Genomic DNA, 144,179 nt, shown 5'->3' with positions numbered 1-144,179 from the left:
GGGCGCCGAACTTGCCTCCTGGCCAATTAGGGCATTTACATTTCAAAATAGCATCGCATGAGCAACGGAGTTCATGGTATCTGGAAATTATCCAGATGTCAGGTCCTGGATCCCGCTTTGAAAACTCAGCCCAAGACTTCCCAGCTCACATGGGGATCTGACTGATGGTTGAAGGTTCTCTCTGTCTGCTGGCTGCAAGGGTCCTTTAATGGACAATTTTAATTCCGTTCCTAATGGACAAAAACTGTCCACAATTTATTGCTGATTGGCCCTCTCACTCAGTGAAACTATAGGGTGGCTGGTGAGAGAAAAGGAAACAGTGTCACACCGGTGCAGTGGCAGGAGGTGGGGGAGTGGGGGGCAGTCTGTTGAGCTTGGGCCTGAGCCACATTTTTGGGGCAGGACAGATGCAACTTTAGTCTGTGTCTACGTGAGCTGTTCTTGACCTGCAGAGTGCTGGATGACTGAACAGGACTGGAAAAATGTCTCACCCTTTACCTTGATAACCTCAAAATATACAGAAAAGTAGTTATTCGTTAATCCACAATCATTTGAGAACCAGTTACATTTCTGTGTGGAAAATTAATGTTCCTGTTCTTTCATCCAAATAATTCTGTGAATCAACATTGATATTGTGTGATGTGTATCATGTTCCTAATCCAATGATAAATGTAATGTTAGATGTGAGATTATAGGCAGCTTCAAAGGATATTTGCTCTTCTAAGAAAGAAAGAACTTGTATTTATATGGCACATGATCCTTATGAAGTTCCAAAACACCATCCATGGCCTGAATTTTACCAGCTAGCCATGAGGCGTAGAGGCTGGTAAAGTAACAGAGAGCCACATCAGGATGGGAGCACTCTTGCCTTCTAGTCAAAAAGTTGTAGGTTTAAGCCCCACTCCAGAGACTTTAGCACGAGATCTAGGCTGACACTCCAGTAGTATTGAGGGACTGCTGCATTGTCTTTCAGGTGAGACGTTAAACCGAGACCCTGTCTGCCCTCTCAGATGAATGGAAAATGGTTCCATGGCCACTATTCTGAAGAAGAATGAGGAGTTCTCCCTGGTTTCTTGGCGAACATTAATCCTTCAACCAATATCACTGACAACAAATGATCCTATCGTTTATCTAATGGCTGCTTGTGGGAGAATGCTGTTTGGCGTTTCCTACTTTACAACAGTGACAATACTTCAAAATGACTTAATTGGTTGTAAGGAGCTTTGGGACGTCCTGAGGTTTTGAAAGATGCTGTATAAATGCAAGTTCATTCTTGTTAAAGTTGACTCCAGCTGCAGCCTGTTAAAGCAGTTTGTCCTTCAGTTCAACAGGCTGCATCTGACTCGCTGTTGCCACCATGTGGTCTGTGTGAAAATAGCAACATTTTATTTTAAGCATCTGAAATAATTCCTTGAAATAATTCATATTGATATGGTACCTTCTCACATCACATTGTGCCTTGCAGTCAATGGATTTCCCGTATCGCTCCATAAACTCCATATCAGCCCTGACTACTCTGACCTGCCGCCTCTTGTCCGACTGTATCCTCCTCTCTCCTGCTCCACTACCAGTTCCAGAAGCACTAGTCATCATTCTGCTACACCCTGGAATTCCCTTCCCAAATCCCTCTGCCTCTTCATGTCACTTCTGCCCGGTTCCTGAATCATCACCCCTGTGGCCATCTCCCCTAACACTTACTTGTTAGCCCCTTTCCCTCGGTCATGCCTCTTTAACTTATGAAGCACCATGGGACGTTCTGAGGGTGAAATCGGGCTAAGTAGTTTATTTTACTGGAGGTCTTCAAGTTTTCTTTCCCCAGTCCCAATAGAGGGGCTCACTCAGCTTCCGTCCTAGTTCTGTTTATTTATTTAATGGAATGTGGGCGTCGCTGCCCATCCCTAATTGCCCTTGAACTGAGTGCCTTGCTAGGCCATTTCAGAGGGCAGTTAGGAGTCAACCAAGTTATTGTGGTTCTGGAGTCACATGGAGGCCAGACCGGGTAAGAACGGCAGATTTCCTTCCTCAAAGGGCATTAGTGAACCAGGTAGGTTTTTACAACAATATTAATTGAATTAAAATTCCACCAGCAGCCATGGTAGAATTTGAACCCCTACCCCCAGAGCATTAGCCTGGGCCTCTGGATTGCCTGTCCAGTGACATCGCCACTACGCCATCATTTCCTCTAACGCAGCACCTTTCCCCAGCTCAGGAACACTGATTAATAATAACACTGACCAGACAGGCTGTGCATTTCCAGCACCTTCAGATTTCAGGTTATAGGAACAGGAGTAGGCCATTCAGCCCATCGAGCCTGTTCCACCAACCAATTAGACCGAGTTTAATCTGTATCTTAACTCCACTTGCAAGCCTTGGTTCCAAATCCCTTGATTTGCCTAACAAAAATCTACCAATCTCATTTTTGAAATTTTGGGTTGACACCTCCCCCATCCACCGCCTCAACAGTTCTTTTGGGAGCGAGGGTTCCAAATTTCCACCACCGTTTGTGTCAAGAAGTGTTTCCTGACCTCACGGCTGAACAGCCTCGCTCGAATTTGAGGGTTCTGTCCTGTTCTTTTCCTGTCCTCACCCACCAGAGGAAACAGTTCCTCCCTACCCACCCTATCCTTTAATCATCATAAACACTTCAATTGGACCATTCCTTAATCTTCTAAACTCAAGGGAATTCAAACTGAGTCTATACAACATGTTTTTGATCTCTCAAAGTAAGCCTGTGCCTTTTTAAAAGGAGAAACAGTTGCAAACCAGTCCAGGCAAGTGACAAGTCGGAGTCGCATTGAGGTAACACAGTGGGAAAAAAGGACCATTTATTTGTGGATAAAACTCCACAAGTGCTCAGTACTGAAACCCCCGACAGGTTATGCAGCTGAACATTTAGATATTAAGATAAAAATAAAACAAGACAAGTTAGCGTCAGGCTTGCTCTGAAGCCTCACAATGCGTTACTGAAAACAGGAATGAGCATAAATATCAACAGTGTCAGGGCCTTTGAGGGACAGCAGGACAGACCTGGTCAAGGAAGTATTTACATGTTTGCTGTATTCACCCAGGACAGAGTAGAGTGTGAAAGATAAAAACAAAAAACTACTGCGGATGCTGGAAACCCAAAACAAAAACAGAATTACCTGGAAAAACTCAGCAGGTCTGGCAGCACGATGCTGCCAGACCTGCTGAGTTTTTCCAGGTAATTCTGTTTTTGTGTAGAGTACGAAAGATCTTTTTATTTACTGGGAGACATCAGGCTGTTGAATCTCTAAGCCTGACTTTTGCACCGAGGGAAATTGCTGCTGGATTCATATCTTGTTTCAGAGCTACGCAGGTTAAGTTCACAACAGATAATACCTTTGTAAAAATTTGATGTTTCGTTATTTCCAATTTTCTCCCCGTGTTCCCTGAAGCCCTTGGCTCTTTCACCATCAGGAGCATCACAATGAAGCCCTGGTCAATGGGCAGCAATCGGGAGCAGTCACTATGGTTGGTTTTCTTTATCCTGCCCTTGCGCCTTGGCCCACAAGGAGTTCAAATCCTTTAGGAGCTGCTGCTGGTTTCAAAGCTCTCCTGCCACACAGAGCAGAGACATTCAGAAGCACTGAGATCAAGTGTACCACCTAAACAACTGCCCAGGTGAGGGGGAGTAACTCAGCACAGACAAGGAATCAAAGCAGGGAGCTTGCTGGTGGACATGGATTTGTACCACTCAGGGCAGAGCACTGACTGCCTCAGAGCAACACACAAACAAGACATATTGTGGGTCACAATCAGATGTGGGTGTGGACATGGGCTATCAGTAACACCAAACACTAAGCAAACACATAATGCGTCTCAGAACAAAGCGATATGTTTTGTTCAGTTATCTGAGTGTAAGACATGCTGGTTGTACGATATCCTAGCTGTTGAGATTTGATACAACATTGACAATGGCCACAGCCAGCTCCTGCTATTGAATGCATTAGTAAATGCACATCCTGCTGTAGCCCTGGGCCCAACCAATCTACCCTTTGGAAACCTCACTCATATCTCCACTTGGAACTCTTATCCACTGGTTGTCCCTGTTTGTCTGTTCTGGGGCTGCAGTTTTGGAAAGGACTGTCTTCACTTCAGTTGCCTCATTGGGTGGGCAAATCCTACAGAGCACCAAGGCCTCTTAGCACTAGCAACTTCAAACTTTGTACAAATTAATGGGAGTGAGGATTTAAATTTTATCTGTGGCCCTTGAGCCACCATGGAAATTAGTGGCCCATGAAGATAAAGAGCTTGGACAGTCTTGGTGAATAATGTTCTCCTATCTATCTGTCCCGAGCTAATTTAGGTGTAATATATAAGCAGTTTGATGCAGTGGGCCCAGGCTCACACCATTGAATCTTTCCAAGTTTTCCCCAGAGCCTCACAGTCAGAGGAGATCTCAGTTTTGGCTGGATCTGAATTCAGGTCAGGAAAGGTCAAGGCTTCACCCTATTCCTCAGTGGTGAAGAGGCTGATCTCCAAGGCACATTAAGCACAGATATCTCATGATCAACCCCTGGCTTGTACTGAGTTGTCTGATCTCTACAAGAAAGGTTCTCTGAGGGGTAAAATTGACTTCCTGGAGAAGAAAGTCATCCAATGTTCTGTCTCCTATCGGCTGTTGAGCAATCCCAGCTGGAATAGCGTGTGGGTGTGAGTGAGTGAGTTTATTGTGTGTGTGTGTCTATGTCTCTATATGTGTTTGCATGTTGCGTGTGCAAGAGCAAAAGAAAGAATTGTATTTGTATCAGGCGTTCACAATCTCAGCACATTCTTTAGTGTTTTACAATTAAATAGTGGATTCATTGTTGTAGTGTAGGAATATGAGTGAGCATGACTGTGACTGAGATTGAGTGTGTGATTGTGACTGAGTATATAAGAGTGAGTGTGGGGCTGAGTGTGTGTGTATGTGTGCATATGTGTAAGTGTATAACTGAGTTTGTGTGTGTGAGTATGCCTGTATGTATGTGTATAACTGAGTGTGTGTGTGTTTATATTTGTGTGTGTTTGTGTTTATGTTTGTGTGTGGGACTGAGTGTGTGTTTGTGTTTGTGGGACTGAATGTGCATGTGTGTGTTTGTGTGTGTGTGTTTGTGTTTGTGTGTGTGAGAGTGTGGGACTGAATGTGTGTGTGTGTGTGTGTGTGAGTATTCCTGTGAGTGTGTAAGTGTTTGGGTGTGTATGGACAGGATTTTCTGTTTGTCAGGTGGGTGCGGTGGATGAGCCTGAGAGCGGCTGGAAAAGGTCCACCGCCCGCTATCGGCCCCCGACCGCGAATTCATCCTGGCCAATTACAGGCAGGCAGTGTGAAAGACGCGCTGAAACACTCAGCGCTGCCAGGGTGGGAGCGGGAGGAGGGCGAGCGCGGAAGTCCGCGCATTCACAGGGGAACACGCGCTGACAGCTTCCTGAGGGCACGAACTGCCTCAGGGAGCTGAAGAGCTGTACGAAGGAAAATAAAGATTTTAGAAATGATATAAACATGTTCCCACACGTGACTAAGTCACATGAAGGGGGACATGTTTAAAATGAAGTTGAAAATTTTTTTGTTTTTTTATTTACCGTTGGAAACCTCATCCCGCCCGTGGATGAAGTTGCTTAAAAAATGTAAAGGCTGCCCGGCCTATTTGCTCTTCTGCCACCCAAACGGTTGAATGGACAGTGAAAAACACAAATTAATTACTTGCTTAAGGTCCTTAATAGGCCTCTTAATTGTCGGCAGGCGCATTGCTGACTCTCGCGCACCCCTGCTGACTGAAACGTCGCGAGAGTGCACGATGGTGTTGGGGTGCTCGCCTGATGTCACCGCATGATTCTACACCCGACCGGGTCAGGCACACACCCGGCCCTGGGACATGAAATCCTGCCCTTTGTGTGTGAATGTGCCTGTGTGTGTAAGTATATGACCGAGTGTGTCTGTTTAAATGTGTGTTTGTGTGCATGTGTGTGTTTACGTATGTGTGTTTGTACGTGCGTGTGTGTGTGGGACTATTGAGCGTATGTTTATATTTGTGTGTGAGTGTGGGACTGAGTGTGTGAGTGTATTTGTGTGTGTGTGGGACTGAATACACAAGTGTGTGTTTGTGTGTGTATTTATGTGTGTGTTTGCGTTCGTGTGTGTGTTTGTGCATGCGTGTGTATGTTTGTGCGTGTTTGCATTCGTGTGTGTTTGTGTGTGTGCGTGTTTGTGTGTGCTTGCATTCGTGTGTATGTGTGTTTGTGCATGTGTGTGTGTGTGCGTGTGTATGGGACTGAGTGTATGAGTGGTTGCATCTGACAGTCTATATATGCAATGAGGTTGGGATTGGGTTAAACTAGGGAGGTTGGTAGTAACCAGTGGCTCTGCCTGGGAGTACATCAATGTGGTGCCAGGTAAGGACAGAACCAAGTTCAACCTGAGCCCATTGCCCAGGCCACATGAGCAGAATGGCTCAACACCCAGGGGTTGGAACACCACTACAGTTCATTGGGAAGATTACAGGAAGTTTCAAAGAATGCAAACAAGCACAGGGTGGCATGAGTAAGGATTACTGGCATATTAGAGCACAGAGAGTGTGAGATAAGCAGTCTGTGGCTCCTAACTGCACACATACCAACATAAAAAGTCATCTAAGGGTTAAAAGTTGTTTCAGCTGTTCCCTGAGGCCCGGCTGTGACTGTGCTCTACGGTGTGCCATAGGGACCAGGAAAGTCCGTAAATCACTACATAGTTTGTGCTACAATTGCGTCATTTGGCACAAGGCAAGCTAGGGGGATGTTGGGGCTCCCCCCTCACTGCCATCAGCACAGGGACAAAGGTCAGGCCACAGCAGGATCAGGGTGAGCTCTGATGCCCCCACCAGTAGAATAGCTTGCCCAAACTTATTGCTGAAGAAAGAATTCTAAGAGAATGCACTGGAGGGTGGAGACCAGACCCTTTTAAAGAGGGAGGGTGAACACTGGGATGAGGAATTAGAAATAATGGAACAGGGTGACTGAGAAACACGATTCAGTGAGCACACAGGTCCCTGTTGGGAACATGTACAAATACAGATGAATCCAGTAGAAATCTTCCCCCTTTAAAGCAAACACTGTTTACAAATGCTTTGAGTGCTAACTGATAGTAACTGTGCAACAATGAATCCATTTTCCATTCGCAACACCCCCACTGTCTTACTAAATATGTGAACACTGCAAAACCTGGAGTGAATCCCACGCGTGACATTGGGTGTCAGTGGCCCAGACTGTTCCAACGATTGTTGAGGTTGGACGGACAACATTTATTCTTTAGTTGCTCGGCGGGGCTGCGTATTAACAGCCGGAAGCTTCGACCAATTACACGTGACATGTGCATGCTGAGGCCGGGCGGGGGGATCTTGCTGCGTAGTGGGCAAGGCTGCCAACCTGGGTAGAGGGGCAAGGCCTAGAGAAAGGGCAACACCAAGGGTGAAAGAGTAGGGGAGGAGACAAGTCAGGAAGTCAGATGGTAGATGTAGTCAAGCTTTGGGCTTCAAAGCCTGTGGACTGCAGGAGGGAAAAAGGACTGAGTGAGGTAATGGGTTCCACAGTTTGCAGGTCCAGAATTGGAAGACTGTTACCGTGAGCAACTGAAAGAGCAAAACAAGGGGCTTTAAATCAGACTGAACTGAAAGGTGCAGCCCCGTTATATGCATTTATAAATAGTATTACAGTTCCTGCTTTTCAGGGGGCACGTTCTGAGCTGCTGAGCCCTTTTGATCGAAAACAGGAGGTGCGTCCTGGGAGGAGTCTGATGTGTTTATCATGGAGGAGTCAGACACGGGGATTCCATCACTTCCTGCCTTTTGACCCTCCGCCTCGGCCTGTTCCGGTGGGACTCCTGCGTCAGGTCCGGCCGCCTCCTGGTTGTGTGGCCTGCTGGTGGGCTCGGTGGCCAAGGCCTCTGTCGGCTTGTGATCGTCAGGGCCTGGTCTGCTGATAACCTCTTCGTCGTGCAGCAGCTCCTCCTCTGCCCCGAACAGCATCTTCACCAAATCATCAGCTGCAATCCTCTCCTGTGGGACACAGAGTGAGCGATAGGGCTGTCAGCACAAAAGTACACTAACCAAAACCAAGACTAGGCCCCAGCTTCACTCTGATATATCGCAAAGTCACGCTTCCTTTCCGTATCCCCCTCTTACCTCTCTCAAAACTAGTGATTTAAACGGAGCCAGTTCCCCAGATCCTGGTTACTCTCCCGGCTGCTGCAGCCCATTTGGCTGTTAGCTCGGGCTGCTCTGCAATCAACCCCCTGGGCCCACACTGAAATTTGTCTCAGTGCTTTGGGACGGACACAGGAACTAATTGATTGGCTGGAGAGAGAGAAGGGAACTCAAAAATAGAAAGAAGGGAAGCTTCAGAAGGCCATCAAATTAATGCCATTTTCCATTCGGCAGCTGTGAGGAAAGTACTTAGAACAGAAAACAGCCCAGATCTCACCCCGCCAATACTCTGTTCCCTCTTCCCAAGAGCATACCCCCCCACCACTGACACTGTGTCCCCCTCCCCCTGACACTGTGCCCCCGACACTGTGTCCCCCTCCCCGACACTGTGTCCCCTGACACTGTGTCCCCCTACCCCGACACTGTGCCCCCGACACTGTGTCCCCCTCCCCCCAACACCGTGCCCCCGACACTGTGTCCCCCTCCCCCCAACACCGTGCCCCCGACACTGTGTCCCCCTCCCCCCAACACTGTGCCCCCGACACTGTGTCCCCCTCCCCCCAACATTGTGCTCCCTGACACTGTGACCCCCTCCCCGACACTGTGCTCCCTGACACTGTGTCCCCCTCCCCCGACACTGTGCTCCCTGACACTGTGTCCCCCTCCTGCCAACACTGTGCTCCCTGACACTGTGTCCCCCTCCCCCAACACTGTACTCCCTGACACTGTGTCCCCCTCCCCCGACACTGTGCTTCCTGACACTGTGTCCCCCTCCCCCGACACTGTGCTCCCTGACACTGTGTCCACCTTCCACGGTACTGTCCCCCTCCCCCCGACACTGTGCCACCGACACTGTGTCCCCCTCCCCCGACACTGTGCTCCTTGACACTGTGTCCCCCGCCCCCGACACTGTGCTCCCTGACACTGTGTCCCCCTCCCCCGACACTGTGCTCCCTGACACTGTGTTCCCCTCCCCCGACACTGTGCTCCCTGACACTGTGTCCCCCTCCCCCGACACTGTACCCCCAACACTGTGTCCCCTCGCCCGACACTGTTCCCCTCGCTGACACTGCTCCCCCTCCCCCAACACTGTACCCTACTCCCCTGACATTGTTTCCCCTCCCCCGACGCCGTTTCCCCTCCACCCAAAACCGTTCCTCCTATTCCCTCACACTCTGCCCCTCTCAACCGACGTGGCTTCCCCTCCCCCCGCCCAACACTGTGCCCCCTCCCCCAACACCGTGTTCCCCTCGTGTCACTGTGCCCCACACGACGCTAGCCGCCCGCCCGGCGCCACCCCCCCCAAAGATTAGATCATTGTTTTTTTTTTCTACCCATGTTCCGCAGTGAAATGCTGCAAAGAGCCATACCCGTTCCTTGTGCCGCGGGTCCAGAGTGAACCAGAGTGCCACGGCACAACGCTGCCCTTTAGTCACAGCCTGCACTCCGTGCGGATTCTCAGCCCCCGAGGAGAAGCCCACCACCCGGCCACAGCTCGGTTTCACTGTCGCCTGAAGAGAAAAAGAGACCCTGAGAAATCATTTCTTAACATAGTTTAGCTGAGAAGGCAGGAATCCACCTCAAAGCTTAAAAGTGGAAAGTGGAGGATGTGATAAATCAAGAAGAGGTGGGCAGGTGAAGGCAATTTTGGGGTTTTCCAATTGTGCGGGCTGGGGGGTGAAGGGAAGACGTGGCAGGGGGCTGGCGAAGGAAACTGTTTCCGAGGTCCTCAGAGAGGCACAGTTAAAATGGAAGACGGTGCCAATGAATCACAGTTCAGGCTGAACAAAGGGTTTGTAGGAACAAGCATCGACTTCAGCAATGGCCGTACTAACATTGACAAATTTGAAATCAGGATGTAATGCAGAGAAGCAGATCAGATGATAAAGGTGAGAAAGACATTGCCTGTCACCTCTGATGGTCTCCTGTCCGGAGTGGGGAGGGAGGCGGTGTCCCTGCCCCTGAGCGAGAAGCCCTGGGTTCAAGTCCCGGTCTAGGACCTGATGGCCAAGGAAGGTGCGTTCATAATGTAGCCACGCAAGTTGATTATCAACTTGTAAATCCTTCCAAATTGCCTATGGCAGGCAGCAAGAGTGGGAGCGACCCCTGGTCAGCCATCCTTGAAGTGGAGTGGTGCCCCTGAGCTATAGCCTCTGGCTTCAGGCTAGTGACCTATTCCAGGGAAAAACAAGCTATGGGAAACAGGCGAAAGCATGTGCTTTGTCTCCTCGTGTTCTCGAGATGTGGGAAGTCCTCTAAGCCTATTAGGAGTGAAATAGAGGTATTGGAAGAATCTCAGTAGATAAGAGAGAAGGAATCTTCAAATATTTTAAACCGTAAATCATCAAAAATGAACGACGAATAAAAACTCACTGTAATAGCTTTTGCATCAATTTCCGTGAATATGAAGTCTCCACCTTCAAAATCGTGGTTTAAGTAAAGAATGGCGCTGGAAAAAATAACAATCTTTGATCATTAACAAAAGCTTGGCAGCATTCACAGGCAACACCGCGTACACGGGTGAGACATGGGCCGGGATTTTCTGATCCTGTCCGCGGCGGAAAATTCAGAGAGGCAGCCAAACGTCCACTGACTTTGGACAGCGGGACCAGAAAAACCCGGCCATAGAGTCATTACAGCATAGAAGCAGGCCATTCGGTCCATCGAGGATTTACTGTCATTCCCTGTGCCAGCAGTGGAGGTGCCAGCCCAAAGGAGCTGTGGTTAAATATAGAACCATGGCCGAAACCAGCTGATTAGGACAGAGCAGGGAATGGTTTTTTTTCATTTCTCACATCTCAAATACTCTCAGCTGTGACACACTGGGTCACTGGGCAGCTGGCTCATGGCAATGCCTCTTTCATAGGATGCGGGTGTCGCTGGCATGGCCAGCATTTATTGCCCATCCCTAATTGCCCTTGAGAAGATGGCGGTGAGCTGCCTTCTTGAACCACTGCAGTCCATGCGGTGTAGGTACACCCACAGTGCTGTTAGGGAGGGAGTTCCAGGATTTTGACCCAGCGACAGTGAAGGAACGGCGATATAGTTCCAAGTTAGGATGATGAGTGGCTTGGAGGGGAACTTCCAGATGGTGATGTTCCCATGTATCTGCTGCCATTGTCCTTCTAGATGGCAGCAGTCGTGGGTTTGAAAGGTGCTGCCTAAGGAGCCTTGGTGAGTTGCTACAGTGCATCTTGTAAATGGTACACACTGCTGCTACTGTGCGTCGGTAGTGGAGTAAATGTTTATTTACCACTGAGTCATTAGGGAGCTGGCACATGGTTATGCCAGATGTTGTATTTATTGCTGATCCATCAGAGACCTGGCATAAATATTGTTTTGTGGAAATAATATAATTGTGTAGGTTCATCAACAATGATGAAAGAGCAGCAGTTACAATCTAGGAAAAGTGGGATCTTATTTGAAAATAAGTTCAGCATACAATACGAGGGTTTCATCCACAACAATTTACATTTATGTGGGGTATTTAAGGTAACAAAATGGCCTAAGATGCTTCTTAATTTGGGGTCCAACCTAGCAGGAGTAGGAGGGGGATGGGGAATGGAATAAGGGCATATGGCCAAAGGTAGAATCCACAACCTTGTGCAGCTCATTAGGAGGTGGGCTGTTTTTCCTGGAACAGAACTCTAACATGGAAAGAATTAGCCAGGAGATTGTTAATCGATCATAACACACTGCTTGCATACAAAATGGCATCTTGCAGTTCAAGGCTCCAATAGTTTTCTTATCTCACTGCGCTCTGGTGAGTAGTTTCTGCTCAAGACATTGGATCAGGCAGCCCACTCACCAACTCAGTACTGGTGAAGGTGAGACCAGTGCCCCCCTCCCCCCCAACCACCACCACCATCGTTCCCCTCCACATCCCCTTCCCAACCCCAGCTCATCTGTGGCTCTCAGGAGAACTGTTGCTCCGCTAAATTCCACTAATGGCCTCTCAGAGTGAGAAATGTGGACCAAGTTGGAATGTGGGCTGGAATCTTGTTGAGGCATCAAGGGTCTTGCCTGTTGGCTGGAGTGCCGGTGAGAGACCCGCACTGCCTCTTTTCTGGAAGGCCCCCTGAACAACAAGCCAATCAGGCAGTGGCGAGACCAGCAGCGGGCCTACCCCTGGAATCAAGACCCCGGGGGGCGGAAGTCTCGCGGAAGGAAGCCTCTTGTGCTCAGCAGTGCCACTGGGGAGGCCCTGGCTGCTGCTGGAAGTCCGAGGATCAGGGAGTGACACAGACCACAGGTAAGTAATGTGGCCGGTAGGGGAGGAGGTGGTTTCACAGGGTGGCAGTTGCGGTTAGAGGGGTCGGTAGCAAGAGCAGGTGGGTGTCTCTCAGCGGGCACCCCACTTCCAGATGTTCAGAGCCTTAATCAGACACAAAGTGCCTTTGATCAAGGGACCCTAACCCCCTTTAAGGTGACAAGCAGCCCACACAGTTTTACCTGTTGCGCACACCGCATTGCGATAATACCAGCGGTGGCAGGATGAGGCCCTTAAGTGGTCACTAATTGGCCACTTAAGGTTCTCAATTGGCAGTGGGGCAGGGCAGGAAGATCGACCATGGGCCTTCGCGCCCAGAACGTAATACGGGCAGAGGCAGGAAGGTGACGGGGTTCCGGTATGGCACCATCCCACCTAAGTACAAAGTCTTTCTGACTCCAAGCTCACCCCCAGTAACACAAGATTCTTTCTCTTTTTCTCGTACTTCCCAGAGGAAAAGTGAAATTCAGAGGCAGAACAATCCTAGCTTTCATGCAGCGAGTGAAAGGGTTGACTTATAGACTGCGATGTACAGTAAATTAGAAACCATTTAATAAAATTATGATCCTATTTTTTATTCTCTCCCTTTCCAAAAGTGGCCACACTCACTGGGAAACAGTAAGGCAATGCTGGAATCAGGTACTCATTGTGTGAGGTACTATCTTGTACCCTCCATTAACTTCAGTTCATCCAAATCTCTGCTACCCACATCATAACTCACACCAAGACCAGTTCACACATCACCTCCTGTGCTCACTGAGCTGCACTGAGCTCCTGGTTGACCAATGCCCCAAATTTAAAATTCTCCTACCTGTGTTCAAATCCCTCCATCTCCTCATCCCTCCTGTCTCTGTAACTCCTTCAGCCCTACAGCTTTATAAAAATTATATGTTCCTCTAATTTTAGCCTTTATTTTATCCCCAATTCTCACCGCTCCATCATTGGTGGCTGTGCCTTCAACCTCCAAGGCCCCAAAGTCTGCAATAATAAATGGGTCATAAGCCAGATGGTGAAGTATGAAACTAAAAACAAGTCCTTCCCTGACAGTAGGTTTATTTACAGAATGCGGCATTACACATCTCTGCCTCCCACCTACCAACACTGCAGTGTCTCAGCAGTCCCTTTTTATATGTGCTCATGATACTTAATCAATTAATACCTGCTCATCAATGATGATGAAAGCGCAGCAGTTACACTAACCTGTTTATCCTTAACCTTAGCAATACAATTAACATAACATTAAAAAATAATTCCGGTCCCAAACCTCTCAGTCTCTCTCTTCCTCCTTTAAGACCACTTTATCTCTTTGACCAAGTGTTTGGTCACCTGTCCAAATACCTCCTTATCTGGCTCAGTGTGAAATTTTGTTTGATAATACTCTTGTGAAACACCTTGGGGTGCTTTACTCTGGTAAAGGTGCTATATAAATGCACATCACTGTTGTTTAAACCAGGGCTCAGTGTCCTTGAACGTGGTCCTTGAGGGAGACTTTCGGTGGGATTTTCCGCACCCGCCCGCTGCCGCGATCTTCCGGTCTCGCTGCAAGTCAATGAACTTCTGGCTGGGACATCGCCTCGCCCGCGGCGGGTCCCGCCCGGGATGGGGCCGGAAAATCCCGGCCATTGTTTGGGATTGTGACTCTTGACAATGCGCTAATGAGTAAGTGCCCTTGCAGGGCAGACACTGACTTGCTTCAGTTTTACCTGTAATCCCGCTCAGTGTAAGCCGGATGCTCTTTCCGACATTCCAATGCCTCTGAGTTTAATATGCAGTTGTCAACATGGATTGAGTGGCTCAGATCATCTCGGTTGTCCTGGGTTCCTGACAGAGGGAATGAGAAACCAAGGAAACCAAAGTTAATATCCCACAGAAACCTGGACCCGTGAACAATTTATTGGCAAAACTGAAAAAAGGAAAAACATAATGGGTTCTGAAAATCTGAAACGAAAGTTGGAAATACAATACAAATCCATCAGCATCTGAAAAGAGAACTTCAGGCGTTCGGCTATATAAAACAGCAAGTGGTAGAAAAACATAAATTCATGGCGTTAGTTCAAATTAAACTCTGACCATAGATCGAGGGGTCACAGATTCAATTTGAAGAAGAGTCACACGGACTGGAAATGTTAATTCCACAGACGTTGCCAGAACTGCGGAGCTTTTCCAGCATTTCCTGCTTTCATTTCAATTGGGTGAGGGCTAAATTAAGGGCCTCATGTCACAGATGGAATTCTGGGAAAAGTAATGGAAAACCTTCGGAATCATTTACGAAGCTGTTGGATGCTGTGATGGTGAATGTTATATTCTTCTGGATGGAGGAGATATAAGGGACCAAAAGCCTTCCCTCATTTTTAACCATTTTACTTCCTCTTTCAGATGCTAACAGGATAGCTGCGTATTTCCAGAATTTTCCATTTTTATAACAACTTACGAATGTCCATCTGGTTGCTTCATATAGAATGTGAGAATAGTCATTCATGTCAACTCAATGGCTTAGTTTGTAAATGTATTACCCAGAGAGGTAGATAGGAACGTTAGGAACAAGGGGAGGCCATTCAACCCCTCAGTCCTGTTCCGTTATTCAATTAGATCATGGCTGATCTGTACCTTAACTTCATTTACTGCATTAGCTCCTTGATACACTTACAAAAATCTATTCATCTCAGTCTTGAAAGCTTCAATTGCCCCAGCATCCGTAGACTTTTTGGGTCTGAGAGTTCCAGATTGCTGTTATCCTTTGTGTGAAGATGAGCTTCCTGATTTCCCTTTGAATTTAAATATTATGGCGCCTCATTCTTGATTCCCCCACCAGAGGAAATAGCTTCGGCATATCTAATCTATTGAATCCTTTGAACATTTTAAACGCCTCAGTCAGATCACCCCTATACAGAGGGGAGGCAAGCCAAGATCATGCAACCTGCCCATTATTCAGACGAAAGGGTCCCAGGTTTTATTCTTGGCTGGCCTCCTGTAGCCCACAATAGGGATTTTACAATTGTCTTGGAATTAGGGAGTGGCAAAGGAACAAAATCAGTCAGGATTTCTGCTGCATGTGTGTCCTTGGTGAGGTCAGGGTCTGAATTGCATGTGATGCCCCTCCCCTGCCCCTTGAATAGTGACCCACTGACTTGCTTCACACATTAAGAATTAGCTAGCTGGGTGCTCTACTGGAAGGTGGTTGGTGCCCGTGTAGATATCCTGAGAACTAAAGCAACACCCAGAGAGAAGGGCAATGAGTTAAGAAGTGCAAAGTAGTCACGACACACAGAGACCAAGAAACAAGTCTGTGATAGACAAAGGTTCCAAAGAAAAGTTATATTTGACGTGCAATGTTAACTCTGTTTCTCTCTCTACAGATGGTGCCAGGCCTGCTGAGTTTTTCCAGCACTTTCTGTTTTTATTTCAGATCGCCAGATTCTGCAATGTTTGGCTTTTATTTTTATGGACAAGATCCCAACTGGGTATATCCAGGGAGATATGCGGGGGAGGTAGGACTGCAGAGCAATATCATTCTCTGGTGGTTCTCACCACTGTACAGCATCCAGAAAATGAAAACTGAAGGTAACCAGATGCCCTCACCTCCAAGGAAGTTGCTTTGACCATACATACCCCTCCGACCTGCACCCAGCTTTATGTATTGCTCACTGTTTTTTCAGTGCACTTGCCTGCTACTGTGTGGCAGTCTCCTTATAAACCCCGTCCAGATAAAGTATAAACAATGACAAACCTCGCCTGTATATCGTCACATGGTAGAAACCCCATTTTACAGCAAGCAGACAGACATGTTACCACGGCAAAGCTGACACAAAGGCCATCACCTTCCACTGCAGTCCGACAGACAAGGTGTGTGTAGGAGAAATGGAGCGGATTTTCCAATCGGAAGTAAGACTCAAGGATCCGGCGGGTTTTCTCACTGACGTCGTAAAACAACTTTGATGTTTTAAGTGGGATCCTGCCTTGCTGACTGAGCTGTCAGAAAACACATGGTTGTAAATGAAAGAAAAAAGAAACAGGAAAGGCAAATGGTGTCCCAGCAGTTAATTCAAAACAGGGGAATGTGTCCTCAATAAGCGTCATTCATAACAGAAAAATCAATAAGGAAATGGCTTAGCACATCTGAACAGGCAAGTATAACATGTTGGGAATGGCTGAAATGACAATCAATAAATTGATAAAAGACTAAAATTCATTAATTGAAGTCTATTCCCCTTGTTATTCAACATTTTTCATAAATCCTGCTGTATTTCCCTATGCTTTAAGTTCACTGTTTGGAATGCCTGTTTCCAAACTGTGGCAGTAAGAGAGACTTGTGGCTCACATTATGCTTGTCAGACAATAAGTTAAAACTAAAGCGAACTGTTGCAATTTTGGATTTTTTATTAAAAATATATGCCAAACAATCAGCACCCTTTTCTCATGCACTATAAATTGTTGCTCCTTTTGAAATTTGGCATTCTTGTGTCAGACCTGATGAGTGCAAGACAAAAGTTTCAACAGCATGTCTCTTTTTTCAGCAATACCCAAGCTTTGTATTACCAAGCTACAAATTTTTATTAGTTGTTTTGAAGCAGTTTAAATATTGGGGTGAATGAAATATTTGTTACTTATTGTACTAGTTTACTTCTGTATAATTATATAACATGTAAATAAATTTGACTGTTAGCTTTAACCTGAATGACACAGTCCAATAGTATGATGTTTATTTTTGCTTTTTCATCAACAGGTTTGTGACCACAAGTTTTCAGTGCTTAAATCCATGGTAAAAATATAATTGCTAGTTCAGTAACAGACTTTTCCATTTACAGTCTTGAGATCATTGGGGTCATGGGGTCTGCTTACAGAAAGTGCGATTTGTTGTAAACACGAATAAGAAATGCTGGGAGAGAGCCTGAATTGTAACAATTGGTGGCAACCAAAGTTGGATAACCATCACTTATAAATGAACTAGGCCACTCAGTGCTTAAAATGAAATGGTGGAAGTGAACAACAATAGTACAATACAAAAGTAAACTAGACAGAATATTAAACAGTGGAGCAAAAAGAAGAGGGCCATGGTAACAGAAATGCTTAAAGCTAGAGGCTGAAACAGTGGCACAGGGTGGAGATTGAAGGAAAGGAATGGGTGCTCCCAACACAAGGAGGAAGGAAAGGAGAAGTAGACAGGGTACTAGGTGGAATTGAAGGAAGCAAACACAAGGCAGAGGGGAAAGATAAGACTGCACCGATGTACACTTGTCGGGACCTGTGAGAGAGGTCACGCTAATTCATTCCATAAACTTGTTCAATCACTCACCTTTAATGCTTTGAGGACTGTCACTCCCTGGAATTGCTCATTTGGAGTATGAGGAGAGGGTTTCCCTTGGTAACCATCACCTGTTGAAGCAGCTGCCTGGAAATCCAGGATTGGAGAGATAAGGATATAAAAATAATCTGGGGTAGATAGCCCCTGCAAGAACCTTCCTGTTTGGTAGACTGTTATCCCTACAGCAAGATAAACTACCATTTGAACCTATTGTGCTGCCTCCTTCACTTTAAATATTATTATTTATTATTTGGATGAAAAATTCCATGCTTGTAACCCCCCTCCAGTCTGATAAAGAGTTCCTGGGCCTGCTGAGTATTATGATCATATGGGCAATGATGAACAGGAAAGGATCATCTGGTTCAACTAGCCTGTCCCTCACAATTGTCATACCTCATACTTCACAATATTTACATTCAGCACACCATCTGAAACTATGTGATCTCCTGGGAGAGGTGAGAAAAAAACAGACAAAAACCCTGACGAATTTGGGGGTTGGGGAGATCTGGGAAATTTCTCTCTGACCCTCTCAACCCCACCCAGAGATGATCAAAATTAGTCCGGAGAATGACCTCTGCAGAAATGGTGGTCTCGGTGTGGTTAGCCAGCTGGGTCTTTGGGAGGTAGCACAGCAGAGCTGAGGTCAGACATTGCCAGGCCTGTGAGATGCCCCAAGTGGCTGGATTTTACGACCCCCCACCACCAACTGTGTGTTTTTTTGGCAGGCGGGCATGTAAAATATGTCAGGTGCCCAGCCCACCTCCTTCCCACTCACCCTGACCTGTTCCCCATAATATGGAGGTGGAGGGGAAGGTAGGTAAGATGCCCACTAGTCATCCCACCCTTTGACCCTTTGGCCTATTGAGGTCCTTAACTGTCCAAATAAGGGCCTCAATCCACCTCCACCGCCATAAAATGCTGGGCAGTGGCAGGCGGGCGAGAGTGGGAAGGCTGTTATTGAAATGGCTCCTTCGAAAAGACGGGAGGAAAGCGAGGGCTCATCAATCAGTGGGTGCTCTGTGAGCATCGGGAGTACCACCCACGCATCCTCCCCCCACACAAGATGTCATCTCCCCTTTGTTCCTCCCTGTCTGGCCTACAAAACCCAGCACCTCCATCACCCTCTCCACGCTCCCTAGGCTCTCCAATCCCTCCCCACCCATGGAATTGCCATAGGTTAGCATAGAGGGTGTGAGGCGCCTTGGAGATGGGTGGGGATGCATGAGTTGGCATGGATGGTATTAGGGCTGGGTAGAGGGGCATAGGTTGGCAAGGGGGCATGGGTAAGACCTTTTCAACTTAACTTTCGAAAGGTTCTTTCGTCCAGACAATTGTTCACCACACCTTTGAGGGACTGTGAACTATGAGTTCTTGAAAAACTGGTCCAACTCCACGAAAATTGCAGAGGGCTGGGAGATGCCTATCCCTGCAATGGAGCCAACCAGGCTGGGAGTGCAGGGTGTGGGCCTCAGCCCGCACCCTTATCCAGCGCTGGTGAAAATTCGGGGCACTGGGAATCCTGGAATCGGGTCCAGGCCACCATTGTTAAAGGTTCACGGAGTTTCCCTGACTCTGCGGAAATCCAGCCCGACATGTTTAAACTCCATCTAGCTCTGCGCTTGGGCAGGGGGGGCGAATGGTCAAACTGGTTGGACTCACAAGTAGGGCTAAGGCAGATGGGGAACTGGCTTTTTTCAGTGACTTCTCTGACCTTCCTCCTGCCATCTTTCCTCCTGGCCACGGGACATAAACCAAGACATATTTCAACTGCCTCTGGAGGACCCTCGACTCAGTGAAAGATGCTCTTTGGTCTGCCCAAAACTTGCTGGTCTTCCAGTGCAAAGAGCTGTCAATGACTGAGTGTTGCAGACTGGCACATTCCAAGGTCCAGGTCTGAGTCCTGAGGGATGCTAAAGTTGGGGCAGCTGCCACAACGGCTCAATGGGGACAAGCCATAGTCTAAGGCCCTCCTGCTATGGTACATCAAGGGGCTGGAAACCATGCAAAACCCTTCAGGCTGAATGGTTGACACGAAATGAAGATTGCTAATATAACCTGTAATTGTAAGTGGTGAGGCACCTCAGAGTGCCACATTGGGTATTGAAAGAAACTGGTCTTTATGTAATGTTAAATTTGAATTATGTAATGTATCTTCACAAATGTTATGCATAAAATATATCTTGGGGGGCAAAACAAAATTCGTCCATGATCCCCATCCTCCATAATAGAGTTGCCAATTCTGGTTGGATGCATTCCTGGAGTTTTCATTACATGGCCCTCTGCCTCCAAACATCCTCCCTGGGTCAAACAGTCCTATATTTTTCCCATCTACCACATTTTTTAGAACTAATACCTGTAAGAACATAAGAAATAGGAGCAGGGGTAGGCTATTCAGCCCCTCAAGCCTGCCCCGCCATGCAATGAGATCATGGCCGATCTGCCCCAGGCCTCAACTCCTCTTTCATGCCAGCTCCTCATAGCCCTCAACTGCCCTAAATTTCAAAAATCTATCTACCTCCTTTTTAAATACTTTCAGTGATCTAGCATCCACAACTCTCTGGGGTAGAGAATTCCAGACATTCACTACCCCCTGAGAGAAGAAATTCCTTCACCTCTCAGTTTTAAATGAGAGTCCCCTTATTCTGTAGCTATGTCCCCCAGTTCGAGATTGCCCCACTAGTGGAAACATCTTCTCAACATCGACTCTGTCAAGCCCCCTCAGAATCTTGTACGTTTCAATACGATCACCCCTCATTCTTCTAAACTTTTAGAAATGCTGAAAGAAAATGGGAGAAAAACAATTCCTTTTTCACCTCCATAACATTTTTCTCCTGGGTTTTCGTCCCAGAAGCGTTCAGGAGATCAGTCATTAACTCCTGGAAACTCCAGGATAATCTAGGAGGGTTGGCAACCCTGATCCATAAAGGTTTCATTGACTGGATCTCACCCAAAAATTGCTTCCTTGTTTGAAATTTTTATCTTACTGTCTCCCCAATCCCTAAATCGGACGATTCTCCTTTTATAACTTGTCTCCTCTGCTGTCTTTTGGTAACCTCTGACCCAACTTACCCTGTGGAGTCTCCGTAGCAATTGAAGGATAGTATTCCATGACAACCAATATCTTCCTGCCACTAGGATCAGCATTGATCTTATTATTCTTAATATGGAGCTGATTACTTCGCTTGAGCTAGGTGGTCAGATAGGGAGCTGTCAAAACTAGGCCAGATCAGGTGGCGGGCTGCCAATCCTGGGCTGGATCAGGTAGGGAGCTGTCACTCCTGGGCTGGGTCAGGTAGGGAGCTGTCACTCCTGGGCTGGATCAGGTAGGGAGCTGTCACTCCTGGGCTGGATCAGGTAGGGAGCTGTCACTCCTGGGCTGGATCAGGTAGGGAGCTGTCACTCCTGGGCTGGGTCAGGTAGGGAGCTGTCGCTCCTGGGCTGGGTCAGGTAGGAAGCTGTCACTCCTGGGCTGGATCAGGTAGGGAGCTGTCACTCCTGGGCTGGATCAGGTAGGGAGCTGCCTCTCCTGGGCTGGATCAGGTAGGAAGCTGTCACTCCTGGGCTGGGTCAGGTAGGGAGCTGTCACTCCTGGGCTGGGTCAGGTAGGGAGCTGTCACTCCTGGGCTGGGTCAGGTAGGAAGCTGTCACTCCTGGGCTGGGTCAGGTAGGGAGCTGTCACTCCTGGGCTGGGTCAGGTAGGGAGCTGTCACTCCTGGGCTGGGTCAGGTAGGAAGCTGTCACTCCTGGGCTGGGTCAGGTAGGGAGCTGTCACTCCTGGGCTGGATTAGGTAGGGAGCTGTCACTCCTGGGCTGGATCAGGTAGGGAGCTGTCACTCCTGGGCTGGGTCAGGTAGGGAGCTGCTACTTCTAAGCTGGATCAGGTAAGGAGCTGTCACCCCTGGGCTGGGTCAGGTAGGGAGCTGCTACTTCTGAGCTGGATCAGGTAGGGAGCTGTCACTCCTGGGCTTGATCTGGTAGGGAAATGCCATTCCTGGGCTGGGTCAGGTAGGAAGCTGTCATTCCTGGGCAGGTCAGGTAGGGAGTTGCCACTCCTGAGCTGGATCAGGTAGGGAAATGCCATTCCTGGGTTGGGTCAGGTAGGAAAATGCCATTCCTGGGCTGGGTCAGGAAGGGAAATGCCATTCCTGGGTTGGGTCAGGTAGGGAAATGCCATTCCTGGGCTGGGTCAGGAAGGGAAATGCCATTCCTGGGTTGGGTCAGGAAGGGAGCTGTCACTTCTGGGCTGGATCAGGTAGGGAGCTGTCACTCCTGGGCCAGGACAGATAGGGAGATTCCCACATGAGTTCCTAGCTGAGCAGAAGCCAGGCCAGTCCTGGGCCTGGATAGGAAGAAGCTGATATTTTGGAAACATGCTCCTGTGCAGAATGAGACTGGCTGATAAGTAAAAAACCTCGAGTATCTGGACAGGTCAATCTCCGTTTTCTATCAGACAGGCAGCCCAATCTGACTGCCTCCTGATCCACCAGCCGCTCGCATCCTGCCCTTTGCATTGGTTCACATACACCCCCGGGGTTAAAACGGAATCCCCTCCGCCTTCACGAACGTCAAATATTCTATAATAATTCAGTGTCATTCACACAGACATCAAGGCGGACAGGATGGTGACTGGGGGGTTACTCACATTGGAGAGATAGCGCAGCTCCTCACATTCCTTGTCTGTGATCACACCATCGAGCGCCACCCTCTGGGTTCCATTCAAGTGCTTCGCATTCATGAAAACCTTGACTTCATTATATAGCAAGGGGCCCCCTGGAGCAGGACAAAGGAGTTGAAGAATATTTAGATAGTACATTACTGGGAAGAGCGGTCGAGTTGGGGGGGTCACATCATAGGAGAAAGGCTGCAGGAGCTGCTATTGATGGTAAAATAGTGATTTAGCTCCCCGCAGCACTCACTCACACACACACAGTGTGCATAGAGCAGTTAGACATTAGTCCAATCCATAATTCCCTACAGGATGAGCTCCTGATCATATATTCCCAGACCTGCACTAGGAAAAGAGTAAAAACCCTTTAATCAATCCCAGTTTCTGCTGATCCCTTATGTTTAAAACAGCAGCAGCCACCCTAAGGCTCCCTTCACCAAGTCTGCATTGAGTCCTCACAAGGTTTTTCACATTAGGACTGATTTCCTGGTCCCACGGCCCCCACAACTGCACGGCCGGAATTTCCTAGCCCCCCCCTCCCCCGGGCCGGTCTCCCCCAAGGCGGGACCGGAAAATCCCGCCGGCTTGAGGAACTGGAAAATTCCCGCGTATGAGTCTGAGATAAAAGAGAGAAAGAAAGAAAAATAAATCATTAAGAAACTTTAAACATTAGGAATCCACAGAAAACAGGATTGGTAAAGGGCTCTTTGTACTGTTTTCCTGATGTGGGTCTGGGAATATAGGGTCAGGAATTCATCCTGCGGAGAATTGTGGATTGAGCTAATGCCTGCTTCATACACACAGCCTACGAGAAGGACTTAAATTTGTTTAGTGCCTTTCATGAGCTCAGGGTGCCCAACGGCACTTCACACGCAATGAATTTCTCTTGCAGTGTGGTCAGGGTTGTAATGTCGAGGAACAGGGGAGCAAATTTACACACAACCAGCTCCCACAAACAGCAATCAGATAAGTTACCAATTAGACTGTATAGCAATACTGGTTGAGGAATAATCATTGGTCAGGAATCCAGGGGGATCTTCCGTCTTCAAAATAGTGCCTTGGAATCTTTTGCAATCATTTTAGGGAGCAGATGGGATCTTTGTTTCACATCTCATTTGGGGACAGTGGAGCACTCCCTCAATGCTGCACATACCGTCAGATTAGGATACACCTCTGGAGAGGGGATTGAACTCATGAGGCTTTCGGACCCATAGGTAAGAACACTGCTAACCTAAATACCCAGTGAGGGGTGTAACATTGTAGCACCAATTCTCAGATCCACACACCTTGGCAGTATAGCTCCCTGCTGGAAGCATGGGACTGCAAAACCACCCATACTCTGGGCTACGGTCACATCCCTATGGACAGAAGACAACAGCGGGGTCAGGCTTCGATGTGGTGCCCTCCATCGTCCCACAGTGCTGCCATTCATTCAGTGTCACACAGGTAGAAGGGGATGCCTGAGGACTGTTTTAATCCATGGACCTGTACGTCAACCAGAATGAGCACCCTCAGAGAGGAAATGGGGAAAATTATATGGGGTGGTGGTGGCAGAGAAGGAGAACAAAGGTAGAGGAGGTGACAGGGAAGGGAGAATGGAAGTGGGGATGGGGGCAAGGAAAGGAGAATGGAGGTGGGGGTGGGGGCAGGGAAGGGAGAATGGAAGTGGGGATGGGGTCAGGGAAGGGAGAATGGAGGTGGGGGTGGGGGCAGGGAAGGGAGAATGGAGGTGGGGATGGGGTCAGGGAAGGGAGAATGGAGGTAGGGATGGGGGCAGGGAAGGGAGAATGGAGGTGGGGGCAGGTAAGGGAGAATGGAGGTAGGGATGGGGGCAGGGAAGGGAGAATGGAGGTGGGGGCAGGGAAGGGAGAATGGAGGTGGGGGCAGGGAAGGGAGAATGGAGGTGGGGATGGGGGCAGGGAAGGGAGAATGGAGGTGGGGATGGGGGCAGGGAAGGGAGAATGGAGGTGGGGATGGGGGCAGGGAAGGGAGAATGGAGGTGGGGATGGGGCAGGGAAGGGAGAATGGAGGTGGGGTCGGGGGTGGGGGCAGGGAAGGGGGAATGGAGGTGGGGATGGGGGCAGGGAAGGGAGAATGTAGGTAGGGGCAGGTAAGGGAGAATGGAGGTGGGGGTGGGGGCAGGGAAGGGGGAATGGAGGTGGGGATGGGAGTGGGGGTAGGGAAGGGGGAATGGAGTTGGGGGTGGGGGCAGGGAAGGGAGAATGGAGGTGGGGTTGGGTTGGGGATGGGGGCAGGGAAGGGGGAATGGAGGTGGGGTTGGGGGTGGAGGCAGGGAAGGGAGAATGGAGGTGGGGTTGGGGTTGGGGGTGGGGGCAGGGAAAGGGGAATGGAGGTGGGGTTGGGGGTGGGGGCAGGGAAGGGGGAATGGAGGTGGGGTTGGGGGTGGGGGCAGGGAAGGGGGAATGGAGGTGGGGTTGGGGGTGGGGGCAGGGAAGGGAGAATGGAGGCGGGGGTGGGGGCAGGGAAGGGGGGATGGAGGTGGGGTTGGGGGTGGGGGCAGGGAAGGGAGAATGGAGGTAGGGGCGGGGGTAGGGAAGGGAGAATGGAGGTGGGGTTGGGGGTGGGGGCAGGGAAGGGAGAATGGAGGCGGGGGTAGGGGCAGGGAAGGGGGAATGGAGTTGGGGGTGGGGGCAGGGAAGGGAGAATGGGGGCGGGGGTGAGGACAGGGAAGGGAGAACAGAGGAGGAAGTGGGGACAGGGGAGGGAGAACAGAGGTGGGAATGGAAGCAGGGAAGGGAGAACAGGGGTGGGGGCAGGGAGGGGAAACATTCTCATATAAGTTTCTTAAAATGGTTTTGATGTGGGAGAAATATTAATTTGCAAAGTCCCACAATAAATCTTCATTAGAAGAAATGGGCACCCTGGCATGTGGCAATGCCCTCACGTCCACATCCCTGCTCCATAAAGAGGAATCTCCTCTCCCCACAGTCTCTAGGATGGGTGAGGTGAGGTGCATGTATTAGTGGCCACTGACCATTCTAACACCCTTATTTAGAATCCCACTCTCCGCCACCCCAACCCCCACCCCCCAACCACCTTCACAGGTCTGTCAATATGGATCAGTTGGTTAATGGTGAACAACAGATTTACACCTAAAGACAAAAGCCACTGAATTCCACCAACATTGGTTGCTTACCCTCTCTCACCATCTTCACAATCTCAGAGGATTCCTTGGTCTTCTCATCGACCAGATGCTCAATCTCTTTCATCAGGTTTCCAATTTCTACGCTGATCCGAGCCGCAGTCTCTCGCTCCGCCCTGTTTCAAAAGTTGGGGTTTTTTTTAAAAAAAAAGGACTTGGGAGAGGACTAATTTTTAAAAGATTCCAGGTTTCTCCGTTCCTCTCCTGGAGGCAGTGACTCACGTTGCAGTGACTTCAACTTTCACATTTGAGTCTTCACAGTGAGTGTGCCCTTTCGAGATTCAGGCTTGGACACTGTAGTTGGGCCTATTCCTTTTCTAGCCTGACATCCATACATTAGCACTTTCCAGAAGCGACAGGAGACCAGGCTGAGTTTTAACCCACTTTCTAGCCCAGGAACTGTAAAATCTTACTTAAGAAGAATGTTATAATGGAAGATCACATGATCTTAGTATCTAATATCAGAGGCTACCTTAGAGTCTGTAATATAGAGTCATGGTTTGAGTTGTAAGCACACAAGTGTAACTGCTGAGTTCCTTTGCAAAACAAATAGAATGTGTTCTACATAAGAACTGTCTGTTGACCTACTCTGTCTATGGTACCAACTTGGTCATCCTGAAACAAGTGTGCAACCTGGATCCATTAGTCTAACTAAACTAGTGACCAGGATCCAACACTTACCATCAACCTGGCTGAAATCGGCAAACTCAGCCTAGACTGGGGCCTGAAAGTAGGGCCTTCCTACCTGTGTAGCTGTAAGCCAACACTGGCGTTTGAAAACAATTTGAACAAAACACAAGGCCAGTGTCACCAGTTGAGTAACACCTGCCTCCGAACCAGATCCCAGTAGATTCCGGAACCAAGTCCCTCTCCAAATCAAACCCAGACAATGAATTCCCCGCAATTACAGTGCACAGGAGAAGAGGAATCCTTTTGTCACTTCACCCCATTCAGGAGCCAGAAGTTGCTGCCAGACAAATAAACCTTAAGCATCTAAAACTTCTCTAGCCACATTTTTCCATTTTATTTTTAAAATAAATTTATAAAGAGTTTCTCCTCCAAGATTTTTTTATTTTGCTATCTCACCCACTTTTCTTCTTCTCTGAGGCTGGATCCTAAGGCTGGATGTCAGATAAAGGACAATCTCATCAAAATGTCTTCTTTACCAGAGAAAACAAACCACAGCCAGCCCCCTCTGCCAAAAGTAGCATTGCCCTGAGCTCTCTTTCACCCAGTGCTAGCGTCAGTTACCAGAGATGGTCACTGAAGCTGACGACAAGACGGCGAGGAGATAATCACATATGGTTGTGGACAGAGGGATACGGGCAAGATGACAGATTGATGAGGGTCATCTGGGAGAACAGGACCAAATGCAAGCTGCAACGGTCATTTCAATTAAACAAACTCAGGTTTCTGGCCTCGTCTTAATCACCAAATTCAACTGGTCCCATGGCGAAACTTTGAATCTTACTTTTGCTTCTCTTTGAGTTTAACAGGCATCACATCCTCTGGGGTCCACTTGTCCTGAAAAAGCAGGAGAAAGTTCATCAGTCACCTATTATTGGAAACACTGGGGTCATTGTGACTGTGGGCATTAGTTTAAAATGGCCGGTATTGGATCAGCTCACTGGTGTACATCTCTCCATTCTTTTATTATTTCATGGAACATGAGCATCGCTGGCTAGGCCAACATTTATTGCCCATCACTAATAGCCCTCGAGAAGGTGCTGGTGAGCTGCCTCCTTAAACCGCTGCAGTCCATGTGGTGTAGGTACACCCACACTGCTGTTAGGAAGAGAGTTCCAGAGTTTTGATCTAGTGTCAGGTAAGAAACAATGACATAGTTGCATGTCAAAATAGTGTGCAGTCTGGAGGGGATATTGCAGATGGTGATGTGCCCATGCATCTGGTGCCCTTATCCTTGTAAATGGTAGAAATCGTGGATTCGGAAGATGCTGTCAAAGGAGTCATCGCAGATTGCTGCAGTACTTTCATCACTATTGACTTCAACTAGCAACTGAACTGATATCACCAGTTTACATTATCGGTCAAACTTATAATTACCCCCCACATTAAGGTACTCTTCCATTATCTGTATGTCTCCCTATCTTTCACTCATAGAAACATAGGAACAGGAGGAGGCCATATAGCCTCTCGAGCCTGTTCTGCTATTCAATGAGATCATGGCTAATCTGCAACCTAATCCATAGACCCATCTTTGCTTCAAATCCTCTCTTATTTTTAGTTAATAAAAATCTCAATTTTGAGATTAATAATGGACCTAGCATCATGATCACCCCATGGTCAACGTTCCTAACTCCTTGGCCTATCCTAGTGGCTGGTTACAGAGAGACCTACAGAGAAGAATGGTCTGGATAACAGCGTAATGATTGCACTCTCACTCAAAAGGCCCATTCACATTTTCAAAAAGGATGCCAGGTGAGCAAGGTCCAAATAGGATGGATGCAATGTTCTCCCCTCTTTATCTTACTGGCTGTCTTTGTTTCAGACAAAGCCTGTTAGGGGTACAGACAGCTGCTAAAAATTGGCTTTGTGCATTTAGTTTTAAACATCGACTCAACAACAGCTGGTGAGTTCTGTTCTGTGGGCTTACAGAGTTTCAGGGCCTTTAAAAGAAAGAGCAGAGTCAATTGCAGAACCTATAAAGATGTTAGAGGTGCCACAGAGTATGACCCTGGTGATATGGGTGCTTTTCTGAGGTTGGGGCTAAGCAGAATTTTACACTGTACCTAACTGCAGTGCACCAGACCTGTATTGCTTGACGCTGACACTGGGTGTGAAAGGCTGTCTCCCAGTTCTAACATCACACCACTTGACAAACACAGAATTGACCAACAGAAAACCACCCTTGGTGTCTAAACATAGACCCCGTGTAGCAGAGTGTTTTCAGAGGCAGCCCACTGCTGACATTCAAAGCAGAACGGGAACCATTTGCAAGTGCTCTGCGAATCAAACTGAATGTTCTGATTGTTTACTCCCAGGTAATGCTCAACCTGCAGACTCGACACTCACCGGGTCTATAAAGGTGACTCCAAAGATTTCGTTGGCAAAGTATAGCAGCTCCTTCTCCAGCAGCGAGTTGTTGATATATCTCTGGATATACTGTGGGGAAAGATCAGAAATCGTCGCAGTCAAATAAACCACAGCTATTTCTCGTAGCAGCCCTCACAAAGCATACAAAGATCCCAAAGCTGCATCAGGATTGTGCATACCTCTGATCCCTCGGCAGAGGTGGGCAATGGCACTGGGCTATCAGGTGGAAGTGCCACTCTGTGGGGCTCTTTGACCTGTATGCCTGCCCCATGAGCCAGGGGTAGCCGCCTGCCTGTACTGAGGCCCCATCAGCAGCACACCCACAAACTCTCCAAATTCAGCTACAACTTGGGGGCTGATCTAGAAATTTTATTTTTAGATGTTGCCCTTTTCAGGGGGTCCAGATGCTACTAGGCTGCATCGCACCAGGGTGGGAGGGGATGCATTGTGCCTCCATGGTCTTCTTTGTCTCATCTTACTCAGGATACCAGCTGCCATTGGGCACCTGTAGTTGTCTTGTGGAAACTGCCAGAAGTGGCAGGGGGAGCATCTCCCCCATTTCCACAGGGGTTCTGCCAACCAGTGTCCCACCTAAATTACAACAAAAGGTAAGGGGATGAAGGGATGCGGAACAGGGTGGACACATGGAATTAGGATTAATGCTTGCATGCCAGCTAACACTGGCATTGACCAGTGTGCTGAATGGCCTGGCCAAGCTGTTTCGATTTCTATATAATGCTACGAAAAGACCCCAGTCTATTCCGGGAACTCAAAGTTACCTATGCACTTCCAACTCCATATGTCGCAGGCATATCTCCTCACCCTCAATTGTACAGTTCTGTTGCCCTGTGTGGAGGGATGCAGTCAGAATATGATCTGGTCCCTGCCAGATGAATTGAGAGCAATGCTGTGGAGACCAGTAAGGGAAAGAATCGCATAAGCTCCTACTATAGTCCCCTCTATTAATTTAATCACTCAAAGCTCCTGGTCTGAATACATTCTGAATGAATCTAATTGTTTGTTGGATCTGCCGCAAAATGGCTACAATATAGAAACGCAAGTAATGGAGGGATCTTTCCAGAGAGTGGGTTCATCTCTTCAACTGTTAGCAATTGGAATTAGAAAGGTGATTTGGGGATCAGAAGGGGGCAGGCATCAACTGAAATTAGAGGCTGAGATTGTGTTTAGCATCACCATGTCAAAGTTGCCAGTTGTTAACCCACTAGAGAGAAAGAGAAATTAAAAGACTTGCATTTCTACTGAACCTTATCATATCTTTTAGAAACATCTGTTAGCATCTTATGTAGAATGCTGATAAAATACGGTGATTCTCTGCAGCCAAGAGAAACCTACAATTGGTGATGACTCATTAACCTATTTTTTGGGTGGTGCTGGTTGAGGGAGGAATGTTGTCCAGGAGATTGGGAGAAATTCTTGCTCTTGGGCAGAGTCTCTTTTTGAGATACTTTATCCCCCTTGCGTCCCTGACTTGAGTTTCCCGTGTCATACGACATCACAGGAGTGTGTGGACAAGAAACCATATCTCAGGCCCCTGCAGCTGACACTCCTGGTGGTACGGGCAGGACTTCCTCTGGAGATTCCCCCTATTGTGGCTTTGATCAATGTTGCCATGCACTGATGCAATAGATCAAGAAAGGGCCTGGAGGACTGGAGGCCCAAGGCCCTATAATTGCTATAACTTGATCAAGTAATCTGTGGCTCAGTTGGTAGCGCTCTTGTTCCTGAGCCAGGAGGTTGTGAGTTCAAGTCCCTTTTCAGGACTTGAGCACAAAATTCTAGGCTGATGCTTTGTTCTCCCTGGTGTCCCGGTCAATATTTATCCCTCAATCAACATTTAAAAAAACAGATTATCTGGGCATTATTATGATTGGAAGGGTGTTGCTTTGCACAAATTGGCTGCTGTTTCTTACATTATAACAGTGACTACATTTCAAAATTACCTAATTGGCTGTAATTTGGGCATCCTGCAATTGTGAAAGGTGCCATATAAATGCTGGCCTTTGTTTGTTATTATTTGAAAAGAATTGAATTGATTTCATCGAGGAAAGATATTGAAGCCTCCATATGTGGAGTAGATCTACCTCTCTGTGACTGATAGGTTTGGCCTGTTCTTCTCCCAATACTGCCTGGTAATACTGTAAGTTCTGGATCATTACTTCATCATTCGGATGGAAAAGCAAATAGGTTTTGGCACATTCGATGGCCTTGGAATAGTTTTGAGCTGAAATCAGGACAAAGACAAAGTTGTTAAGGGCTGAACCTCCAGAATGAGAACGTGTATTTTAATGGAACAGGAAAAGACAATTAAACTCAACAAACCCTTTTTTTGACCTCAGTAGTCCAACTGCTAACAGGGAAGGTAAACTTTTGTCACCTTCCGATTATGCTCCCCAAACATGGTTATGGCAACTTTTACTCGATACAAGTTGGCGAATGTTAAGCTGGACAACTCAAACATTTTCTAAACCTGTACCAATTACATCACAGGAAGAGGTCCATCGTGCCAATACTAGTTCTTTGAAAGAGTCATCCAATTATTCCCTCTCTCCTGTTCTTTTGCCAAAGATCTGTAAATTTCTCCTTTTAAAACATATCTCATTATCCACAAAACACATTCAGTAAAATCCACATGTACCTTTTTACAGGGGCGTATGGGTATGTGGCCTCTTTGTTAATCACAGATGTGTTTAATTCAACCACCGAGGCAGATATTTGAAGTTGAGAGGGTAAGAGCACCATGCTGCTCCCTGCTTTGTGCACATGGTGATGTTGGATTGGACAAGGTTTGGACATGATGACCCAGAAGGGCTAAATATGTGGCAAAACTCATTGCCCAGGTACACATGTGAAGTACTACCACTTGGGCAAGGTGCTGGACGATAACTGGTACCCACCGAACTCTACCTCAGAGTGACTTAATGTCTTTAGGGAAGGGGAGGAAATAAACTATAATTAAAAATCCTTACACACAGAAACCTGCCCCTGTGATCCAACTCGCAGTGGGGAACGGAACCATTTTCGCAGGTTCTGGAACCCAACTTGCCTAAAAATGTAACTCCCTCCCCCTCCCCTGGCCCTAGCGAGGTGACACCGCCCCTTTAAGAACATGAGACACTCACAGTTGTAATAAGCGAATTGAAGGTAATCAAAATGGGTGGGGAGGAAGTCATCAATGGGCGTTTCTCTGTCAGGCCGACTTGCCAGCTCTATCACACAATTCTGTTTGCAGTTCAGCACCTGAATATAATGATCTGAAAGCAGATGACGAGTAAGATGGAGAGGTCACACTATAATGTACCAGTCTATGTACATACAAACCTGAAACAGCAGTTTGCTCCGGCCATATTCACATGCATTCTGTCATAATGGCCAGATAATTTTTTTAAGTGATGTTGGTTAAGTTAACTAGGACACCCAGGAGCAAAAAACAAAAAGCTAAAAGCTACTGCGGATGCTGGAAATCCAAAACAAAAACAGAATTACCTGGAAAAACTCAGCAGGTCTGGCAGCATCGGTGGAGAAGAAATCAGTTAACGTTTCGAGCCTTCATGGCCCTTCGGCAGAACTGAAGCATAGTTAGGAGAAAGGAGAAATATATAAGCTGGTTTAAGGTGGGGGGGGCGGGGGCGGGGTGGGGGGAAGAGAGAAGTTGAGGGTGTGGTGATTGTGGAGATAAGCAAGCCGTGATAGGAGCAGATAATCAAAAGATGTCACAGACAAAAGGATCAAAGAGTTGTTGAAGGTGGTGATATTTGTCTAAGAAAAGTGCTAATTAAGAATGGAAGACAGGACATTCAAAGTACAGCTCTAATGGGGGTGGGGTAGAAAAGATTAACAAGGTTTTAGTTTTAGATTTAAAAATAATGGAAATAGGTGGGGAAAGAAGAATCTATATAAATTATTGAAAAAAAAAAGGGGGGGGGGAAAGAAACGGGGTGGGGATAGGGGGAGGGGGAGTTTAAGATCTAAAGTTGTTGAATTCAATATTCAGCCCGGAAGGCTGTAAAGTGCCTAGTCGGAAGATGAGGTGCTGTTCCTCCAGCTTGCGTTGGGCTTCACTGGAACAATGCAGCAAGCCAAGGACAGACATGTGGGCAAGAGAACAGGGTGGAGTGTTAAAATGGCAAGCGACAGGGAGGTTTGGGCCTTTCTTGCGGACAGACCGCAGGTGTTCCGCAAAACGGTCGCCCAGTTTGCGTTTGGTCTCTCCAATGTAGAGGAGACCGCATTGGGAGCAACGAATGCAGTAGACTAAGTTAGGGGAAATGCAAGTGAAATGCTGCTTCACTTGAAAGGAGTGTTTGGGCCCTTGGACGGTGAGGAGAGAGGAAGTGAAGGGGCAGGTGTTGCATCTTCTGCGTGGGCATGGGGAGGTGCCATAAGTGGGGGTTGAGGAGTAGTGGGTGATGGAGGAGTGGACCAGGGTGTCCCAGAGGGAACGATCCCTACGGAATGCCGTCAGGGGTGGTGAAGGGAAGATGTGTTTGGTGGTGGCATCATGCTGGAGTTGGCGGAAATGGCGGAGGATGATCCTTTGAATGCGGAGGCTGGTGGGGTGATAAGTGAGGACAAGGGGGACCCTATCATGTTTCTGGGAAGGAGGAGAAGGCGTGAGGGAGGATGCGCGGGATATGGGCCGGACACGGTTGAGGGCCCTGTCAACGACCCTGGATGGAAAACCTCGGTTAAGGAAGAAGGAGGACATGTCAGAGGAGCTGTTTTTGAAGGTAGCGTCATCAGAACAGATGCGACGGAGGCGAAGGAACTGAGAGAATGGGATGGAGTCTTTACAGGAAGCGGGGTGTGAGGAGCTGTAGTCGAGGTAGCTGTGGGAGTCGGTAGGCTTGTAATGGATATTGGTGGACAGTCTATCATCAGAAATTGAGACAGAGAGGTCAAGGAAGGGAAGAGAAGTGTCAGAGATGGACCATGTGAAAATGATGGAGGGGTGGAGATTGGAAGCAAAATTAATAAATTTTTCCAGGTCCCAACGAGAGCATGAAGCAGCACCGAAGTAATCATCGATGTACCGGAGAAAGAGTTGTGGGAGGGGGCCGGAGTAGGACTGGAACAAGGAATGTTCCACATACCCCATAAAGAGACAGGCATAGCTGGGGCCCATGCGGGTACCCATAGCCACACCTTTTATTTGGAGGAAGTGAGAGGAGTTAAAGGAGAAATTGTTCAGTGTGAGAACAAGTTCAGCCAGACGGAGGAGAGTAGTGGTGGATGGGGATTGTTGGGGCCTCTGTTCAAGGAAGAAGCTAAGGGTCCTCAGACCATCCTGGTGGGGGATGGAGGTGTAGAGGGATTGGACATCCATGATGAAGAGGAAGCGGTTGGGGCCAGGGAACTGGAAATTGTTGATGTGACGTAAGGTGTCAGAGGAATCACGGATGTAGGTGGGAAGGGACTGGACAAGGGGAGAGAGAAGGGAGTTAAGATAACGAGAAATGAGTTCCATGGGGCAGGAACAGGCTGACACGATCGGTCTGCCAGGACAGTTCTGTTTGTGGATTTTGGGTAGGAGGTAGAAGCGGGCCGTCCGAGGTTGGGCGACTATCAAGTTGGAAGCTGTGGGAGGAAGATCTCCAGAGGAGATGAGGTCAGTGACAGTCCTGGAAACAATGGCTTGATGTTCTGTGGTGGGGTCATGGTCCAGGGAGAGGTAGGAGGAAGTGTCTGCGAGTTGACGCTCAGCCTCCGCGAGGTAGAGGTCAATGCGCCAGACAACAACAGTACCACCCTTGTCAGCGGGTTTGATGACAATGTTGGGGTTGGACCTGAGAGAACGGAGTGCAGTGAGTTCAGAGAGAGACAGATTAGAATGGGTGAGAGGAGCAGAGAAATTGAGACGGCTAATGTCGCGCCGACAGTTCTCAATGAAAAGATCAAGAGAAGGTAAGAATCCAGAGGGAGGGGTCCAAGTGGAGGGAGAATATTGGAGGTGGGTAAAAGGATCCGTTGAACGGGGAGAGGACTCCTGCACAAAGAAGTGAGCACCCAGGAGAACACCACTGTTTCTCTTTGAAATAATGCCATGGGATCATTTATACTCTCCTGAGTAAGAAAACAATGATCTCAGTTTAGCATTTCAGCTGAAAGGTGGTGCCTGCAACAGTGCAACACTCCCTCAGTACTGCATTGGAGCATTAACCTAGATTTAGGCACCCAGAACTCTGGAGAGGGACTCAGCAAATACATGAGAACACCACCACCACCAGCAAGTTCCCCTCCAAGCCACTCACTATCCTGACTTGGAAATGTATCGTCGTTCCTTCGCTGTCACTAGGTCAAAATCCTGGAACTCCCTCCCTAACAGCACTGTGGGTGTACCTACACTGCATGGACTGCAGCGGTTCAAGAAGGCAGCTCACCACCACCTTCCCAAGGGCAACTAGGGATGGGCAATAAATGCTGGCCCAGACAGTGAAGCACAAATCCCGTGAATGAATTAAAAAAAGAGGCTTGAGCCTACAACCACCTGGCTCAGAGGCACAAGTGCTACCAAATGAGCCACTGTTGAAGCAGCTGATGAAAGGTTCCTGGACCATTTTGGCTTCAGCATATGTGAAAGCGTTACCTGTTATAGCCTGGAACAGGTCTGCATTGTAGTCTATGTAACTGTAGCCATCAAAGTTGTATGGACCCTCGCAGAGAGCACGACACTCCATGTCTGCCTTGAAGTATTCCACCAATGCATTTTCTAAATACTCGATTGCTGGCTCAAACTGCTCATCCGTGTAAAGTCGAACCCCTGTGCGGAAAGCTTCCTGAGAAACAAGGCAACAGAAGGGGTCAAAAGGATACCCATTCAAAGTTAACCACACAGTATCTACCTGCCTAGAGCTGCTGCACACACACCTGGTCTTTGCTTATACTCCTTATTGCGGGGCAGAATTCAGAGCACTGGTTCTGATGCTAAAGTGTCAGCATGTTTGCAACCCCACATGCGTGTTCCCAAGTCACATTTGTTTCTTTGGATGCAGAATATCCATCTCCCCCATCCCATGCCCATCCTGCTGCATCCCACTTTTGTCAGTAAAGGATGTACAGGCCAATAATACATATAAACTAACATGCCTTGCTTATGCTGCAACACTCTACTATAAAGAGTTGTTTAACCCAGGTCATAGCCAACATCAACGCACAGTACAAAGCTATCCATACTTCAGCATTGGTGACTATTAAATCTGCAACTTCAGTCCATAAAGTTATACTGTGGTTGATGTAGGAACTGAAATTATCCTGGGGTTTTACTTTGTTCATTCATTCTTGGAAAGTCGGCGCCACTGGCAAGGCTGGCATTTATTGCCCAACCCTGGTTGCCTTTGGGTGGTGGGCCTTTCCTTGAACTCTGGTAAATAGCAGTTTGATACAACTGAGTGGTTTGCTGGGACACTTCAGAGAACAGTTAACCATATTGGCACTGGTCTGGAATAAAATCTAGGCCAAATGGGGGAAGGAGAACAAATTTCCTTCCCTAAAGGACATCAATGAACCAGTTGGCTTTTTAACAAGAACCCAACAGCTTAATGGTCACATTTACCAGATTTTTAAACTTAATTCAAATTCTCAAACTATTAAAGTGTGATTCTGAACTCACGTTTGCTGGCTTATTAGGCTAGGCCTTTGGATTCCTAGTCCAGTAATAGAACCACTACACTCCCATACCCATCCTGGGATACAGCTTTGCCAGTTAGCAAGTCATTACCATGTGGGGTTTGGATTCCAGATCCTTAAAGTCTGAATCCTTCACGCCGGCCATCATCTTGTAATACTCCAGATTCTGCCTCATTTCCAGGTGTTCTGGGTTCACCACATAAAAGGTGTGAGCGGCGGCCACAGCCTTGTCCAGTTTCTTAATCTGTAACACAAAACACAGAGGGCGTATTTTACACACCATCAAAAGGACATCCTAAGAGGTGTAGAAAATGGAGGAAGGGCACAGCAAATCAAATAGGGTAATGCCCCTGTGAGAGGCATATCAGCAGAAGGTGTTCCAATGAATACATCTCCCCATGTGATACTGAGACAGGAAGCTCCCACTGTCGACCTGTGCTCCAAGTTTAACAAACTCAGAACTCAGGTCCTACAATTGGCCACAGCTCCCCTGGGCTTTTGAGGGGGAAACATCTGTCACAGGTCCCAGTCTTGATTCCTATCTGATGACTCCTGCTCTGCACGAACATTGGGCAAGAACTGTACTGGGTTCGGCTAGGATGCCCTCTACCGTTTAACGATCCACTGATGCTCCCAAGTGAAGAATGGATTCTTGGGCAAGTTGCTGGCAGGATATGGTGCCAAAAAGATTCAGCAATTCAGAAAAATAGGGGAGAAGAGGTGAAGGGAAAGGATCAAACAAAAACTTCAATCAATGTCCCAGATGCTGATGGATCTGAAATATATTTCTAACACTTTTTGTCTTTATTTTAGATTTTCCCTCATTTTCTTTTTTTTTTTGTGTGGGCTGTAAGTTAAAAAGAGGCTGCAATTTTATTCCAGCACTTCAAAAGTGCCTTGTCAACAACTATAGACAACTGTTAGTGGAAAGGGAGAAAGAAAAATGCCTTTTACACAAATGTTATGCTCATTAAAACAAGCGACGCTAGGTGATGGGGAATTAAGAATCCATCCCAATCTTAGTTTGAACAATTTTTAAACTAATTTCTCCAGCTCATGGCTCATTTTAGCCATCGAGTGGATGAGCCTTACAGACCAACAAGGTTACATGTTTAATCCCCAGTCGGTACTGAGAGAGCTGATCTCAGTGGAGGCACTGGAAGGGATGCTCCAACTGGATTCTGCATTCCAGGTTGGGAAAAGGAAAATGGCCCAGGGAAGACTACACGTGAGTATGTGTTGGTAAGTACAGGATTGACCACTGCTCAGATGCTCCCCTGATAACCCTCAGTACTGGGGTGCACAAATGAATAATAGCCAGTTGAGATATGGCCAAAACCATGGAAGGTTATCCAAGCAAGCAGGCAAGGCCATCAGGAGGGGAAAGGAGAAAACTAGGATTACAATATGAAAGTTAGCCTCATGCTTCAGAGGATGTCCATAAGGAGCATTGGATTAATTAAATCCATTGGGACACACAAAAACAACAATATGCTATTCCACGGGACCTTTAATATTGAAAGCTCCAATCTCCCCATTACAAAAGAAAAAAATCAACATGTCAGAGAGTGATTACAGCAGAGAAGGAGGCCATTCAGCCCATCAAGTCCATGCAGACTCTCATTTGGGTGTGTAAAAAGAGATGACTGAAGTCTTGGTTGAAAATGTGGCATTAAAAAAGCCTTTTAAAGGTGGGGAGGATCATAAGGAAAGCAGAAGGGTTTAGGGGTTCAGGACTGAGGTAAGATCAGGCTAATTATATATTCCCAACCAGTGAGAATTTGGTAATCTAAACTTCAAACCAAACACAGTGATCAAAGATTTATGCTAGACAAGTTTATACATGATTCTAATCATTAGCCGAGCCCAAACTGACTACAGTGTAGCATACAGCAGTCTGGAATCTCATCCAGTCAGGACTCCTGCAAAGATTATTATTGGATGTCAGGCCAAAAGACTCCTGTTGATCCATGGCCTGATCCAACCTATGGCAAAGTCTATAACTGGTGGCAAGGGCCCCAGCTCAGGACAGAGAAGGTGAACAGAGAGTTTTGATTTAACTACTTCAGAAAAAGAGTGGGCATTGTGGAATTGATTGCCCAGGATTACAATTCAGGCTTCTTCCCAATGCTTTAAGTTAGCATCTACAGAATATGTGTCTTACAGTTGGAATAGCATTTCTACAAGGTGAGCAGTGAACCCTTCTACCACTGGGCTATGCACCAAATACAGTGCTTCCAACCCACTATATCCCCTTGACCTCTCCAAACTCGAACAAAACGCCACGTTGCCAGCTTTGTCTAAAAACTACAGATCATTATTTTTAAAAAAGATTATATTGGGGCAAATATTTGATCAGCAGATTATGTAGCAATTAGGTATTAATTAGGTAGCAATTCATCACTTAAGTTTCACAGATACTTTAACAATCTAACTCCGTATAATGAGTCCCCATATTTCTGTAACCTCCTCCAGCCCTACAACCCTCCAAGACCTCTGTGTTCCTCCAATACCAGCCTCTTGCACATCTGTGATTTTCTTTGTTTCCTCCTTTAGTGGCTGTGCCTTCAATTGCCTAGGCCCTAAGATCTGGAATTCCCTCCCCAAACCTCTCCACTTCTTTAATCTTCTCTCCTTCTTTAAGACACTATTTAAAACGTACATCCTTGAATGACCAAGATGTTGTTCTCTGTCCTAATGTGTCCTTATGTGACATAGTGTCATATTGTCTCTGATCAATGCTCCAGTGAAGAACCTTGGGCTGTATTAATTGGGCTGATTGACAGAGATGAGCGATCCCACAACCAATGGATCAGATCTAAGCTCTGCAGTCCTGTCACATCCAGTCGTGAATGGTGCTGGACAATTGAACAATTCACTGGAGGAGGAGGCTCCACAAATATCCCTATCCTCAATGATGGGGGAGCCTAGCACATCAGTGAAAAAGATAAGGCTGAAGCATTTGCAACAATCTTCAGCCAGAAGTGCCGACTGGATGATCCATCTCGGCCTCCGCCGGAGGTCCCCAGCATCACAGATACCAGTCTTCACCCAATTCAATTTACTCCATGTGATATCAAGAAATGGCTAAAGGCACTGGATACTGAAAAGGCTATGGGCCTTGACAATATTCTGGCAATAGCACTGAAGACTTATGCTCCGGAACTTGCAGCGCCCCTAGCCAAGCTGTTCCAGTACAGCTACAACACTGGCATCCAGCTGGCTATGTGGAAAATTGCCCAGGTATGTCCTGTACACAAAAAGCAGGGCAAATCCAACACGGCCAATTACCGCCCCATCAGTCTACTCCCCATCATCAGTAAAGTAATGGAAGGGGTCATCAACAGTGCTATCAAGCGGCACTTGCTTAGCAGTAACCTGCCCACTGACGCACAGTTTGGGTTTCGCCAGTGTCACTCAGCTCCTGACCTCATTACAGCCTTGGTTCGAATATAGACAAAAAAGCTGACCTCCAGAGGCGAGGTGAGAGTGATCACCCTTGACATTAAGACCGCATTTGACCAAGTGTGACATCAAGGAGCCCAAGTGAAACTGGAATCAATGGGAATTGGGGGAAAACTCCCACTGGTTGGAGTCATACCCAGCCCAAAGGATGATGGTTGTGGTTGTTCGAGGTCAATCATCTCAGCCCCAGGACATCGCTGTAAGAGTTCCTCAGGGTAGTGTCCTCGGCCCAACCATCTTCAGCTGCTTCATCAATGACCTTCCTTCCATCATAAGGTCAGAAGTGGGGATGTTCGCAGATGATTGCACAATGTTCAGCACCATTTGCGACTCCTCAGATACTGAAGCAGTCCGTGTCCAAATGCAGCAAGACCTGGACAATATCCAGGCTTGGGCTGACAAGTGGCAAAAAACATTTGTGCCACACAAGTGCCAGGCAATGACCATCTCCAACAAGAGAGAATCAAACCATTGCCCCTTGACACTCAATGGCATTACCATCACTGAATTCCCCACTATCAACATCCTGGGGGTTACCATTGACCAGAAACTGAACTGGACTAGCCATATAAATACTGTGGCTACAAGAGCAGGTCAGAGGCTAGGAGTCCTGCGACAAGCAACTCATCTTCTGACTCCCCAAAGCCTGTCCACCATCTACAAGGCACAAGTCAGGAGTGTGATGGAATACTCTCCCCTTGCCTGGATGAGTGCAGCTCCAAAAACACTCGAGAAGCTTGACATCATCCAGGACAAAGCAGGCCTCTTGAGTTGCACCCCGTCCACAAACATTCACTCCCTCCACCACTGACGCACAGTAGCAGCAGTGTGTACCATCTACAAGATGCATTGCAGGAACTCACCAAGCCTCCTTAGACAGCACCTTCCAATCCCACGACCACTACCATCTAGACAAGGGCAGCAGATGTATGGGAACACCACCACCTGTAAGTTCCCCTCCAAGCCACTCACCATCCTGACTTGGAAATATATCATCATTCCTTCACTGTTGCTGGGTCAAAATCCTGGAGCTCCTAACAATCTATGTTAAAAGGCATCATCAGCAATGGAGCCATCAGTGACAAAAAGGTAGTGACAACTCCCTTGGAGGCTTCGAGGGGGCGGTGGGGGGAAGGATACAGGAAGAAGGACAAAATTTTGCACAGATTTTCTCCTCCCAAGGCCCTGTTTATATTTGACAAAAAGAGATAAGGTGAAAACCTGGACATATGAACTATTTTTAGGAAATTGTCAGACATTTAATGAAAAACCAGGACTGTCCTGGCAAAACCAAGACATCTGGTCGCCCTAGTCTCCCTCAGCTTTCTGTTCTCTTGCCCTAATTTCCATTCTTCACCACAAACCTAGACCCAGTCAGCAAGTTATTCGCCCTTAGGGTTAAACTTCATAGTTGAGCCCAATCTTATCCTGATGCCCATGCAGACAAGACTTTCCAGCCAGAAACAGGAGTGGGAATTTTGGTTCCATTTTCCCCTCCCATGTGCAAGGGTACTGAGGCCAACAGAGGAATCATGACAGCTGCCCTCTGTATGAGCCACAGATTGAACCATGGACCTCGGAACCCACCCAAGCACTGCAATCAGTAACAAAGCCATCAAGGGCAACCCAGCTAGTTTTTCTTATTTCATTGGTGTCTAATGTTATAGCATATTTCTATACTAGTTCTCCTTGCATGTACAGCGAGGTTTTTAAAGTTAAGATGCCAAAGTGAAAATCCAAGACGCCTCTATGATTGAAATAGTAAGAGAAGATGAACTATATAAAGTAGATTTGCAGTCTCTAGTACATTGCACCTTCACAATGCCAGCACTAGGAGGGAACTGAACATCACTCTGGATGGCCAAGGACTGAAGCATGATCCTCACCCTGTTTATCCAGGTGTCACTCTTGACAGAACCCTCACGTACAGACAGCACCACATCAAGACTGTGAACAAAATTAAAACCTGCAACAACCTCCTCAGTAAACTGGTCGATGCCTCATGGGGATCACAGGTCAACACCCTAAGCGCGTCTGCTTCTGCCATCATGTACTCAACTGCAGAATGCTGTGCCCCAGTGTGGTACCAATCTGCCCACACCAAACGTATCAATGTGCAACTCAACCCAACAATGCCCGTCATTACAGGTACTCTCTAACCAACTCACCTCCCCTGGCTCCCAGCCCTGAGCAACACTGCCCCCCTTTCCCCACATCAGGAGGGTAATTGCAACAGGCCAGCTACTGCAGAAGGTCTACTCCAACCCAAGCCTGTCCTTATTCAATGACCTTCTCAACCCACCAGCCGTACACCTTCCCTCACACCGCCCCATCCAGTTAAACCCACCTTCCGAGGATAATAACAGCTGAGGGCCTATGGCAGGAGGATTGGCAGGAGAAAACACCCACCAGAAACCACTCTTTCATCATAAGCCCCACTGCCTGGCAACTGGCTTTGATCTCCCATGGCGACACCGGGCTCTTTTAAACTGTTCCCAGCCTGGCCAAGGCCCCTGTGCCACCAAAGCCATCCAGGCTTCAGCTGTGGAGCAGTCCAAACAACAACTCACACTTGTTGAGGAGTGACCGCTGACTAAACCTGCAGGTGGGATTAAAGAACTCCACCTAGCCACTGACAAGCCCATTAAAAGCAAAAAACTGCGGATGCTGGAAATCCAAAACAAAAACAGAAACAGAAATACCTGGAAAAACTCAGCAGGTCTGGCAGCATCGGCGGAGAAGAACACAGTTGACATTTCGAGTCCTCATGACCCTTCAACAGAACTAAGTAAAAATAGGAAAGGGGTGAAATATAAGCTGGTTTAAGGGGTGGGGGGTTTTGTTGGGACAAGCAGCCAGTAATAGGTGGAGATAACCAAAAGCTGTCAGAGACAAAACAACAAAGAGGTGTTGAAGGTGGTGATATTATCTAAAGGAATGTGCTAATTAAGAGTAGAAGACAGGACAGATAAGGTACAGATTGCTCTAGTGGGGGTGGGGGAATACTAAAAGGTAGAAATAAACAATGGGTGGAAATACATTTAAAAATAATGGAAATAGGTGGGAAAAGACAAATCTATATAAATTATTGGAAAAAACAAAAAGGAGGGGGAAGAAACAGGAGGGGGTTGGGATGGAGGAGAGAGTTCAAGATCTAAAATTGTTGAACTCAATATTCAGTCCGGAAGGCTGTAAAGTGCCTAGTCGGAAGATGAGGTGCTGTTCCTCCAGTTTGCGTTGAGCTTCACTGGAACAATGCAGCAAGCCAAGGACAGACATGTGGGCAAGAGAGCAGGGTGGAATGTTGAAATGGCCCCTACTCCGGCCCCCTCCCACAACTCTTTCTCCGGTACATCGATGATTACTTCGGTGCTGCTTCATGCTCTCGTCGGGACCTGGAAAAATTTATTAACTTTGCTTTCAATCTCCACCCCCTCCATCATTTTCACATGGTCCATCTCTGACACTTCCCTTCCCTTCCTTGACCTCTCTGTCTCAATTTCTGGTGATAGACTGTCCGCCAATATCCATTACAAGCCTACCGACTCCCACAGCTACCTCGACTACAGCTCCTCACACCCCACTTCCTGTAAGGACTCCATCCCATTCTCTCAGTTCCTTCGCCTCAGTCGCATCTATTCTGATGATGCCACTTTCAAAAACAGTTCCTCTGACATGTCCTCCTTCTTTCTTAACCGAGGTTTTCCACCAACGGTGGTTGACAGGGCCCTCAATTGTGTCCGGCCCATCTCCCGCGCATCCGCCCTCACGCCTTCTCCTCCTTCCCAGAAACATGATAGGGTCCCCCTTGTCCTCACTTATCACCCCACCAGCCTCCGCATTCAAAGGATCATCCTCCGCCATTTCCGCCAACTGCAGCATGATGCCACCACCAAACACATCTTCCCTTCACCCCCCCCGGCGGCATTCCGTAGGGATCGTTCCCTCCGTGACACCTGGTCCAGTCCTCCATCACCCTCTACACCTCAACCCCTCCCACGACACCTACCCATGCGACCGCAGAAGATGCAACCACCTGCCCCTTCACTTCCTCTCTCCTCACCGTCATAGGGCCCAAACACTCCTTTCAAGTGAAGCAGCTTTTCACTTGCACTTCCCTCAACTTAGTCTACTGCATTCGTTGCTCCCAATGCTGTTTCCTCTACATTGGAGAGACCAAACGCAGACTGGGTGACTGCTTTGCAGAACACCTTCGGTCTGTCCGCAAACATTACCCAGACCTCCCTGTTGCTTGCCATTTCAACATTCCACCCTGCTCTCTTGCCCACATGTCTGTCCTTGGCTTGCTGCATTGTTCCAGTGAAGCTCAACGCAAATTGGAGGAACAGCACCTCATCTTCCGACTAGGCACTTTACAGCCTTCCGGACTGAATATTGAGTTCAATAATTTTAGATCTTGAACTCTCTCCTCCATCCCCACCCCCCTCCCGTTTCTTCCCCCTCCTTTTTGTTTTTTCCAATAATTTATATAGATCTTTCTTTTCCCACCTATTTCCATTATTTTTAAATGTATTTCCACCCATTGTTTATTTCTACCTTTTAGTATTCCCCCACCCCCACTAGAGCAATCTGTACCTTATCTGTCCTGTCTTCTACTCTTAATTAACACATTCTTTTAGATAATATCACCACCTTCAACACCTCTTTGTTGTTTTGTCTCTGACAGCTTTTGGTTATCTCCACCTATTACTGGCTGCTTGTCCCAACAAAACCCCCCACCCCTTAAACCAGCTTATATTTCACCCCTTTCCTATTTTTACTTAGTTCTGTTGAAGGGTCATGAGGACTCGAAATGTCAACTGTGCTCTCCTCCGCCGATGCTGCCAGACCTGCTGAGTTTTTCCAGGTATTTCTGTTTCTGTTTTCGTTACTGACAAGGCCATTGTTTGGCTCTGTCACGACGCACATGCTAAATAAAATAAATAGCTGAAGATGGTGTCAGCTGTGGCTCAGTTCACAGCCTTCTTGCCTCTGAGTCAAAAGGTTGTGAGATCAAGTCTCATTCCCAAGCCTGCCGTGTGTGATGTACTGAGGGAGCACTGCACTGTTGGATATACTAGTTTTTGGATGAGATGTTAAATCGAGGCCCTGTCTGCTCTCTCAGGTGGATGGTAAAGATCCCATGGTACTACTTTGAAGAAGAGCCTGGGAGTTCTCCCCAGTGTCCTGGCCAATGATAATCCCTCAACAAACATCATTTAAAAAAACAGATTATCTGGTCAGTGCCGTATAGGAACAGGGTTAGACCATTTAGCCCAGGGGCGGGGGACCTTTTCCTTATCACACATTGACGTTCACACATGGACAAAATCAGTCTTGGGCCGCACACGCGTAAAAATCAACTTAATTTAGTATTTTTAGAGAGAAAACAGAAATGTTCAACTCGCCTGCTGTTCTAATGCAATGGCCGAATTTGAATATTATATTGTTAAACATTATCATACTAACTTAGCTGATGCTTTTATCCAAAGCACATTCGTGACGATGGTGATAAATGCTATTTTGAAGGCGCTATTGTCATAGGTCTATGTTTTTAGAAGCCTTGATGTGGGCCAGGTGAAATTGAGCAACAGGCTGGATCCGTTCCCATCCCTGATTTAGCCCCTTGAGGCTGTTCCACCATTCAGTGAGACAACCGGGGCTTAACTCCATACCACCTTTGCCCCATATCTCTTAATGCCTTTAGTACAATAAAAATCCATCAATCTCAAATATAAAAGTGACAACTGATATAGCATTAATAGCCATTTGTGGAAGAGAGTTCCAAACTTCTATCACCTTTTTTCCACGTAAAAGTGTTTCTGAATGTCAGCCCAGAATGGTCTGGCTCTAATTGTTAGATAATGCCCTCTAGTCCTGGCTCCCCAAATAGTTTCTATCCACCCTATCCGCCTCCCATAACACCTTAAAAACTTCAATCAAATCACCCCCTATAATTTCTGAATTCCAGAGACTACAACTCCCAGTTTATGGGAGATTGCTATCTTGATGCAAATTTTTCTATTTGCTTTTTTTAAAAAAAAACCAAATAGATGCTACTATTGCAGGTAAAAGAAACGATGAGGCAGGTAAAGAGTATGAGACTGTGTAAAACAATGTGAGGAAAATCATTGTATTAAACAAGATGGGGGGTCGACAGATTCCTACTAATTAAAGAAATTTGCAACAAGTGGCCTGGCAACTAAAAAATGTTATATCAAATCACACAAATCAAGGACTGTTTCCACGGGAGATATAAGCTTATTTCTTATGTAGTTTTCAGACATAGAGCCAGGACTCCTCCAAAGCTCACCGGGGATTTTTATATCCGCTTGCAGACCTGGCTTGGAATGGAAGCTGCAAGCAGCCACAGGGAGCTTCAGCTGACAGCCGACTTCAACGTGGCAGTCAGGCTGGTGGGCTTGGCTGGGGGGAGGGGGAGGCCCAGCTGCAGCTCTCCGCCAAAGACAGGAGTAAAGCAGACTAAACATGTCGCCGGAGGGCAACGGGTCTGGGGCAGGCAACACCTTCTGTGTCCCTTTCAACGCCAAGCCAAGCGAATGTTAAAACGAATGAGCGTTGGTGGCCACAATGTACCCACTTCTCAGCCAAAGCTCAGCGGGAGCTCAAGCATTTGAATCAAACCTGACGCAAATTCTGCAGGTACAACAGGGCTGAAAACAGTTCTCTACAATCTGTCGAGGGTTCACATCAAGAAAGAAGGAGCAAGAGAATCTTCTCAATTTGACACTCAGTGCTGACTGTGTTACAATATTTCTGACCTTTGTTAAACCAGGGTAAAATCGACACCTTTCTTTGGCCCATAAGTTATTTCCTATTTCTGCAGGGCAGAGTAGGCTCATAGGGTGAGGGGATTTCAGTCCTCTGACTACCTCCGTCTCAGACCCATTTTTCAGTGGAATATCTGACCTGGCTAGAAAGAGCTAGGTAGATTTCAAACTGGAGAAGCATTTCATTCCTCATCACTACCACCCCTCACTATAGTGAGCACAGCATTCACCATTTCAAACCTCAAGAGCATGAAGAAGCAAGGGAGAACCCTTTAAGATTCAGCTTCCATGGGGTTTCAAAAATAAAAATGTGAATTATTATTTTAAGCGATGCCAACTGAGGCATCTATTAATCACAGAAAGGCTCTATAAATCAGATGCTGGAGCTTGTCTAGATGAAAATAGATTTGAAGATTGAGAGGAGAGTTTCCATTTAGAGGGAGATGGAGAACGTGTTTGAAGGTATCATGGGCAGTTCCGATTAACATTACCTTGAAATAAGCCATTTGTAGGTAGTTGTAGGGAGTCCTCTTCTGGAACTCAATCAGAAGCTCCTCGGAGATCTGATGCATGGAGTAGGGCCCGAGTTTGTCTTCCTCACACTCCTTCAGGCAATCGGCCTTCCTCAGCACCGTATTGAAGAAGTTTGTGTCGAAGAAGAATTCCTGGCCGCTGCTGGAGATGGCAAACCTCGTCTTGTTGTTGCAGTGGGTCCAGCAATGGATCTTAGCCCGGCGCAGGGCCGCTTGGTTCTTCAGTGCCCGCTCCATGTTGATGATCACCCCTTGCCAGTCGTTGCGGTAATAGGCCTCCACCGCAGTGCTGAACAGGCGATCATACGACTCCAGTGGGGTATGATCTTGCTCCTGCTGTTGGGCACTGTTCCCTCCGGCCAAGATAAGCATGAGGAAGATAGACCAGAGGGCCATGTCGGCGGTGGAAAGAAACGGAGGGAGAGAGAGAGAGAGAAAAAGAAAGAGAGAGACAGAGGCACTGCAGTCTTGTGAGGAACAGGGGTTAGGATGAAATTTGAACTCGAGAGAGTGCTTCCTCTTGGAGGGAGGAGCCTCGGCCCGTCTCCTCCCTGCAGCCAGTCACAAACTGCTCACAAACTCTTAAAGTCTTTAAACATGGAATGTTTATGTGTTACAGTTAGCGTTAAGCTCAAGGCAGGGGAGAGTGGAATTTCTGAAATGTGGGGGAAACAAGGATTCACTTCAGAGAAGCTGAACAAAAAAAAAAATCACAAGGATCCTCGACCTCCAGCTCTGATTTCAGGGACTGGGGGCTGGGTTCAACTTATTCCTTTCCGCTTTCAAAAACCTTGTTAAAATCTTGTCGTCTGCCCGACCCCTCCTCCCGAACTGCTCCTTGCTGTCCGATTCCCTCTTTGGAAAAGGCCTCGGGATGTTTCACGGTCTTCAAGGTGCTTGCAAAGCACAAGTTGTCATTTTAAAGAAGTCAAGGCTGCTTTACCCAAAACATAAGCCCCGCAGCTTTCACCCCTTGTAGAATCTCTTGCCTTCCTCGTATCTACAGGGCAGTCTCCACTTTTCCAGTTAGCTGTTCTGGAAACAATGGGAGTTGCAAGTGTGTGCAAAAATTAATTTGCAAATCCAAAGGCAGGAATTCCTATCCTCTGATCACTTCTTGTTTGTTGCAGCAAGGGTGGAAGGAATTGGGGAATTCCCTGCTCACGTTCACTTTACATAATCTAAGACAATCCTCATGTACCCTGGCGCTAAATAGATAGAGAAGCACTTTTATTTAAACATAGCATTCGATTACTCAACCTCCTCCCACTCCCCTTGCGCCAGGGGGCTCCTGTCTTTGAAAACAGTTGGTTCTAATGTGTATATGTGTGTCTGTGTGTGTGTGTCTATGTGTGTGTGTGTCTGTGTGTGTGGGTGTGTGTGTCTGTGTGTGTGTCTATGTGTGCCTGTGTGTGTGTCTATGTGTGTGTGTGTCTGTGTGTGTGGGTGTGTGTGTCTGTGTGTGTGTCTGTGTGTGTGTCTGTATGTGTGTGTCTGTGTCTGTGTCTATGTGTGTGTGCCTATGTGTGTGTGTGTTTCTGTCTATGTGTGTATGTGTCTATGTGTGTGTGTGTGGGCACGCACTGGTGATGGGAGGAGGGGAAGCTGGAGCTACCCATAGAGACCTGGCAAATGTAACCCTTTCATTACCACACTGAACCACCAAGACTTTGACTTTACCGATAGTTACTGCTGGCAACCCTTCAGGATTGTCCCAGAGCCTCCAGGGATTAAAGACAATTCTCCTGATGCAGCAAAATTCAGGGCAAAAATAATATCACAAAAAATTGGAAGGGATAAAAATGTATATTTTTTGACCTCTATCATTTATTGGTTTTAAAATGTTGAAGGCGGGGAATAAAGGTCGCTTTACTAGGTGAGGCAGTTGGTGAAAGAGGGTCATATGATAAAACCACCAGGAGTGAGCCCAAAGAGAGCTGGCAGCCCCAAGCATCATGTACCCATGTTTCATACTGGGCTTCCCAATGCTCGGGTCTGTGAGGAGATCCCATTGGGTCCACGGCATGATCAGGCGTGAGGTTTGTTTTCTTGTCTTGCCATCGAATAATTACCATTGCAGAATTTTAATTAAAAGCAAAAGTTAATGAGGTGAAATGAGGAGAAAGTTTTTTACGCAGCAAGTTGCTATGATCTGGAATGCACTCCTGAAAGGGCGATGGAAGCAGATTCACCAGTAACATTCAAGGAGGAATTGGATAAATTCTTGAATGGGATAAAATTTATGGGACTATGAAACCGGGGAAGGGAATTGGATAGCTTTTTCAAAGAGATAGCACAGGCACTGGGCCAAATGGCCTCCTTTGGGGCTGAATCATGCTATAAGGCAATAAGAGGAGAAACAAAATTGTTACAGGAACGTGAAAGAATAGTGGGGAGAGAAAGAGGAGTATTCATAGTGAAGGAAGAATAACCAAATGTCAGCTGATATATTTTGGTAGAAGGGATAGAGAGAGAGGAGATATAGACTTTAACGGCATATTTCTAAACTATGTGCAGGGATAGAGGTGCCTGGAGGTTCATGTACACAGATCCTTGTAGGTAGCAGGGCACATTGAGAGCATAGTTTGCAAAGCATCTTTGGCTTCATAAATAGTGGTATTGAGTGCAAAGTAAGGAAGCTGTGCTGAACATTTATAAAGCTCTGATTAGGTTGCAACCAGAGAATTGTGCCCAGTTCTAATCACCATGCATTAGCTAAGATGTGAGAGTACAGAAGCACTGTTCTTGGGATGTTTCCAGGACGAGAGATTTTAGCTATAAGGTTAGGTTGGAGAAGCTGGCGTTGTTCTTAGTTACAACCGGTCCCTGGGCACGGTTCCCCCAAATTGTCATGATCCCGGACAAGATACCCCAAATTGTTACGCTCTTGGGTGAGGAGGGATGAACTGGCTCCCTTCCTTTATTCAACCCTCTCAGTTGGTCACAGCAAGGTTAATTTAAAAAAGGTCTCTTCCTTCATGGATTACTTTATTCAGCCCAAATGTACTTATGTTTTAAAAAGGAGCCAATTTAACCAGGCTTTCTTGAGTTAAAGAAAGAGTGAGTTTATTAGTTACAAAAACACGAGATAAAATAATAAGAACACAACACACAGATTAAAATGAGAAGTGAGTCCAGAAATAAAAGTTAAAAATATATACGAATCAGTCTTTGGCTGGTCCGTGAGGAGTAGATGTTGAAAAGTTGCAGCTGTTAAGTTGGATGATTTTGGTGGTGCTGACTTTGGCAGTTGAGGAGTTGGTTCGGAGATTCTTGGTTCTGCAGGTTGGCTGAAAGGAGTTGTCCTGTTTCCTTTTCAACTGTGGGTTTGCTGACTTGTGACTTGCTTCTAACAATCAGAGAGAGAGGAGAGATTATTTTATCTGCAAGCGCAGAGATGCCCAGTTGATGTTCTTCAGCTGTGACCTTCACAGTGTACGCTAGCGCCAGAACAGAACACCAAAACTAGCACACAGAGGCCAGCATTGAAGTTGGCTTTTAACCCCTTTTCTTGTGTATTCATGGAAGGGAAAAAACAAGGAAGTCTTTCACCCAGATCTGCTTTCTTGTCAACCCGGGACATGTGCCAGACATCCTTTCCCACAATTTTATGTGCGTTCAGATGGAACGCAAAATTCAGGCCCCTGTGTCCATCCCTTGCTGTGATGCTGGGTTAAGTATCATCAATGGGGTTTGGGTGTTTTTCCTGGCTGTTCAGTCCCAAATTGCTAATAATAGCCAAGCTGCTCATACCGTGTTTTTCCCTGGCCCCAGGCTGTCTTCTACACAGGCTGCTGTGCTGAGCTGTTTTTATCAGCCTGCCCCCAGTCCCATGAACTTACTGGCCCAAACCGAGGCACTTTTACTGGTCTAATTGTCAGGAGGTTAGTGGGCTGTGCTGTGACGTCCACCTTGTGTAGGGATTCTGGTTCAGGTACTTCACATTTAGTGAGTTTTTCATCAACACTGTTCTGATTAAGGTCTAAAGCTTGTTTGGTTTTGTCTGGTTTTCCAGGCCTAACCCCTGCATGGGTTTCCCTATTCTTCTTGTGATCTTCACAAGTCTCGCCTACTTTCAGGTAGACTCTCCTCTCTTTCTTTTTTTCTTCAGGAGGGGGTCTTCCCCTAACCTGTCCCACGTGCTCAGGGATACTACTGCCCTCAGGTGGAAGTTCAGCTCTTGCTGCACTGCCCTACAGCTCATCACCTAGGTGAGGCATCCCCCTCACCATCTGCACGTGTACTTGGGACCCTCCCTGTTCTCCCCATAAAGTTGCAAAAATGGTGTGGGCTAGCCAGACCTTGAGCTCATCCCAAAGGGGTACGAGCTTCTTTCTTTTTAAGTTGTCTGGTTGGGTCTGGGGCATTCTGTGCCCCCAACTATCTCCAGCCCCTATCTGTGTGTATGTGAGAGAGAATGTGTGAGTGTGTGTTTGTGTGTGTGCATATGTGAGTGTGTGTGTGTGCATGTGTGAGTGTGTGTGTGTGTGCATGTGTGTGAGAGAGAGTGTGTGTACGAGTGTGTGTGTGTGTGAATCTGTGAGAGTATGAGTGAGTGTGTGTGAGTGCACATGTGAGTATGCGAGTGTGTGTGCTTGCGTGTGTGTGTGAGCGCGTGCATGTGTGTAAGAGAGTGTGTGTGTGTGTGTGTGCGGGTGAGTGCGTGTGTGAGAGTATGAGTGAGTGTGTGTGAGTGCGCATGTGAGTATGTGAGTGTGTGTGTGTGCGTGTGTGTGTGTGTGTGTGTGTGCATGAGTTTGAGTGTGTGTGAGAGTGTGTGTGTGAAAGTGTATGTGAGTGAGAGTGTGTGTGCGTGTGTGAGTGAGTGTGTGTGAAGATTTGTGTGTGAGTGTGAGCATTTGAGTGTGAATGTGTGTGTATGAGTGTGGGTGTGAGAGTGTGTGTGTGAGAGTGTGTGTGTCTGAGTATGAGTATGTGCGTGTGAGAGAGAATGTGTGTGTGTTTGTATGAGTGTGTGTGAATGCATGTGTGTGTGAGAGCGTATGTGTGTGTGTGTGTGTGTGCGTGAGAGAATCTGTGTGTGTGTGTGTGCATTTTGAGTGTGTGTGTATGAGTGTGTGTGTGTGTGTGCATGTATGTATGAGTATGTGCGTGTGAGAGTGAGTGAGTGTGTGTATATGAGTGTATATTTGTACGTATGTGTGAGTGTGTTTGTCTGTGAGTGTGTGTGCGCGTGTATAAAATATATGAAAGACAGTTTAAAAAAAATCAGTGAATCTGAAAGTTGGGCAGAATGTGTTTCAAACTGTTGGCGTTGTCAGCCACTAATGCATCAATAATAATCCAATTACCAACTGAAAGTCCATCCAATCCTGTCTGCTCCACACCCGATGGTGCTGATTTTTACGAGGTACAACTTTGTAAAAGGCCAGCAATGACCACACCACCTTGCCTGAATGGCCACTCTTGTCATATGAATGGCAACTGGCTATTTCTCCACAGTGGGCATCATTGTCGAGTCTGCTCCTGTCGTTACCTGAAGCCCCTACACATGCCCTATCCAGCAGGAATCACAGAGAGATATCTGGAATGGGAACCCTGGACGATTGTCTTTTCTTTCCCTCCTCTCTCTAGCTTAGGAGTGTTGAGACCGGGCGCAATGCAAACAGAGCTCAAACCTGTGACCTTCCCAGCCTGTGAGTCTCAGTATCACACCACACAGTGTTTCTAGAGCTGACCCATGGAGCAGCACATTGACAAACCACCAGTCATCAGTTGCATCAGAATTAAGCACGTCAAAATTATCGCCTGAGGCTTTTTGACTCTCATTTCTGATTCAGTTTGGGGTCAAGTCCCACTCCAGAGACTTGAAACAAAATCTCATCCAGCACCTCAATGAGGTACTGAGAGGACGCTGCACTGTCGGAGTTTCCAGCTTTTGGGCGAGAGGTTAAAGCGAGGCCCTGTCTGCTCTCTCAGGTGGTTGAAGGAGATCCCATGGCACCGCTGTGAAGAAGAGCACGGGTGACATACCGATTGTCCTGGCCAATAATTATCCCACAACCAACTTCCCCAAGACAAATTATCTTGTCATTATCTTAGTGCTGTTTGTGGGATCTTGCTGTGCACAAATTGGTTGCTGCGTTTCCTGCATTATTACAGTGACTACACTTCAGACGTGCTTCACTGATTTGTAAAGCGGTTGATTGGCATATCCTGAGGTTGTGCCGGGTGCTATGTAAATGCAGGTCCTTTTATTCTTTTAGAGTGCAGTTGCTGAGCAACAGAGATTTGTTTGTACACCATTCTCTCTGCTCACGTCTGCGTGCTTTTTGATTTTGCTGTGTTCTGAGAATGGTGTTTCTCCTTTTGTTCCGCTGTGTTCCTGGATCAGCCGGCCTCAGAACTCGTGTGTCTGTGACATAACCACAAAGTTACACAAGCTAGCAATGACAGGTAGCTGCCTGTCACTATCCTGATCACAACCTACTGCATTCTCTGAGGCTTCGCTTCTTCAGTTGGCGCCTACAATTTTTGCGGCTCGGTCTCAGTGACCCGCCCGTTAATTATTGAGTTTTCGTCCACAATGTCACGGTTGAAAGAGAGCGGAGCGATGCTGTTTTGTTTAAGGAGCTGAGAGGACAGCTCTGTTGGAGGAGCAAGGACCCTGGATTTAAGAAGCAGTCACCCCAGCCAGTTTGTATAGTCTGTGTGGAGAAGAGGGCCAAGACAGAGCTAGGGCCAGACCCTGAGCCAGAACCACCCGGAGACAACATGAGCCATGTTAACACTGAGAACAGCACAGCAAACATCTCAACTGGTAAGATGGAGGGCAGATATCTAATTATTATAGATACAAATGCAGTGAGAGTATAACTAAATGTCAGCAGTTATATAAGTTTGAAAACAGTGTGTGTGCCCCAAGGACCATAGTCAATGGGAACAGGTGAATTTTTTAATCAGTCAGAACCAGAGTTTTCAGAGTCTTAGGTAAAATACAGAATCCACCCAGAATCCAGCAAGGAACGTGCACTCTGATCATCTCAGTGCTAGATGATGCCTAACTAATGATTTACTACAGTTGTTTAAAATTCCAAAAGGAGAAAGGGCACAGGGGGATCACTCTCAAGTTCACAGAGTGACAGCATTAAAACTCCCAGGTTCACACAGTGACAGCGCTAACAGTGCCGGGTTCACACAGTGACAGCGCTAACGGTCCTGGGTTCACACAGTGACAGCGCTAACACTCCCGGGTTCACACAGTGACAGCGCTAACAGTGCCGGGTTCACACAGTGACAGCGCTAACACTCCCGGGTTCACACAGTGACAGCGCTAACAGTGCCGGGTTCACACAGTGACAGCGCTAACGGTCCTGGGTTCACACAGTAACAGCGCTAACACTCCCGGGTTCACACACTGACAGCGCTCACACTCCCGGGTTCATACAGTGACAGCGCTCACACTCCCGGGTTCATACAGTGACAGCGCTAACAATCCCGGGTTCACACAGTGACAGCGCTAACCCTCCAGAAGTCACACACTGACAGCGCTAACACTCCCGAATTCAGACAGTGACAGGGCTAACACTCCCGGGTTCACACAATGACAGCATTAACACTCCCGGGTCCACACAGTGACAGCGCTAACACTCCCGGGTACGCACAGTGACAGTGCTAACACTCTCGGGTTCACACAGTGACAGTGTTAACACTCCCGACTTCACACAGTGACAGTGCTAACCCTCTCGGGTTCACACAGTGACAGCGTTAACACTCGCGACTTCACACAGAGACAGTGCTAACACTCCCGGGTTCATACAGTGACAGCGCTAACACTCACGAATTCACACAGCGACAGTGCTAACACTCTCGGGTTCACACAGTGACAGCGTTAACACTCCCGACTTCACACAGAGACAGCGCTAACACTCCCGGGTTCACACAGCGACAGTGCTAACACTCCTGGGATCACACAGTATCAGCGCTAACACTCCCGGGTTCACACAGCGACAGTGCTAACACTCCTGGGATCACACAGTGACAGCGCTAACACTTCCAGGTTCACACAGAGACAGCGCTCACACTCCCGGGTTCACATAGAGACAGCGCTAACCCTCCAGAATACACATGGTGACAGCGCTAACACTACCAAATTCACACAGTGTTAGCGCTAACACTCTCGTGTTCACGCAGTGACAGCGTTAACACACCCGAATTCACACAGTGACAGTACTAACGCTCCCGGGTTCACTCAGTGACAGTGCTAACACTCACGGGTTCACACAGTGACAGCGCAAACACTACCGAATTCACAGACTGACAGAGCTAACGCTACCGAATTCACACAGTGACAGGTCTAACACTTCCGGGTTCACTCAGTGACAGTGCTAACAATCATGGGTTCACACAGTGACAGCACTAACACTCGCGAATTCACACAGTGACAGCACTAACACTCCCGGGTTCACACAGAGACAGCGCTAACACTCCCGGGTTCATACAGTGACAGTGCTGACACACCCTAACTCACACACTTACAGCGCTAACACTCCCAAATTCACACAGTATCGGTGCTAACACTCCTGGGTTCACACAGTGACAGCGCTAAAACTCCTAGGTTCACACAGTATCAGCGTAAACACTCCTGGGTTCACACAGTGACAGCGCTAACACTAACGAATTCACACAGAGATAGCGCTAACGGTCTCGGGTTCACACAGTGACAGCGTTAACACACCCGAAATCACACACTGAGCGCTAACACTACCGAATTCACACAGTGACAGCGCTAACACTCCAGAATTCATATGGTGACAGCGCTAACACTCACGAATTCACACACTGACAGCGCTAACACTACCGAATTCACACAGTGAGAGCGCTAACACTCCTGGGTTCACACACTGACAGCGCTAACACTACCGAATTCCCACAGTGACAGCACTAACACTCCCGGGTTCACTCAGTGACAGCACTAACACTCCCGGGTTCACTCAGTGACAGCACTAATACTCGCGAATTCACACAGTGACAGCACTAACACTCCCAGGTTCACACAGAGACAGCGCTAACACTCCCGGGTTCACACAGTGACAGCGTTAACACACCCGAAATCACACACTGATAGCGTTAACACTACCGAATTCACACAGTGACAGCGCTGACATTCCCGGCTTCACTCAGTGATAGCGCTAACACTCCCGAATTCACACAGTGACAGCGCTAACACTCCAGAATTCACACAGTGATAGCGCTAACACTCCCAGGTTCACACAGTGACAGCACTAACAATCCAGAATTCACACAGTGACAGCGCTACACTCCCAGGTTCACACTGTGACAGCGCTAACACTCCTGAATTCACACAGTGACACCGCTAACAATCCCGGGAGCACTCAGTGACAGTGCTACCACTCACGGGCACACACAGTAACAGCGCTAAAACTGCTGGGTTCACACTGTATCAGCGCCAACACTCCCGGTTTCACACAGAGACTGCGCTCACACTCCCGGGTTCACACGGAGACAGCGCTAACCCTCCAGAATTCACACGGTGACAGCGCTAACCCTCCAGAATTCACACAGTGTCAGCGCTAACACTCCCGGGTTCACACACTGACAGCGCTAACACTCCCGGGTTCACACAGTGACAGTGCTAACACTCTCGGGTTCACACAGAGACAGCGTTAACACACCCGAATTCACAAAGTGACAGCGCTAACAATTCCAAATTCACACAGTGACAGCGCTAACGCTCCCGGGTTCACACAGTGTTAGCGCTAACACTCCCGGGTTCACACACTGACAGCGCTAACACTCCCGGGTTCACACAGTGTCAGCGTTAACACTCCCGAATTCACACACTGACAGCGCTAACACTCCTGGGTTGACACAGAGACAGCGCTAACGGTCCCGGGTTCACACAGAGACAGTGCTAACACTCCCGGGTTCATACAGTGACAGTGCTGACACACCCAAATTCACACACTGCCAGCGCTAACACTCCCAAATTCACATCGTGACAGTGCTAAGACTCCCGGGTTCACACAGAGACAGCGCTAACACTCCTGGGTTCATACAGAGACAGCGCTAACACTCCTGGGTTCACACAGTGACAGCGCTAACACTAACGAATTCACACAGTGATAGCGCTAACAGTCTCGGGTTCACACAGTGACAGTGTTAACACTAACGAATTCACACAGTGATAGCGCTAACAGTCTCGGGTTCACACAGTGACAGCGTTAACAGACCCGAATTCACACAGTGACAGCGCTAACACTACCGAATTCACACAGTGATAGCGCTGACATTCCCGGGTTCACACAGTGACAGCGTTAACAGACCCGAATTCACACAGTGACAGCGCTAACACTACCGAATTCACACAGTGTTAGCGCTAACACTCCCGGGTTCATACAGTGACAGTGCTGACACACCCTAATTCACACAGTGACAGCACTAACACTCCAGAATTCACACAGAGACAGCACTAACACTCCCGGGTTCATACAGTGACAGTGCTGACACACCCTAATTCACACAGTGACAGAACTAACACTCCAGAATTCACACAGAGACCGCACTAACACTCCCGGGTTCATACAGTGACAGTGCTGACACACCCAAATTCAAACACTGACAGCGCTAACGCTCCCAAATTCACATCGTGACGGTGCTAAGGCTCCCGGGTTGAGACAGTGACAGCGCTAAAACCCCTAGGTTCACACAGTATCAGTGATAACGCTCCTGGGTTCACACAGTGACAGCGCTAACACTAACGAATTCACACAGTGATAGCGCTAACAGTCTCGGGTTCACACAGTGACAGCGCTAACACTCTCGGGTTCACACAGTGACAGTGCTAACACTCCCTGGTTCACACAGTGACGGCGCTAACACTCCCTAATTCACACAGTGACAACACTAACACTCCAGAATTCACACAGTGACAGCGCTAACACTCCCAGGTTCACACAGTGACAGCGCTAACACTCCCTGGTTCACACAGTGACAGTGTTAACAGACCCGAATTCGCACAGTGACACCGCTAACAATCCCGGGAGCACTCAGTGACAGTGCTAACACTCACAGGCTCATACAGTGACAGCGCTAACACTCCTGCGTTCACGCAGTATCAGTGCTAACACTCCCGGGTTCACACAGCGACAGCGCTAACACTCCCGGGTTCACACAGTGACAGAGCTAACCCTCCAGAATTCACACAGTGACAGCGCCAACACTCCCGGGTTCACACAGTGACAGCGCCAACACTCCCGGGTTCACACAGAGACAGCACTAACAATCCCGGCTTCACACAGTGACAGTGCTTACGCTCTTGGGTTCACACGGTGACAGCGTTAACACACCCGAATTCACGCAGTGACAGTGCTAACACTTGCGAATTCACACACTGACAGCGCTAACACTACCGAATTCACACAGTGACAGCACTAACACTCACGGGTTCATACAGATACAGTGCTGACACTCCCTAATTCACACACTGACAGCGCTAACAATTCCAAATTCACACAATGACAGCGCTAACACTCGTGGGTTCAAACAGTATCAGCTCCAACACTCCCGGGTTCACACAGAGACTGCGCTATCACTCCCGGGTTCACATAGAGACAGCGCTTACCCTCCAGAACTCACACAGTGACAGCGCTAACACTCCCGGGTTCACATAGTGACAGCGCTAACACACCCAAATTCACACAGTGACAGCACTAACACTCTCGGGTTCACACAGTGAAAGCGCTAACAATTCCAAATTCACACACTGACAGCGCTAACACTCCCGGGTTCACACAGAGACAGCGCTAACACTCCCGGGTTCATACAGTGACAGTGCTGACACACCCTAATTTACACACTGACAGCGCTAACGCTCCCAAATTCACACAGTGACAGTGCTAACTCTCCCGGGTTCACTCAGTGACAGTGCTGACACTCCCTAATTAACACAGTGACAGCGCTAACACTCCCAAATTCACCCAGTGAAAGCGTTAACACACCCGAATTCACACAGTGACAGCGTTAACACTTGCGAATTCACACAGTGATAGCGCTAACACTCTCGGGTTCACACAGTGACAGTGCTTACACTCTTGGGTTCACACAGTGACAGCGTTAACACACCCGAATTCACACAGTGACAGCGTTAACACTTGCGAATTCGCACAGTGATAGCGCTAACACTCTCGGATTCACACAGTATCAGCGCTAACACTCTTGGGTTCACACAGTGACAGCGCTAATACTTGCAAATTCACACAGTGAGAGCACTAACACTCCTGGGTTCACACAGAGACAGCGCTAACACTCCCGGGTTCATACAGAATCAGTGCTGACACTCCCTAATTCACACACTGATAGCGCTAACAATTCCAAATTCACACAGTGACAGCATTAACACTCATGGGTTCAAACAGTATCAGCGCCAACACTCCCGGGTTCACACAATGACAGTGCTAACACTCGTGGGTTCACACAGTATCAGCGCTATCACTCCCGGGTACGCACAGTGACAGCGCTAACACTCACGAATTCACACAGCGACAGAGCTAACAGTTCTGAATTCACACAGTGTTAGCGCTAACACTCTCGGGTTCACACAGTGACAGCGCTGACATTCCCGGGTTCACACAATGACAGCGTTAACACACTCGAATTCACACACTGACAGCGCTAACACGACCGAATTCATACAGTGACAGCACTAACACTCCCGGGTTCACTCAGTGACAGCGCTGACATTCCCGGCTTCACACAATGACAGCGTTAACACACTCGAATTCACACACTGACAGCGTTAACACGACCGAATTCATACAGTGACAGCACTAACACTCCCGGGTTCACACACTGACAGCGCTGACACTCCCTAATTAACACAGTGACAGCACTAACACTCTAGAATTAACACAGTGACAGCACTAACACTCCCGGGATCACACAGTATCAGCGCTATCACTCCTGGGAACGCACAGTGACAGCGCTAACACTCACGAATTCACACAGCGACAGAGCTAACAGTTCTGAATTCACACAGTGTTAGCGCTAACACTCTTGGGTTCACACAGTGACAGCGCTGACATTCCCGGGTTCACACAATGACAGCGTTAACACACTCGAATTCACACACTGACAGCGCTAACACGACCGAATTCATACAGTGACAGCACTAACACTCCCGGGTTCACTCAGTGACAGCGCTGACATTCCCGGGTTCACACAATGACAGCGTTAACACACTCGAATTCACACACTGAAAGAGTTAACACGACCGAATTCATACAGTGACAGCACTAACACTCCCGGGTTCACACACTGACAGCGCTGACACTCCCTAATTAACACAGTGACAGCACTAACACTCCAGAATTAACACAGTGACAGCACTAACACTCCCGGGATCACACAGTGACAGCGCTAACACTCCCGGGTTCACACAGTGACAGCGCTAACACTCCTGAATTCACACAGTGACAGCGTTAACACTCTCGGGTTCACAAAGTGACAGCGCTCACACTCCCGAATTCACACAGTGACAGCGCTAACACTCCCGAATTCACACAGTGACAGCACTAACACTCCCGGGTTCACACAGAGACAGCGCTAACACTCCCGAATTCACACAGTGACAGCACTAACACTCTCGGGTTCACACAGAGACAGCGCTAACACTCCCAGGTTCATACAGTGACAGTGCTGACACTCCCAAATTCACACAGTGACAGTGCTAACTCTCCCGGGTTCAGACAGTGTCACTGCTAACCCTCTTGGGTTCACACAGTGACAGCGCTAACACTTGCAAATTCACACAGTGACAGCGCTAACACTCCCGGGTTCACACAGAAACAGCGCTAACATTCCCGGGTTCATACAGTGACAGTGCTGACACACCCTAATTCACACACTGACAGCGTTAACAATTCCAAATTCGCACAGTGACAGCGCTAACACTCGTGGGTTCACACAGTATCAGTGCCAACACTCCCGGGTTCACACAGTGACAGCGCTATCACTCCCGGGTAAGCACAGTGACAGCACTATCACTCCCGGGTTCACACAGTGACAGCACTAACACTCCCGGGTTCACACAGTGACAGCGCTAACTCTCCCGGGTTCACACAGAGACAGCGCTAACACTGCCGGGTTCACTCAGTGACAGCGTTAACACTCCCGGGTTCACTCAGTGACAATGCTAACACTCGCAAATTCACACAGTGACAGCACTAACACTCCCGGGTTCACACAGAGACAGCGCTAACATTCCCGGGTTCATACAGTGACAGTGCTGACACACCCTAATTCACACACTGACAGCGTTAACACTACCGAATTCACACAGTGACAGCGCTAACTCTCCCGGGTTCAAACAGTATCAGCGCTAACACTCCTGGGTTCACACAGTGACAGCGTTAACACACTCGAATTCACACACTGACAGCGCTAACACTACCGAATTCACACAGTGACAGCGCTAAGACTCCCGGGTTCACGCAGTGACAGTGCTGACACTCCCGGGTTCACACAGTGACAGTGCTGACACTCCCTAATTCACACAGTGACAGCGCTAACACTCCAGAATTCACACAGTGACAGCGCTAACACTCCCGGGTTCACACAGTGACAGCGCTAACACTCCTGAATTCACACAGTGACAGCGCTAACACTCTCGGGTTCACAGAGTGAAAGCGCTAACAATTCCAAATTCACACACTGACAGCGCTAACACTCCCGAATTCACACAGTGACAGCGCTAACACTCCCGGGTTCATACAGTAACAGTGCTGACACACCCTAATTCACACACTGACAGTGCTATCACTCCCAAATTCACACTGTGACAGTGCTAACTCTCCCGGGTTCAGACAGTGTCAGCGCTAACACTTCCGAATACACACAATGACAGCGTTAACACACCCGAATTGACACAGTGACAGCACTAACACTTGCGAATTCACACAGTGACAGCGCTAACACTCCCGGGTTCATACCGAATCAGTGCTGACACTCCCTAATTCACAAGTGATAGCGCTAACAATTCCAAATTCACACAGTGACAGCGCTAACACTCGTGGGTTCACACAGTATCAGCGCCAACACTCCCGGAATCACACAGGGACAGCGCTATCACTCCCGGGTTCAGATAATGACAGCGCTAACACTCCCAAATTCACACAGTATCAGCGCTAACACTCCCGAATTCAGACAGTGACAGGGCTAACACTCCCGGGTTCAGACAATGACGGTGCTAACACTCCCGGGTTGACACAGTGACAGTGCTAACACTCCCGGGTTCACACAGTGACAGCGCTATCACTCCCGGGTTCAGATAATGACAGCGCTAACACTCCCAAATTCACACAGTATCAGCGCTAACACTCCCGAATTCAGACAGTGACAGGGCTAACACTCCCGGGTTCAGACAATGACAGTGCTAACACTCCCGGGTTCAGACAATGACAGTGCTAACACTCCCGGGTTCACACAGTGACAGCGCTATCACTCCCGGGTTCAGATAATGACAGCGCTAACACTCCCAAATTCACACAGTATCAGCGCTAACACTCCCGAATTCAGACAGTGACAGGGCTAACACTCCCGGGTTCAGACAATGACAGTGCTAACACTCCCGGGTTCAGACAATGACAGTGCTAACACTCCCGGGTTCACATCGAGACAGCGCTAACCCTCCAGAATTCACATGGTGACAGCGTTAACACACGGAATCACACAGTGACAGCGCTAACACTCCCGGGTTCACACAGTATCAGCGCTAACACACCCGGGTACACACAGTGGCAGTGCTAACACTCTCGGGTTCACACAGTGACAGCGCTAACACTCCCGGGTTCACACAGTGACAGCACTAACACTCCAGAATTCACACAGTGACAGCGTTAACACACCCAAATTCACACAGAGACAGCGCTAACACTCCCGAATTCACACAGTGACAGCACTAACACTCTCGGGTTCACACAGAGACAGCGCTAACACTCCCAGGTTCATACAGTGACAGTGCTGACACTCCCAAATTCACACAGTGACAGTGCTAACTCTCCCGGGTTCAGACAGTGTCACTGCTAACCCTCTTGGGTTCACACAGTGACAGCGCTAACACTTGCAAATTCACACAGTGACAGCGCTAACACTCCCGGGTTCACACAGAAACAGCGCTAACATTCCCGGGTTCATACAGTGACAGTGCTGACACACCCTAATTCACACACTGACAGCGTTAACAATTCCAAATTCGCACAGTGACAGCGCGAACACTCGTGGGTTCACACAGTATCAGTGCCAACACTCCCGGGTTCACACAGTGACAGCGCTATCACTCCCGGGTACGCACAGTGACAGCGCTATCACTCCCGGGTTCACACAGTGACAGCACTAACACTCCCGGGTTCACACAGTGACAGCGCTAACTCTCCCGGGTTCACACAGAGACAGCGCTAACACTGCCGGGTTCACTCAGTGACAGCGTTAACACTCCCGGGTTCACTCAGTGACAATGCTAACACTCGCAAATTCACACAGTGACAGCACTAACACTCCCGGGTTCACACAGAGACAGCGCTAACATTCCCGGGTTCACACACTGACAGCGCTGACACTCCCTAATTAACACAGTGACAGCACTAACACTCCAGAATTAACACAGTGACAGCACTAACACTCCCGGGATCACACAGTGACAGCGCTAACACTCCCGGGTTCACACAGTGACAGCGCTAACACTCCTGAATTCACACAGTGACAGCGTTAACACTCTCGGGTTCACAAAGTGACAGCGCTCACACTCCCGAATTCACACAGTGACAGCACTAACACTCCCGGGATCACACAGTGTTAGCGCTAACACTCTTGGGTTCACACAGTGACAGCGCTGACATTCCCGGGTTCACACAATGACAGCGTTAACACACTCGAATTCACACACTGACAGCGCTAACACGACCGAATTCATACAGTGACAGCACTAACACTCCCGGGTTCACTCAGTGACAGCGCTGACATTCCCGGGTTCACACAATGACAGCGTTAACACACTCGAATTCACACACTGAAAGAGTTAACACGACCGAATTCATACAGTGACAGCACTAACACTCCCGGGTTCACACACTGACAGCGCTGACACTCCCTAATTAACACAGTGACAGCACTAACACTCCAGAATTAACACAGTGACAGCACTAACACTCCCGGGATCACACAGTGACAGCGCTAACACTCCCGGGTTCATACAGTGACAGCGCTAACACTCCTGAATTCACACAGTGACAGCACTAACACTCCCGGGTTCACACAGAGACAGCGCTAACATTCCCGGGTTCATACAGTGACAGTGCTGACACACCCTAATTCACACACTGACAGCGTTAACACTACCGAATTCACACAGTGACAGCGCTAACTCTCCCGGGTTCAAACAGTATCAGCGCTAACACTCCTGGGTTCACACAGTGACAGCGCTGACATTCCCGGGTTCACACAGTGACAGCGTTAACACACTCGAATTCACACACTGACAGCGCTAACACTACCGAATTCACACAGTGACAGCGCTAAGACTCCCGGGTTCACGCAATGACAGTGCTGACACTCCCGGGTTCACACAGTGACAGTGCTGACACTCCCTAATACACACACTGACAGCGCTAACAATTCCAAATTCACACAATGACAGCGCTAACACTCGTGGGTTCAAACAGTATCAGCTCCAACACTCCCGGGTTCACACAGAGACTGCGCTATCACTCCCGGGTTCACATAGAGACAGCGCTTACCCTCCAGAACTCACACAGTGACAGCGCTAACACTCCCGGGTTCACATAGTGACAGCGCTAACACACCCAAATTCACACAGTGACAGCACTAACACTCTCGGGTTCACACAGTGAAAGCGCTAACAATTCCAAATTCACACACTGACAGCGCTAACACTCCCGGGTTCACACAGAGACAGCGCTAACACTCCCGGGTTCATACAGTGACAGTGCTGACACACCCTAATTTACACACTGACAGCGCTAACGCTCCCAAATTCACACAGTGACAGTGCTAACTCTCCCGGGTTCACTCAGTGACAGTGCTGACACTCCCTAATTAACACAGTGACAGCGCTAACACTCCCAAATTCACCCAGTGAAAGCGTTAACACACCCGAATTCACACAGTGACAGCGTTAACACTTGCGAATTCACACAGTGATAGCGCTAACACTCTCGGGTTCACACAGTGACAGTGCTTACACTCTTGGGTTCACACAGTGACAGCGTTAACACACCCGAATTCACACAGTGACAGCGTTAACACTTGCGAATTCGCACAGTGATAGCGCTAACACTCTCGGATTCACACAGTATCAGCGCTAACACTCTTGGGTTCACACAGTGACAGCGCTAATACTTGCAAATTCACACAGTGAGAGCACTAACACTCCTGGGTTCACACAGAGACAGCGCTAACACTCCCGGGTTCATACAGAATCAGTGCTGACACTCCCTAATTCACACACTGATAGCGCTAACAATTCCAAATTCACACAGTGACAGCATTAACACTCATGGGTTCAAACAGTATCAGCGCCAACACTCCCGGGTTCACACAATGACAGTGCTAACACTCGTGGGTTCACACAGTATCAGCGCTATCACTCCCGGGTACGCACAGTGACAGCGCTAACACTCACGAATTCACACAGCGACAGAGCTAACAGTTCTGAATTCACACAGTGTTAGCGCTAACACTCTCGGGTTCACACAGTGACAGCGCTGACATTCCCGGGTTCACACAATGACAGCGTTAACACACTCGAATTCACACACTGACAGCGCTAACACGACCGAATTCATACAGTGACAGCACTAACACTCCCGGGTTCACTCAGTGACAGCGCTGACATTCCCGGCTTCACACAATGACAGCGTTAACACACTCGAATTCACACACTGACAGCGTTAACACGACCGAATTCATACAGTGACAGCACTAACACTCCCGGGTTCACACACTGACAGCGCTGACACTCCCTAATTAACACAGTGACAGCACTAACACTCCAGAATTAACACAGTGACAGCACTAACACTCCCGGGATCACACAGTATCAGCGCTATCACTCCCGGGAACGCACAGTGACAGCGCTAACACTCACGAATTCACACAGCGACAGAGCTAACAGTTCTGAATTCACACAGTGTTAGCGCTAACACTCTTGGGTTCACACAGTGACAGCGCTGACATTCCCGGGTTCACACAATGACAGCGTTAACACACTCGAATTCACACACTGACAGCGCTAACACGACCGAATTCATACAGTGACAGCACTAACACTCCCGGGTTCACTCAGTGACAGCGCTGACATTCCCGGCTTCACACAATGACAGCGTTAACACACTCGAATTCACACACTGACAGCGTTAACACGACCGAATTCATACAGTGACAGCACTAACACTCCCGGGTTCACACACTGACAGCGCTGACACTCCCTAATTAACACAGTGACAGCACTAACACTCCAGAATTAACACAGTGACAGCACTAACACTCCCGGGATCACACAGTATCAGCGCTATCACTCCCGGGAACGCACAGTGACAGCGCTAACACTCACGAATTCACACAGCGACAGAGCTAACAGTTCTGAATTCACACAGTGTTAGCGCTAACACTCTTGGGTTCACACAGTGACAGCGCTGACATTCCCGGGTTCACACAATGACAGCGTTAACACACTCGAATTCACACACTGACAGCGCTAACACGACCGAATTCATACAGTGACAGCACTAACACTCCCGGGTTCACTCAGTGACAGCGCTGACATTCCCGGGTTCACACAATGACAGCGTTAACACACTCGAATTCACACACTGAAAGAGTTAACACGACCGAATTCATACAGTGACAGCACTAACACTCCCGGGTTCACACACTGACAGCGCTGACACTCCCTAATTAACACAGTGACAGCACTAACACTCCAGAATTAACACAGTGACAGCACTAACACTCCCGGGATCACACAGTGACAGCGCTAACACTCCCGGGTTCACACAGTGACAGCGCTAACACTCCTGAATTCACACAGTGACAGCGTTAACACTCTCGGGTTCACAAAGTGACAGCGCTCACACTCCCGAATTCACACAGTGACAGCGCTAACACTCCCGTATTCACACAGTGACAGCACTAACACTCCCGGGTTCACACAGAGACAGCGCTAACACTGCCGAATTCACACAGTGACAGCACTAACACTCTCGGGTTCACACAGAGACAGCGCTAACACTCCCAGGTTCATACAGTGACAGTGCTGACACTCCCAAATTCACACAGTGACAGTGCTAACTCTCCCGGGTTCAGACAGTGTCACTGCTAACCCTCTTGGGTTCACACAGTGACAGCGCTAACACTTGCAAATTCACACAGTGACAGCGCTAACACTCCCGGGTTCACACAGAAACAGCGCTAACATTCCCGGGTTCATACAGTGACAGTGCTGACACACCCTAATTCACACACTGACAGCGTTAACAATTCCAAATTCGCACAGTGACAGCGCTAACACTCGTGGGTTCACACAGTATCAGTGCCAACACTCCCGGGTTCACACAGTGACAGCGCTATCACTCCCGGGTAAGCACAGTGACAGCACTATCACTCCCGGGTTCACACAGTGACAGCACTAACACTCCCGGGTTCACACAGTGACAGCGCTAACTCTCCCGGGTTCACACAGAGACAGCGCTAACACTGCCGGGTTCACTCAGTGACAGCGTTAACACTCCCGGGTTCACTCAGTGACAATGCTAACACTCGCAAATTCACACAGTGACAGCACTAACACTCCCGGGTTCACACAGAGACAGCGCTAACATTCCCGGGTTCACACAGTGACAGCGTTAACACACTCGAATTCACACACTGACAGCGCTAACACTACCGAATTCACACAGTGACAGCGCTAAGACTCCCGGGTTCACGCAGTGACAGTGCTGACACTCCCGGGTTCACACAGTGACAGTGCTGACACTCCCTAATTCACACAGTGACAGCGCTAACACTCCAGAATTCACACAGTGACAGCGCTAACACTCCCGGGTTCACACAGTGACAGCGCTAACACTCCTGAATTCACACAGTGACAGCGCTAACACTCTCGGGTTCACAGAGTGAAAGCGCTAACAATTCCAAATTCACACACTGACAGCGCTAACACTCCCGAATTCACACAGTGACAGCGCTAACACTCCCGGGTTCATACAGTAACAGTGCTGACACACCCTAATTCACACACTGACAGTGCTATCACTCCTAAATTCACACTGTGACAGTGCTAACTCTCCCGGGTTCAGACAGTGTCAGCGCTAACACTTCCGAATACACACAATGACAGCGTTAACACACCCGAATTGACACAGTGACAGCACTAACACTTGCGAATTCACACAGTGACAGCACTAACACTCCCGGGTTCACACAGAGACAGCGCTAACACTCCCGAATTCACACAGTGACAGCACTAACACTCTCGGGTTCACACAGAGACAGCGCTAACACTCCCAGGTTCATACAGTGACAGTGCTGACACTCCCAAATTCACACAGTGACAGTGCTAACTCTCCCGGGTTCAGACAGTGTCACTGCTAACGCTCTTGGGTTCACACAGTGACAGCGCTAACACTTGCAAATTCACACAGTGACAGCGCTAACACTCCCGGGTTCACACAGAAACAGCGCTAACATTCCCGGGTTCATACAGTGACAGTGCTGACACACCCTAATTCACACACTGACAGCGTTAACAATTCCAAATTCGCACAGTGACAGCGCTAACACTCGTGGGTTCACACAGTATCAGTGCCAACACTCCCGGGTTCACACAGTGACAGCGCTATCACTCCCGGGTAAGCACAGTGACAGCACTATCACTCCCGGGTTCACACAGTGACAGCACTAACACTCCCGGGTTCACACAGTGACAGCGCTAACACTGCCGGGTTCACTCAGTGACAGCGTTAACACTCCCGGGTTCACTCAGTGACAATGCTAACACTCGCAAATTCACACAGTGACAGCACTAACACTCCCGGGTTCACACAGAGACAGCGCTAACATTCCCGGGTTCATACAGTGACAGTGCTGACACACCCTAATTCACACACTGACAGCGTTAACACTACCGAATTCACACAGTGACAGCGCTAACTCTCCCGGGTTCAAACAGTATCAGCGCTAACACTCCTGGGTTCACACAGTGACAGCGCTGACATTCCCGGGTTCACACAGTGACAGCGTTAACACACTCGAATTCACACACTGACAGCGCTAACACTACCGAATTCACACAGTGACAGCGCTAAGACTCCCGGGTTCACGCAGTGACAGTGCTGACACTCCCGGGTTCACACAGTGACAGTGCTGACACTCCCTAATTCACACAGTGACAGCGCTAACACTCCAGAATTCACACAGTGACAGCGCTAACACTCCCGGGTTCACACAGTGACAGCGCTAACACTCCTGAATTCACACAGTGACAGCGCTAACACTCTCGGGTTCACAGAGTGAAAGCGCTAACAATTCCAAATTCACACACTGACAGCGCTAACACTCCCGAATTCACACAGTGACAGCGCTAACACTCCCGGGTTCATACAGTAACAGTGCTGACACACCCTAATTCACACACTGACAGTGCTATCACTCCCAAATTCACACTGTGACAGTGCTAACTCTCCCGGGTTCAGACAGTGTCAGCGCTAACACTTCCGAATACACACAATGACAGCGTTAACACACCCGAATTGACACAGTGACAGCACTAACACTTGCGAATTCACACAGTGACAGCGCTAACACTCCCGGGTTCATACCGAATCAGTGCTGACACTCCCTAATTCACAAGTGATAGCGCTAACAATTCCAAATTCACACAGTGACAGCGCTAACACTCGTGGGTTCACACAGTATCAGCGCCAACACTCCCGGAATCACACAGGGACAGCGCTATCACTCCCGGGTTCAGATAATGACAGCGCTAACACTCCCAAATTCACACAGTATCAGCGCTAACACTCCCGAATTCAGACAGTGACAGGGCTAACACTCCCGGGTTCAGACAATGACAGTGCTAACACTCCCGGGTTGACACAGTGACAGTGCTAACACTCCCGGGTTCAGACAATGACAGTGCTAACACTCCCGGGTTCACATCGAGACAGCGCTAACCCTCCAGAATTCACATGGTGACAGCGTTAACACACGGAATCACACAGTGACAGCGCTAACACTCCCGGGTTCACACAGTATCAGCGCTAACACACCCGGGTACACACAGTGGCAGTGCTAACACTCTCGGGTTCACACAGTGACAGCGCTAACACTCCCGGGTTCACACAGTGACAGCACTAACACTCCAGAATTCACACAGTATCAGCGTTAACACACCCAAATTCACACAGTGACAGCGCTAACACACCCGAATTCACACAGTGACAGCGTTAACACTCCCGGGTTCACACAGTGACAGCGCTAATCCTCCAGAATTCACACAGTGACAGCGTTAACACACCCGAATTCACACAGTGACACCGCTAACAATCCCGGGAGCACTCAGTGACAGTGCTAACACTCACGGGCTCACACAATGACAGCGCTAACACTCCTGGGTTCACACAGTGTCAGCGCTAACACTCCCGGGTTCACACAGAGACAACACTCACACTCCCGGGTTCACACAGAGACAGCGCTAACCCTCCAGAATTCACATGGTGACAGCGCTAACACTCCCAGGTTCACACAGTGACAGTGCTCATAAACCCGAATTCACACACTGACAGCGTGTACACTCCTGAATTCACACGGTGACAGCGCTAACCCTCCAGAATTCACATGGTGACAGCGCTAACACTCCCAGGTTCACACAGTGACAGTGCTCATAAACCCGAATTCACACACTGACAGCGTGTACACTCCTGAATTCACACGGTGACAGCGCTAACACTCACGAATTCACACAGTGACAGTGCTAACTCTCCCAGGTTCACACAGTGACAGTGCTCATAAACCCGAATTCACACAGTGACAGCGCTAACACTCTGGGTTCACACAGTGACCGCGTTAACACACCCGAATTCACACAGTGACAGCGCTAACACTTGCGAATTCACACACTGACAGCACTAACACTCCCAGGTTCATACAGATACAGTGCTGACACTCCCTAATTCACACACTGACAGCGCTAACAATTCCAAATTCACACAGTGACAGCGCTAACACTCGTGGGTTCACACAGTATCAGCGCCAACACTCATGAATTCACACAGTGACAGCGCTAACGCTCCCGGGTTCACACAGTGTCAACCATAACACTCCCGGGTTCACATAGTGACAGCGCTAACACTCCCAAATTCACACAGTTACAGCGCTAACACTCCCGAATTCAGACAGTGACAGGGCTAACCCTCCCGGGTTCACACAGTGACAGCGTTAGCACTCCCGGGTTCACACAGTGACAGCGTTAAACGTCCAGAATTCAAACAGTGACAGCGCTAACACACCCGGGTACACACAGTGACAGCACTAACACTCCCTAATTCACACAGTGACAGCGCTAACACTCCCGGGTTCACACAGTGACAGCGCTAACACTCCCGGGTTCACACAGTGACAGCCCTCACACTCCCGGGTTCACATAGAGACAGCGTTAACCCTCCAGAATTCATACTGTGACAGCGCTAACACTCCCGGGTTCACACAGTGACAGCGTTAACACTTCCGAGTTCACACACTGACAGTGCTAACACTCCCGGCTTCACTCAGTGACAGGGCTAACACTCCTGGGTTCACATAGAGACAGCGCTAACACTTGCGAATTCACACAGTGACAGAGCTAACACTACCGAATTCACACAGAGACAGCGCTTACCCTCCAGAATTCACACAGTGACAGCGCTAACACACCCGGGTACACACAGTGACAGTGCTAACACTCCCGAATTCAGACAGTGACAGGGCTAACACTCCCGGGTTCACACAGTGACAGCGCTAATCCTCCAGAATTCACACAGTGACAGCGTTAACACACCAAATTCACACAGTGACACCGCTAACAATCCTGGGAGCACTCAGTGACAGTGCTAACACTCACGGGCTCACACAATGACAGCGCTAACACTCCTGGATTCACACAGTATCAGCGCTAACACTCCCGGGTTCACACAGTGACAGCGCTAACACTCCCGGGTTCACACAGAGACAGCGCTAACAGTGCCGGGTTCACACAGAGACAGCGCTAACACTCCCGGGTTCACACAGTGACAGCGCTAACACTCCCGGGTTCACACAGTGACAGCGCTAACACTCCCGGGTTCACACAGTGACAGCGCTAACACTCCCGGGTTCACACAGAGACAGCGCTAACCCTCCAGAATTCACACGGTGACAGCGCTAACACTCCCGGGTTCACAGTGACAGCGCTAACACTCCCGGGTTCACACAGTGACAGCGCTAACACTCCTGGGTTCACACAGTATCAGCGCTAACGCTCCCAGGTTCACACAGTGTCAGCGCTAACACTCCTGAATTCACACAGTGACAGTGCTAACACTCCCGGGTTCACACAGTGACAGCGCGAACACTCCTTACTTCACACAGTGACAGCGCTAACACTCTCGGGTTCACAGTGACAGTGCTTACACTCTTGGGTTCACACAGTGACAGCGTTAACACACCCGGGTTCACACAGTGACAGCGCTAACCCTCCAGAATTCACACAGTGACAGCGCTAACACTCTCGGGTACACACAGTGACAGTGCTAATACTCTCGGGTTCACACAGTGGCAGCGTTAACACACCTGAATTCACACAGTGACAGCGCTAACACTCCCGAATTCAGACAGTGACAGGGCTAACACTCCCGAGTTCAGACAATGACAGCGCTAACACTCCCGGGTTCACACAGAGACAAGGCTCACACTCCCGGTTTCACATCGAGACAGAGCTAACCCTCCAGAATTCACATGGTGACAGCGCTAATACTCACGGAATCACACAGTGACAGCGCTAACACTCCCGGGTTCACACAGTATCAGCGCTAACACTCTCGGGTTCACACAGTGACAGCGCTAACACTCTCGGGTTCACACAGTGACAGCGTTGACATACCCAAATTCACACAGTGACAGTGCTAACACTCTCGGGTTCACACAGTGACAGCGTTGACATACCCAAATTCACACAGTGACAGTGCTAACACTCTCGGGTTCACACAGTGACAGCGTTGACATACCCAAATTCACACAGTGACAGTGCTAACACTCCCATGTTCACACAGTGACAGCGCTAACCCTCCAGAATTCACACAGTGACAGCGCTAACACACCCGGGTTCACACAGTGACAGTGCTAACACTCTCGGGTTCACACACTGACAGCGTTAACACACCCGAATTCACACAGTGACAGCGCTAACAATTCCAAATTCATACAGTGACAGCGCTAACACTCAGGGGTTCACACAGTATCAGCGCCAACACTCATGAATTCACACAGTGACAGCGCTAACACACCCGAATTCACACAGTGACAGCGTTAGCACACCCGAATTCACACAGTGACAGCGCTAACACACCCGGGTTCACACAGTGACAGCGCTAACACTCCCGGGTTCACACAGTGACAGCGCTAACACTCCCGGGTTCACACAGTGACAGCCCTAACACTCCTGAATTCACACAGTGACAGTGCTAACACTCCTGAATTCAGACAGTGACAGGGCTAACACTCCCGGGTTCACACAGTGACAGCGTTAACACTCCCGGGTTCACACAATGACAGCGTTAACACTCCCGGGTTCACACAATGACAGCGTTAACACTCCCGGGTTCACACAGTGACAGCGTTAACACTCCTGGGTTCACACAGTGACAGCGCTAATCCTCCAGAATTCACACAGTGACAGCGTTAACACACCCGAATTCACACAGTGACACCGCTAACAATCCCGGGAGCACTCAATGACAGTGCTAACACTCACGGGCTCACACATTGACAGCGCTAACACTCCTGGGTTCACACAGTATCAGCGCTAACACTCCCGGGTTCACACAGTGACAGCGCTAACACTCCGGGGTTCATACAGAGACAGCGCTAACCCTCCAGAATTCACACAGTGACAGCGCTAACACTCTCGGGTTCACACAGTGACAGCGCTAACACTCCCGGGTTCACACAGAGACAGCCCTCACACTCCCGGGTTCACATAGAGACAGCACTAACCCTCCAGAATTCATACGGTGACAGCGCTAACACTCCCGGGTTCACACAGTGACAGCGCTAACTATCCCGGGTTCACACAGAGACAGCCCTCACACTCCCGGGTTCACATAGAGACAGCACTAACCCTCCAGAATTCATACGGTGACAGCGCTAACACTCCCGGGTTCACACAGTGACAGCGTTAACACTTCTGAATTCACACACTGACAGCGCTAACACTCCTTATTTCACACAGTGACAGAGCTAACACTCCCGGGTTCACACAGGGACAGCGCTAACACTCCCGGGTTCAGACAGTGACAGGGCTAACACTCCCGGGTTCAGACAATGACAGTGCTAACACTCCCGGGTTGACACAGTGACAGTGCTAACACTCCCGGGTTCACACAGTGACAGCGCTATCACTCCCGGGTTCAGATAATGACAGCGCTAACACTCCCAAATTCACACAGTATCAGCGCTAACACTCCCGAATTCAGACAGTGACAGGGCTAACACTGCCGGGTTCAGACAATGACAGTGCTAACACTCCCAGGTTCAGACAATGACAGTGCTAACACTCCCGGGTTCACACAGTGACATCGCTCACACTCCCGGTTTCACATCGAGACAGCGCTAACCCTCCAGAATTCACATGGTGACAGCGTTAACACACGGAATCACACAGTGACAGCGCTAACACTCCCGGGTTCACACAGTGACAGCGCTAACACTCCCGGGTTCACACAGAGACAGCGCTAACAGTGCCGGGTTCACACAGAGACAGCGCTAACACTCCCGGGTTCACACAGTGACAGCGCTAACACTCTCGGGTTCACACAGTGACAGCGCTAACACTCCCGGGTTCACACAGAGACAGCCCTCACACTCCCGGGTTCACATAGAGACAGCACTAACCCTCCAGAATTCATACGGTGACAGCGCTAACACTCCCGGGTTCACACAGTGACAGCGCTAACACTCCCGGGTTCACACAGAGACAGCCCTCACACTCCCGGGTTCACATAGAGACAGCACTAACCCTCCAGAATTCATACGGTGACAGCGCTAACACTCCCGGGTTCACACAGTGACAGCGTTAACACTTCTGAATTCACACACTGACAGCGCTAACACTCCTTATTTCACACAGTGACAGAGCTAACACTCCCTGGTTCACACAGGGACAGCGCTAACAGTCCCGGGTTCAGACAGTGACAGGGCTAACACTCCCAAATTCACACAGTATCAGCGCTAACACTCCCGAATTCAGACAGTGACAGGGCTAACACTCCCAGGTTCAGACAATGACAGTGCTAACACTCCCGGGTTGACACAGTGACAGTGCTAACACTCCCGGGTTCAGATAATGACAGCGCTAACACTCCCAAATTCACACAGTATCAGCGCTAACACTCCCGAATTCAGACAGTGACAGGGCTAACACTCCCGGGTTCAGACAATGACAGTGCTAACACTCCCGGGTTCAGACAATGACAGTGCTAACCCTGAATAAACCTGAATTCACACAGCGACAGCGTTAACACTCCCGAATTCACACAGTGATAGCGCTAACCCACCCGGGTACACACAGTGACAGCGTTAACACTTCCGAGTTCACACACTGACAGTGCTAACACTCCCGGCTTCACTCAGTGACAGGGCTAACACTCCTGGGTTCACATAGAGACAGCGCTAACACTCGCAAATTCACACAGAGACAGAGCTAACACTACCGAATTCACACAGAGACAGCGCTTACCCTCCAGAATTCACACAGTGACAGCGCTAACACACCCGGGTACACACAGTGACAGTGCTAACACTCCCGAATTCAGACAGTGACAGGGCTAACACTCCCGGGTTCACACAGTGACAGCGCTAATCCTCCAGAATTCACACAGTGACAGCGTTAACACACCCAAATTCACACAGTGACACCGCTAACAAACCTGGGAGCACTCAGTGACAGTGCTAACACTCACGGGCTCACACAGAGACAAGGCTCACACTCCCGGTTTCACATCGAGACAGAGCTAACCCTCCAGAATTCACATGGTGACAGCGCTAACACTCACGGAATCACACAGTGACAGTGCTAACACTCCCGGGTTCACACAGTATCAGCGCTAACACTCTCGAGTTCAGACAATGATAGCGCTAACACTCCCGGGTTCACACAGAGACAAGGCTCACACTCCCGGTTTCACATCGAGACAGAGCTAACCCTCCAGAATTCACATGGTGACAGCGCTAACACTCACGGAATCACACAGTGACAGCGCTAACACTCCCGGGTTCACACAGTATCAGCGCTAACACTCTCGGGTTCACACAGTGACAGCGCTAACACTCTCGGGTTCACACAGTGACAGCGTTGACATACCCAAATTCACACAGTGACAGTGCTAACACTCCCATGTTCACACAGTGACAGCGCTAACCCTCCAGAATTCACACAGTGACAGCGCTAACACTCCCGGGTTCACACAGTGACAGCGCTAACACTCCCTAATTCACACAGTGACAGCGCTAACACTCCCGGGTTCACACAGTGACAGCGCTAACACTCCCGGGTTCACACAGTGACAGCCCTCACACTCCCGGGTTCACATAGAGACAGCGCTAACCCTCCAGAATTCATACTGTGACAGCGCTAACACACCCGGGTTCACACAGTGACAGTGCTAACACTCTCGGGTTCACACACTGACAGCGTTAACACACCCGAATTCACACAGTGACAGCGCTAACACACCCGGGTTCACACAGTGACAGCGCTAACACTCCCGGGTTCACACAGTGACAGCGTTAACACTCCCGGGTTCACACAATGACAGCGTTAACACTCCCGGGTTCACACAGTGACAGCGTTAACACTCCCGGGTTCACACAGTGACAGCGCTAATCCTCCAGAATTCACACAGTGACAGCGTTAACACACCCGAATTCACACAGTGACACCGCTAACAATCCCGGGAGCACTCAGTGACAGTGCTAACACTCACGGGCTCACACAATGACAGCGCTAACACTCCTGGGTTCACACAGTATCAGCGCTAACACTCCCGGGTTCACACAGTGACAGCGCTAACACTCCGGGGTTCATACAGAGACAGCGCTAACCCTCCAGAATTCACACAGTGACAGCGCTAACACTCCCGGGTTCACATAGTGACAGCGCTAACACTCCCAAATTCAGACAGTGACAGGGCTAACCCTCCTGGGTTCACACAGTGACAGCGCTAGCACTCCCGGGTTCACACAGTGACAGCGCTACCCTCCAGAATTCACACAGTGACAGCGCTAACACACCCGGGTACACACAGTGACAGTGCTAACACTCTCGGGTTCACACAGTGACAGCGCTAACACTCCCGGGTTCACACAGAGACAGCCCTCACACTCCCGGGTTCACATAGAGACAGCACTAACCCTCGAGAATTCATACGGTGACAGCGCTAACACTCCCGGGTTCACACAGTGACAGCGCTAACACTCCCGGGTTCACACAGAGACAGCCCTCACACTCCCGGGTTCACATGGAGACAGCACTAACCCTCCAGAATTCATACGGTGACAGCGCTAACAATCCCGGGTTCACACAGTGACAGCGTTAACACTTCTGAATTCACACACTGACAGCGCTAACACTCCTTATTTCACACAGTGACAGAGCTAACACTCCCGGGTTCACACAGGGACAGCGCTATCACTCCCGGGTTCAGATAATGACAGCGCTAACACTCCCAAATTCACACAGTGACAGCGCTAACACTCCCGAATTCAGACAGTGACAGGGCAAACACTCCCGGGTTCAGACAATGACAGTGCTAACACTCCCGGGTTGACACAGTGACAGTGCTAACACTCCCGGGTTCACACAGTGACAGCGCTATCACTCCCGGGTTCAGATAATGACAGCGCTAACACTCCCAAATTCACACAGTATCAGCGCTAACACTCCCGAATTCAGACAGTGACAGGGCTAACACTGCCGGGTTCAGACAATGACAGTGCTAACACTCCCGGGTTCAGACAATGACAGTGCTAACACTCCCGGGTTCAGACAATGACAGTGCTAACATTCCCAGGTTCACACAGTGACAGCGCTCACACTCCCGGTTTCACATTGAGACAGCGCTAACCCTCCAGAATTCACATGGTGACAGCGTTAACACACGGAATCACACAGTGACAGCGCTAACACTCCCGGGTTCACACAGTATCAGCGCTAACACACCCGGGTACACACAGTGGCAGTGCTAACACTCTCGGGTTCACACAGTGACAGCGCTAACACTCCCGGGTTCACACAGTGACAGCACTAACACTCCAGAATTCACACAGTGACAGCGTTAACACACCCAAATTCACACAGTGACAGCGCTAACACACCCGAATTCACACAGTGACAGGGTTAACACTCCCGGGTTCACACAGTGACAGCGCTAATCCTCCAGAATTCACACAGTGACAGCGTTAACACACCCGAATTCACACAGTGACACCGCTAACAATCCCGGGAGCACTCAGTGACAGTGCTAACACTCACGGGCTCACACAATGACAGCGCTAACACTCCTGGGTTCACACAGTGTCAGCGCTAACACTCCCGGGTTCACACAGAGACAACACTCACACTCCCGGGTTCACACAGAGACAGCGCTAACCCTCCAGAATTCACATGGTGACAGCGCTAACACTCCCAGGTTCACACAGTGACAGTGCTCATAAACCCGAATTCACACACTGACAGCGTGTACACTCCTGAATTCACACGGTGACAGCGCTAACACTCACGAATTCACACAGTGACAGTGCTAACTCTCCCAGGTTCACACAGTGACAGTGCTCATAAACCCGAATTCACACAGTGACAGCGCTAACACTCTGGGTTCACACAGTGACCGCGTTAACACACCCGAATTCACACAGTGACAGCGCTAACACTTGCGAATTCACACACTGACAGCACTAACACTCCCAGGTTCATACAGATACAGTGCTGACACTCCCTAATTCACACACTGACAGCGCTAACAATTCCAAATTCACACAGTGACAGCGCTAACACTCGTGGGTTCACACAGTATCAGCGCCAACACTCATGAATTCACACAGTGACAGCGCTAACGCTCCCGGGTTCACACAGTGTCAACCATAACACTCCCGGGTTCACATAGTGACAGCGCTAACACTCCCAAATTCACACAGTTACAGCGCTAACACTCCCGAATTCAGACAGTGACAGGGCTAACCCTCCCGGGTTCACACAGTGACAGCGTTAGCACTCCCGGGTTCACACAGTGACAGCGCTAAAAGTCCAGAATTCAAACAGTGACAGCGCTAACACACCCGGGTACACACAGTGACAGCACTAACACTCTCGGGTTCACACAGTGACAACGTTAACACACCCGAATTCACACAGTGACAGCGTTAACACTCCCGAATTCACACAGTGATAGCGCTAACCCACCCGGGTACACACAGTGACAGCGCTAACACTCTCGGGTTCACACAGTGACAGCGTTAACACTCCCGAATTCACACAGTGATAGCGCTAACACTCCCGAGTGCACTCAGTGACAGTGCTAACACTCACGGGTTCACACAGAGAGGGTACATACACTCCTGAATTCACACAGCGACAGAGCTAACACTCCCGGGTTCACACAGTGTCAGCGCTAACACTCCCGGGTTCACACAGTGACAGCGCTAACACTCCCTAATTCACACGGTGACAGCGCTAACACTCCCGGGTTCACACAGTGACAGCGCTAACACTCCCGGGTTCACACAGTGACAGCCCTCACACTCCCGGGTTCACATAGAGACAGCGCTAACCCTCCAGAATTCATACTGTGACAGCGCTAACACTCCCGGGTTCACACAGTGACAGCGTTAACACTTCCGAGTTCACACACTGACAGTGCTAACACTCCCGGCTTCACTCAGTGACAGGGCTAACACTCCTGGGTTCACATAGAGACAGCGCTAACACTCGCGAATTCACACAGTGACAGCGCTAACACTACCGAATTCACACAGAGACAGCGCTTACCCTCCAGAATTCACACAGTGACAGCGCTAACACACCCGGGTACACACAGTGACAGTGCTAACACTCCCGAATTCAGACAGTGACAGGGCTAACACTCCCGGGTTCACACAGTGACAGCGCTAATCCTCCAGAATTCACACAGTGACAGCGTTAACACACCCAAATTCACACAGTGACACCGCTAACAATCCTGGGAGCACTCAGTGACAGTGCTAACACTCACGGGCTCACACAATGACAGCGCTAACACTCCTGGATTCACACAGTATCAGCGCTAACACTCCCGGGTTCACACAGTGACAGCGCTGACATTCCCGGGTTCACACAATGACAGCGTTAACACACTCGAATTCACACACTGACAGCGCTAACACGACCGAATTCATACAGTGACAGCACTAACACTCCCGGGTTCACTCAGTGACAGCGCTGACATTCCCGGGTTCACACAATGACAGCGTTAACACACTCGAATTCACACACTGAAAGAGTTAACACGACCGAATTCATACAGTGACAGCACTAACACTCCCGGGTTCACACAATGACAGCGCTAACACTCCTGGATTCACACAGTATCAGCGCTAACACTCCCGGGTTCACACAGAGACAGCGCTAACAGTGCCGGGTTCACACAGAGACAGCGCTAACACTCCCGGGTTCACACAGTGACAGCGCTAACACTCCCGGGTTCACACAGTGACAGCGCTAACACTCCCGGGTTCACACAGTGACAGCGCTAACACTCCCGGGTTCACACAGAGACAGCGCTAACCCTCCAGAATTCACACAGTGACAGCGCTAACACTCCCGGGTTCACATAGTGACAGCGCTAACACTCCCAAATTCAGACAGTGACAGGGCTAACCCTCCTGGGTTCACACAGTGACAGCGCTAGCACTCCCGGGTTCGCACAGTGACAGCGCTACCCTCCAGAATTCACACAGTGACAGCGCTAACACACCCGGGTACACACAGTGACAGTGCTAACACTCTCGGGTTCACACAGTGACAGCGCTAACACTCCCGGGTTCACACAGAGACAGCTCTCACACTCCCGGGTTCACATAGTGACAGCACTAACCCTCAAGAATTCATACGGTGACAGCGCTAACACTCCCGGGTTCACACAGTGACAGCGCTAACACTCCCGGGTTCACACAGAGACAGCCCTCACACTCCCGGGTTCACATAGAGACAGCACTAACCCTCCAGAATTCATACGGTGACAGCGCTAACACTCCCGGGTTCACACAGTGACAGCGTTAACACTTCTGAATTCACACACTGACAGCGCCAACACTCCTTATTTCACACAGTGACAGAGCTAACACTCTCGGTTTCACACAGTGACAGTGCTTACACTCTTGGGTTCACACAGTGACAGCGTTAACACACCCGAATTCACACAGTGACAGCGCTAACACTTGCAAATTCACACACTGACAGGGCTAACCCTCCCGGGTTCACACAGTGATAGCGCTAACAATTTCAAATTCACACACTGACAGCGCTAACACTCCCGAATTCAGACAGTGACAGTGCTAACGCTCCCGGGTTCAGACAGTGACAGGGCTAACCCTCCTGGGTTCACACAGTGACAGCGTTAGCACTCCCGGGTTCACACAGTGACAGCGCTAACCCTCCAGAATTCACACAGTGACAGCACTAACACACCCGGGTACACACAGTGACAGGGCTAACACTCTCGGGTTCACACAGTGACAGCGTTAACACGCCAGCATTCACACAGTGATAGCGCTAACAATTCCAAATTCACACAGTGACAGCGCTAACACTCCCGAATTCACACAGTAATAGCGCTAACACTCCCGGGTGCACTCAGTGACAGTACTAACACTCACAGGTTCACACAGAGAGGGCACATACACTCCTGAACTCACACAGCGACAGCGCTAACACTCCCGGGTTCACATAGAGACAGCGCTAACCCTCCAGAATTCACACAGTGACAGCGTTAACACTTCCGAATTCACACACTGACATCGCTAATACTCACGGGTGCACTCAATGACAGGGCTAACACTCCCGGGTTCACTCAGTGACAGCGCTAACACTCCCAGGTTCACTCAGTGACAGTGCTAACACTCACGGGTTCACACACTAACAGCACTAACACTCCCGAATTCACACAGTGACAGCGCTAACGCTCCCAGGTTCACACACTGACAGCGCTAACAGTCCCAAATTCACACAGTGACAGTGCTAACTCTCCCGGGTTCAGACAGTGTCAGCGCTAACACTTCCGAATTCACATAGTGACCGTGCTAAGACTCCCGGTTTCACACAGTGACAGAGCTAAAACTCCTAGGTTCACACAGTATCAGCGCTAACACTCCTGGGTTCACACAGTGACAGCGCTAACACTAATGAATTGACACAGTGATAGCGCTAACAGTCTCGGGTTCACACAGTGACAGTGCTAACACTCCCAGGTTCACACAGTGACAGCGTTAACATACCCGAATTCACACACTGACAGCGCTAACACTACTGAATTCACACAGTGACAGTGCTAACACTCCCGGGTTCACACAGTGACAGTGCTAACACTCCCGGGTTCGCACAGTGACAGTGCTGACACTCCCTAATTCACACAATGACAGCACTAAGACTCCAGAATTCACCCAGTGACAGCGCTAACACTTCCGGGTTCACACAGTGACAGCGCTAACCCTCCAGAATTCACACAGTGACAGCACTAACACTCCCGGGTGCACTCAGTGACAGTGCTAACACTCACAGGTTCATACAATGACAGTGCTAACACTCCCGGGTTCATACAGTGACAGTGCTGACACGCCCTAATTCACACACTGACAGCGCTAACACTCACGGGTTCACACAGTGACAGCGCTAACACTCCCGGGTTCATACAGTGACAGTGCTGACACACCCTAATTCACACACTGACAGCGCTAACACTCCCAAATTCACACAGTGACAGTGCTAACTCTCCCGGGTTCAGACAGTGTCAGCGCTAACACTCCCGAATTCACATAGTGACAGTGCTAAGACTCCCGGTTTCACACAGTGACAGTGCTAACACTAATGAATTCACACAGTGATAGCGCTAACACTCCTGGGTTCACTCAGTGACGGAGCTAATACTCCCCGGTTCGCACAGTGACAGTCCTGACACTCCCTAATTCACACAATGACAGCACTAACACTCCTGAATTCACACAGTGACAGCGATAACACTACCGAATTGACACAGTGATAGTGCTAACACTCTCGGGTTCACACAGTGACAGTGTTAACACCTCCGAATTCACACAGTGACACTGCTAACAATCCCGGGAGCACTCAGTGACAGTGCTAACACTCATGGGCTCACACAGTGACAGCGCTAACAGTCCTGGGTTCGATCCGACGTGTTTTGTTACTTTCCTCCCCAGCTTTGCAGTTGCCTACTGGTTCTTGCAACCTCTCGAACATCAGCTGCTGTCCCAAAACCATGAATAAATCCTCAACTACTGCGACCTGTCCTTCCTACAGCAAATGCAATAATTTTAGCGGAGCGGATTCATATACATCAGCTGATCATGTGAAATGAGTGTCACATGGTCAAACCTTGAGGAATGTTTCAATGAAATCCCTGCACCCGCTAATTTATTTTTTCAGTTCTCCTTTGACGCCCCGAGCTGTTATGGCCAATGAGTCCTGGGGCTCTGGCCATCATTTTCTCAAATCTCCATTCTTCAAGCGTATTTTGAATGATATCCAGCAGACTTTGCAACCAGAAGTGTTGCTCCTCATGTCCACATGTGTGTTCCAGACAGGGGGAGAAATAAACTGAAACCTTTGTACCCTTTCCCTTACTGCCCATAATCAGTGTGATTTTGGAGAGGAAGATATGTTTGGTTCTTAGCACCCGGAGCATGTGGTCAATTAAGAACCAACAACAGCAAGCTTTTGTGGGTTCAAACAAAGAGGGTTATTTATGTACTCATTCAACCTGAAAGACTAAATGCTACGTCAATCACTCCTGCAAACACAGGAAAGATACAGTTAAAGAAAATATTATTCTTTTACAAGATGTAAACCAGAAGAATAGTTCACATGATGAGTATGTAGTAGCAGAACAGTCACTGCAGGTCCAATAAAGAAAGGAGTCTTTTTCCACTCATGAACTGTGGTTCAGGTGGATTAAAATAGCTGAAGTCAGATATCAAAGGTCAGAAGCAAGAACTCGGGTTGGCTTTGATTTCCCACCCTGTGGCTCTGAAGCTAATTACATCACTCATCTGTTCCCTGGTTGAGAACAGCTGGCAGCAGAACCTTCTTAATTTGTGTGACACAGTTCCACGCTAAGTGATGCATTCACCCATTGAGCAATCAGGGGAGTTGACAGATGCCCCTTACACCTCCTTAATAGTTCTTGTTGTGTTTACAGTGGCACTGGTGGAAAGTAATGCCAACCCTGCAGGCCTGCAGCTGGTCAGCACCTACCAAACCAATCGGGTCGGGGACCCTCTCGACATTGTAGCCCTGGCAGAGCAAATCCAAAAGGTAGGGATCCCTTCCCCCACCATCAATGCTGATTCCTTCCCATCCAAGCTGGACTACAATTCCGTGGGTCATGCTCGCTCTTGCGTTTTTTTTTCCCGTGGTAGTTGTTCTTTATACAGGGCCCACACCAGGCTGTCGTGATGGAGGAGCCTCAGCCCTTGAAGTGTACAGTTAGAACGAGGACTGCAGGAAGGATTGGAACACTGACCATGTTGCCATGGTGCATACGGCCATCCAAGTGCAGGGAGCAACAAAGAATGTGGCAGTGATGAGTGACAGTACAGTCAGGGGGATAGATACTGTTCTTGGTAGCTGTAAGGGTAAGTTCTTAAGGTTTGGTTGTTAATCAGGTTCACACTGGTTGGTGAAGTTAAAACTAAGACACAGGTGCTTTCTTTGCTAGAGAGAGTTTATTGGCTTAGCTCACAGTCAGCACTACTCCAACCCCCTCACAGTGTCCCAGCTATCCCCATTTATAGGTGTACAAATACCCATCACCTGTTTAACAATGTAAATGCCATTGGATCTTAACTATGTAATTTCCATTAAACCTTAACAATGTAGTTAATAAGACATTTTCAGATTCTCCTATTTTCTTTTAAATTAAAACTTTTGAAAGCTCAAAAACAATCTTTCAAACTCATCTAAAAGAAACAAAATTATATATATTTTTTCATCTTCTACGTCTCACATTTTAGTACAACCAATCACTAATAGATCCCATAACCCACCCCCACTTCTTTAAATAATTATTTTTCTGCTTTACCACATATAAATAATTACAAAACAATCAAAGGAAATACTGGTTTTCCATATTCTCATTATAACGTAAGGCATCCCTCTTCCAGTACACCTAATAACTTCTTGGAGCAAGCAGCTCTTTGTAAAACAGTCTGACAATTGATGACTTGCATCCACTCATTTTATTTTGGAAATCTCTCTTCTTTCCAACATTTGTTTTATGCTGGCTATGTTGATCCTCAACCTTTTTTTCAGTGACACCCTTTGTCGAGGGAACATTGCCCCAAAGAGAACGGTTATCCACATAGCATTCTATGGGCAAACATTTCTCAGATTGCCCCTTGTGAAGGATTTCCTTCAGTATACTGGTTAAGTACACTCCCATACCTATTGCTTCTACTAACACCAGCTAAGGTGCTTTTAACCATACTTTTTACTTTTTTCGTTTCCCGGGCCATTTATTATTCTTTCCCACTAAGAATATGACAAACCCTGCTGTGCTAGAATGTCCATCCAGAAGATTGGCACGTGAAGTATCGCTAAAAACGACCAACCTCATATCTTCTGGATCACTGAAGGCTGGAAACTTGTGTGCATTTCTCCGAATTTAATTTCTTCAATGTTTATTTGCTCTCAGAACTTCCTCAGCTATAGCATGTTTCATCATAGTGCTCAGTTCCAATACGTCATAACCGGATCAGGTCTATTCTGAGTGAACAACCAGTTCAACTGTCCAACAAAACTTCTTAATTGCTCTGTTTCTTCCTGGGATGCAGAATATTCTTTTTGTGAGGACCTGGCCCAATTTATTGGGACGTGATTGAAGTTTTCTAATTCAGACTATTGATTCAAAGTCACTCCCGATTTATTCTGCTTAATGTCTAACCCTATATATTTAAGGGCCCCCAACACCTGACCTCCAATCTTAAATTCCTTCTCTATTTTATCTATTACCCATTGCTTATATTATGCAGAGCCTCCCCATAGAAAATCATCAACGTGCATCACAAGATGCCTGCTAGTTTTTCCTTGTGGCTCGAGTAGAACATTGCTGGGTCAGCCTTTAGCTGAATACAACCTGTTTCCAAAAGGACGGACCCTGACTGAGAAATACCACACTCTTGACATATCATTCAACCCATAAACACACTTGTTCAATTTCCACAGTTTCCCTTCTATATCGCCAGCTTCTTTAGGTGGTTTCAAAATCACTCCCTTCTAAAAAAAAACTCCCTTCCTAACAGCACTGTGGGTGTACCTACACCACATGGACTGCAGCGGTTCAAGAAAGCGGCTCACCACCACCTTCTCAAGGGCAACTAGGGATGGGCAATAAATGCTGGCCCAGCCAGCGAAGCCCACATCCTGTGAATGAATAAAAGAAAACTCCCCTTTGAAATTTCTCACCCTGCAAAAATGCAGCTTTTATATCAATTGATTTCCCAGGGATATGTTGCTAAAAGAGCTAAGAAAATCTTCAAGCTTACTTTTCCTGCAGTAGGGGAGTCCACCCTGACATCTTGATCATCAAGCCTTGCTTCAAAACCCCTCGCTACTAGTCTAGCTTTAGCCTTATACATGCCATCAGGAAGTACCTTTTCTGTGCATATCCACCTGTGTGCTAAGGCTGGCTGTCCCTTGTCTGGTATTTCAGTGTATACACAAAGTTTTTTCCAACTTTCCAACTCTGTTTAGCATCCTTTATCGACTTATCTTCTAATTTGTTAGTAGCCACTAAAACTTTTCTCAATCATAAGGGTTTCTACTTCTAGCGGCATTCCTAGCCTGTTCTATGGTCTTTGTTCTTGTCAAACTACGACCTCTACTCACCCTCCTCTTTCTTTTTGGACTACTGCTACACGATCTCTCCCTCCTATGATCAGAGTCTCTTTCACAAGTCTGTGATCTTTTCCTAGAGCCGTCGCCACTTTCTGGAACTTGCACTGTATCTTCTGGCCTTCCACATCTTTACCACATTTTGCCAATCCATGGGCCCTGTCCCTCATCTTGCACATTCAACCAGTGTTTGTATTTGCCAGTGGCTTTTCCTGCTCTCCTTATAATGATGGCATTCCTCCACACACTGGCACCTGCTGGCATATATGTTATTCTAGTGCCAACTTTGGGTAGTTGTCCTTTGGGATAAATAGCCTTATCCTGCGCTTCAGTGTCACTTTGTTCATATTCAGTCATCACTTTATCGGCCGCAATTTGCTCCTCGTAATTGTCCGACATAAGCATATGTGAGGTGCATGGTTCACTTTCTATGCCCTGTTCAGATTCTGTAGATATATAATCAGTGCTAATTAGCCTCGAGGAATGTACCCTAACAGTTTGATTCCCATGTGGTAAAATCCCTGTTTTTCCACCACTGCCTATAACCTTACAAGGGGCGGTGCCGTAACATTCACTGAATTTTCTCCAAAACTTCAGCCTTGATAAATACCCTTCTCCCTGTAGGCAGGGCATTCAAATGCTCAGAAAAAGTTGAATTAATCATAGTCCCTTCCCAGGCTGGGTGATGATCCCACATCACCGAAGGTGTTTTTGGGTTTCTCCCATAAACGAATTGACAAGGACCTTAGCCTCCAATCATTTGAAGTGAATTCTTCGCATGTACTGCCCACGTCAGGGCAGATGTCAACTTACAGCTCAGTTGATCAGCTAAGATTTTGTGAAGCCTTTCATCAATTACTGCGTAATTTCTTTCACATGTCTGATTTTTAAAGCGACTTTCTGCTGATGTGTTCGTCACTATGATGTTCATATTTTCACACATACTTTTAAATTCACCATTGGTAAACTCCACCCCCATTATCAGTTTGGAATTTAGATGATGCTTCCAGTCCAGTTCCTTTTTTTCCATTATCTTGTCCACAATTATCTTTTTTTTCTTTACTATATATTACTCTTAGCAGACTGAATCTAGTTACCATGTCCACGAAGTGCAAGAGAAAAGTGTTTTTTGTCCTTAATTGATACCTTCAAGTCCATTGCTGCAACTTCATTAAAGTCTCTTGCTAAGGGAGGCTTACCACATGCCCACGATGGCATCCTCCTATACTTTCTACATATATCGCATTTCTCACTGATCTCTTATACAAGCTTAGTACATTCATCATCCATTAACCCTGCATCCTTTAGTAGAATTTTTAACTTATGATAAATGGATAGGCAAACTACTGATGTAGTTTTAAAACGATTTTCCTTTTTTCCTTTAAACCATCCATTGATGCCATCAATGCTTCTTTAATGTCGTGATTCGAAACGCTAGGTCTTGTTAAGGGTATATAACAATGTCCTGATTGTGTAAACTGTAAATCTACAGATTTCCCAAATACAATTGCCTTATCGTGTTCCATATCTAATTTCATTTGAGCTTTTTTCATAGACAGCTTACTCAGTAGTAAAGGTATTTTGCTGGATACCATATCTGTACTGATAAAATGGTTTACTCTGGCTATGTTACAAGGAATCAGCACTCTCTTTAGTGATTTTAGCGTGTTATCATCCCCAAACCTGAATTAAGTAGAGCTTTCATATTCCTTAACCTCACTTAGGTCTTCACAATTTAGAGAATCCAGGTAACACTTTAACCGATCCACTACACATACTGTGGATGTACACCCACAGTCTAATACAACATAATTGAATGAATCCGCTAATAGAACACCCATCACTGGACTAAAACTTCTGGTGACCAGTACAATTCCTTCTGACTGATCAGTATAGTCACTTTCCCCTTCTGATCCTTCCTTGCCATATGTCATTTCAAAAACCCTGTTATCCCATTTCGGACAATTCATCACATAATGATATTTCGAGTCACATCTGAAGCACCTGTTTACTATTCCTTGGTTATTCCTGGGGTTCATTCTCCTGCCGTAGTTACCCAATTCCTGTCGTCTGTTAGAGCTACCAAAACGGTTTCTATCCTCATGTCCTTTGTTTGTGGTTCCTCTTTCATATTGATGTTTGCGCCCCATATCTAAATGGTCTCGAAATGCTGCCAGTATCGAATCTGCCATCTTTTGTGTTACTGCTGAATGTTCCATTGGTGCCAGGAAAGTGGCTGGAAATAAATGTTTCCCCCAAATTTTTTTTTAAAAAGCTTCAGACATCAATTCAAAATTCTTCCTGACAGTCTAGCTCCAGTCAACACCAGGAACCTATCTACGTTTGATACTATAGCACAATCCAACAATTTGAAGGCAAGCACTGAATTAGGGATCTCCAAATAGAATTTCTGCAATCTGTCATATAACCTGTTAAATTCCATGATACACTCTTCTATGGAATAACCATCCATCCTTCTAAGCTGATTAAAGTCTGACCATGCTTCATATGCATTTAACAGGTCCTCTTCCTTATAAATTTTTTCCATAAATTTTAAGAGATTATCCAAACCTTCCTCAGTATTGAAATGATGAGCTTCTAGCTCTAAAAATACTTTGCACCTGATCCTGCTTCTGGTGGGAAGTGAAAGTGCCAAAGCCATTTCTTGCTTTATCTTTGGTAAGGACGTAACCTGTCTATATACCTACTTCATTCTTCCATTGGTCATAAGGTTCAGTTTCACAGAACAATGGTGGAAAATCATACCCTGATACTTTAGCCATTCTTCTCAAAAATAACTTCAATAACAATCTTCTGCCTGAAAAGGTATCTTTCTTTCCAATTTTCACCCTTAGGCTAATCATCCTCTGCTACCATTGTTAATCAGGTCCATGCTGGTTGGTGAAGTTAAAACTAAGATGCAGCTGCTTTCTTTGCTGGAGAAAATTTATTGACTTAGCTCACAGTCAAGACTACTCCAACCCCCAGTGTCCCAGCTATCCCCACTTATAAAGGACTTGTCTCACCGTTGGGGAATTGAACCCGGGTCTCCCGCGTGACAGGCGGGGATACTCACCACTATACTAACGAGGAGAGGCCTATCCCCACTTATATTTTTTTCTTTTTTTTTTCTTATCCCCACTTATAGGTGTACAAATACCAACCATCTGTTTAACAATATAATGGCCATTAAACCTTAACAATGTAATTAATAAGATTGACATTGGTTGCCTGCCCACTGCCAGGGTGAAGGACATCTCCTCCTGGCTGGAGATGAACTTGGAGTGGAAAAGGAAGGATCCAACTGTCGTGGTCCACATGGGAGTCAATGGCATAGGTGGAACGAAAAATGAAGTTTTGCAGAGGGAGTTTGAGGAGCTAGGTTCTAAATTGATAAGTAGAACCACAAGGGTAATAATCTGTGGATTACTACCTGAGCCACATGTAAATTAGCATTGGGTCAAGCAGGTCAGAGAGTTAAATACATGACACAAAGAGAGTTATTATTATGGAGGTATTAACAAGGTTCTTGGAAAATTATAGGATGGTCAAAATCAACTTGGCACTACAAAAGGGAAATCGCATTTGACGAATTTATTGGAACTTAGGAACATAGGAGCAGGAGTAGGTCATTCAGCCTTTCAGTCATTCAAGCCTGCTCTGAAATTCAACTAGATCATGGCTGACCTCCTACCTCAACGCCATTTTCCCATACTATCCCCATATCCCTTGGTGTCATCAGTATATAGGAACCTATCGGTCTCTGTCTTGAACATACTGAATGACTGAGCCTCCACAACCCTCTAGGGTGGAGAATTCCAAAGATTCGCTGCCCTCTGAATGAAGAAATTCCTCCTCATCTCAGTCCTAAGTGGCTTGTCTTTATTCTGAGACTCTGTACCCTGGTTCTAGACCCCCCCAATCAGGGGAAACATCCTTCCTGCATCTACCCTGTCTAGCCCCTTAAGAATTTTGTAAGTTTCAATGAGATCACCTCCCATTCTTCTAAACTTTAGAGAATACAGGCCCAGTCTCCTCAATCTCTCCTCATAGGACAATCCCGCCATCCCAGGAATTAGTCTGATAAACCTCTGCTGCACTCCCTCTATGGTAAGTGTATCCTCTCTTAGGTAAAGGGACCCAAAATTGTACATAATACTCCAGGTGCACTCTCACCAAAGCTCTATACAATTGAAGCAAGACATTTTTAATCCTGCACTCAAATCCTCTTGCAATGAAGGCCAACACACCATTTGCCTTCTCAATTGCTTGTTGCACTCACATGTTAGTTTTTAGTGACTTATGAACAAGGACACCCAGGTCCCTTTGGACATCAACACTTCTCAACCTTTCACAATTTAAGAAATACTCTGCACTTCCATTCCTCCTACCAAAGTGAGTGGTTAACCTCACACTTAACCACATTATATTCCATCTGCCGTGTTCTTGCCCACTCGCTAAGCCTGTACAAATCCCCTTGAAGCCTCTTTGCATCATCCTCACAAGACACATTCCCATCAAGTTTTGTGTCATCCACAAACTTGGAAATGCTACATTTGGTTCTCAATTCCAACTCATTGATATAGAGTGTAAACAGCTGGGGCCCAAGCACTGATCCTTGTGGTACTCCACTAGTCACAGCCTGCCAACCTAAGAATGACCCCTTTATTCCTACTCTCTGTTTTCTGTCCATCAGCCAATTCTCAATCCATGCCAGCATATTACCCCCTCTCCCATGTGCTTAATTTTGCTTACTAACCTGTGTAGGACCTTATTGAAAGTCTTCTGGAAATCCAAATACTCCACACCCATTGGTTCCCCCTTATCAATTCTGCTGGTAACATCCTCAAAAAAACTCCAGCTTGTTTGTCAAACGTGATTTCTCTTTCATTAATCCACGTTGACTCTACCCAATCAGATCATTATTTTCTAAGTGTCTAATTATCATATCCTTTATAATAGATTCTAGTATTTTTCCTACTTCTGATGTCAGGCCAACAGGTCTGTAGTTCCCCTTTTTCTCTCTCCCTCCTTTCTTAAATAGCAGGATTACATTTGCCACCTTCCAATCTGCAGGCACTATCCCAGAATATATAGAATTTTGACAGGTGACCACCAATGCATCCATTATCTCTATAGCTACCTCTTTTAACACTCTGGGATGTAGATCATTGGCTTTCTGGGGATTTACCAACTTTCAGTCCCATTAATTTCTCCAGTATTACTTTTTTACTAATAATAATTTCTTTCAGTTCCTCATTGGCGCTAGTCCCTAAATTCCCTATTCCATCCATCTTTTGAGGGATGTAACCAGTAGGGTCGATAAAGGGGAACCTGTAGCTGTAGAAGTTTTGGATTTCCAAAAGGCATTTGACAAGAGGTCACACAAAGGTTAATAAACATGATTAGGGCTCATGAAGTTCGAGGTAATATATTAACATAACTGGAAGATTGGCTAACTGACATAAAACAAAGAGTCAGGATAAATGGGGCATTCTAATGTCGACAAATTGTAACAAATGGAATGCCACTGTGCTGGGGCCTCAACTTTACAATCTATATTGATCACTTAGACAAAGAGACCAAGAGTAATGTTTTCAACTTAGTCCTGGGAGACTGACAGCAATTCCCCCTACTGCAACCCAGGATGAGATTAGCTAATTCGGGACAGACTAGGAACTGTAATCAGGATTTATTACATGGTGTCAGGGCCACCCAATATAGTGTCCTTGCTCACTGAGTCCATAGCATTTACATCAGGAGCATACCTCTACTTGTCATTCCATAAAAGCCCCTCTGTTGTCCACTATCATAAATTTTCTTTCTACTGTCAGGCAATGTGTCCACTGCCTGATACTGGGATCTTACTGTGGAGCAGCCATTCCCCTCAGTCTCTCATGTGTCAAGTATCTGTTGGGGTTTGGGATAATAGAGGAATTCAGTTCCAGACTGTATACTACTGGGACAAGAAGAACAACTAAAGAGGGGCTGCTTGAACCAGCAAAAGAATGAGAATGCTAATGAGGCTGATCTGAAGAATAACATCCTTTGGGGATGTTATTTGGGGGTAACAGGGGAAGATGTCAGGATGGTTGCTGTAAAAAGAAAGATGTACATTTATATAGCGCTTTTCATAACCACCGGATATTTCAATTTGCTTTACAGCCCTTGACATACATTTGAAGTGTAGTCACCGTACAATGGGAAATGTGGCAGCCAATTTGCACACAGCAAACTCCCACGAACAGCAAGGTGTTAATGGCCTGATAATCTGTTGTTTTTGTGATGTTGGTTAAGGGACAAATATGGGCCAGGACACCAGGAATAACACCTCTGCTCTTCTTCGAAACAGTGCCATTGGATCTTTTACATCCACCTTAGCAGGCAGATGGGGGCCTCAGTTTAATGTCTCATCTGAAAGATGCACCTCTGACAATGCAGCATTCCCTCAATACTGCACTGGAGTGTCAGCCTTGATTGTTGTACTCAAGCCCTGGAGAGGGTCTTGAACCTGGAATTTTGTGATTCAGAGGAGAGAGTGCTCCTCAGTGAGACTCAGCAGATAGCAAAGTTAGCGGTTATGGATCAAGCTGCAGGCACTGAAAACAAGACTAGGCAGTGGGTTGGGATGGCTGACATAATATCAGGAGCTCGCACAGTCCACCTGTCTGGAATATCTGGAATGGTTTGGTCACCAGACTCCAGGGGAGGGAGAGTGGAATGCGAGATTATTACTTTCAATGTCATGGTGTTACCCTCTTGCCTTTTTTCGCCAGCATGAGGTTAAAAAGTGACAGCAAAAAAATGTGGCTTGACCAGCAATAGGGCCCTCCCACCCTGGCCTTTCCCTCCACTGCCTACATACCAACAATCTGGTGGTTTTGTTCAAACTTGCCAGTTTGGTGCATTTGAAAAGAATGTCCTAGGTCCTGGGTGTAATGATGCATCGCTTTCAATATGAGAATTTAGGGCTGGTCCCTTTAACACCAGTTATCAATGTTACAATAAAGAAATCAGTTAGATCTTGATTAACATTATCCCAAAATTAGCTCCATGCACTTATTTTAACAGAGAACACCCCACACACAATACAGATACATATACTTCACACATCTATATTTACTTAGCAAACGCCCCCATCATTCAGTGGCAAGGAAGTAAAGCAAGCACAACGATCAAAAGAAACATTCGCACATTCTACTTTTCTTCTAACTGTTTTACTGACAAACACACAAAAAGGTTAAGGTTCATATGCACTTCCTGTGCAGGTAGGAGTACTGATATCATGTGCCCATTTTTTATTTACTAATCAGGAATGCGATTAGTCCCACTGGGATTCCCCGTTAGCCTCTGACTAATGTGTCAGATTAGCATGAGGAAAGAGGGCACCGATGTGGCTGATTATGATTTGAGTTGCTTGGTCTGTGAGTTAGAATTTACAGGTAAACAGTGAGCAGCTGAATTGAAGGGTTTATTCAAACATAAAAAATCTATTACAAAAACAAAAATACCTGGAAAAACTCAGCAGGTCTGGCAGCATCTGTGGAAGGGAGCACAGTTAACTCAAGAGTCATGCGGACTCGAAACGTTAACTGTGCTCCCTTCCACAGATGCTGCCAGACCTGCTGAGTTTTTCCAGGTATTTTTGTTTTTGTTTTCGATTTCCAGCAGCCGCAGGTTTTTGCTTTTATAAAAAATCTATTTGTCTTTCTCTTTATCATTTGATTCAGGATTGCTGCGAACCCTAAAATCAGAACATTAGGGTAAATCGGGTGGCTGATGGGTTTGGGATGGAGTGGAACAGATAGCTGAGGAACAGGGCTGGGGTGAGAGGCCTACCAAGGTAGGCCCAAGATAGAGGATTCATTGGAAGGGGAGAAACTGGAAGGGGAGAAAAGGGATTGTGCAGCTCCAGATTACGAAGCAAAAAAGACTCCTGACATCTGTGGCAACAGCGATTCAAAAGTTAACTTAATAAATAAAATCTCAAATGCCATTTGGAACAGTGGATCTGGGAAGAGGATCTTGGAAAAGCAACAGTGCCACCTAGCATTTAAAGTAAATATAATGATACACAAAGCTGAAGGTGAACATGCTATCCAAGTCTTGCTTAAAGTATGACAAACAGGGACCCGGATTTTCATTCCTAGGTTGGCAGCGCAGAGACGGGATATTTCCCAGCTCCGCCAAACTGACCTGGATAAAGAGGCCCAGAAGTTGGAAGCTTTGTTCTGGGGTTGGGGGATGCGGGCTGGAATAGAAGCCAGGCCCGTCGCCCCCAGAACAAGGATGGAGGCTGCCGGGTGCGGAGGCAGGCTAGGTGGAAGTCCTCTATGCTCTGACACTTTGTGAAGGTACTTTGAAAAATGGTTAAAACAAAAAAAAAATATCCCTTCACCCCTCACCCCGAAGAAGGAAAAAACAGTTCGGACCACTGCTTTTATTTCCCAGTTTTTACTGATGTTCCATTTTAAGATATACAAAACCAGTTCGGACCAGTATTCTTACTTCCCAGTTTTTACTGTTTTTCATTCTGAGCCTGCCCCCAACCCTACACACTCCCCATGCCCCATCCATGCCAGCCTTGGCTACCTCATGCCCCTCTACCCACCACCCCATGGCCCCTTATACACCACGCCACCCCATGCCCCTCTACCAACTAACCAGCTTTGACAGTTCCAATAAGTTTATGCACTTTCTACGCACAATCATGTCTAATTTTAACAATCCCAAAGAGTATCATACCTATCCCAAAGGGTGCCTTACCACTCCCAAAGGCATCCTGGGATCATATTCAAAAGGGATATCTTACCTCTCCAAAAAGTACTCTGGCTATCCAAACGAATCCACCAAGTTCAGACTGGGTCTAATCTGCACACTCTGGGTTTCACACTCCTGGCCTACCAAAATCCTACTTCAGTGGAGGCAGTTGACAATTTAAATGGCCAGCTGTCTCCATAAGCTGCACATATAGGAATCCCGGCCTGACTCCAGTCCCGCCCCCATGAAAATTATAAGTGCCACATTCTGGGGAAGGACTTCCGATTTCTGGGTTCGTCTGCCATTTTCACCACAACGGAGAAGCTGGAGTTTCTCCCCTTCCAATGCAAACTCTGCCCTGGGCCTACCATGGTAGGCCTCCCTCCCCAGCCATATTCCTCAGCTATCTCTCCCACTCCATCTGCCACCCAGTTTACCCTAGGGTTCTGATTTTAGGGTTCCCCGTAATCCAGAATCAAATAATCAGGGAAACAAAAATATATTTTTTTTCTATTTGAATAAACCCTTCAATTCAGCTGCTCATGGTTTACATTTAAATTTTAACTTGCAGACCAAGTAACTCGGACCCCCGCCCCCCCCCGTCCCTCCCTCCCCACCCCTCCCCCTCCCCCGCCCTAAACCTTAGTTTTACGTCACATCCAAAATACAGCACCTCCACCAGTGCAGTACCCTTGTTGTACTGTCACACCGGCCTAGATTTTGTGCTCAAGCCTCTGGAGTGGGGTGCTCCTCACTGAGCCACAGCTGCCATCTGATTGGGTTTGAAAAATAACACCTTCCGACCTGCTTAACTTTCTGTGGTTTACTGCAAACCACGGTACGTTTCCTTTCGAGTCTCCAGAGGACGTTTGTCTGCTTAGTCAGTCAGACGCTGGACTGAAACAGCTTTTTAAACAGAAGTGAAACCTCTTTTTCTCACTTTGCAATCATGCGGATCAGGTCTGATCACGCAGAGAAAGAAAAGAACATGAACTTCCTTTATCATGTGTGCAGAACATCCCAAAGTGTGAGGCGTACAGTGAAGGTTGGATAGGCAAATACATGAGCCAATTTGTACACCGCCAAGTCCCATAACCAGCGAATTACATTCAAAAAAAAGAAAGACTTCCATTTATACGTTGTCTTTCACGATTTCAGGCATTTTACAGCCAATTACTTTTGAAATGTAGTCACTGGTGTAAAGTAGGACCAGTCAATTTAATACAAAAACAAAAATAAAAATACCTGGAAAAACTCAGCAGGTCTGACAGCATCTGCGGAGAGGAACACAGTTAACGTTTCGAATCCGTATGACTCTTCAACAGAACTAAGGAAAAATAGAAGAGAGGTGAAATATAATCTGGTTTAAGGGGGGGTGGGACAGGCAGAGCTGGATAGAGGGCCAGTGATAGGTGGAGATTGCCAAAAGATATCATAGACAAAAGGGAAAAGAGGTGTTGACGGTGGTGATATTATCTAAGAAATGTGCTAATAGGTGACATTAAGGGTAGAAATCAGGACCAGCAAGGTACAGATAGCCCTAGTGGGGGTGGGGTGGGGGGAAGGGATCAAAATAGGCTAAAAGGTAGAGATAAAACAATGGATGGAAATACGCTTAAAAATAATGGAAATAGGTGGGAAAAGAAAATTATATATAAATTATTAGAAAAAAAGGGGGATCGGAAGGGGGGTGGGGATGGAGGAGAGAGTTCATGATCTAAAATTGTTGAACTCAATATTCAGTCCGGAAGGCTGTTAAGTGCCTAGTCGGAAGATGAGGTGCTGTTCCTCCAGTTTGCGTTGAGCTTCACTGGAACATTGCAGCAGGCCAAGGACGGACATGTGGGCATGAGAGCAGGGTGGCATGTTGAAATGATAGGCGACAGGGAGGTCAGGGTCATGCTTGCGGACAGACCGAAGGTGTTCCGCAAAGCAGTCACCCAGTCTGCGTTTGGTCTCTCCAATGTAGAGGAAACTTCATTGGGAGCAGCAAATGCAGTAGACTAAATTGAGGGAAGTGCAAGTGAAATGCTGCTTCACTTGAAAGGAATGTTTGGGCCCTTGGATGGTGAGGAGGAGGGAAGTAAAGGGGCAGGTGTTGCACCTTCTGCGGTTGCATGGGAAGGTACCGTGGGAGGGGGTTGAGGTGTAGGGGGTGATGGAGGAGTGGACCAGGGTGTCCCGGAGGGAATGATCCCTGCGGAATGCCGCCGGGGGGGTGAAGGGAAGAAGTGTTTGGTGGTGGCATCATGCTAGAGTTGGCAGAAATGGCAGAGGATGATCCTTTGAATGAGAAGACTGATGGGGTGATAAGTGAGGACAAGGGGAACCCTATCATGGTTCTGGGAGGGAGAGGAAGGTGTGAGGGCGGATGCGCGGGAGATGGGCCGGACACGGTTGAGAGGGAGAGGGCCGGAGTAGGACTAGAACAAGGAATGTTCCACATACCCCATAAAGAGACAGGCATAACTGGGGCCCATGTGGGTACCCTTAGCCAGTCAATTTAACGTTGGTTAAAAAGCTGTGTTGACCAGAAAACTGGGAGAACTTCAGGCTTTTCAACTAACCCTGTGTTGCATTTAGCTCACAAGGGGCAGACTGGGCCTCGGTTTAACATCTCACCTGAAAGACAGCACCTCTGATAATGCAGCACTCTCTCAGTACTTCACAAAAGTGTCAATCTAAATCATACATTCAAGAATTACAGTAGAGTTTGAATCCACAATCACCTAACTGACAGGGAAGAGCACTACACACAGAGGTTAGGAAGCACAATATTTGCTCATTTTCCTCTAATTTGAACCAAAATGCATAATGTGTCCAGTATGTTTCATAGTGTCACAACCAGGTGAGAAGAGGTGAACTGGCTCTCCTCTGTTCCAACTCCTCAGTTGGTCACCACAAAGGTTTTGGATTCTTTTTCCTAAGGATATACCTTTTCCAAATCAAAATGTATTTAATTATTTAAGCTGTGAGCAATAAGGAGCCAATCAAACAAAGTTTTCTTGAGTCAAAGAAAGAGCAAATTTATCAACCCCTAAATCTGAGCAAAATAATAAAAATGCGACATCTCCCTCTCTCGCATGCACACACGTACACACATACACACACATGTACATACACATGTATCAGAGATAAGGAAGAGAATTAGAGTCCAATAAAAAGAAGGTAAAAGAATACACGGCTAAGTGTCCTTCGATCATCCTTGAAGGGTAGATTTTTAAATGTTGTGGTCCATTTGAATTAGCTGATTTTGTGGATGCGGTCAGATGTAGGGCAGGATTTTACACGTCAGCGAGCGGGGGCGGGGCCTGCTCGCCCATGCGTAAAATGACGTGCGGTGACGTTGGGCAGAACTCCCTCGCCCCATTTAAATGTTCAGGTAGACAGGGGCGCAGCGAAATCAGCTGTGCGCCCGCCGACCTGTCAATGGCCAATTGAGGCCATTGACAGAGTCAATTAAGTAATTAAAGGACCTGCCCGTCCAATCTTAATCTAATTCCCGCCAGGAACCCCGGCGGGAATTAGAAAAAGCATCAAACCTCATCCACCGGCGGGATGAGGCTTCATGTAGGTCTTAAAAAATTTTAATAAAGTTTTTGTAAAAATTATGGACATGTCCCAACTCATGTGACATTGTCACATGAAGGGACATGTGAGGGAAATTTTATTTTTCTATTTTTTGGTTTTTAACATTTAGAGCTGATCTTCCTGAGGCTGCGCTTAGCCTCAGGGAGATGAGTGCGCTCTTTCATGCGCATGCGCAAAAGAGCGCACTCTCGATTTTGGGATTACCCCCCCCCGCACAGGGAGGGCATAGCACGCCCACATAAAATGGCACCGCGCCCCCAATCACAGGCGCTGATTGGAAAAGCACCCGCATGCGCCCGCCCATCAACTTTCCCCAATGAGGTGAAAATTCAGCCCATAGAAGATGTTGTACTTATTACAAGATCTCGGTTTGCTGGTAGATTTCTGGTATGTTGGCTCCCAAAACAGGCAATACACTTGTTCCAACAGAGAGAGAGGGACAGACAGAACCTCTTACGGCCTGTCTTTTCAACTGAAGTCCTTTTTGCAGTCTCACTCTGTAGTGGTTGGCAGTCTTGCCAAATACCTCGCCCATTATGTATTTTCAATGGCTGCATCTTCCGGTCGGCGAGCAGGGGGTGGGGCCCACTTGCTGACGTGTAAAATAACACGGGGTGACGTCAGGCGTGCGTCCCGATGTCAACCCGCATCATTTAGATCTTCATTTCGGCAGCCACTTAAGGCCTTTAAAAAAGAAATTGAACCAATTAACGGACCTGCCCGTCCAACCTTAAGGTTGGCAGGCAGGCCGGGAGCCCAGGCGGCCTTCAGAAAAAGCACGAAACCTCATCCACGGGCGGGATGAGGTTTCAGGAGGGATTTAAAACGTGTATAAAATGTTTACATAAAAGAAATTGACATGTCCCAGCTCATGTGACAGCGTCACATGAGGGGACATGTCAGGAATATTTTTTCCATCCTTCCAAAAATTTTTAGAACTTCCACCGATCTCCCTGAGGCGGCACTTTGCCTCAGAGAGGTGAGTGTGCTCCTTCGTGCACATGCACAAAAGAGCGCCCTCCCAGCTGAGGGAATCTCCCCCCCCCCGCCTGCACAGGGAGCGCATAGCACTTCCAAGCGGACATCACGCTGGGCGGCCCGCCCACATAAAATGGCAGCGCGCCCCTGACTGGGGGCGCCGATCGGGAACTCGCCCACCCGCGCCCACTCCCGCACATCCCCCCCCCCCTCCCCCCCGCCCCGGTCAGGGGGAAAATGCCGCCCCAAGAGATTTTGGGTGTGCCTGTGTGGCAGCCATTGTTTCAATATCCAGTAATTTGCATTTTTAATGTCTTTTCCTTGGACAATGGCAAGTTTTGATGGGTCTCTGAATTGTAGAAGATTGTCTCTCTCTTCACACTCCCCCGAGGATGGTTTGTGTTTTTTTTCACCTTCACCTGGGAATGTGGCCTTGCATTTCTGAGTAGTTTGTTCTGTCTCATTTCAAATTGCAAAATTTCCAGTCAGTTGAAAGTTAAAAAAATCATATTTTCAAAAATAAAAGGGCATGACCTCAAGACAATAGCCAGTCACAATGCTACTGGATAGCTTGGGATCAAGAAGACGTCCCATTCGATATCTTTCTAAGTACCTGCCATGCTGTTTCCTCATTACAACAGTCCTGCAATTGTGATTTGATTTGGGGGGAAGAGAAGAGGTTTTTCAACAAGGGGGAGAATCTTTGGCTCGGCGAGGGGGGGCGGGGTCCGCTTGCCGAGGTGTAAAATGATGTCGGGCGTGCGTCCCGATGTCACCGCGTCATTTAGATTTTCAGTTTAGCGGGTGCGCAGCCGAGTTGGCTGCATGCCTGCCGAACTGTCAAAGGCCTATTAAGGCCATTTAACTAACAATTAAAATAATTAACAGAGCTGCCCGTCCAACCTTAAGGCTGGCGGGCAGGCGAAGAGCCCAGGCGGCCTTTGCATTTTTCATGGAACCTCATCCACGGGCGGGATGAGATTTCATGAATGATTTTAAATTTTCTCAAAAAATTTTGATTGAAATGAATGCACATGTCCCAGCTCATGTGACAGTTTCACGTGCAGGGACATGTCTAAATAATTTTATTATTTCTTTTTTTCCCAACTTTACAACTGCATTTAATCTCCCTGAAGCACGGAGCTGCCTCCGGGAGATTTCTGTGCTCTTTCGCCCGCACAGGGAGCGCTCAGCACTTCCGGGTGTGCGTCACGCTGGGCGGGCCTTAATTGGCCCGCCCATGTGAAATGGCAGCGCGCAGCCAATCGGGGGAGCCGATCGGGTCTGCTCGCGCCCGCCCCCGCACAAGCAATCCAAGGAGTGGTAGAATAATGGGAAACCACAAAATAATTAACCTGCTGGTACCTTTAAACTGTTAGTGCTGAAACATTTGGGTTTTATAGGTGATCTAGATTTTGACATCATGGATGGAGTAGACTAGGCCTATCATCCCCAGAATTTAGAAGAATGGGAAGTGATCTCATTGAAACATATAAAAAGTTTTAAAGGGTCTGACAGGGTAGATACTGGGAGAATGCTTCTCCTGGCTGGTGTGTCTAGAACCAGGGGTGTCTCAAGATAAGGGGTCAGCCAGTTAGGGCTGAGATGAGGAGAAATTTCTTCATTCAAAGGCTTGTGACTCTTTGGAATTCTCTACCCTGCAGAGCTGTAGGTGCTCAGTTGTTGAGTATATTCAAGACAGAGATCGATAGATGTTTGGATACTAAGGGATTTAAGGGATATAGGATAGTGCAGTAAATTGGAGTTGAACTGCAAGATCAGCCATGATTGTAAAGAGGTGGCTCAAAGTGCTGATTGACTTACTCCTGCTCCTATTTCTTACGGTAAAAGTTTATTTTATTTGAGGAAGCGATGCGGTAATATTGGTGTTTCTGTGAATCTATAGTCAAGAAACAGAAGGTTCTTGTCTTGTAATTGCTTGTATGATTGGCAGTTTAGTTAAAAGTGATTTGATTGCTAAACGGTACAGGTTTTGAAACCCTGGTGTTCTTCCTGGTTTCGAACCAACCGACTGTAATGACAGCCACCATTGTGGTCAGCCTTTTGCCTATCACTGGATGAAGGTACTCTGGCTCTGCCCAGTACTTGTTTTCTGGTTTGTGGCCCACAGCAGCGTCTTTGGCTGTTGTCTATTAATAACCGATAGAGTAGCAGCAATTGCTGTTTCTCTTGTTAAACTGGCACATAATCCTGCTGCAGCCTGCGTGTTTCTGACATTTTTGGACATGAGTATTTACTAACAAAGAGCTGTCCTTTTTTCATAGAGCAGGGATATTCGGTCTTTTTATAAAAATTTAATTTTGTGATCTGGTCTTCACAGGAAAGGCCATAATTTAATGCCCTTCACTAGTTGCCCTGAAAAAGTGGTGGTGGGCTGCCTTCTTCAGCCCCTGGTAGCTGGGACAACTGAATGGCTTGCTAGGCCACTTCACAGGGCAGTTCACATTCATTGGCGTCATGCATAAATCACCTCGCTGAGCAGACAGGTTTCCTTCCCTAAAAAGGCAGTTGGGTTTTTAATGACAGTCTGACAGCATCATGCTCTTGATATCAGCTTTTGTATTATCGGATCCCGCGGGACATAAACTCAAGTTTTCTGGCTCACATTGGCCAGTCATTGGGTTACTGGCCCAGTAACATAACCACCACACTACTGTACCCCACCACAGCCTATTTTGGCTGGCTACACCCCAGAGCTACCTTCTCTATTCACAACTTCCTGCTTGTTTCCTCCAACATTTAATACATCTTCAGTTTCAAACGCAAATTTAATTCCCTCTTAAAATGAGATTGAACCTGCATCAACAGCAACATCAAATTCTTTCCGGTCTATCCCTCATGACTGATCGTATCTCCCACTGCTGTTTCTGAATTGCACCTTACCTCTTCCTGCTTCGTGCGAAGCAGTTGGAGCTTTCAACATAGGCCCCGTTTGCATTTTGGGTGCTTTCCAGTCAGCTTTTGACTTCACTTGTCTGCAGTTGCAAAAGTTTAAAAAAAAAAACTTTTCGAAATTCCCCCAGCGGCGAACCGACCCTCACCAGAGCAAGCGTGCAGCTGAAACAAAAACGGAAAGTGCTGGAAAAACTGAGCCAGTCTGGCAGCGTGTGTGGAGGGAGAAACAAGAGTTAACGTTTCGGGTCCAATATGACTCTTCTTCAGCTGCAGCTGCGTTGGCTTCCAGCTGCCCTCTAGCATCTTATCCACTCTTCATGTGTGAGCCTGCACTGACAGTGCTACAAGATATTACAGAGCAGCCCAGCTAGATCCTATCGTCCAGGCATGTATTCTCCAGCAGGATTTTGATCAGGACTGGTCAGCTGATTCTATTTTTCTTCCCCACACCCTGTCCAAAGCCCAGGAACACTGAGGCCGATTGCAGCAGCTTAATTCATGCCCTGGTTCAGATCCGTTAACTCCAGACTGACATTTGGCCACTGACTCGTGGGGGGAGTTGGCCAGTATTTCTTAAATGTCAAATCCGTGTTTACATAAACCCCAGTGGTGAAGGGAATTAATTGGGTGCCTCCAGTGCATGGAAAAGTATTCCATTTTACAACCTGGAAAATAACCATAAAATGAGGCCATGTATGGGTGATGTTGAGAAGCACTTCTTCACACAAAGGGCTATAGAAATTTGGAACTCTGTCCTATAAGGCTGTTGAGGTTAATTGAGAATTTCAAGACTATGATTGTTATATTTTTATTAGGCAAAGGTATTAAGGGTTATGGAACCAAGATGGGTAGACGAAGTTAAGTTACAGATCCAATCAAATGGCAGTACAGGTTTGAGGGGCTGAATGGCCTCCTGTTGTTCCTGTGTATGTGATTATGGACAAAGTAAGGGTTGGATTCCAGGCAGTGGGATCACTATCACGTGATCTGACTGGCAGATCAATGGGGGGCATGTTTAATTATCAAGCTGCATTAAATTGAAGAACTTATATTTCCCAGGCAGATGAATTTGTTCGTGCCAATGCCTGTAATAGACTGACTGTGATCGCTGAGCAAATCCAGTACCTCCAGGAGAAAGCGAGAAAGGTATGAGGAATCCTCAAGTTCTGTATCATCTTCCCTCTCTGTCTTCTTCTTTTTGGCCTCCTCCCACTTCCCTAGGTCGTCAACCTCACTGTGGGGTGGCCTGGTTCCCAGGTCTCAGCTGGCCTTACTCTGGCTGACAGATGCTGTAGCGATTGTAAGTAAAACCTTTCATGTTCAAACTGTTTTGGGGATCATGTGACTGTACAGACGAATCAGCCCTAAGCACAGGTAATCTTGGGGGTGGAGCTTTCTAGTCGTGGACCCGGTTCAAGCATGTTGCTTCATCAGGAGCTCTGTAAATAAAGTTCACTGTTTCTAACAAGAAACCTGTCCGGTATACCGAGTTTATTTTAATTGGTGATGAGGATAAATAGCTCTGACACTGCACCTCGCATCGCGAATGTGAGTATTTCACTTTTTAAGGGAAGAAAGAAAAGTATACTCACCAGTCATGCCACTTATGCCAATGGACCCTTATGACACGTCCATGGAAGACTGGAGCCAGTACATAGAGCGCCTAGGTTTCTAGTTTGTGACGAATGAAATTACAGCAGAGGGGAAGCAGAAAGCAATTCTTCTAAGTGTCTGCGGGAGCAAGACATATAACCTCATCTGTAGAGTGATGGCCCTGAACGTGCCCAGTTCTAAATCTTTTAATGAGCTATTAGACCTTGTGAAGACGCATTTTTAGCCTAAGCCATTGGTGATTGTGCAAAGATTCAAGCTCAACTCTAGAGTAAGGGCCCTGGGTGAGTCAATCGCAAGGTATATGGCGAAGTTAAAACAGTTGACTGAGCACTGCGATTTCGGAGATAAACTCAATGACATGTTGCGAGATTGTTTGGTGTGCAGTGTACTCGATGATGCCATTCAGCGCCGTTTACTTGCAGAAGTTAGTATTAACCTTAAGTACACCATGGAAATAGCGCTAGCAATGGAGAGTGCTGAGAGGGACTTGCAGGCTTTGCAGAGTGTGCAACATGGCGCCGTTCTTCAGTTGGGGTGGGAACATACCACCGGGCGTGGCTCAAAACCAGGGAGACAAGCGCGAAGCGGGAAACAGTTTCTGCCGCTCAAAAAACAAAAAGGAATACTGGAAGCATTTCACTAGTGATTCAGAAATTAATTTGTTACTGATGTGGAGGTAACCATGTACCGGAAATCTGCAGATTTAAAGAGGCAGAATTCCACTACTGTCACAAAAAAGGGCAGGTTATAAAGCAGTGCACGGTGAAATCAAGACAGCCATTCAGACAGCAGACCAAGATGATTGAAGTGCACAATATAACTGAACCAGAAGCTACTGATACTGATATCTATTCCCTACACAATGTCAAAGCAGTAAAAACTGAACCAATTACCGTCACCCTTCAAGTAAATGGAAAGCCTTTAGTCATAGAAGTTGCCACAGGAGCCTCGACCACAGTGGTGGGAGAACACACATTTAAATACCTAAATGAAGGTACCCAGCCACTGAATCTGGAACAAACCACGGGCTTAGCTGAAGACATACACTGGACAGGCAGTACAGGTAAAAGGCATCGCCTCTGTACCTGTATCCTACAGGCAACAGGCAGTCTCCCAGCTGCCAGTGATTGTTGTAACCGGTGAAAGATTTAGCCATCTGGGCCGCGATTGGTTAAAAGAAATTAAGCTCAGCTGGCCAGAAATTTTTCAAGTCAGAACAAGAAGAAATCCTGCTTTGATAAGGGAACATGATGGTGTCTTTTGGAATGAGACAAGAGAACCAAAGGACCTTCGCAGGATACAAGGGTCCCTCAGGTCAGAGTTGGTTCCACGGGAAAATCATGCAAAGAAGCTAAATGAATACAATGCCACTCTGAACCAACTGAAGAAACAGTGGCAGAAAAACTCAATAATGTTCAATGTTCCAGGAGGAAACACTGGAGACAGTGTTTAACCATTTTTTGTATATCACTGTCTATACCTGGCCACCAGAAATAGCTTCACACAAGTCTCAAAAAGGAGACAGAAGAACTGAAGTATCAGTTGATTGAGACAAAAGAGGCATAAGAAAGAAAAATCACAGAGCTTTCTAAGATGTGAGTGGGTGGTGAAGCCATGGGTAGCTCAGCCCAAAAATTAACCAAGTTAAGATTTCACCAGAGAGAAATTTGGCCGACTGTAAAATTAAAATGAAGGACGGGACAAATCTCTGCAGCAAGCACAAGAAAAAGACAGAAATCAAACCCGAAAGGCCAATAGGCTGTGTCTCCAGAACCCTCTCTGCAGCCGAGAAGGTTTACTCACAACTTGAAAAAGAAGGTTTATCCGTATTATTTGGAGCAAAGAAATTCCATCAATATCTGCATGGTCGACATTTCTCCATAGTGTCAGATCACAAGCCACTAATGTGTTTATTCAGTGAAGATAAAGCAATTCCACCGATAGCCTCTGCCAGAATTCAACGATGGGCTTTAATTTTGTCGACATATGAGTACGTCTTTATGCACCCTCCAGGTGTGCATATAACAAATGCAGTCATCAGTCATCTTCCTTTGCCAGATAGCATTATACATGCTCCAGTGTCTCAAGCAGTTGCACTTGTGTTGAATTTCCTGGACTCTTCGCAGGTCTGTGTGAAGCAGATAAGGAATTGGACAAACCGAGATCCAATTTTATCAAGAGTCCGAGAACAGGTATTGCAAGAATGGTCGAATGTACAAGTCTCTGAAGAGTTAAAACCATTCTATGCCCATAAACTTTAATTAAGTTGTCAAGATGGAATCTTGTTGGGAGGTCAAGAATCGTCATCCCTTCGCAAGGAAGGGAACCACTCTTGACAGAGCTTCACAGTGCGCATCCAGGCATATCGAAGATGAAGATGCTTGTGCAAAGCTGCATCTGGTGGCCAGGTATAGACAGTGATATAGAAAAAAATGTTAAACACGGTGTCCAGTGTCAACAACAACAGAAGTCGCCCGTTTCAGCTCCACTGCATCCATGGGAGTGGCCTGGTCAATCTTGGGTTAGACTACATATAGACTATGTAGGCCCATTTTTAGGTACCATGTTTTTATTGATCATCGACGCACATTCTAAGTGGATGGGCGTGTATGAAGTTAGGTCACCAACATCGTGTGCAAATATTGAAAAGCTGTGCCGATGTTTTGGTGTACATGGCCTACCAGAAGTCATCGTTTCGGATATTGGCACTGCTTTCACTAGTATGGAATTCCAGAGATTCATGAACTTAAATAGGATTAAACATATCAAAACAGCACCATATCATCCCTCATCCAATGGGCTAGCAGAAAGAGCAGTACAAACTTTTAAAACAGAAATTAATAAATTACCCGAAGGAATATCGAAGATTTAATGTGGGAGAGACAGTTTTTGTGCGAAATTTTAGAAATGGACCTAGATGGGTTTCTGGTATAATTGTCTCTGAATTTTGTCATACCAAGTGGAATTGGAAAACCAGATTGTTCGAAAACATGTGGATCATCTAAGAAATAGAGAGACACTCTAACAACCAGTTACTCCACCTGAAATCGAAGTCGAACCTTTGATCCCTGAGATGCCAGATCGACATAGAATAGATATGCCTAATGTCTCTGTTGAAGTAAATAATTCTGAACTGCCATTGTCTAAGGATGTCCCTGATGCTGCAGTTCCTGATCAAGTCGATCCAATGGAAGGATCTCAAGCCTTAGAGCTGCGTCACTCTAACCGAATTAGAAAACCACCTCAAAGACTTAATCTATAATCGCATTAACTGTGTATTTTTGTATATGTTATGGCATTCTGAATTCACTTTGTTTACATTGCCAGATGAAACTGGGGAACATTTGGATTGCAGGGATCACAACCTTAATTTTAATTTCCTGGTTGTTGCTCTCCCCAGTGTCAGTGTGTTTTACTGTAGTTCAGGCTCAACAATGGCTGGGCCGCAGGGACAGGGTGGGACGAGCTCTCAGACTGCTGTAATCCAGAACAAATTGATGATATCTGACCTTCAGGCTTGCTAAAGGCATCAGTTACGTTTGTCTCTGGTGTTTTCCCCCATTGGCCACCATGCCTTCAGTCATCTAGGCCCTAAACTCTGAATTCCTTCCCCAAGCCTCTTCACCTCCCCACCTCTCTCTCCGCCCTTAAGGCTTCATGTAAAACCTATTCCTTGTCCTTCTTTGACTCTGTGTCAATGTTTGCCTGCTTTGCAATCCTGTAAATTGTCTTGGGACATTTAATCGCATTAAAGACATTATACAAGTGCAAGATGTTGCTCTGTCTCGAGAGACATCTGTGGAGATTTAGTTGTATTGAATGTTGCTGTTAGTCTTTAGTTGCTGGAAGAGCTGCTGATTTTTGAGTTACAGTCATAGAATATCAGGCTTGTTGTGGTCAACAGCACATGACCAAAATCTTACTCGAAATGCTTTCTTTATGTGTGTTAAAATGGCTGAATGTCTGTACACCTTAAACAACTATTTCCTCCATTGTCGTGGTGGCTTTGTGTTTCTCGGGGGGTCTCGAGCCTCTTGATTCTGAGACCCTTCTGCTCCTGTGTCATAAAAATGGACCCCAAAACACAAATGCAAATGTAAGTAATCATTATGCAGTTACGCATATATATTTATTATTTATTTTTGTTGGACCTAATGTGAAACTTACCACTGGTTCCTGTTACATGGCAAAAATCAGGAACAAATTCATACACAGCAAGATCCCACAATTGAAAATCAGACGGATCACTGTGCACTATGTGCAGCTAAGCTCCAAGCTCACTTTCTAATGCAAATGGAGTACTTCATATCTTTAAAAAAGTCAGCTTTCATGGCTGTCCGCACCTCATGTGAGTGATATTCCTTTGGACTCTGACCCCGGCATCGTGAGTTCCCAGGACAGTGGCAATGACAACGGGGAGTCTGATCTGCCACCCGTGCCATGTGTGACTCTGTAAGATGCTGACATGAAAGACTCAGAGCTCAGCTACCTGAAAGAGCAAAAGATGAAGTCAACTGAACATTTCCTGACACTCTTTGCTGAATTCTTGGCACGTTTCCCCAGAAAAGGGACATGAAGTACGACCGACCTGTTGCTCTGTTTACCCAGCGGTAAGAGGGTGTGGCTTGCCAGGGATAGAACCCACTGTCGTTGGTCAGGACCAGATTTAGGGGAGGCGAGGGGTCATGCATCCTCTTCTCCACCATCAGCAGCGGTGGCAGTGTCACGTCTCTTAGTGTCACGTCTCTTTCTGCTTCTCTCTGTCTTTTTATGCTTTGCCTAAGCTGCGAGTGTGTGATTTCAAGAACCATGCTTCCGGTACATGCCAGGATACCAAAGCTGAATTTTTATCGCATAATAGAATTTTTAAAAAAGATTTTGTGCTTGAAAGATGCTATTTTGGTGGACCTGTTGAAGACTTCCTGTGGATGCCGGTTGAGAATCCCCGATCTACAAGGTGCACAGTAGCAACTTGTCAAGGCGCCTTTGGCAGCACCTCCCAAACCTGCAACCTACATCATCTCGAAGAACAAGGGCACCAAAGGCACAGGAACTCCGCCATCTCTACGTTCCCTTCTAAGTCTCGCACAATCACGACTTGGACATGTTTTGACTATCCCTTCAGCATTGCTGGTTCAAAATCTTGGAACTCCATCCCGAACAGTTCTATGGCAGTATCTCCAGTTTGTGGGCTGGAGCGGTTCCTGAAGGCAGATCACCACCACCTTCTCACGGGCAACTAGAGAAGGCCAATAAACAAATGCTAGCCTTGCCAATGATGCCCATATCATGAGAATTAAACTCTCCTACAAGAGGTGTGACAGTATTACCCAGGGCAGCTCTCTTACCTCTTGGCTAAGTGCATTTTGAGTGACTCCATACCCCAAATGGATTACAAAATTTGTGTCCTTGTGAAGCCAAAACTGCTTCACGTCATCATGTTTTCTATAATATGCCGCTTACACTGCAGCAAGCAGCCAGGATTCAACAATGCTAAAGGAGCAATGGATAAGAACTGATGCCATTAAATGTTGAAGGGTGAAAGGTTAAATTAGCCAGATTACCTTCTTCATCTTCTTTGTCAAATTAGAAAACGTCAGTTTCATTGACATTCGCTCTTAAAATTAAAAGAATTTTGCCCAGGGTTTCCCCAGAACGCTATTGTTGGTGCCATCATTATACATAGTGCTGCCCCTTAATGATCTTATTCTGTGTAATTTCTCCACATGCTCTGTTCAGGTCCTGGAAGAGGCCAAGAGGGATGCAGATCTCCATCACGTTGCCTGCAATGTTGTGAAGAAGCCTGGCACTGTGTATTTCATGTACAGACGGGACTCTGGGCAGGAATACTTCTCCATCCTTTCTCCAAAGGTCAGTGGGATTTAAACATTTCCAAGTCCTCAATAAATGAAAGGAGATCCCGATTCATTGCAGCTGCACTGTGATGTAGTTTGGGAAAGATCAGGAACTTGGTTTGTTCACTGAACCATGCAGGCTCGGTAGGTCCTGACTGTGGCTCAGTCAGTAGCACTCTCGTCTCTGAGTCAGAAACTTGTGGATTCAATTCCCACTCCAGAGTCTTGAGCACATAATATGGGCTGCCACTTCAGTACAGGATTGAAAGCATTAGGAGTGCCATCTTTCAAATGAGATGTTAAATTGAGGCCCCATCTGCTCCCTCAGGTGGACATAAAAGATCCCATGGTAATACTTGAAGAACGGAATTATCCTTGGTGTCGTGGCCAATATTTGTCACTCAGCCAATGTCACTAAAACAGGTCATTACCAAATGGCCATTTGTGGGACCTTTCTCGTGCTACATTTCCTTACATTACCCCAATTAACTACGCTTTGAAAGTACTGGCTATAAAGTGACCCGAGGTCGTGAAAATTGCTATGTGTTCAAATCTTTTTTTTATTAAGTCTGTTGTTTCTCGCTATTCATCCTAGGAGTGGGGACAGAGCTGCCCACATGAGTTCCGTGGTGCATACAAGCTGCAGCATGACATGTCATGGACACCGTACGAGGAGATTGAGAAAAGAGATTCAGAAATCAGTCTCATCGATAAACTCCTGACCCAACAGCAGACACTGCCACAGAGCACAGAGCCCAACTTCCGGGGGCTTTACCCAATGTTATTACCTGCCAGCAAGAACAGTCTCTAGCATTCTACACGTCCTGAAAAGAAAGCTTTGATTCCGGAAAATGCCAAGTTTCCTGATGACCACACGGGATCATTTTAAAAGTTTGTTTCCTGCTTGAACCTTTGCAGTTTGTGCTTCCCGTCTTCTCATTTGCAACACAGCCTAGGAATGATTGTGCGCTCTAACAGTAGACAAACACTTGACGTGTTCATATGACTTTCCTCCTGTTTACCGCAGATGGTAGACGGTTTTCTATTTATTTTAAATGGGATGGCACCTGCATAAAATAATACACTAGGGAGTAGCATCAGATCACAACAAGCATTTGTCCGCTAACATCAGCAACAGCAAACACTAGGCTAAAAAGGGAAGATTTCACCTTCCCACTTGTTGCCAATCAACACTCATATTTACAATCATCTGGGAATCCCATGGAGGAAATTCAGCAAATTGGACTAAGTAACCCTTGAGTTATATTGCATTTGCCTGCTCTTTGAATATTGTAACTAGTGACTGGGTTATGATTAACTTATTTAAAGGACATCACCATCATAACCAAGTTTATTTAATAAGATCATAAGAAGTATGGGCAGGAGTTAAACCATACGGCCCCTCGAGCCTGATCTGCCATTCAATATGATTATGGCTGACCTTCAGCCCCGACTCTACTTTTCTGTCAACTCCTCACATTTCTTGATTCCCTCTCAGAGACCCAAAACCTGTTCTAACTCCGACTTAAATATATTCAACGATGGAGCATCCACAACCCTCTGGGGTATTCCAAAGATTCACAACCCTTTGATTGAAAAACATTTCTCCTCACTTCAGTCCCTAAGTGATCAGCCCCTTATCCTGAGACGGTGCCACCATATTCTGGATTCCCCAGTCAGGGGGAAACAACCTCAGTGTCTACCCTGTCAAGCACATGCATCAGCACCAATCTACTAACGCAGTGCTTCCTGAACTTTTTCCCAGTTTGACCCCATTTTAATGCCTCAGACTCTGCGTGACCCTAGAGTGAAGATTTGTGGGGTACGAGAGTTGTTGAGCGGGGGAGGGTGAGAGGAGGACTTAGTTGCTGAGTGGGGGTAGGTGGTTTTATTTCTTGACTCCGTGGGGGGGGTTGGGGGAACAGGAGTTCAGCACCGGGGGTGTTGATGAAAAAGCAGGGTTTCTCCCAAAAAAACCCAAACTTTTCTACAGGCTTTTTTTTTGTTGAAAAAGCAGTCGGGCCTCAGAGAATAGTCCATTAGGCCATGCCTACCAACAGAAAAAGATTGCAACAATTTAAAGGGGCCTCGCAGCTGTCAGAAATCAGTCCGACCTCCGTGGCAGTCATTGCTGCCTTGGAGCTTGGCGACCCCAAAAATCTCATCTTGATACCCCACTGGGGGTCACGACCCACAGTTTGGGAAGCACTGGTTTAATCCAATGAATTTTAATGCTCCTTGATGCCCTTAATTCATCCCTTCAAAAGGACATGGGAACAGGAACGGTTAGCCACTTGAGCATGTTCTGCCATTTAATTAGATCGTGAGTGATCTGTATCTTAACTCTATCTATCCTCCTTGGTTCTACAACCCTGAATAGCTTTACCTAACAAAAATCTATCCACCCTAATTTTGATAGGAACATAATATTTTTAGAGACCGCTCCTTAAATTCTGTGCAGAGCTTGACACTTCTACTCTTTGTATTCAAATTGCTCTCAAAATGTATGAAAAATCTGCAGCCATCAATTATTCAGACTAATGTTCTTCCAACCTCTCCCAGATTTGAAGTGCTAAATGCTATAACTCTAGTGCTGGGTGCTGTGTGAAGTGGCCATTGTGATTCAAGTTTTCATACAGCCACCAGTTTACTTTACTGAAATCCTCATGATAACAGAAATAAATTTGGAGTGTTGAAAACCAGTAACAGAAGAGGGAAGATTCTCTGCTAAAAGCCTGTTACAGATGAAAGTAGTGTGAGAGTGAAATCATAGACAACAGCCCTGCAGCTGCAATTGGGCAGTTTCTCCTCAGAAGGAGCAGAGCTGGGTCCTATGTAAAATGAATTTGGGCAGTTTCAAAGTAGTCCTAATGGACATTGGTGTAGAGTGTGTCCCAATTCACCACTAAAATGGCAATCAGGGACACATTCCTAGAGGACAGAGCAGAAGAAGCCTTATTCTACATCCAGCCTGACCTGGGTGGACCTGATACTATTTTTCTTATTTGTTCATAGGATGTGGGCATCATTGGCTAGGCCAGCATTTATTGCCCATCCTTAATTGCCCTTGAGAAGGTGGTGGTGAGCTACCTTCTTGAATCCCTGAAGTCCCTGTGCTGTAGGTACACCCACAGTGCTGTTAGGGAGGGAGTTCCAGGACTTTGACCCAGCGACAGTAAAGGAATGTTCCAAATCAGGACGGTGTGTGACTTGGAGGGCAACTTGCAGGTGGTGGTGTTCCCATGTGTCTACTGCCTATATCCTTCTAGGCAGTAGAGGCCACAGGTTTGGAAGATGCTGTTGAAGGAACCTTGGTGAGTTCCTGCAGTGCATCTAGCAGTACACTCTGCTGCCACTGTGTTTGAAGTTGACAGCTGAGATGCCAATCAAGCGGGCAGCTTTGTTCTGGATGTTATTGAGTTTCTTGAATGTTGTAGGAGCTGCAATCATCCAGGCTGGTGAGAAACACTCCATCACGTTCCTGATTTGTGCCTTACAGGCTTTGGGGAGTCAGGAGGTGACAGAATTCCCAGCTCCTGATCTGCCTCTGTAGTCGCAGTATTTATATGGCTGGTCCAGTTAAGTTTCTCTTCAATGGTAATCCCCAGGCTGCTGTGGAACCTTCAGCGACGGGAATGCCGTTGAACAAGGGCAATGTTATATTCTTCCTTGTTGGAGATGGTTATTGCCTGGCACATAGGTGATGCGCATGTTACATGCCATTTATTTGCCCAAGCCTGAATGTTGTCCAGGTCTTGCTGCATATGGACTCTGACTACTCCAGGATCTAAGTTGTACTGGACACTGTGCAATCATCAGCAAACATCCCCACTTCTGACCTTATGATGGAGGGAAGGTCAATGATCAGGTAGCTGAAGATGGTTGAGCCTAGGACACTACTACCCTGAGGAACTCCTGAAGTGATGTCCTGGGACTGAGATGGTGCCTCTCCAACAACTACAACCATTTTCTTATGAGTTAGGTTTAACTCCAATCAATGGGGTGTTTTCCCCCCGATTCCTATTGATTTCAGTTTTGCCAGGGCTCCTTGATAGCACACTCAGTGAAATTCTGCCTTGCTGTTCAGGGTAATCACTCACCTCCCTTCTGGAATTAGCTCTTTTGTATATGTTTGCATCAAGGGTGTAATGGGGTCTGGAGAGCCCAAACTGAGCATCAGGTGAACTGTTAGGTGGAATTTAATGTAGGCAACAGTGCTTGCTGGCTGGAGAGCTGGCAAGAGTCCCGTGTCACCTCATTTCTGAAAAGCCTGCCCCATTAAATGCCAATCAGGCAGCAGCAGGCCTTCCCCTGGATCAAGGACCCAAAGTCCCACCCACCAAGAGCTGCTGGCCAATCAGAGGTTGGCAGCTCTACATTGCTATGTTGCCCCACTGGGGAGGCGGTGGCTGCTGCCGGTAATGCAACACCTGAGGTCCAGGCCACAGATGTGAGAGGGATCACAGGGCAAGGATTGCGGGGCAGTGAGGGAGGGGAGGTGGAGGCGGCAGCAAGGGATGGTTCTCAGCCAGCCCCCCAACTTCCTGATGCCGGGACCCTTGATCAGGCACCAAATGCTTTCAAACAAGCAAATACCAGGCCCTCCCACTCTGCCCTGCCCTGCTCACCCTGCCGGAATGCCATAAACAACCCAAGTGTTTGTTTTTCGTGCTTCCTGCAGTGGTAAGCACCCTGTACGCTACTGGGTGAATACCAGCAACAGGGTGGGGGGGGGGGGGGGGGCGGAAATAAGGCCCTTAAATGGTAGCAGGGCAGGAAGGCTGTTCAGGAGCCTTCCCACCGTGGGCCTAATTGGGGCAGAGGTGGCACAATGGTGGGGTCATCACCCACCACCCTCCTGCTCAATTACGCCCCTCACCACCAAACGCACGGGGGGGGGAACACATTAAATTTCATCATTGTGTCCGATTCTGAGCACCACGCTCCATGAAAGCTGTGAAGGCTTTATTAAAGGTGTAAAACAATTCATAAGCATGGTTCCAGGGATGGGGGACTTCAGTTACATAGATAGATTGGAGAAATTGGTGTTGTTCTTAAAGAAAAGGTTGAGAGGAGATTTGATAGAGATGTTCAAAGTCATGAGGAGTCTAGACAGAGTAGATAGAAACCCTTCCTTTCATCGGAGAGATTGAGAGCCAGAGGACAAGGATTTAACGTGATTGGCATAAGAACCAAAGGTGACATGAGGAACCTTTTTTTACGCACTGATCTGGAATGCACTGCCCAAGAGTGCAGTGGAGGCAGGATCAATTGGGGCTTTCAAAAAGAAATTGGATAAGGTACCTGAAGATAAAAAAAATTGCAGGGTTACAGGGAAAGGGCGGGGGGGGAGTGGGACTAGCTGAATTGCTAGTCACAGGGCAAACACAGACTTGATGGGCCGAATGGCATCTTCCTGTACTGGAACCATTCGATGAATCTCTGATAGTCACTAATGGACATACAGGAGAGAAGGCAAATGTCATTAGGTACAGTGACTCAATTTTTAAAAATGGCATTACATACCCAGGGACTCATGCTTGAGGTATTCCACTCCATCCTACTTGCCATGCCATGATATAACTTCATGTTATGAGGCAAGCATGGTGACTTAGCACAGCGTGTTTCGAAGGCCAGCAGTGGCGATGCTGGTTGTTGCATCAGATTGGAAGCTTCATGATAAAATAGGCCTATCATCGTTGGTTTAACAGAGGCCGATAAATTGATCTGACAGCTACAATGCAAAACAAAATTGATTCATCCTGACAGTTTCACGCCACAACTGGCAAATTACCCCACACCTTTGTTCAGTCTGCATTATGAGATATACTGGTGCATTGCTGGACAGCTGCCATGTGCTTCCTATGAGAGCATTCCTCATATCACAGATACCAGTGGAATTCCCCCAGCGTCTCACTAAGTCCATAGGCTTGTGGTGCTCAGCCAAGCCAAGCAGGAAAGGCCCAGGTTCAATCACAGCTCTGTTCTGTCCTCTCAAGATGTTGTATGGGGTGTTGCTATTAACCTCACAATAACTCTGGGCGAAGGGAACCAATTCTGACTGCTGTCCATGGACTCTTGCTGGAAAGTGTGTGTAGACATCATGCAATAAGCTAGAGTGGACATTATTTTCAAGAAAATAGTTGTAACGCACTTATTCATCTAATGATGAGTATGCTACTTTCCCTTGTGAGAAGTTCCGAGTAACCGCCATCCCCTGGCAAGGGCCAAACGTGCACTAGTAAATTGTCCAGTGGCTACCTTATCAGGCAAAGTGGGAAGGTGAGGTGAGATTGGTTCCAAAATGGCTACATATCTCAACAATAATTATTGCCCTGGGTCACATGAAGAGTGGATGCTTTGGTGAGATAGAGCGCAAGCAACACTGTTGGCCAATATCTTACTGTGTGTCCGTCCCTTTGGAGTCTGGGGGACTAGTGGTGGACGAGAATATTGAATAATTTAAAAAAGTTGAATATTAAGAAAGTTTTCTGGTAGCAGGCACACCATTTGCAATATTAGTCCGGATTGAATTGGTCTACTTCTCCCAATTCATATGTTCGTATGGTATTTATTTAGCTTGACCTGATTGTGTGACAAATTGAATCCAGTGTGTATCATTTTGGGTTTGTCTTTTAACCCTTTTCGAATAGGATTATTTGTCCAAGTGCCTCTTTGTGCGGACACTGGCTGTTGCGACACTGACTTCAGTCCTAGAGCCTGGTTTAACTCAGCCTAGACTATTGGCACGATGAAGATGCCCTTTGCCTCTTGAAGTGAGGCCAGGCAGTTTTGGTGCGATTTCTAATAGCCCTGTCCCCATTGCCCAGAGCTGCCCTTAATTTGGCATTAGATTAGTATTCTTTGCCTGGAGCCACCTAATAACTGATGGAATACACCAAAGTCTTGTTTCAGTTGTGCCATTTTGAGCTGTTTCAGAGTAAAAGCCAGAAAACTGCAGCACAACCTGGGAAAGGAAATTGTGGAATTGTTACTCTGAGCAGAACCAGCTATTTCATCAGAAACCATTGTTTCACTGGCTCTAAGGATGCCAGGATTGCTGCGCTTCCTAACAAGATTCCTTTGCCTTTCCCACACTAAGCTCAAGAGAACAAGGAGGAACAGGGTAGAACTTCAACCCAGTCGATGCCAAACAGCAAGGTAAACTGTCGATAGCGGCTCCAAGATACACAACAACACAAAATTACACAAGTTGGTTTCAATTCTACCCCATCAGAGGAAGCAGTTTCTCTTTGTCTACCTTATCAAATGACTTTAACATTTTAAACACCTCGATAAGATCACCCCCCACCCCAACTCCACACACCCCATCAAACATCGGAGGAATCAGATCCAGCAATACCATATTACATAATTTGTCCTTCCAATACTCTCCCCTCCTGTCAGGGAATGGTTCAGTGGAGGCTACCCTTTCAAAAGCTCCCCCAAATGCTTATCTGTACATCCAGACAGCAAATATTAATAGGCTATTCAGCTATAAAGGGCATCACATCCAGGCCCAATTCTCACCTCACCCAACAATCATGCGCCTAGGCTTTGTTGCCAGGCATCTTAAAGGTTTTGATAGTGATTGAAAATTATTAGGAATGTCTGACCTACTCCTCGATTCTATAAGTCAGCTGAAGGTCATGGTTGACACCAACTTCAGTCTGGATGACAATGGCGCATTTATACATTGCATTTTAAGCAGTAAATTGGCCCAAGGTGTTTCACAGCAGGAATGTAATCAGACAAAATTTGATAGTGAACCAAAGATGACGTTAGGACAAATGACCAAAAGCATGGTCAGAGGTAGATTTAATGAGCATCTTACAGAAGAAGAGAGGGGCAGGGAGGTCCAAGGAGCAATTCCAAACCTTAGCTCAGACTTCCTACAGCTATAAATTGAAAGGATTGTTTTATTTTTCAGTAAGGTCATAGCAGGAACTTCATGCTGTACTGGTTTCGCCCCTCTCACAGCTGTGTTCCCAAGGACCCAAAGTTTACCCTGGGAAAGGCAGAGACAGATTTGATTTCCAGTCCTTGCTGCATTAGGGCACTCAGACAGCCGCTCGGAGAGATGCCCAGAGTGAGATGTAAACAAGGCATAGTTGCAGCAGGGAAGGCTACAGTATTCCACGCCCAGTGCTGCAAGTTAGCCACCTCTCCAGTTTGGCTGTCTTGGAATAGGAGAAAGAGGTATTGGGGTTGGGGGGGCGGGGGGGGGTGGGGGTGGGGGGTATGTGTGTATGTGTGGACATCATCCTTGCAATGAATCGTTAACCTCTAGGTTTTGTGCACTCTGAACTCTTGGTTTATATATGTTTTACTGCCACCTTCTCCGAGCATCATTTGTCTCCCGTCAGAACACAATACAGAAATGGGACAAAAGGTCGAAGAAAATACAACTGTTCGAACATCAGGGAAATACTGAGCCAATTATAAAAATAATTTATTTGTTTCCCACATGTACGCCCAATCAAATCAGGTGAATTAAAAAAGAAAACTGCAAATGTTGACAATCAAACACTGATCAACTCACTTCAGCAACTTATTTTCCCCATCCCCAGTTGCTCCCTCCTGTCCTGAAGGTATCACCTCCTTGCTATAGGTCACTCCCACAGGCACCATTGCCCTTCTGTACTTTACCCAACTGGTGCTATTTCATGTGTAAATTGGGACAGGAAGCACCAGCAGACTATCCAACTGTGGAAGGCATCACTGCCAACCAGGATCCTGTCCTGTGCTTATATCTCTAAATCTTCGGGTGGGTGACACTGCATAGGGATAACCAAGCAGAAACATGGTCAATTTGATGTTACTTAGGCTAAGGCTGCTCCTTATAACACTTCTAGAATGGCCCAAGTTTAGATGGATTAACTCAACCCAGGCAGGGCATTGAACTAGGAATATTCTGGTCTAAGCATCGAGGTTCCCTGTATTTAGACTTGTTCTCTTTAGTTCTAGATCTTTAAGCATGTTCACTTGTATGAAGCAAAACAGAATTGCCTTCGTCCTGCACAAGTGTCTCAAAATGCTGCACTCACAATGACTTGTGGCAGACATCCCAGAAGGAAGACAATTTTGTACTTTGAATAGGGAAGTTTGTATTCAAAACGGCACTAAAAAGAAATAGTTTATCAGATTCCCTGGCTGCACTGTGGATCAGACGGCCAGCTTTGCAGCAGCCATGGGTCCTATTTCTGAGATGTTATGTCAATTAAGTAAGAATTAATGAATGGTAAAAGCTTCCAGTTATCAGTGACAATGTCAACCTTCACCATATTGTCCAACTGCTCCACACTGAACAAAATATTGATTCGAGGGGGCAGAAACAGAAGGATTTTGTAAGACTCTGGGTCAGATTGCTGTGAAACTACATATTTTTGAAAATGCAAGTTTACGAGTTCACTCAGAGGTCTTTGAGCTGTCTTAAAGCAGAAGCGACTAAGAACAGACTGGCTGGATTCAGTCTGCACCAAGGACGTCCACAATTGGTTAAAGAGGCTGGCCTTGATTTTCGATGGCCAATATGTTGGAACAGGAAGGGTCAGGAACAAACGGGAGAAACCAATATCGACGGGCTTGAGCTGAGTGCAACACGTGCTGCCATCCTCCCTGGTAAAGATGGCGCTCGTGTATAAAGTGGTGGGGAAAGGTAGACGGGGCTTGAAGGGCAGAGTGAAAACATGAGGCTCTCCATTGAAAAAGAGGCATGGTACATAGAGATCACTCAGTGGCTCATAATCAGAGTTCCTCAGGTCAAAGTGTAAGTGTATGGTGTAGACACTGTGATTCTCAGGATCAACTTTCTCTGCAAAAGTCAAATGGAATTTCATCACAATTGTAGAAGCAAATCCAGCATTATGGAATTGATCCAAGTATTTCTCCAAGTAGTCTTCTTCAAAATCCTTTTCGCTGGTGTCTCCAGTAGGATTGAGGTTGGGAGAATTTTCCTCTGGAATAGGAATGAGCTTTAGTATCTGATGCTTGATTGGAAGAACGGAGATCGAGTGACCTGCACTCTCAGACATTAGGGATGAGAGTGATCGCGCCTTTGCCCGACTACAGTTCCCCGTCCCCACTGCTACAATTCCAGCTAGCTTCTCATGGGAGAGGCAGGTGAGCAGTGAGTAATAGAAATGAGCATGATCCCGAATGTCAATATCTTGGAACTGGAGGTGGATGTGCTGCAGGAGATCCGCAAGGTCGCTGAAAATGGGTTCCAGGTTCTGGTAATGCAGAATGCTCTGGCATACGGACAGGAGTGCATTACCCATTCGCCAGTCACCCAACCCACACAAGTCAGTAGCTCGAACGATGTGCATCAAAAACTGAATTGTCGCCTTCTGCAATATCGTAGCTTCTTTGGCCACTCTTGCGAGCACCTTGAGGTGCCACATGAGTTTTTGAGGGGACAACTGCTTTGATGGGAGCTCAACAATCAGCTTCCGCAAAGCTTCTGCTAGTGAAACGGGCCATTTTGAGTCTTCCAAGAGGTTTTGGGTGCTATTAATGAGGTTAATCATGTGTGGAGCTAAGGTGTAATGCCTCTGGTACAGTTTGACCATATACTGGGTCAACTCTGCCATATACATTTCATTGGCATGGAAGTAACCCACAAATATATACACAGCACGGAAAAATCTCACGGTATGTTCTCGGCTTCCATTGACGTTCACCAGTTTGTATAAAGACACGAGGTAGTCAAAGATCTCAGCAAGCCCTCTTTCCTCCTCAGCGTTCTCGAGGCACACGAGACTCACCAGGTTGAGACGAGACAGCATTGTGCTGCTGTCATTAAATAGTGTGGGGAAAAGGCAAGAGGCCATCTTCGGGGTGAACAAAACTGGAAGACTCTCTTCCAGGTTAGAGTTAATGGGGCGGTTTTCAGGGAAGTGAAGTAGGCAGTCCATGAAGAAAAGTTTGAGGGGATTGCTGAGCAGTGGGTAATGGGCCATGCAGACAAGACGCTTCAAAAGAAAGTTCTCATCCTCAACCGTGAAAAGACTATCAGTGAAGGTTGCCTTCATGTGCAGCATGGTGTGCAGCAAGGATATATCCATTGTCCCAAACAGACGCAGTAACTGGGATCTGAAAATGGCCGGAGGAAGTGAGCGCACCATAAGGACCACCTGGATCAACTCGCGAAGCAAAGCAGCTTGAGATACTGGAGTAAGAAGGAAGGACTCCTCCAGCAGCAATGTCACAGAAGACTTCAACTCCTTTGTTTCGACAGTAGATGGGAGTGAGGAAAGGTCGGTTGTTATGGTGACAGCTGATAAATCCTGCTGTTTTGCCATTACCTTCCATTTGATCTCCTCGTTCCTTGTCAACATCTCACGGATGGCACTATCTGACACATTGCTTGACTGAGAGAGCGTGCGAATTGCATTTTTCAACACTTGGCTGTACAGCAATGTGTAGGCCTGGTGCAGAGGAGTGACCTCCTTTTGCTGGAGGGTACGTAGAAGTTCCAGTTTTCGCGACAGGAGTCCTGGGTAGCATGTTTCAAACTCTCGGAGACAGTCGCAAGCTACAGCCCGGAGAGGCCTAAAATTCCCACCGTATTTGCGATCGTTGGTATCACGCACTGCATCAAGCAGTTGTCTCATCAAGTTGTTCAATATTTTCTCATTGCCGATCAGATGATCAATGGCTATTACTATGGTGGTCACTGAAAGTAGCAGATGACATTTCAGATTTACTGACTTGGGTACAAAGGGCAGCTGCGAGTAGATGCTGTAGATTGACTCTGCTGCCCGTTCTGCTGCCTGAGAGTTGGTGAACAGCCATGTTGGAAACTCCTGAATAATCCCTAGAATCTGCACCTGAAGTACAAATACAGATAAGAGAATTTTAGAAACCATAAGCTCATATTTTTCCATCAATGCACACCAATCATTTTAAAATTCTGCCAAATTTTCATCCGAAATTTCTTATTTTATAATTGAAAGGCCAAGACCTAAGAGACAGGCCGCAACCTAGGATGAGGTTAACAGAACAGAAGCGAGCTAAATCAAGAGTTAGTGATTAGATGACGCCAAATTTGGGTTCTGATAGGATTCTAGGGAGGGCCAGAGGCTGACAGCATTATTAGGTTTCGGGGCTGAATGAGTTACTACAGGAAACAGTGTGCTGAGACTCGATTTCAACACATTGAGGATACAGGAAGCAAGAAGAACGTGTAAGGCAATATATTAGGGGCTTAGGCAGAACAGGCAATAAATCTAGTGATTAGCAGCTTGGGTTAAAATCCTTGTAAGGAATAGGTGGAAGGTCACTACAGGGCTACAAAATATCCCTGTAGGACGTCACATTGATGGCAATGATACTATCCAGTATGATCTGAAGTGTTTTATCGCTGAACTCTAGTTATCTTGGATCCAGATCAAGCGGCCTCTGTAAACCAACAACGATTGCATCACAGAGAGAACCTGATCTCTGGCAGACCGCAAAGTTTCCAGTGTTAACTGGAAACGCTTTGTTTTACAGCAAAAAGTCATGAATGAACTAACATCTCCCCGACAGCTCAGTAATTAACAGTACAGCACTGCTGGAAGATTGTATACACCAGGCATGTCCCAGGTTCAGTGCCAGGCCTGTGCTGAATAAATTGGCATCAGTTAGGGCAATAAACAAGCGGTAGAGTTAACCTCACTTCCTCACCTCCTTCCTGCAATTGCTACCTAGCTGCAAAGTAGACAAACGGTATACACTGGGTGATGCCATGACTGGGTTCAGCTATGGGGTCCAACAGTCTGTTGACACTCAATCCCTGTGCTGAAACATGACAAGCGGCCACTTGGGTGAGGTATCAGATGGCAACCTGTGTTTATAATAAAACATGAATCTGCAACTTTAGGAGAGGGAAATTAAAGCATGAACAGAGTGCTGCACTTCAAACCAATCAACGTGCACTTGATATAGTGAAGCCTTCACTCAACTGGCACACAAAAGGTATAAGACAGGGTGGTGGAGCACCTTTATGTTTTCACCGGTCTTTTCATCTGTCAGGATCCTCAGCAGATCACATACAAAGTTCTCAGTAGTTGTACTTGCAAGAAAACGTGCCGGATTGGCATGGAATGCTGCTACCTTCTGGGACCATTCGTAATTAGACACTGCCATGGCCCTGGATCACTGCAGGAGAGAAAAATTTACAAAGTGAACACATGCTTTTTGTTCTCCCCCACCCCACCCACTTAACCTCAGATGGTCAACTGGGCTGTAAAGAAGTGATACCATTCAATACTACACTAGGTCCTTCTTGATATTTCCACGGCATTGAGATTATTACTCAGTGCTATCAAGGCTTGGTTATGTAGGTGGCCATCACTCCTGCTCAGTACATGGTCATGGAATAATGCTCACTCCCTAACCACCCGCCCGCAAAGACGACCACACTCTTGAACAACCCTGAGCTAGTTTGATCGTTATGGGCCACATACTTGCACATTCTGGAGCCATGGAAGGGCAAAGGGGTGTCAAATGTAAAGTGGAAATGTCTGTTTCCAGTGTGTTGCATATATCTCCGGCTGCTGATAGAAACAGATCTAGGCGTTTTGATTTAGAATTTATCTACAAAAGGGGCAGCAGCACTGAAGCTCAGCACAGGTCCACAAAATTCAAACAGACAAGCCAGCAGGTAAGTAGAAATAGGGACTAGATTGCTTGGACTTCCGGGGCCAGATTGGCTGAGAATGGACTGGGGTCAGAGGGTTAAGGTATAGTTCAAAGATGGCAGCTTGAATACCATGCCATTGCTGAAACTTAGGGTAAGTAATTTGTTGTTGGAGGCAATTTATCATTGATCAGAAAAACAATGGTAGTTGGGCAGTAAATTACACTACATTGCTTAAATATTAAAATTCACAGGGGGCTTTAAGCGTGACGTTGAGTTTAATCATTTCCCCCCTAACAAACCGGCCCTCGTAGAACCAGTTTGTCTCGGAAAATATTCACTGTCCAGTTCCAAAAGTGAAGCACTGAGGGTTCCTTCTAAAGGACGAGGACAAACAGATTGTTTGAGAATGTCATGTTCAAGTACAAGCTGGCTTGTGTTCTGCATTGCACAGAATATAGCTAAGTCAGCTGGCTCGAAGTGTTCCCACCCATTAGGCTAACCCTTTTCCTCTCACTTTCACATGATGATTGAATTGCCTCTGCATTTCCAGCATTTTCTGTTTATTGCACATCGAGCCAGTCTGAGGAACACACATCCCAAGTGTTTAACAATTGCCAACTTAAGAAGAGTTATATCCATGAACACAAGCTCTTTTTAATATTCACGAGGCTGCTGCAACTGAATCAAATTAAAACAGAAGCAAAACAAGCACCAGCTGGTATCGGAGTGATAGAGAATATAAATTGGGGTTATAATCTCCAGGTTTATTGATCTACACTAGGGGTGTCAAAACAAATGGTCTTTACATACCACAAGGAGCCTTAGCTTGTGCTTCCTGTTCCTGTTATTTTACATATATCTGAAATTGCTGGTACCAACAGATTCTGATTTAGGATTTATCCACCATTGAAGCAACAGCACTAAGAACTGTCCTTGTCAAACCTCTAAGCCCAAGACTTTCAAACAATTAAATAGAAAATACGGGTGCAAATAGGGCAGAGTTGCCTGGTTGCTAGGTTAGTGTACTCTGTGTGGTGAGACTGCACGGACATTCCTGCAAGGAAAATACTACGGGAATCCTGTATATAAATACTATGATATCAAAGTTGGGGGTTGAGGTGGGGCACAATTCTTGTTAACAATTCTGGTAGAAAAGCAAATAACATATTATATTGCACCTTCACACCCAAGGAGCTTCAAAGGAGCATTAAAAAGCAAAATCTGACAAAATGTGGTATGTGGTAATTTTAGGGTAGGTGACCAAAAGTTCATTGTGTGTGTGTGTGTATCTATGTATATGTGTGTATCTATGTATATGTGTGTATCTATATACACGTACACAACGAGAAGCAAGCTCCACAACCTCAGGACATCCCAAAGCTCTTCATTGCCAATCACTGTTGTGATGTAGGAAATTGGAGTGTCTGATGTTGAACATTCAATTAGGTCAGTTTAGGAAGGAATATGACATGTGCTCTTGTACAAATGCAGACATCCCAAGAGAGCACAAAATCGCCACTGGTGTGGGCAGGAAAGTGGGACTGGGGTAGAGACACACACAGACACAGTGGTAATGTCACTGGACTGGTAATCCAAAGGCCCACAGGGCACAGGTTCAAATCCCTACAGCAGATAGTGGCATTTAAATTCAATTCATAAGGTCTGGAATTGAAAGCTCGTCTCATTAACTGTGACCATGAAACTACCAATTGTAAAAACCCAACTGGTTCACTAATGTCCTTCAGGGAAGGAAATCTGTCATCCTCCCCAACTGGGACTCCAGACCCACAGCAATGTGGCTGACTCTTAACTGTCCTCTGAAATGGTCTTACAAGTCACTCAGTTCAAGGGCAATTAGGGATGGGCAACAAATGCTGGCCTGGCCAGCGACACTCATGTCTCATGAAACAAAGAAAAAAAAATACGCGCTTATTGAAATATTTGCCCACTTCACTACCTTAAACTTTGTGATATTTAGACTCCAATGTTGCAATTTGTCTGTGAAAAATCCAGCAACTCCAACAGTCCAATTTATATATAATCAAGTAAAGCCAGACTATGTGCTTCAAAAGGGAACTGGATAAATAATTGAAAAGGAAACATTTGCTGGGCTATGGGAAAAGAATAGGGGAGTTGGATGGACTGGATAGCTCTTTCAAATAGCCAACAAAAGCACAGCGGAGCAAATGTCTCTGTGCTGAATCCTATGTGAATGCTTTTGTAATGAAAACTGGCAGGGTGGGCTCCACTCATGCCTTTGTTGGTAAATGCATTGCCCACTATAGCACTTGGCAAGGTAGATCAAGGAGATCATTGGTTTGACTGTGGCCTGTGCAGAGTTAGTTGCTCTTAGCCAGTTTGGTGGTAAGGGCAGCTACAATTAGATACACATGAGATCTAGCTAGGCTGCGACACCATTTGAAGATGGGCAGCCTGTCAGCATTCACCACCATGTCAACATCTTCAGGAGGGAGGAGTGTACGTGACACAATGGACAGAGGAAAAAATAGTAAAGGCATCATGCAATTACTGTTGCCCAATCAAACTGAAAGAAAACCAGCAAAGTCAGCACCACATTTGTATTTCCTCATGTGCTTTCCTCTCAGTCCGAGCCCCAGGAACCCCTTTTGTGTCAATTGGGAAAATACATATAACTCAAGAATGGGTATTTTTAAAAAAATTCTTTTATGTGATGTGGGCGTCACTGGCAAGGCCAGTATTTGTTGCCCATCCCTAATTGCCCTTAAACTGAGTGACTTGCTAGAGGGCAGTTAAGAGTTAACCACATTGCTGTCTGGAGTAATGTGTTGGCCAGGTCAGGTAAGGATGTCAAATCCCCTTCCCTAGATGGGTTTTTACGACAATTGATGATGGTTTCAAGGTCACCATTACTGAGACTAGCTTTATAATTCTAGATTTATTAATTGAATTTAAATTCAAGCAGTTGTAGTGGTGGGATTTGAACCCTTGTTCCAAGAGCGTTAGCCTGAGGCTCTGTATTACTAATCTAAGGACATGACTATTTCACCACCATCTCCCCCTTAGAGGGCATATTATAAATTAGAAACAACAACATCCAAAACAAAACAACTTATGGAAGAATCATTAAGCAAGGATGACATCAGGTTTACAGACACTTGCTACCTAGGCTCACATGAATAATGCCCACATGGGTAAGGTAAAGAAAGATCTGCATTTACACAGTGTCTTTCTCAAAATTGGGAAACCCCAAAACACTTGATATTCCATTAATTACTTTTCATGAAAGTGCACTCAGTTATGTTGGCAAATGTTACAACCAGGATACAGCAAGGCGCCACAACAGCAAACCAGTTAAATGGCCAGTGAAGTGGTCTTTGGTTGATGAGGAAATATTGACCAGGCCACCAGAACCTCATGAGATAGCAAAATAGATCTTAGAATCGTAGAACGGTTATAGCGCAGGAGGCCATTCAGCCCATGTGTGTGCTGGCCCTCTGAAGGACCAATTTGTCTGGTGCCTTTCCTCTGCATTTTTTTCCCATAGCCCTGCACATTCTTCCTTTTCAGATAATAATCTGATTCCCTTTTGAGAGCCACACTGCCTCCGCCACACTCTCAGGCGGTGCATTCCAGATCCCAACCACTCACCGCGTGAAAATGCTTTTCCTGATGCTGCTTCCTTTGCCAATTCCCTCAAAACTGTGCCCTCTGGTCTTGGACAAGCTAAACAAGCAGATGGGAGGGGAGGGGGACTCCGTTAAAGTCTCACCCCCGACACTACAGCACTCCGTCAGCAGTGCACTGGGAGCACCAGCCTGGATGCTGGGCTCCTGTGCTGGACCCACAGCCTCCTGCCTCAGGCAGGCAGACTGACTGAGCCAAGCTGATGTCTGTAACCCAGTCCAGAGCCTTCAGGGGGCTGGGCGGGAGGAAGGGGAAAACTGTCCCCTACCTCAATCATACCCCGCCCGGGGTAAAGCCCCGCTTCTCCAGCCGCCCAATCCCTATGGAGCTTCTAGCTCAACGGCAACCCCGCGACTTCTCCTCACCGTCCCGGGAACGTCGCTCTGCTCAGGCCCGAATCACATGATCCCTCCGCCGTCACGTGGCCTGACCGGACGTGACGCTGTTGCGGGGCACTGCGGCAGAGTGCCGGGCGGCGCCATCTTTGTTGTGGGCGGAAGCATCATTGATAAATCAAAGGCAGCCTTTGTCATACGTTGAAAGATCCTTGTTTTAGAGTTAACCTTTTTCTCAAATAGATCTATTTACTTTTTGAAATTAAATTGAAGTCAGCTATTTGACATAAATGACAAGAAGTCTCCTCTGACAGTCATTTTTTTTAAATTGAAAGGATATTATATTAAAAAATATTTTTTCCCACATGAGTTTAACTTTGGCAGTGTCTTATAATTCATTCAGGGAATCCAAGTTGCTATGGCAACATGCACTTTTACATTCATGTTCTAGTCTGGAGCTAATATGGATAGTGATGGTACAGGCTTGACATTCTTTCCATCACATGGCTGACCAGGAATCTGTCCAGCTCTTACTGCCTGCCATTGGCATGTTGGAAGGATTTGCAAGGTGATACTCCACCTGTTTGGCCACATTACGAGCACACATTCATTGACTATGAAGTCCTGGGGTGGAACTCAAACTGAATCCTGGCTCAAAGGTAGGGACACTACCCATTGCACCACAAGACCTCCAGTTTAATGGTAAAGGATTTGAAATCTTTGCCACTATTTTTCTGTAAACACAATTCACTGTTTCCATGTGTCTGACTTTTAACAATGGTTAACGAGGGCTACAATGGTCTGTTAAGCCATTCCAATTATTAATTTATTGGGTAATTACCACTTCCTGAGACATGGAACCCTATATAGCCAAATCTGATACTGCTCCCAATTATTGCTGGAAGCCCTAACTTGCTAGTTCATAAATATCTGTCAATGCATTGAATTTAAAACCTTTGATTTTATTTACAATATGTATCTTGGTTTGAGACCCACTCAACTTCCAGAATTTCTTCCAGCCTTATTTGAAAATTTTGTGCAAGATTCTCAGCCCTTGCATTTCCTGCTCTCCACCAACCCATCACCTTTCACTCCTGCAGCCCTCATGATTAAATATTTGCCACCTATAGAACCATAGAAAAGTTACAGCACAGAGGGAGGCCATTCGGCCCATCTTGTCCATGCCAGCCCGAGGGCACCCAGGTGCCCTTTCTAATCCCACCTTCCTGCACCCGGCCCAAAGCCCTGCAGCTTACAGCACTTAAGGTGCAGATCCAGGTACTTTTTAAAAGAGTTTAGAGTTTCTGCCTCTACCACCAACTTGGGCAGCGAATTCCAGACACCCACTACCATCTGTGTAAAGAAGTTCTTCCTCATATCCCCCCTACACTTTCTGCCACTTATCTTGAATCTATGTCCCCTGGTTCTAGAATTCTCCACCAAGGGAAACAATTTTATCCTGTCCACTCTATCTATTCCCCTCATAATTTTGTACACCTCAATCAAGTCACCTCTCAGCCTTCTTTGTTCTAAGGAAAATAATCCCAACCTATCCAATCTCTTCTCGTAGCTACACTTTTCTAACCCTGGCAACATTCTTGTAAACCTCCTCTGCACTCTCTCCAGAGCTATTACGTCCTTCCTATAATGTGGTGACCAGAACTGCATGCGATACTCCAGTTGTGGCCTCACCAGTGTTTTATACCTAGCTCCCTGTCTTCAAACTTAAGTTTCCTGAAATCTATCCTGCTGACCACTATCTCATTCAAGGGCACAGATAGATGGGCACACCACCACCTGGAAGTTCCCCTCTAAGCCACTCACCATCCTGACTTGGAAATATATCGCCATTCCTTCACTGTCGCTGGGTCAAAATCCTGGAACTCTCTTCCTAACAGCACTGTGGGTGTACCTACACCAGATGGACTGCAGCGGTTCAAGAAGGCAGCTTACCACCACCTTCTCAAGGGCAACTAGGAATGGACAATAAATGCTGGCTCAGCCAGCGAAGCCCACATCCCGTGAATGAATGAAAAAAAATTCTGAAGCTCTTTGGGAAAGTTGCTATCCCACTGCTGCAAGGAACCTCATTTGGTTTTGTTCCTGAGTGTTGCCTATGGGCCAGAATAATCATACTGGCTCCAAAAGAGATGGGTGAAATGCTGATACTGAGTGACAATGGCTTTTTATAATACTGATCGTTGGTATTACAAAATCTGTGTGGGAAGAAGAGGCAAGCTCTGTCTTGTTAATATAAGTACTACAGTCTAAACGTGGACAAGATTATTTTTATCTTGCCGCCCCTGATGGTGTTTCAAATTCTACAACAAATTTCTGGTGAAATATATGAGGCAATAATTTGGAAGGTTTAGCATGCGTTATATTTTGAGCAGCCCTCTCCCCTCTCTGCACTCACTGAGAATCTTTATCCCAATCGTGGAAGAGCAAGCCAGTAACTTTTCCACTCCAAACATGAGACTTCTTTGAGAATGCAGGAGGGTGGTTTATTATCCTTAACATTCCCGAGCAGAGCTTGAGGAAAATCAGGCAGAGTATCAGCTCCTGCTTTCTATCCAGTGATTCCGGCTTGAAAATGTGTCCAGACATTTGGTTGGGGCCAGCCGTGGCGGCGGTTTCCCTCCTCAGCCGTGAATATTCACTGTCTCCGCCAGCACATGAAGAATGGCCACGAGTGCAATAATGGAAGGTTGTTACCACATGTGTAACGGGGTACCAGTGGTTACAGGGACGTCGGAGAGAAAAATGAAAACTGACTGGCGAGGTTTGAACCACAGCTGTGCCCCATCCTCACCCAACATCCATACTCAAGTCCTGTTTGGCATGCCATGAGGAACTAATCAGAACTCTGCCCAGTGGCACTGAAGTCATTTGTGGTACCATTACTACAAATTGAACCTGGGATCCTCTACTCCCTATAGATTAATAATACATTGGCCAGGGCTTTTGTATTACAATTTTTGAAAGAAAGGGTTAAACAAAACAGTGCATGTCGTTAGTAATCAGAATTATTTGTAACTGATTTTTCAAAGGGATTGTGATGATGGGGCTTTGGCATATGTCTGATTAAGTTACACAGGTGGATATGAACAGGTTTAAGAACCAACTATGTTTAGTTTTCTCCATACACTGGCACCTTTCAGTTCTGTTGAAGGGTCATGTGGACTCGAAACGTCGACTCTTTTCTTCTCCACCGATGCTGCCAGACCTGCTGAGTTTTTCCAGGTAATTCTGTTTTTGTTTTGGATTTCCAGCATCCGCAGTAGTTTTTTGTTTTTACCTTTCAAACTGACTCGACAGCACACTGATTACATCAGTGTATGTAAAACCTCTTCCCTTCATTGCCCTCTGCATTTTGGTTTTCCTCAGTTCTGAAACAAATCCTTCCCAGCGGTAACTTTATACTGATATAATGGATGTGCTCCCAGCAGGGAAAAATCCCATTTCGTCCTCATGCCAGCTTTTTCACTCAGATCATTGCAGGGAGGGGTTTCTTAGTCTAGTTTTTTTTTTGCTTGCTATTCCCTTTGTCTCAGGGAAATGCTGGCTTTGGTGGCAGTGTTGCTGTTCTCATGGGACTGTGCTGCTGCCACTGGAGATTCTTAGGCTGATTGTGGAATTTGGATGCTTGTTCAAAGACAGCGAGCGCTGCAGTTAAAAACAATCCCGGCCCCTGGATCAGCGGTTTAGCACCTTGTCCTCTGAGTTCGAAGGGAGTGGATTCAAGTCCCACACTTGGACGCATCACTGAGTTTGCCTCTTTGAGGGAATGTTGCCCCATTGGGAGTCCTGTCCTTCAGAGGAAATGTCGATCTGAAACCTCTCGCCGCTGAGGCAAATGTTAAAAGTCTCATGGCACTACTGGAAATTAAATAGGGAATTTCCCTCTGATGTCCTGCTCAAAAATCATCTTTCAATCAACACTATAAGGAAACAGTTTGCAAAAAGACCAAAGTTATGGGCTTTTTTTCAAAATCGAAAAAAGACTCATCTGCTTACCACCCTGTTTTGAAGCCCAATTTTTGAGTAGACCTCAAAATTGGTGACCAGTGTTCTCATCCAAAACAGGTGACAGCTTCATTTAAATATGTATTTGGTGTTCTGTGCCAGTTATATGACCTGGTGGAGCGGCCAACCAGCAGTCCTTAAAGAGGCCACTTCCCAGAAACAGCCTCGGTAAGTTTTCGACATGATATTTGTTGGGCCCGTGAGGAGCATTGCCACCATTGTCAGATTTGCCTGCACCTACAGGTCCCTCAAAAACCTTCTGGTCTGCTGCTAATCCTTCACCACCCATGTCACTCAGATGGGCCCCCCTCTCCCAATTTAAGTGTGTACTTCCCATTTGACTGCACAGAGGAACTCCTCCCGCTGCCCTTTGATCACTTGACGTGCCAGTGGATGCCTATTAAACACTGGACGCTGGGTGATATTATGTAGATGAGGCCTGGCCTTGAGGGTGTCTTAAATCTCTTGCTGATGCCATTGGATGCACCAGAGTTGAGGGTCGCTCCCTCTGTCATATTAATATTTCTTGATGGGACTTTGTGCCTGGCTAGCAGAAGCACTTGTGCTTATTAACACCTCCATGATCTTTGCCCATCCAACCGAAACGGGCCCCTTCTCCCGATTTGGTAGCTCCCTTCTAGCTGTTTGGCTGTAATTTAAGGAAGGACTCCATGTGAGTTCACTCTGACACAGCAGACGATATCAGATCAGCCGCCCTTTGACACCCCAAAGGAAAATTGTGTGGGGTCTATTTAGAATTACCGAGCTGAAATCGCCTGTCATATTCCCTCCGACCCATGTACCCTACCCACCCCCACACATCCCCACCTTGAGGCTAAAAGTTCCGACGGAAGTTTCTCCTCAAGATGCATGTTCCAAATTTTAAAAACAACTAACCCTGTGGGATTTATTATTATTTTGAAACGGGGACAGGGGTGGGAGGTGGTGGGGTTAAGTAAAGTCCTGCACTCTAATCAAGTCTGCTATGTTTCTCTCATGCTTCCATTTTATCTGAATTCTCAAAAAATCTAGTTTGTAGCTCGAGAGATGCTCTGTCAGAGAATGACCTGTCTGTCAGTCAGAGAGATCAGTGTGTTTCTCATCGGCCAAAGAGTTTGTTGTTCGCCCTGTGGCCTGTCAACTCATACTATTTTGCATGTGAAGTGACATTTTGGTTCATATACATGAGAAAAAATATGGCTGGAGTGGGTGCCCATTCATCTCGTTGCTGCTTATGACACAAGATGGAGCAGATTGTATGATGTGTTTACTAGTACAATAACTGCTCACTGTTAGGAGTTGCATGGTAGAATTGCAACTTTTGTTTCTCGGAATGTAGTTGATTTGTTTTGCAGTGTTTAAAATCTGCCTCGTTTCAGCACTGAAATATCACTGCCAGCATATGACCTTGTGAATGCACTGAACATACACTGTGACTCGCAGATTTGAAAGGGGGAGGGATGAAATACAACAAGTCTGTCAAGTTTCACTTGTTTCCTGTAACAGGCTGTTATTTAGCAACCTCTTTCTATAGGTTTCACTGTGAATACAAACAGCCCCATTCAGTTCATTATTTTTCTACATCAGCAACCCACCCCCCTTCCAAAAACCTTGCTGTTTCTAATAACTTAACCTTGGCAAATGCATCCCAGTTAACTGTATTCTTATTACACTTCCTGCAAGACAGTAACAATGTTGAAACAATGATTTTTAAAATTTATTTTAGTGTTTTACCATCTTCTCCTCTCATGGGTCAATGTTTACTTCAGCTACTCTCCAACGAGAGAGAATCCAACCATCGCCCCTTGACATTCAATGATATTACCATCGTCGAATTCTCCCACTATCAACATCCTGGGGGTTACCATTGACCAGAAACTGAACTAGACTAGCCATATAAATACTGTGGCTACAACAGCAGGTCACAGACTGGAAATTTTGCTGTGAGTAACTCACCTCCTGACTCCCCAAAGCCTGTCCACCATGTACAAGACACAAGTCAGGAGTGAGATGTAATACTCTCCACTTACCTGGATGAGTGCAGCTCCAACAGCACTCAAGAAGTTTGACACCAACCAGGACAAAGCAGCCCACTTGATTGGCATCCCATCCCTCACCTTAAACACTCACTTCCTCTGTCACCAACGCACAGCGGCAGCCGTGTGTACCATCCAGAAGATGCACTGCAGCAATTTACCAAGCCTCCCTCAACAGCACCTCCCAAAACCACTGCCTCTTCCATCTATAAGGGCAAGGGCAGCAGATACATGCGAGCACCAAGTTCCCCTCTAAGCCACATACCATCCTGACTTGGAAACATATCACTGTTCCTCTACTTTCGCTAAAATCCTGGAAGTCGCTTCCGACTGTGTGTGTGTACCTACACCAGGTGGACTGCAGCAGTTCAAGAGGCAGCTCACCACCACCTTCTCAAGGAAAATTTAGGATGGGCAGTAAATGCTGGTCTTGCCAGGGGCAGTCACATCTAAAGAATGAATGAAAAAAGGATTTAAAAGTTGAGACTGGACTTTTTCAGGAAGGGTATGTTAAACCAGCTTCAAAGGGCTGAAGGAAAGAGAGCCCTTGCTTGGTGTCAGCGAGCATTGGATCAAGCAGAGATACTTGTGTGGTCAGAGGATGAGCTGGGAGTGGTCTATGACGCAGGAGTGGGAGGCCTCACAGAGGAAGGTAAGCTCATGAGGGCAGAAGATGGGGAGGAAAAATAAATTTCTCTGAGATCAGGATATTGAATGGGAAGAGCTAGTTTTGGGGCTGAGTAAATGGAGGATGTTGCAGCAAAAAAGCTTGTCTCCAAAATTCAGTCAGTAAGAAGCACACTAGAACAGTCTAATATGACTCCTTTTGATTTTGCCTCTCCCTATTCCCATGGGAAAATGCCTTCCTTCAGTCTTTCCCTACTTACTAAAACTTACAAAGAGTTTATGCTGACAAGAACTATATCATTTGGACCTGGGGTCTTCTGGTCTGTGTAATGTTGCATTCAACACCACACAAAGCATCAGAGGAACTTCAAAAGATATTGGGGAATGTTCTGGGTTTATCAGTTGTAATGAAGCATCTTGTGAAATGCTCTCTTTCAAACCCTGACTGATCTACTCCACGTTTCCCAAAATTTCCAATGTATTTCACATTTACAGCATCAGCAATTTTACTTTTTATCCCCTTCTGTTGCCTTTCATGGTTGGCGAACTTTGCACGATGGCTAGTTTCAGAGTACTGACTTTACTATTTATCACACATCAGTTTGACAAGCTGAGGTAATTCATTTCAAGCTCAATGATTGTTTAATTGCTTTTTTTCTCCTCTTCCCCTTCAGGTGCTGACTCATGCTGGGGTATGGTTTAGCAAGCTCAGTCACCCATTCGGGCTTTGGCTTCATGCGGCTTAACAGTGAACCATGATGGGTGTCCAACCATGAAAGACATCACTGCCAGCTGAACCCTGTCTTCGTTCAGCCCCATGATTGTATTTTCTAAAAATTCCACTGGATGATGATTAGGACAAGAAGCCTTTCAACTGGTTATTCTACTGTAGCATTGCACTTGGGGAGCGAAGATCGGGTAAACATATGAACATGCAAACAAGGAGCAGGAGTAGGTCATTCGGCCCCTCGAGCCTGCTCCGCCATTTAATAAGATCGTGGCTGAACTGATAGCAACCTCAAATTTGCATCCCACCTACCACTGATAACCTATCACCCCCTTGGTTACCAAGAATCTATCCACCTCTGCCTTAAAAATATTCAAAGACTCTGCTTCCACCGCCTTTCCAGGAAGAGAGTTCCAAAGACTCACGACCCTCTGAGTGAAAGATTTCGCCTCATCTCCATTTTAAATGGGCGACCCCTTATTTTAAAACAGTAACCCCTAGTTCTAGATTCTCCCATTAGAGGAAACATTCTCTCCACATCCAACCTATCAAGGCCCCTCAGGGTCTTATATGTTTCAATCAAGTCACCTCTTACTCTTCTAAACTCCAGCGGATACAAGCCTAGCCTGTCCAACATTTCCTCATAAGGCAACCTGCCCATTCCAGGTATTAGTCTAGTAAACCTTCTCTGAACTGCTTCCAATGCATTTATATCCTTCCTTAAATAAGGTGCCCAATACTGTACACAGTACTCCAGATGTGGTCTCACTAGTGCTCTGTACAACTGAAGCATAATCTCCTTACTTTTGTATTCAATTTCGCTCGCAACAAATAATAACATTCAATTAGCTTTCCTAACAACTCGCTGTACATACTAAGCATACTAGCCTTTTGCGATTCATGCACTAAGATGCCCAGATCCCTCTACATCCAGAGCTCTGCAATCTCTCACCATTTAGATTAAATGCCTCTCATTTATTCTTCCTGCCAAAATGGACAATTTCATATTTTCCCACATTATGCTCCATTTGCCAGATCTTTTCCCACTCACTTAGCCTATCTATATCTTTTTGTAGCCTCCTTATGTCCTCTTCACAAATTACTATCCTACCTACCTGTCATCAGCAAATTTGGCAAATTTGGCATTTATATAAACTGTAAACAGTTGAGGTCCCAGCACTGATCCCTGTGGCACACCACTCATTAGATCCCGCCAACCTGAAAAAGACCCATTTATGCCTATTCTCTGCTTCCTGTTAGCTGGTCAATCCTCTATCCATGCCAATGTATTACTCCCTATACCATGAGCTTTTCTTTTCCACAACCTTTGATGTGGCAGGGCTAGACAGTGGGAGAGAATTGGACACAAAGACTTAATTCAAGCACCTTTTTAAAACTGTAGGCCGGAATTTTCCGGTCCTGTTGGCATCGGGCGTCATGGCAGGCAGGGTGGGACAACATGGCGAGAAGGCCAAAAATTGGTTTACATTGTCATAAAACAAGTTTGCGAGTGTCCGCTCCACCCATCAATGGCGGGCCATGTTTCCCACCTCTGCATGTCCACAACTTCATTTTAATACACTTGCATCTAATTATAAGCCCTACTCACTTGGATCATCGCCCCCTGTCAAATTTACTGCCTGCATCAATGTGACTTCAGAATGGCGCGCTTCACGACTGCCTTTAAAAGCTGTGCACCTGGTTACCTGAACCTCAAGGGGAACTCTGAGGTGACTGCACACAATGTTGCGCAGCGCTCACGATCATCGCACGTAGGACATCAAGGAGGGGGCATCACAGGGGGCACAGGCAAGTCGCTTTTTTCCAGCTGGCTTTCAGTGCTGGGGCAAGGGCTCCAGTGTGGGTGGGGCTGGGTACAGGCAAGGCAGCTCAGACTGAAGGAAATACTCAAGCACATGCCAGGGGAGGCCAGTGGGGGGCGTGTGGGGGGCGTGTGGGGTGGGCGGGAGTGAGGGAAGTGGCCACAGACTTGGAAAAGCTTGTCAAAAGTGAGCATTCTTCCGCAGCTGAGACCGTTCAGCTGCAGTTCCATTGATGTGCTTGGAGTCGTGCCTCTGAAGCTTTTCTGCCCACTCAGGCAAAGCAAAAGCATGGAAGTTATCACCCCTCTGGCGCAGACTGCAAATTAATGTGCATCTTGGGGGCGGGGCAGCAGAGCAATTGGCCAAAAGGGCAGATTGTACAACCCCCTTGTGAAAGGTGGCTATGGCGCAGTCACTGGTGGAGGCGCTCATAGCCCCTTGCTTGGTTTGGACCAGTATCCTTCATGGTTCAAGCTAACAGTGCAGCCTTGCAGTGTGGGTTAGGAGAATGCTTGTGCCTGAGCTAAGAGCTCAGCATTCAGTCCAATAGCCGAAGCTGCCACCAATTGGTCAAATGGAGTGGGATGGAGCTGGGTGGAGTTTCGGACAGCCAATGATTGCACTACACATGGGCCATCCAAATGGTGGCCAGCACTGCTGCATGTGTGAAGGGGCATTTAGACAATCAAGAGAGGTTCTTAGTACACCGATGCTAACCCACACATCTCTCTCTTTGATCCTGCAGGAGGAGAACATCAGGATCATGGAGCCTGGTGATTTAGCGGTATGCCTCAAGACTTACAGAGACCAAAGAAGAAGGAGACAGTGGCGGAGGCACCTGGCTTGGCAAGAGGAGGAGCACCTCCCTCAAGATGAAGAGGCGGCAGGGCCTGCTGCGCACGCAGTTGAAGATCCACACCGAACCGTCACTTGTAGGCACCTCACTAGACCCATGGTCTACAGATGGCGTCTGTCATTCCTGCAGATAACTGAGAACCAGTGTCACCAAAGACTGTGCAGGTCTAGGGAACTGGTCGGTCACATCTGCCACCTGCTGAAGGATTTGGAACCACAGGGACATGAAGGGCATCCACTTCCAGTGGCCGTGAAAGTGACTGCGGTGCTCAATTTCTACGCCAGCGGCTCCTTCCAGGGCTCCACAGGTGACCTGTGTGGGATCTCACAAGCCTCCACACACAATTGTATCCAGGAGGTCATGGACACCATCTTCGTGAAGGCACAGAATTTGTGCATTTCGCCTGGCATCAGGAAATCCAGGAAGCAAGATCACTAGGATTTGCACAGATCTTAGGTTTTCTGCAGATGCAGGGCACCATCGACTGCACTCATGTGGCGCTTAGGTCGCCATGGCAACAAGCAGTCAACTACGTCAGCTGCAAAGGCTTCCACTCACTGAATGTTCAGTTGGTGTGCGACCACCACAAACACATCCTACAGGTCTACGCATGATTCCCAGGCAGCGTTCACGACTCCTACATCCTTAGCAGGCCTCAGGTCCCTGATGTCTTCCAGGGTCCACAAAGGCTGCAGGGTTGGCTCCTTAGGGACAAGGGCTACCTGCAGAGGACGTTGCTGATGACACCCTTGCAGCTGCATCAGACTGAAACAGAGCGACAGTAATACGAGGCTCATGCCACGAACTGGACTTTGGTGAAGCAAACAATAAGCATTTTGAAAATGAGGTTCCGGGACGGACAGGACGGTGGAGCCCTGCAATACAGTCCCCAGAGGGTGTCGCATATCATCGCTGCTTGCTGCACGCTCCACAACCTGCTGCTGCACAGGGGGGAGGACCTGGTTGAGGAGGAGACGAAGGAGCTGCACATAACCTCCGATGAAGAGGACATCAAAGGGGATGATGTTGATGAGGTCCTCAAAGGCAAGGATGCCAGCGATGAGGCCATTGTACTAGCCAGATGAGGCAGGCATGCTCGGAAGGGCCTCATAGCCGCAAGATTCATGGATGATGATGAGATGCAGTGAGGACAGTCCTGACATCCTCACCTTGCATCTGTGAGCGTTTGACTCCTGTGTGGCTGATGGCAGCGCACATACCCTTGGTGCTCAGGCTCATGTCATGGAGACACAGTGGAGGCCCTAATAGCTGTTAGATTCCAGGAGGATGATGATGACATGCAGTGAGAACACTCCATAGATCTGCACATAGCCTCTGTGAATGTCTGACTCCTGTCTGCCTGAGGGCAGCTCTGTGATCAGGGTCATATCATGAAGACACAGCTGTGAAACTTTAAACTCACCTGATCCTTTGTCAGCCTTCAGCATCTGACTCCTTCAGGAGCACAGTGTCACTGGACACAGATGCTGAAGAGATGGGGGGGGGGCAGCCCCACTTTAAAGGTGCTGAGAGCACACAGAGAGAATGACAGAACTCTTTGGTGCCTGCCCACGACATTCTGGCAGCAATGACCAGCACCATCGAGGTGCAGGCATCACTAATGTGTCCAGTGAGTGTGAAGCTGGACCATCACTTTGGTCTGAAGGTTACACACTGCACAGGGAAGAGGCCCTGGACTGAGACACCTGCCTTTATCTTGTGCAGGAACCAAGATTTCACATCTAAGTGACACAAACACTGCTTAACAGAACAAGGAGCCATAGGCAGGGAGACATTCTTGGGAATTTATTTACAATAGTGAACATTATGTACATGTGATTGACACCCGTGCTCAGGCTGGGCAACAACATCTTCTTAACTTTCCTAAACCTGCCGCTATGTCTTGGGTGCTCTCCGACATCTACAGCGGAGGTGGAGGCAGCCTGCTGACTGCTACGCTCTGTCTGTGATGACCTTGACGGGCATCGTCTGGAGGGCCGAGACCTGGAGGGCCCCGGCCTGCTTTCAGGATCCTGCTGTGTGGCAGTGGCACCCTCCTCGGCCTGTGGAACTGGAGCTGGTGGGGTCACAGGAAGAGGGGATTAGGATGGGCTGGACACTCCCGGAGTCACCTGGGTGGATGGACCTGGGATACCGAGTTGCTGGTCCTCCTCCCTATGGGTGCCCATGGGCCTCTGGTTGACTCCTTGAGGAGAAGGGGAAGCTGGAGTGAGATTGAGCTTCACCGCACCCCTCTCATGTTGACACTGTTGGAGGCCAACTATGGCGTCAGCGATGGAGTTCAGCCCATGCAGCAGTGCAGGGCCGATGTTCTGGACCAAGGTCTTCATGGCGGCCGCCATCCTATTTATCAGTGTTGATCGGCATGCCGGCGCTATCACCTCAGACTGAAGGTTGTCAGACTCCTCCATTATGCCTTACAATCTGAGGAGTGCAGCAGACATCCCTTCCTGATGTTCCCGAGCTTGCCTTTGCAGCTCCAGCAACTGTGACATGATCGAGTCCAGAGGCTCCTCATCTGACTCGGTCTAGCAGATTTCTGGCCTCCAGCAGTCTTCCGAGTACCAGAAACCTGGGAAGTCCCTGCCTCCGCCTGCTGTGGATCAGACAGTGCGATGTGCTCACCAGATTGTGACCCGAGGCTACTCTAGAACTAGGTTCCACCGAGGTGTGTGTCTCTGCGCTGGTAGAGGGTGTGGGTGAGCGCAGTAATGGGACTTTAATTAGGGTGCCATCAGATTCCTCTTCCGAGGTGTCTTCAGGGCTTGAGTCGAGGACCTGGGGCATGGGCCCCCTTGGCTGTTTCCCAGATGTGCCTGGGTAAGCAAGAAGAGATAATTAGTGCATGGCAGGGGACTGCGGAACAGGGGAACTCACTCACAGCATGGTTGTCTGATGAATGTTGCACTGCTGGATCCTCACTTGGTTGAGCACTGCCAATCTCACTGTCAGCACAGGAATGGTTCAGATCATTGGAGGCCAGCTGGATGACTATTTTCAAAGTCTGTGAGGACCTTGATGTCGGGCATTCCTCCACCAGTCTGTGACCTCTTCCTTTTGTTGTGTGCCAGCTTGTCCTGCATGAATATAGATGGAGAGAGTGTAAGCAGGGTGCCTGCCAGGCCAGATGATGCTTGGCATGTGGGGGTGGTGAGCGGTGCCATGGACAGGATGAGGACATGATCCACAGGCAGATGAAGGTGTGTGTGAGAGAGTGAATGGTGATGTCCCTTGAACTGGCAGTGAGTGAGATCCCTGTTGATGTGTGATGGGCTTGTGAGTGCATGAGTTGAGAATGATGAGAAGAGTGGCTCACTCTGACAGAATGGAGGAGACCATTCATCCTCTTTCAGCACGGGTGGCTGCCCGCTTTTGCAGGGTGTTGGCGCTGACTGGCACTCTCACTGCCTCCCAGGCTGGATTGGTGATATTGCTCGCTGGTCTTCACCCAGACCAGGGGTAGAGGACTTCGCGGTGGGCTTCCATTGCGTCCAGTAGATGCTCGAGGGAGGTGTCGCTAAATTTGGGGGCAGCATGTTTCCTCCCTTTGGCAGCCGTGACTTTGCAGCAGCTTCTGATGCTTTAGCGAGTGCAGGGGCGCCCTTTAAATATGGCGCCCGGAATACTGAAGACCTGAGGTGGCAGCAGGTCGGGTGAATCAGAGGCCGGCCGGCCAGTAACCTGGCGTGTTTCCCGGGAATGCATTATTAATGAGGCCGGACGCGCTGGGAATGGGACGACACTGTGCAAAAACTAACCATTGCAGCCGGCGGGTAAAATGTTCGTTTTCCCGCCTGCTACTGCACTTCGTGCAAATCTGGGACAATTCCACCTATACTTTCTGCCCTTATTTTCCTATCCATTATAAATTCCTATGTTCATATTTACAATGGAATTTGCCAATGTAAACACAACAGCTTCGCCCTCTTGCTGATGTCTCATTTCGCATGTTTAATAGAACTTTTTTGACTGCTCTCCAAGTAATAGCTGTCTCACAGTAGAGATCTGAGTTATATAAACCATTCTCAGCTCGCAATTTAAATAGAAAAAATAATCCATCTGATTAATTTTAAAAATTAATTTATCTAATCCACGATTTAAAAAAATAGTAAATCATGCACCTTCAAAAAGCAATACAATCACATCTACATTTTGTAATTATCCTCCCTTAGCCTGCAGTATTTGCTTGACTCAGCCCTGAACCATTAATGTTTGAAACTTTAAACTGGGATTTTTCTTGTATTATTGGTAGCAGTTTGGCAGCTAATTGCAAACTGGCAATTAGAAGGCACCTTACTTTTGAGTATTGCACCGAGAATCTAAAATGAACTTTTCCAAGGTGGATGAACTAGGTTTTTGGGGAGCTTTTTGGAGAGGGAGGCAGTTGCTGCGGAGGTTGAGGGAGGGAGATCTAGAGAGTAAGAGTGTAGGTTCTGCCACCAGTGGCTGGGCAAAAGGACAAGGGATGCCCAGCAGGACCAAGTCAAAAGAACAGATAAGTAGATTGGAGATATAAGGCTGGAAGAGGGTGCAAAGGTGCAGTACATAAATCCATGAAAGCATTGATAAGACAAGGACAAGCATTTTGTGCTACGGCCAAGAAGTCACTGTAGGTCAGAGAGAATCAAATAGAGCTTAGAATAGGTCAATGACATGGGAAATAGTGGTGCAGTAATACTGTCACTGGACTAATAAACCAGAGGTCCAGGCTAATGCTCTGGAGGCATGGGTTCAAATCCCACCATAGCAGCTGGTGGAATTTAAATTCAATTAATTAATAAATTCAACTTTTTGATAAAAATCTGGAATTGAAAGCTAGTCTCAATAATGGTACCCACAAAACTATCATTGATAGTTTCCTTTAGGGAAGGAAATCTGCCACCCTGGTCTGGTCTGGCCTATGTGTGACTCTAGATCCACAGCAATGTGGTTGACTCTTAAATGCTCTCTGCAATGGCCTAGAAAAGCCACTCAGTTCAAGTACAACAACTGGCCTTGCCAGTGATGTCCTTATCCCATGAAAGAATAATTAAAAAGAATGTGTGTGGTGGAGTTTTTGATACATTGGAATGACTGAAGGAGGAGGATGATGGGTCAGCATGAGGGGAGTTGAAATTTGAGGTGACAAATTAATTCATGTGTTTCAGGGGCAGAGGGGTCAAGGCAATTGTGGAGGTGGGCAATGCTGTTGAATTGGAAGTAAGTGGCCATGGTG

General features: G+C 47.1%; 3 protein-coding genes across 4 annotated transcripts; 1 reads left to right on the top strand and 2 right to left on the bottom strand.

The window, feature by feature from the left end:
- Positions 1 to 7,611: 7,611 nt before the first annotated feature.
- p3h1 (prolyl 3-hydroxylase 1) lies at positions 7,612 to 47,773 on the bottom strand. Its single transcript, XM_078558197.1, has 15 exons — positions 47,027 to 47,773; positions 36,371 to 36,523; positions 35,240 to 35,429; positions 31,776 to 31,907; positions 30,738 to 30,877; positions 28,615 to 28,704; positions 27,053 to 27,105; positions 25,576 to 25,697; positions 22,395 to 22,522; positions 17,744 to 17,839; positions 16,269 to 16,419; positions 14,154 to 14,271; positions 10,554 to 10,629; positions 9,551 to 9,691; positions 7,612 to 8,033 (listed from the first exon to the last, which is right to left on the bottom strand). Exons 1-15 carry the CDS (start codon positions 47,462 to 47,464, stop codon positions 7,686 to 7,688), a joined length of 2,376 nt encoding a protein of 791 aa, XP_078414323.1. The 5' UTR covers positions 47,465 to 47,773; the 3' UTR covers positions 7,612 to 7,685.
- A 5,924-nt stretch (positions 47,774 to 53,697) lies between these two features.
- On the top strand, positions 53,698 to 119,693 carry c15h1orf50 (chromosome 15 C1orf50 homolog). 2 transcript variants are annotated; one of them, XR_013578907.1, is made up of 7 exons: positions 53,698 to 53,849; positions 84,814 to 84,929; positions 104,811 to 104,897; positions 111,105 to 111,236; positions 111,816 to 112,111; positions 118,323 to 118,381; positions 119,587 to 119,693. XR_013578907.1 is itself a non-coding variant. In XM_078558196.1 (5 exons), the coding sequence occupies exons 1-5, from the start codon at positions 53,804 to 53,806 to the stop codon at positions 112,029 to 112,031; spliced, it is 597 nt and encodes a 198-aa protein (XP_078414322.1). In that variant the 5' UTR covers positions 53,698 to 53,803; the 3' UTR covers positions 112,032 to 112,134. The 2 variants fall into 2 exon arrangements, 1 of the variants encoding a protein (XP_078414322.1); XM_078558196.1 differs by lacking the exons at positions 118,323 to 118,381; positions 119,587 to 119,693 and having other exon boundaries at positions 111,816 to 112,134.
- Positions 118,907 to 128,847, bottom strand: ap5b1 (adaptor related protein complex 5 subunit beta 1). Its single transcript, XM_078558195.1, has 3 exons — positions 128,782 to 128,847; positions 124,205 to 124,363; positions 118,907 to 123,051 (listed from the first exon to the last, which is right to left on the bottom strand). The coding sequence occupies exons 2-3, from the start codon at positions 124,349 to 124,351 to the stop codon at positions 120,418 to 120,420; spliced, it is 2,781 nt and encodes a 926-aa protein (XP_078414321.1). The 5' UTR covers positions 124,352 to 124,363; positions 128,782 to 128,847; the 3' UTR covers positions 118,907 to 120,417.
- Positions 128,848 to 144,179: the final 15,332 nt, after the last annotated feature.

Source organism: Cetorhinus maximus, chromosome 15 (assembly GCF_964194155.1).
Source record: "Cetorhinus maximus chromosome 15, sCetMax3.hap1.1, whole genome shotgun sequence".
NCBI lineage: Eukaryota > Metazoa > Chordata > Chondrichthyes > Lamniformes > Cetorhinidae > Cetorhinus > Cetorhinus maximus.
This window is presented reverse-complemented; position numbering and strand designations above follow the sequence as displayed.

Excerpts from the sequence above, each read along its gene's own strand:
- ap5b1 (XM_078558195.1), bottom strand. The coding sequence starts at position 124,351 with ATGGCAGTGTCTAATTACGAATGGTCCCAGAAGGTAGCAGCATTCCAT. Across the intron at positions 123,052-124,204 it reads AGACCGGTGAAAACATAAAG|GTGCAGATTCTAGGGATTAT; the intron begins GTGCTCCACCAC and ends TTTGTACTTCAG.
- c15h1orf50 (XM_078558196.1), top strand. The coding sequence starts at position 53,804 with ATGAGCCATGTTAACACTGAGAACAGCACAGCAAACATCTCAACTG. Across the intron at positions 84,930-104,810 it reads TGGCAGAGCAAATCCAAAAG|GCAGATGAATTTGTTCGTGC; the intron begins GTAGGGATCCCT and ends TATATTTCCCAG. Across the intron at positions 111,237-111,815 it reads TCTCCATCCTTTCTCCAAAG|GAGTGGGGACAGAGCTGCCC; the intron begins GTCAGTGGGATT and ends TATTCATCCTAG.
- p3h1 (XM_078558197.1), bottom strand. The coding sequence starts at position 47,464 with ATGGCCCTCTGGTCTATCTTCCTCATGCTTATCTTGGCCGGAGGGAAC. Across the intron at positions 36,524-47,026 it reads TACAAATGGCTTATTTCAAG|ATTAAGAAACTGGACAAGGC; the intron begins GTAATGTTAATC and ends TTTGTGTTACAG. Across the intron at positions 8,034-9,550 it reads ACCCGCGGCACAAGGAACGG|GAGAGGATTGCAGCTGATGA; the intron begins GTATGGCTCTTT and ends TGTGTCCCACAG.